The 144,179-nt window shown below is 37.7% G+C and overlaps 6 protein-coding genes and 1 pseudogene across 12 annotated transcripts; 4 read left to right on the top strand and 3 right to left on the bottom strand.

Annotated features, from left to right (window-relative positions):
• Positions 1-24,868: 24,868 nt before the first annotated feature.
• On the top strand, positions 24,869-25,498 carry LOC147475740 (uncharacterized; annotated as a pseudogene).
• Positions 25,499-42,395: 16,897 nt separating this feature from the next.
• Positions 42,396-43,147, bottom strand: LOC147475739 (uncharacterized). Its single transcript, XM_086585516.1, has 3 exons — positions 43,071-43,147; positions 42,931-42,953; positions 42,396-42,760 (listed from the first exon to the last, which is right to left on the bottom strand). The coding sequence occupies exons 1-3, from the start codon at positions 43,145-43,147 to the stop codon at positions 42,396-42,398; spliced, it is 465 nt and encodes a 154-aa protein (XP_086441642.1).
• A 3,718-nt stretch (positions 43,148-46,865) lies between these two features.
• On the top strand, positions 46,866-62,123 carry LOC147475738 (uncharacterized). Of its 6 annotated transcripts, XM_086582768.1 has the most exons (13): positions 46,867-47,046; positions 47,148-47,261; positions 48,038-48,148; positions 48,235-48,297; positions 48,412-48,525; positions 48,608-48,757; positions 49,073-49,150; positions 49,250-49,471; positions 49,566-49,652; positions 51,204-51,323; positions 60,666-60,758; positions 61,114-61,397; positions 61,811-62,123. In XM_086582768.1, exons 1-12 carry the CDS (start codon positions 46,909-46,911, stop codon positions 61,171-61,173), a joined length of 1,350 nt encoding a protein of 449 aa, XP_086438894.1. In that variant the 5' UTR covers positions 46,867-46,908; the 3' UTR covers positions 61,174-61,397; positions 61,811-62,123. The 6 variants fall into 6 exon arrangements, with proteins under 6 accessions (XP_086438896.1, XP_086438894.1, XP_086438897.1 ...); XM_086582771.1 differs by lacking the exon at positions 60,666-60,758; XM_086582769.1 differs by lacking the exon at positions 61,114-61,397.
• Positions 62,124-63,095: 972 nt separating this feature from the next.
• LOC147475737 (AP-3 complex subunit sigma-like) lies at positions 63,096-73,193 on the top strand. Its single transcript, XM_086582778.1, has 8 exons — positions 63,096-63,302; positions 63,444-63,519; positions 63,619-63,691; positions 69,184-69,215; positions 69,325-69,421; positions 71,971-72,041; positions 72,700-72,791; positions 72,881-73,193. The coding sequence occupies exons 2-8, from the start codon at positions 63,451-63,453 to the stop codon at positions 72,942-72,944; spliced, it is 498 nt and encodes a 165-aa protein (XP_086438904.1). The 5' UTR covers positions 63,096-63,302; positions 63,444-63,450; the 3' UTR covers positions 72,945-73,193.
• Positions 73,194-77,996: 4,803 nt separating this feature from the next.
• On the top strand, positions 77,997-87,617 carry LOC147475736 (beta-glucuronosyltransferase GlcAT14A-like). Its single transcript, XM_086582774.1, has 4 exons — positions 77,997-79,160; positions 79,955-80,030; positions 80,115-80,230; positions 86,995-87,617. Exons 1-4 carry the CDS (start codon positions 78,578-78,580, stop codon positions 87,510-87,512), a joined length of 1,293 nt encoding a protein of 430 aa, XP_086438900.1. The 5' UTR covers positions 77,997-78,577; the 3' UTR covers positions 87,513-87,617.
• A 390-nt stretch (positions 87,618-88,007) lies between these two features.
• Positions 88,008-90,249, bottom strand: LOC147475735 (formiminotransferase cyclodeaminase-like protein). 2 transcript variants are annotated; one of them, XM_086582776.1, is made up of 5 exons: positions 89,890-90,247; positions 89,674-89,742; positions 89,515-89,587; positions 88,776-89,193; positions 88,008-88,670 (listed from the first exon to the last, which is right to left on the bottom strand). In XM_086582776.1, exons 4-5 carry the CDS (start codon positions 89,173-89,175, stop codon positions 88,159-88,161), a joined length of 912 nt encoding a protein of 303 aa, XP_086438902.1. In that variant the 5' UTR covers positions 89,176-89,193; positions 89,515-89,587; positions 89,674-89,742; positions 89,890-90,247; the 3' UTR covers positions 88,008-88,158. The 2 variants fall into 2 exon arrangements, with proteins under 2 accessions (XP_086438902.1, XP_086438901.1); XM_086582775.1 differs by lacking the exon at positions 89,515-89,587 and having other exon boundaries at positions 89,890-90,249.
• A 475-nt stretch (positions 90,250-90,724) lies between these two features.
• LOC147475734 (formiminotransferase cyclodeaminase-like protein) lies at positions 90,725-93,546 on the bottom strand. Its single transcript, XM_086582777.1, has 3 exons — positions 93,387-93,546; positions 92,365-92,777; positions 90,725-91,862 (listed from the first exon to the last, which is right to left on the bottom strand). The coding sequence occupies exons 2-3, from the start codon at positions 92,753-92,755 to the stop codon at positions 91,357-91,359; spliced, it is 897 nt and encodes a 298-aa protein (XP_086438903.1). The 5' UTR covers positions 92,756-92,777; positions 93,387-93,546; the 3' UTR covers positions 90,725-91,356.
• Between the last annotated feature and the right edge of the window lie 50,633 nt (positions 93,547-144,179).

Here is a 144,179-nt window from a genome sequence, read left to right as displayed (position 1 = left end):
TTGGCATCAAGGAGTTTGACGTCCTCTTCTCGAACTACTTCCTTCATCTTCGGATTAAGCCTCCTCTGTGGTTGCTTAGAAGTATTGGAATCCTCTTCCAAATGAATCCTATGTTGAACTATCATAGGGCTGATCCCCTTGATATCATCAATTGTCCAACTTATAGGCTGACTTGTGTTCCTTTTAAAAGTGCTACTAACACGGATTCCTCGCTCTCCCGGTCAAATCTGATGCAATGACTACTGGGTAGGTTCCCAAATCTCCCAAGAAAACATACTTGAGTGTAGACGGAAAAGGCTTCAATTCTAGCTTAGGCGGCTCTTTCTTAAACTCTTTATATGGTCCATTAGGCATTGCCTCAACACTAAGTTCCTCACAGTCTGAGTCTGTCAGAGCTTTCAACACTTCGTCAGCAGGATATGAATGAGTCTGATAATCCTGTGCTAATGCTTCAATCATACAAACCTCGTTCACAGCACACACCTCCTGTGGTTGCTGTAACGTATGGAAAATATTGGTTTCGACTCTCATATTACCAAAGGATAACGCCATATTACCGTTTTGACCGGTTAATGAGTGCATTTGCGGTGGCCAAGAATGAATGCGCCTAGAATGATTGGTATTTGCCTACCGGATGTAGGTTACGTGTCGAAAGTACTATGAAATCAACCGGATAATAGAAATCTTCGATCTTGACTATGACATCTTCAATGATTCCTCGTAGGTATCTTCATCGATCTATCACCAACCGTAAAAGTAACATCAGTCGGTTTTAGATCCTTCAAGCCCAACTTCTCGTAGATGAAATATGGTAGAAGATTCACACTGGCACCCAAATCTAATAAAGCTTGTTCCTCCAAAGAATCTCCAATTCTGCATGTAACAGTTGGACTTCCAGGATCTTTCAGTTTCACAACCGATAGATTCTGTAGGTACGATGAACATCTTTGAGCGATAAAAGCTTCTTTCGGAATGTTGGTCTTCTTCTTTACTAGATCTTTCAGGAACTTGGCATATGAGGGAACTTGCTTGATGGCAGTCAGAAATGGGATATTAATCTGTAAATTCTGAAATACATCGCAAATCTCCTTGTACTGGTCATTTTTCTGGTATTCACTAGTTTCAAAGGAAACGGTGCTGGCGGATTCTTTAATATTGGTTCTCTTCTTTCGCTTCGGTTGGCTTGGTAACAAATAGTGGAGTGACAGGTGGAGTCACTCGTGATGGCTTCTTCTTACTTACTTTCACAGTAGTTCCTTCCAAATTCTCTCCAGCTATTTCTTGATTGGGTGGCAACACTAGATATATCCGGAATGTTAGAATCTGGGTGGGATGGTGGGGACATAAGTTACCTTAGGCTCCACGAATCTTTTCCTAGTTCATAGACAATCTTGTTATCAACTTTCTTGCCCGACCTCGAGTGGTGGTGACAAATTAACTTGTTCATGAGTAATCTCCGGGTTATCTACTTACAGACACCTCTTCCTTTCGATTTGGCTCCGGCCGGCTTGGTAATGTTCCTTTTGATCTCTCTGTCAAAGGCGGCAAATGATTTTCCCTATCGGCCTTGAATGACACTAAAGTTATTCTCCAACTTCGGGTTCTTTGATTTGTCTGTTTTCTTTCATTGACAATGGTGGTGATAGCTTCTTCCGATGTGGGATAACTGCTTTGCTCGGCCGAGGCGTAGGGGCAATATATCCACTCATAAGATCCGGTACTAACTCTCTGTTTGTGTTGGCTTGGTATTGCGGGTTCGGTATGACCGTTGATTTACGTATGGTTCTTTGGCGGTTTTGAACCGATCTCGGTTATTCGGAACCGATTTGATGATTTCAAATCACGGAGGACAATTCCTCGATTTATATTTTGTGGCTTCCAATAATTACGTCCCCGATTGAACCGGTTATTTCTTCCTAAAGAGTTGATACTACATGCCTCTGCATTAGTATCCAGATAGTACGAACACTCTTCAGTGGTATGGCCTTCATCAGAACATAACTCACAAATGGTATAACAAGGCTTGGATGGCTGAGGTTTAGCTTGGAAATTGTTTGGTTTTGGAGGATTCATGGAGAATTGATCAAACTTCTTGTCCAGATTTTCAAGTCCTGTTGATAGGCTTGCCATAATTGATAGCATTGCTTGATTTGGGTCTTCTTGAATTTGGTTGCCAAATTTCTTCTAACACCCCTCCACTCTAGCTATGTCCTCGTTGCTATTACTCCATTGTTGAGTGTCTTCAGCTAAATTCTCGAAAAGTTGTAGGCTTCCTCTCCATCCAATGATGTAAACTTACCTTGATGCATTGACTGTATCATCTGCTTGTTCATAGTAGAAAGTCCTCGAAAGAAAAAATGAGCGGTGTGCTCTTATCATAACCATGATGTGGACATGAGACTAGCGTGATTATTGAATTTCTCCCAGCTTTGATGATATTCTTGATCACCCTTCCCTTTGAAATTGCCGATGGCTTCTGGCGCATGGCATCAATTACAGGGTGGGTAAAACTTGTTCATAAACTTTGTTCTCAACTTCTCCCAATTGTTGATTGAATTGATCGGTTGTCGCGGTTAACCATTCGGATGCTTTACCTTCGGTGAGAGAGAGGAAAAAGAATTAACTTGATACTCTCATCCCCGATATTCGTTCTTGAAAGTTCTCGAGGATCGATAGAAATTTGTTCATGTGAACATAAGGTGAACATTATGCGAACCATTGAACTTTGGAAGCATAGAGATTACCGATGCTCTAAGTTCAAACCGTTAGCTAACCGTCTCTAGAAAAACAATACTGCTTGGTGGGTCTCCAATGATTGGTGAATAGAAATCGCTCAGCTTCTTCCTCTGTTGTGCTTGCATGGGTAGGATAGCTTCAGGATTATTGGTGTCCAAAACACCTCCATCATTGCTTGCGGCCATTGTATCAATCTCGTCTAGTATTCTTGTGAGTCGGTTGTTAAACCTTGTCCACTGTTGTGTTCTTACTGGACGATGATATGGACGATGGGGCATACACTAGAAAACAATAAACTATCCTACTATGCAACTATGCAACTATTCTAAATTATACTAGAATGTAAAACTACTTTTCTTCAACTAGGTTAGGCTTTGCAACTAGTATCTCGCCCGTTGTCTAAAACTGTCTCTTCTAGGGTTATGGTGAATCACTTGGATTGCTTAAGTACCACTGCTCACAAACGATAGTCCGTTTGTCAAGATTCAGACAAGAAACACTAGAGTTTGATTTTTCGCTGTGTTGGCTTACAACTTCAATTGTTGAAAAGGTCCTAAATGCAATTATACTAGAAAGCAATAAAACTAAACTATGATGCAACTATACTAAGAAAACAATAAAAAGAATGAAGATTCGACTAACCTGGATGGTAGATCTTGTCTTCGAGATGTCCTTCAAGCTTCTTTCTTTCTTAAAAGGATGGATGATGCAGCTAAAATTACCTCAAGATCCAAAATTCTAATCTTGAAAGAAAACGTTAAACATAGACAACTTAAAACGGCAGCGGCGCCATGCATTGACACTGCCTCTTTTTGTGTGTGTAGATGTGTATGGATGATGTAGATAGATGATGATCGTTGAACAAATAGAAGCGTATCAAAACCTAATTATCCCTCAATAAGTAAAGGATGAGTAGGGTATCGTTCCACTTTTAAGTGTATGTTATGTGAAGGACAGGACTGGAAAGGGGGTTTGAGGGATTAAAAACTAATATTGTAGAGATTGTAGATTCTAATGCTAAACTAAGCTAAACTAACTAAACTGTTGAGAATTTATAAGAAAGGGAATTCAAGAGATTAGAATCCACCAATACTTTTGATCTATGACCTTCTGCTTCATGGTTGTTCTTACAAGTAGACTACAATTAGGCAATCGAAAGAGTGCCGATGCCCTCTCGATCTGAAACATCGTTAACAATTAACTCTACTTAAGGTTGTTCCTATGTTTATGCTATTAATATCTTCTTTCCTTTTATGTAAGCTCGGGCAGCCATTCAATGTATTACCAAGAGCAACATCAAGGAGTACTTCCTAATAGGGCGGCCATTCAATGAATCACCACTTAAGGCAAACACAAAGAATACTTCCCCTAGGTAGCCACTCCCTGAGCTACCCCTTCTAAGGCAACACAAAGAATACTTCCCTAACTCTAAAGAACTATACTACTAGAAGAAAAGTAAAGAACACTAGCATGATATTAATATTGCAAAACATAAACCCTATTCTATACTTCCATCCCCTGGTGTGAGCAATGGAACTAATAACTACAAACATAAAGAACTAACTTGATTGAAGAACACCATGAACCAGAAGAATCATTAAACCTTAAGCACTGGCTTCATCTTCTCCCTTGAAGGAGAAGATTAGCCTTCCATAAAGAAGGAAGAACAGGAAGAAGAAGAGTTGAAGAACATAAGACTAGAAAGACTAATTTATTAAGACTCAGCTAGTTAAAACCGATCTTTTATTATTAATCTCTCTCTGCCTCAAGTTCTGGAGACAAGAATATAAGTGAATTGGCAAATTACATAAGGCACTTAGGTCCTCTATTTATAGGGGTTACAATGATCTCTAGAAGCATTCCAAACCATCATTTGTTTCCTATACAAATAGACTTCTTCCAGAGTCCGACTTCGTCTTCAAAACTGAGAAGGAATTGGCTACAAGTGTCGATTCATGCGTCCTGGGCGCATTATTCATGTGTCCCGACTTAATCAATCGATCGATCTCGATCTATCGTCCCCAGATGCAATCAATCGTCCCGACGCCTCAATACATCGCGCCCCTGATTTTCTTTCTCTCTTACTATCCTTCTATCCTCTTTTTGGGGCTTTGGTCCAAACAACGAATCCTTTGGCCTTGGGCTTCCAAATAGACTTTAAAATAGGTCCAAGTCGCATCTTTAACAGCTCCAATTCCTTGGCCTTCTCCATGATTGTCCACGGGCCTCCCATGTGATCCTTAATGCTCCGAATTGCTTCGTTTTACCCCATTTTCTCTAATATTCTACAAAACTCTCTTTTTCACCTGTAGAATCTTAAAACACAACTTATAAACACTATTAGTCCACTAAGATGGCTAAACAAGAGGTATAATCGAGGGTTAAATAGCACTTTTTGAGCACTTATCACGACTTAACAAGTGTGGAGTCATTAGTCCTCATTTTGATGTTGGCGTTAAAGACATCAATCCCTGGACTGCAAGGTTGCTTCCATCTAGACAAGTTAGTCTGATCCTCTTGTTTAGTCCTTTAGTTTTGAATGAAGTTACATGTGCTGCTTCCATCTAGAGTCTAGACAAATTATGAGTTCCTTGCATTAGCCATTAACAATACAGTGACAGAATGCTCTATATCATGTTGTATGTGAAGCGTCTAAAATTGTTTTTGTTGGACACTGCAGTTTGGATATATTGCGCTGACAACTTATGCTGGCATCATGGATCATGAAGAGGCCAGAAGGAAGAATGTTGGTGGTAAAGTACCTAGATTCTTTTACTAGGTGGAGTCTGTTTGAGTTTTGTTCTGGATTGGTATTGTTGTTGGAAAAGATCTTGGAGTTTTATGGAACAAGTTACTTTCAGTTTATGTTTTTTGCAGTTCGAACTTATTCTTAAGAAAAAAATAACTTTCTATATAATATCCTAAAAGCATCAAAGATGGATGGTATACTTAATTAATTTTTTCCTGAGTTGTGCTTGCAATCAAGTGCTAAAGTTGCTTTACAGGAAAATTATGGTATGCCATTCTATTTCACATCTGAATGGCGAGAAGCAGAATGAGCATAGGCCTTCCAGGTTTGATTGCCAAAAAGATTGTCATGGCCTTGAAGACGTTAAAGTACTCAAGTTCACACTGACAGTCTTCCTCTCTGTGAACTAACATTCGATTATTTTCTATAACATATATACTTAATTAATTTTGATTATTTTCTATAATATATATTATCCTAGTTCATTAAGGGGATCTTAAGTCTCTATTGTATTAACAGTCAACAAATTTTCCTTTAGCAGGCTTTCTTTTTGTCTTTGCATAGTGAAGTAGGTCATCTATTTACTTAGACCAACAGACTGGAATCTAATAACATTTTGTAACTATCAATGAAGATAAAAATTATCTTTGGATGGAGAAATTATAGATTGTAACATTTTATATTGTGGATGTGCATTTTAAATTGTTGAACTTATCCGGGATTATTACTAGATTGGTGAGACTTTGAGTTTGTAGATTTATGTACATTTTTGTAATATAAATGAGTTTTTAAACTGATGCAATAAAAAGAAGAAAATATATAGGCCCGGCCCTAAAGCCTTTAAAGAGGGCTTAGGGTAGGGTCAGGGCTTGAGATTTAGACTTATGACCCGGCCCGACCCGACCCTATGCTAACTTTAGGGCCGGGTCGGGCTAGGCCGGGCTTAATATATCAAGGGCTTTAAATGTTTAGGGCCGGGCTAGCCCGGCCCGGCCCATTGCCCACCCCTAGTTCATATTCATACTAAAATTATATGGCACAAGCCCTCCTTGGTAGCATACAATCTTTTAAACAACATGACACCAAACGCTTTCATGAAGCTTGGGACCGGTTTAATGATATGTTATATTCCCGTCAGCGGTGCCATTTGATATAACAAATAATTATATGTTCGCATAGAGTCTGTGTGAATATTTAACACACGAACAAATACGATTTAAACACGTATAATTATTTATTTTATTTACATTTGCCTTACTCTCTCTTGACTGTTGTAGCTTGGAGCAAGGTGTCTCTCCCACCTCTAGACTTGTGGAATTAGAACAATTAGGATTGGATCTAGAGATTATGATTTTGGATTTAGAAATAAAGGATTTTTGGTTTTTAGTTTGGATTTTGATTTAACTACTTGAATCTAACCCATTGGTGTACTGCCTCTAGGGGTGGGAATTTGGCCCTAACGACCCTAACCCAGCCCTGACCAGCCCGACCCTAAGCCTTATAAAGCCTTCACAAAGTTTAAGGCAGGGCTGGCCCGACCATAATGCTTTATAAGGCAGGGTCAGGGCTAAAATTTTGAAACATAGGGCCACGACTATCTAGGGGGTTTCATTCACGCCGCAAGAAACTATCTTCATTCTTTGTAGGGTTTCATCAGCAAATAAGGTTCTCTCTCTCTCTCTCTCTCTCTCTCTCTCTCTCGTGTTGTGCAAGGATGGATTAGCTTCTTTTCTGTGCTGACTGGCCTTCATTCTCTTTTGTGCTGACAAAAGCTTCTGTGTTCATCAAAAAAAGACTAAAGCTTATGTGATGGTGGGTGGGAAAGCTTGTCCAAGAATTGGGATCAAAGTGGTGCTCACTTTTGGTTTTTTTTTCTTCAAATCACAATTCAACATACCAAATCTTGTACTTATGATCTAAAGACCTAAAGGTTGTTTTGATTTTTTTGGTATGTAATATAATGTCATTATGTTAGTCACTTATAAATGTAATTAGTGAATGTGGGTTATTCAATTTTGTATTGCAAATTCAAATTTCAAGTCTGGCAAAAGCTTGTATAACAAACAAGTTTGGGCTCAGCTTGAGCTCGTTTGGCTAAACAAGCTTATTGAGCTCGAGTTGAGCTTTCTATATATCATTCGAGCCGAGCCTAGTGAAGTTGTAGTTTAGTTGTGAGTTCAAAGCTTATTTGAGTGAGGTTCACCATAAATTGTTTAGAGCTTGAATAAATGGGAGTTTTAAGGGAGGAAAGGTAGATTTCTTTAGCTTTTAGGACTTGTTTTTTGTTAACTCTAGTCGTATTGAAGAAAACTTGTAAAGACTTTGTTGATTGAAAGATTGAAAACACAAACTTGAAAGGAATAACTTGATTGAAATGAAAAACACAACTTGAAAGAAATAACTTGATTGAAATAAAGAACAAAACTTGAAAGAAATAATTAACTTGATTAAAATGAAGAACAAAAAGTAAAATAACTTGAATGTAAATGACTTGAAAATTAAATCCTACACTACTCCTACATACATGACACTAGAATAAGTCTAGGTGCCTTCTCTCATCCTACTTTTGAGTTCTTATACCCCTACTTTTACAAAAGACTAATTTACCCTCTCCCTCTACAATCAAGACACCTCACCAAGGTTTCTTTATGTTTTCCCTTTTTGCTTTTTTCCTTTTGCTTTTTTATTTCTTTTTTATCAAGCTAGGTTTAAAGAAAGACTTCTTTTGTATCAAGGTCATCTGTCTCTGGTCTTCTGAGTTAAGGACTTGACTTTCAGCTCTCTGGTTTTGAGTAATTGACCTTTGACTTTGACTTTTTCAACACTTTTTCATAGCAGCTTCGAGTCTTCATAATAAGCGTAAATAAAGCTCCTTTTGGTGCTAAGACGCAGTTTTTATGATAAGTGGTCTAAATTGCTCTGTAACCTAAAAAGGCAGTAAAAGCTATAAGTTGTCTTTTCATCATGCGTAAGAATGGTTGTAATGCAGTAATGTAAGGGTAATAAAATGGACATTTAGGAGCTGATCACCACCCCCAATTAGCATTTTGCTTGTCCTCAAGCAAAAATGTGAGAAAAACTAATATCACAAATGAGTGATTTATTATTTATTATACTAATCTCGTTTTGCGGAGTGCAATTGCATTAACCATTTGCAATAAGGCCTTAAACCACTAGGAATTCCCTAGTGGACAAGCTTTAAGCCTCGTCAAAGTTTTCCAGATAATGTACTCACAAACTTCTTCTATCTAATATAAAAGGTCTTGTCTCCTTATTTATTCTCAAAAGTCTCTACATCTCATTAGCGGGGAATACAGACGAGCTCTTTTGAACTTAGAATAACATATATACAGTAATTTAATCATCTAAAGATAAATGTGCAAACATGAGCAATGAAATGCAAAAGCAGAGTTGTTTACGAAACTTTTGGAGAGCATCCTTAAGGTGGGTTCTCACAGGGATGTGTTAAAACACAAACTCTCTGACAGATTCACTCAAGTTGTGTTCTCTCAAATGCTGTGGGCATTTATATTTCTCACATACACAAATGACGTCCAAAGGAAACCAAGGTCGATTGATCACACTTGCCACACCATCATATTCCTAATTGAGCTAGATGTCTTTTATTAGGAGTTACGGGGATATGGTGATGGTTTAGAAAGAAAAAAGAAGTGAAAAACAAAAATCTGATAAGTTGAGAAATTGTGTCTTCAAGATACTTGTAACTAGAGAAGATCCTCGTTTTGTTCTTTGCTTCTGAATTGTGATTTTTTTAGCCCTTTGGCTTAATTTATGACTCCATATAATTTTGAATTTTTGGGAGTTCTAACATTGCTTTTGTTTCTTTCTTTTTTTGTTTCTAGTATCATCTCTTTTTTATTTTGAACTTTTGGGAGATTCGATTTTTGACTCCTTTGATTTTTTTTGGAGTTTCAGTTTTTTATGGGTCTTTCTTTTCTTTTTGAAACAACTAATTGATCTGTTTTTGTACAAGGTCTTCTCTTCTTTTTTTCTAATATTCGTCCAATTCTGAACTCGTCAGCTAGGTAAGCTTTTTATTGTGTGTTGTAACGAGTTAGGGATTTGTAGTGAAGAATAAAAAGGCATTTAGAAATTGGTGAAGGCTAAAAAAGGGTTAACTAGAGGAAAACTATCGTTTTGGGTTTTTAACGTTTATTTGGCTATATCGATAAAAAAAAATGGCCTAAATTCTCTCATAGGATATGGTGTGGTGATCAAGCAAGTATACGTGTGGTATTTCTTTCCAGACATCCTTTGTGTCATCACTCAATAATCATTCAATTCAGATGAGGTTTTTGGCTAGATTCTCATAGGATATGGAACTTAATTGCTCTAACCTTGGTCTCGGAAACTCACTGCTATATACAATCAAATGCTTATGCATGCCATTCATGAAAAGATATAGAAACTATTGTACGTATATTAGTCTAAGTTCGAAGAACAAATCCTTACTCTATTGCTATAATGATACTTCTAAACTCTTTATTCATCATAGAAAAAGGAAATAAAACTTTTAATACTAAACAGAAAAATATTTTTTGTCTATTTTTGAAATTTTTTTTAGAAAGGAAGAAATATACTATTATAAAAAATGTCTAGTTTTTGCAAGATGTTACTATATGATGGTGATGATTTGATAGTGGTGAGAAGGGTTGTGTTGTCATTCATCTTAGATTCTTATGGTGGGAGGAATGGGGTTGATGGATTGAAACAACTCTATCTACTATTTTCTAATCTTTCTTCTTGTTAGTTCTTAAGTTCAAATGGATGAAACACAAGTTGTTATCTAGAGTAGTTTGAACTCTTAAACACATTTTAATGGAAAAACTTGTATGAAAGATGTAATGAAAACTTGTATTGAAAAGATGTTATGAAAACTTGTATTGAAATGATTAAGAACTTGGTTTACATTAAAGCTTGAGAACATGAAAATAGAAAATAAGGAAATAACAATTTAATTTAAAAACATTTAATTTACTCCTAATGACTAAAGATTAGATCTAGGGTTCTACTCCTAACAAACCAAATGGTTTGGGCCCTAAAACATTGGATGGTTAATTCTCTACATCTCTTTGGTTTATATAGATACCATTTACAATTATGCCCTTCCTTCTAGAAACAATCTTGTGGGCTTTTGACCTAAGCCCATATAATAGAAGTCTTGAATTTGGCTTTAGGTCCTTGGGTTAGTAGCTTTTAGTCTTGAGTCCTTGAGTCTTTGACTTTGACAGTTGACTTAACTTTTGACTTTGACTTTCCGACACTGTTGCTCCTAAGCTAGAATCTTCCCAAGCAGCGTAAATAGCCATCCTTTTTGTGCTAAAATGCACGTATTAGGAATATGCATCCTAAATGGCCTGTATCCTGCAAACGATAGAAAAAGCTATAAGTTGTCTGCTCATTAAGTATAAGAAGGGCATATTTGAAGCATTGTAAAGGTAATAAAACACACATTTGGGGACTGATCAACTACCCCCAAATAGCATTTTGCTTGTCCTCAAGCAAAAGATGAGAGAGAAAAAACTACGATAACAAATGTGTGATTTATTATACTAGTCTCGTTTCGCAGAGTGCAATTGCATTGACCATATGCAACAGGGCATTAAACCACTAGGACTTCCCTAGTGGAGGAGCTTAAACTTCATGAGACTTTTCTAGAGAAGGTACTCACAAACTTCCTCTATCTACTACAAAAGGTCTTGTTTTCTTATTTATTCTCAGAGGTTTATACATCTCATTAGCGGGGGAATAAAGAAAAGCTCCTTTGAACTCAGAATAATATATATAAAGTAGTTTAATCATCTAAAGATAAACATGCAAAACATGAGCGGTGAAATGCAAAAGCAGAGTCGTTTCCGAAACTTTTGGAGAGCGTCCTTAAGTTGGGTCCTCATAGGGGTGTGTTGCAATCACAACTCTCTGATAGATTCACTCAAGTTTCGTTTTCTCAAGTGCAGAGGGCACTTATATTTCTCACATACTCGAATGATATCCATGGAAACCGGGATCGATTGATCACAATATCCACTTACTGTCACACCATCCTATTCCTATTTGAGCTAGAGTTTTTTATTAGGAATTACGGGGCTAAAGTAGTGGTTTAGAAATAAAGGGAAGGAAAAACAAACTCTGATAAGTTGAGAAATTGGATCTTTAGGATATTTGTAACTATAGAAGAACCTTGTTTTGTTCTTTGCTTCCGAAATTGTGATTCATTCTTTTATCCCTTTGGCTTTGTGACTCCCTATGATTTTGAATTTTTGGGAGTTCTAACTTTGCTTTTGTTTCTTTTGAATTCAACTCCTTTTGATTTTGAACTTTTAGGAGATTTCGATCTTTGGATATTTTCTTTTTCTTTTGAAACTTCTAACTATTCTGTTTTTGTATAAGACATTCTCTTCTCTTTTTACATATCATCCAATCCTCAACTCGTCAGCTGGGTAAGTTTTTTATTATGTGTGGTAACGGTTTAGGGATTGATGGAGAAAAAATAAAAAGGCTTTTAGAAATTGGTGAAGGCTTAAGGGGGGTAACTAGAGGAAAAACCATTTTTTGGATTTTTAACGTTTATTTAGCTATATCGATCCAAAAAGGGCCTAAATTCTCTCCTAAGATATGGCGTGGTGATCAAGCAAGTGGACATGTTATATTTCTATCCGGACATCCTTGTGTCATCACTCAATAATCATTCAGATGAGGCTTTTGGCTAGATTCTTACAGGATATGGAACTTAAATGTTCTAACCTTGGTCTCAGAAACTCACTGCTATATACAATCAAATGATGATGCATGCCATTCATGGAAAGATGCATAAACTATTGTATGTATATTAGTCTAAGTTAGAAGAACAAATCTTTACTCTATTGCTATAATGAGACTTCTAAACCATTTATTTATCATAGAAAAAGGAAAACAAGACTTTTAGTACTAAACAGAAAAAATATTTTTGGTCTTTTCGAAATATTTTAGGAAAGAAAGAAATATAGAAAATCTATCTAATATAAGAAATGTTATATAAGAAATGCCTAGTTTTTGCAAAATGTTACTATACCACCCCCAAATAGAAATATGTTTTGTCCTCAAAGTATGAAGAAAAGAAATATGCTTTGTCCTCAATGGTAGTTTGCAATTTGCCTAATGGGGACTAAATGGGTGTGATATAACCTAAGTTGCTCTAATGATCTAGTGCTCCTTTTCCTTCTACTTTTAGTTAAAAAAAGGTTGTAGAAAATCCTATCCTCTCTAAACCTCATGTTCTTTTCTGTGTCTGGTAAAATCCCATGCTGCAAACAGTGTTGAGTTCAGAAATAGATTTACTCCTTATCTTCTACATCCTTTAAGATATGTACCCTTTCTGATCAAATCCTCCACTAATAACAGTGCTGAGTTCGGAAAGGAAAATATTTCTTTTCTCCATTCTTATGTCATGTTCCTTCTAGGGTAAAATCCTCCACTGCAAACAGTGCAAGCTTCGAAAAGAAAAAACAAAGAATGGATCTTTATGAATTCCAGCGACCTTTCAATGGTAGCAGACACAACCAACCACAAACTACTCAAGGAATTACCATTGAAAGGAGCAAAATGCAACAGAACAACCTACGGTACAAAGTAACACTCAGAAAATCTCTTATGCAGAGGCAGCACTACAATCCACACAGCAACAGGTGGAATTTCAAGAGCTCCCAAATCCGGAGAAGATGGGGGACTACCCAGCCATTACTATCCCAAAAAAAGCATACGAGAAGGGTTTACTCTATTGTAAATTTTGTCTGGTGGGTAGAATCGATCTTCAAAAAATCCTAATCGAAAAACTTCGCGAACTTGCAAAGAAAATATGGCAGCCTACTGGTGATTGGTTAATCACTCCCATAGGCAAAGGCTGCCTCTTTCTGTGATTCTCTAATGTTGACGATCTTAACAGGGTTTGGGCAAAAGGATCTTGGGACTTTGATAAAAGTCTTATGAGAATCAATCAGTGGACTCCTAATTTCTGTCCGATAGCCAGAGGCAGTCTCATGCGTTGGTTTGGTTTAGATTTCCAGGCCTTGGCCAAGAATATTGGGAACCAGAGACATTTATGTCCATTGCACGAGGAGTAGGATATCCAATGCAAATTGATGAGAAAACTCTTAACCGAGAGTATGGATATTATGCCAAAATTCTGGTAGATGTGGATCTCTCAAAACCTATTCCGAATCAGATTTATGTGAAAACGAAGAAGGTGAAATTTTGGCAAACTGTGGAGGTAGGAAAGATGCTAAAAATGTGTACCCATTGCAAAATAGTGGGGCACCTGGTTACAGAGTGTAGGAAACTCAAAGGTCATATGCAATCTACTAGGGGGAAGGATAATAAAGACAAAGAAGTCATTGTGGATCTTACTCCCAATGAAGATTCTCAGGGAGAGAAGCCTAGAAGGAAAAGAGGTCGAAAACAGAATCAGGCGGAAACTAGTAAACAAGGTGATGTAGTATGGAGGCCAAAGATTACTGAGAAGCCAAGGGAAACTCAAATCCAGAACAGATTTGAGGGACTAGAGGTTGAAGAAATCCATCCCATTGAGGAATATGAGAAAGAAACACAACAAGTAACTATAGAGACAAGTAAAAGAACAGAAACTATTCAGGAAGAGGAAAATGACTTAGGCAACCATGTTCAGGAACAAGTTACTGAACCAGAGATGAAATCTATCTCTCCATTGAAGGGAAACATAGAGAATAATAGAGCTGGAAACGACATGCAAGTACAAGCTTTGTATCAAGATACCACAACTACTGGTAACATATCGATTTCTCGAGTATATGAAGACTCTAATAAGAATAGTTTGGCTGAGAATGAAGCAGAGAAGATTCTTCAAATGCTAATTCAAAAGTAACAAACTAGAACTGACGAGGAAAAACCCCCTGACCCAGAAACTCCTATATCTTCAAGATGGGCAGACATGTCAGTGGAGGAAACACAAGATGCTCAGGAATCAAATGCAGATATGATGGTGAATGACACTCAAGAATTAGAGCAAAGTCTCCGGAGTGGCTACAAGCCTCAGTGGCAGAAATAATAGACATATCCACCAGCTACCAGGTCCAGATCACGGTCTAGGACTGGGAATAGGGATAATTAAAGGTGTTTCACACCTACTAATAAAAGATTTGTATTCTCAATGAGGTGCATCTTCTGGAATATAAGAGGGATTGTGAATGACAAATCGCAAAATAGGCTCTCGAAGCTCATTAATAAATGGGATCATGATATTGTAGGGATCGCAGAACCTATGATCAATCCCAATGATTTCTCCAAGGCTTATCTCCAATCACTAGGCATGAGCTCTTCTTTTTATCATAACTCAAGCCAGAACAGAGTTCCTACTCTCTGGATTTTTTGGAAGTCTTCTATAGACACTCCTAACCTTCTACATTACTCCAGCCAACAGCTAACAGTGGAGGTAGAAGGAGCACTGATCTCGATTATTCATGCTAATTGCATGTATGTGAGTAGAAGACATTTATGGACTAAACTTCAGTAGATAAGTTCATGTAACCTGCCTTGGTTAATACTGGGGGATTTTAATGCTTATTTGAGTTACTCAGAAAAAAAAAAAAAAAAAAAAAAAAAAAAAAAAAAAAAAAAAAACTACAACTACAACTTGAATGACTTCGTGAGATTTAGATTTGGAAACAATCATCTGATGGAAGTCCCCTGCAATGGTTTTCACTTTTCTTGGTGGAATAAGCAAGTCGGAAGATTCAAAATACTAGGAAAATTGGACAGGATGTTTTCTAATATACAGTGGAGCTCCAAATTCCCTGGATGGAATTATAAAGTCTGCAATAGACTTTGCTCTGATCATTCCCCTTTAGTGGGTCGATGCATTGATATTCCCATACCAAAGAATATTCTGTTCAAGTTCTTTAACATGTGGTGCTCACATCCAATTTTCAAGGACATGGTTAAAGAGAACTGGGAAATACCAATTTTAGGTCACTCAATCTTTATTTTGACTCAAAAGCTGAAAAGGTTGAAGAGTGTCTTGAAAAAGTGGAATAAGGAAGTCTTCGGTAACATCAAATATAAAGCTGAAGAAGAATCGGCAATACTGGAGCAGATGCAAGAACAGTTTGAGCAAGGTAATATGGATGAAGAGTTTACTGTGCAAATGGTAGACCAAGAAAATAAAGTGGAGCTCTTATTAGAACAAGAACAAATGTTCTGGAGGTAGAAATCAAGAACCATCTGGGACAAAGACAATGATAGAAGCACTAAGTTCTTTCATGCAATGGCAAACCAAAACAGAAACAAATCTTCAATTTCTGAACTGAAGAATAATGAGGGGGTCACACTCACATCTCAGGAGGACATATGAGAATTCCTAGTCAAGCATTACTCGGACAAGTTCAAAAAAGCAGAGCAAGTTCTGGACTGGGATCTTATTCACAACATGCCACAAATGATAACTGAAGATGACAATGCAAAGTTATCTTCCATCCCATCTGCCTAAGAAGTGAGGACTGCAGTCTTCCATCTTAAAGCTAATAGCTCTCCAGGACCAGACGGATTTACTAGATTTTTCTTTCAACAATGTTGGGATATAGTGGCACATGATTTAGTCCGAGCCATTCAATATTTCTTCATCAAATCGAGACTCCCAATTAGGGTTAACTCAAACTTCATTGTTTTTATACCGAAAGAAAAAATGCCAATCAAGTGAACAAATTCCGGCCCATCTATCTTTTGAATTTTGTGTTTAAAGTCATCACCAAGATTCTAGCCACAAGATTGAGCCCAATAGCAGAAAGGATCATCAGCAAGAAACAATATGGTTTCATCCCAAACATGAACTCTCAACAAGCCATTAGGTTAGCTTCGGAGCTAATCAATGAGCTTCAAACACCTCGACATGGGGGCAGCATAGCAATCAAGATTGATATTTCTCAAGCCTTTGATACAATGGACTGGGAATTCTTATGGGCAGTCCTTCATCATGTGTGGTTTTGTGAGGTCTGGATTCAATGGCTTAAAGGAGCTTTTTCTAGCAACTCAATGTCTATTATGCTCAACGGTGGTCCCAAAGGTCATTTCACAGCAGAGAGAGGTCTTAAGCAAGGTGATCCAATTTCCCCTATGTTGTTTGCTTTGACGGAGGACTGTTTAAGCAGGAACATCAGTAAGCTTGTTCAGAACAAAAAAAATTCTGCCTATGGTGGTAAATAGTAAATATTATAGTCCATCACATTTAATGTTTGCGGATGATGTTTTTTTATTCAATAATGCTAACATGAGATACACTAGACAACTTGTCAGGCTTCTTAACAGATACCAAGATTCTTTCGGGCAAACCATCAACAAGGATAAATGCAAGCTTTTCCTTAGCCCCATGACCATCAGAAAAAGAAACCTCATTCAGGAGACTCTGAATATCAAGGAAGGATCCTTACTAGAAAAATATCTAGGAGTTCCACTTGTTATGGGGAGAGTAACAAAAGCTGCTCTTGCTCCATTGGTGGATAGGATCAAAAGAAAAGCTTCAGGATGGGCTGGGAAACTTTTATCTTTTCAAGGAAGAGTAGTCCTTACAAGACATGTTCTAAATATCATTCTAGTGCATAACATGGCCATATACAAGTGGCCAAAATCAGTGATAAGGGAATGTGAAGCTATCATCAGGAATTTCATTTGGAGTGGAAATCCACAAAGAAAGTATATCACTGTGTCATGGGAGAAAACATGCAAACCTACAGAGGAAAGAGGTCTCAGGCTAAGGAAATTACAAGATATCAACCTTTCAATGCTCATGAAACAAGCTTAGAGTTTACTAACAGAAGATTGTGATTGGTCTACTTTCATGAAAGGTAAATATACCAACCGAACAGGGGGCTGGTCAAAGTATAAAACCTCCACAGTCTAGACTGGTATTAAATGGGCCTTGCGAGAAATGGAACATCTTCATGGATGAGCTATAGGGAATGGCTCATCTATTAACCTATGGAGAGAGAATTGGCTGTTGCAGAAACCAATATGTGACTTCTTTCAAGTTGAAAGAAAGGAAATTGTCAAGTTTCAGTCTAAACTCAGTGAATTCATTCAAGATGATACTTGGCAATTTTCTGAAATGATGATTCAAGTTCTACAACAACTCGGCATCGATCTACCCACTATTTAGAAGTCGGATAGCTCAAGGGAAGATACAAGGATTTGGACAGCCTCAACTACTGGGGAATTCACAGTTTTAGCAGCCCATGAAGCCATACGAAAAAAAGCTACAAAACTCACATGGTGTAAGTATATATGGAGTTCCAAAGTTCTGCCGAGGACACAAGGTATAGCCTGGGAGTTGGCACATGGGGCAGCTCGCACAGACGATCAGCAGCAAAAGAGGAAGTCGTAGCTGGCCTCAAGGTGCTGCATATGTTGCAATCATGAGGAAACTTTGGATCACATACTATATCGATGTACTTTGGCTAGAAGAGCTTGGAAATATGGGAGCTAGAATCCTTCAATGATGTACAACAACAAGGCAAACATTTTAGCTCACTCATACTCGATATGTGGAAAGCTTGCTCCTTAACAGTAATGGTGAGTCTCTGGAAGAATAGAAATAAAGTGTTGTATAATGACAAAGTCTCTAGCTATTCGCAAATTTGCTTCTTGGTAAGAAGGGCTACCATAAGAGCACATCAACAATCAGCAGGCCACATGGAGAATTTGGTACATAATTTAAAGATTCTCAGGTCCTTCAACCTTCAGCATAAGTTGAGAAGAGCTCCCAAAATCTTTGAATGCTTCTGGATGCTTCCTCCACCTGGCATCATAAAGATTAACACTGATGGGTGTTCTAGAGGAAATCCTGGAAGAGCAGGATGGGGACTGGTACTTCGAAACTACAAGGGAGAATTCGTCGGAGCAGCAGCAGGAAGATTGGGAGTCACAACCAATTACATGGCAGAAACGGTTGCCATAGTGGAAGCCATTGAAAAAGCATTAGAGCTCGGATGGAAATACATATGGATTGAAAGCGACTCGACAGCGGTTGCTCAAGCTTTTCAAGAAAATAAAATGCATTGGCGAGTTAGAGGAATTTGGAAAACTCTGAAGGCGCAGGCAACATAAATCAACATCACCACCACTTGGAGGGAGACCAATCTTGGAGCTGATAGTTGTGCTAAACATGACGCAAATTTATTGCAGGGTGAATGAAAATGGTAGGTCAGGAGACCTTCATTCATGAAAAATCTAGAGAATCACTACACCACTTACTTTAGATTTGTCCACTAATATTTTGATGTATTAGGAAAGGTGCACATATGATGATACCTTTCCCAATCAGTTCTTCATGTCCTTTTCTTTTATTGTAACTTTATTCTTTATTAATCAATTACCTTTTAGCAAAAAAAAAAATGAAAGAGATTACCATAGGAACATGAGCAAAAATGGTAGTAACCTGTACTCTGTTCTTCGTTATGAAAATATACCACCCCCAAACAGTTTTGGAGTGTGGATTGATAGATATAAAACGAGAAATACATGGTTTATCTAGAAGGGAAAAAACGTAATTATTCTAACATAAAAATTTTGGCTTTTTGGAATTTTATTTGTAAGAACATGCATAGTGTAGAAAATAAGAAAATTTGGGCATGATGTATTTGTATGTCCTTTTGCTCATATACAACAAATCCTCATACATTCCACAAAACACAAACATACATAACGGATAATACTAAAAAAAACTAGAACTGCAAAAAATAAAAATAGATACTACAACAAAAATAAATTACATATAACTATGGGGACACTAGGGAGTTGCCTAGTCAGATTCTGCGCGGGATATAACTAACGATGTCAAGATGAACCCGAGCTACTACTGTCTCTCCTCTTGCGTCGGGCTCTCTCAGAAGCCTGTGGAACTATCTCATCTCGCAGATCCTGAAGCATCTGGAGAGTGATGTCCTGAAAGGGGCGCTGCTCCTACTGAATCGCATTCAACTGCTGATTGAGTAGATGCTGACCCTCATGCATAAATTGCAAAGCATCCAAGGGTCGCGTGAACTGGGATAGAGCTCCTGGAGCAAAGTAGTCTACTAGAGGTGGAGGTGGAGCATTGTCATCGTTGAGACCATGCTCGATCTCTTATACAGCCTCTGGGGACCAGTCGTGCTGAAAGCAATGAAGGTATATAAGAGTGAATGTGGCAGACTTTATTGCCACAAAGTCACTCGGAACGGTGCTCCCCAACTAAGCATGAGCCTAGTTACAAGGATATGAAGGGGAGCAGTACTCCGTCTATACTGAGAAAGCTGGTCCCACAGGGAAGAAGCAATACAGAACCCGTTGTTCCGAGTCTGTAAAATCCAAAGAATGTGAAGGATCGACTTAATGATATCTGAAGGTTTTGTCGCCCCCACAAGGTTGTGCGCAATCCACGTTGCCATTGCCAACTGATTCTTTCTTAGAGAAGTTTGCCTCGCGCAGGTGGAACCAGCGATGTACTCGCCCTCTAACACAGTCTTATACATCAAATCAAACACTGTGCCATGAAACTACTGACTCTTGGGTACCTCGTGTCGTGCTTCAATACACAAAACCATCCCAACTGTCTGCCTAGAGAACACATGAGAGCGACCCCTAAACGAAACGGTCACCAAGCCTTCGTTATCGCGAGCTAAGCCACGATAAAAAGCTTGAACAAGAGAAGGGGAGTAATGGGCGGTGGGTTCTAGCAAGAGTGGCCTCCATCCTCTTCTAAGAATTTGTGCTCTGAAGAAAACATAAAAAAATCCCCGAATCAAAGAGATTAGAAAAATCCATCTCGGGTACAATATTTGGATCGGTAGCCATGGGAGGATGTTTTGGTTAAATTGAATGTGGGTATGAGGTGGGATGAAAGTGGGCGAGTAGCAGTCGAAATTGTTTTGGAATTGGCAAAGAAGTAGGTGCGGTGCGGGTTAGGGTAGGCACGGGCGCGTGTTGGCTTTTGTTTTGTGAGCAAGGGTTTTGAGTGGAGAAGATGGTATGTCGGGCAGTCGCATGGTTGGGTTATAAACCCGCGTACAACTGTCGGTTGTTGGGTTTTAAAGTTTTGAAATTTTTGGCCCAAGCCCATATGAAATGTAGGAATACTGAAAAGGTCTTGTTCCGTCTCGTAACGCGTAATATGCAAATCCCCTCTTCGTTACCAGTCCGATTCGGACAAACAAACTGTCTAAACGATCAGCGCAAAAAATCCTATCTAACGGTATATCACATGCTTTGATCCAAGGTCGTTGTATGACACACAAGATGATAGATGAACGCCTTGAAACGTGAAGATGACATAAGATGTATACACAAATGAGCTCTAAAAAGAATAGAGTATGCCAACTTGAAAACAAAGCACATGAATAGCGGAATGAATCAAAAAGAGTGTTACGAGAGCAAAGGGAATGGATGGTGGAAATAATATACAAACTTGAAATTAATGACTAATTAATTTTTTTTTATTATATTTTTGAAAAACTGTAAAAATGTGGGTTGTTTTTAGTCAGATCCCCAAGACTCGAGTCAATCCCAACCAGATGGTTTGATGACTCTATGAAGCTGAGCTCTGTGTTTTGGTGTAAGGCACATGTAAACTGTAAACAATGAGCATTTGCTTATCGGCTGAAGCCCAGGGCAGTCTGGTGTTTGACATCTGAACCACCAGTTCTCCCTGACTGCATGATGTATACGGGCGTATAGTAGGAATTTTTTCCTGCACCAAGCGTGGTGGTGTGAATTCTCTTCCAGATATCATCTTTTATATCAATCGAAAGATATGCAAAACACTACACTAGAATGGTCAATTCCTAACAGACCACTTTTTTCATTTCTAACGGATATATCTGTTACCAACTTTCTTACGAATATATCCGTTACTTATTAAGTTTTTCGTTAGTATATATCCCAAATAAGATATTTTAATTATTTTTTAATATATGTTTTAGCGAGAAAAAGAAAATAAAACAAAAGAACAAAAAACAGTAGCGTCTAAATGGTAAAGTTTCTACCCGCAAACAAAAAAAAAAGTAAAGTTTAACGAGGAAGACAATGTTTTCCTTCCGGATCTATCACTCGAAGAGGAAAGGCTCGTCTGTTTCGTAAGAAACGAGGGTACTCTACCCTCTGATTTCCTTATTGTTCTTAGATTTAATCCCATGCGGTTTTCTTAAAATAGTGTTCATAGATTTTAGTGATTTTTCAAGTAAAAGGCGTTTCTTTTATATAGCTTTAATGGTGGAGGCCAGGTAAGTTCTCGCTCGATCTATTTTCTCTCATTTGTCTAAATCTATATATTTTTTTAATTTCACTTCTATTAAGTTCCAGCTATTCAACCGACCGCCTTGCGCTTGGAGCACCAATAATTTTCTAGGGTTTTATGAATTTCGTTAAAATTAGGATTAAAAGCTTGAGATTTCGCTATTGAAGCAAAAAATCCATTCCAATATGTTTCTCTTTCCCGAATTGAGATTCTTCTGTGTAAAAGTGTACTAGCTAGTTGGGGATATCTTGCATTCATTTCCAATTTGAAGGTAAGAACTTTTGCTTGCTTTGTTCCTTTTTAATTTTTTGTATTTGTTTATTCTTGCTTATTTACATCTTTGTTGTATTTTACATTTCGTTGATGTTGTGATTTCTAATGGTGAATTGGCTAATCAGGCCGTGGGTGGCGATTTTTTTTGGTTCTCGAGGAGTTCGAACCTTTTGTGCTTTTAGGATTGCTAGTAGTAATCTTGAAACAGTTCAAGGATCAGTGTTGTTAGCTCTCCAAAGAAAGCTTCTTTGCTGAGAGCTGGAAGTGGTAATTTAGAATGCAGGTGAGTTTGCTGGGACACTAGCTTTTTAAATTTGTGGTTTATAGATTATCATATGCTCTTTCAGCTTTATATAAATATATGAAATATCTTATAATGTGTCGTTTTATAAACAATGACCACTTGCTAGTTGCTTAACATAGACTATAGAGAGTATGAAAATGCATTTGTTGAAGTTATTAAAGTTAAATGTATTTAGAATGAGAATAGCTAATTACTATCTAGTTCACTCATCCAAGCCGTAAAGTATATTGTAAGATGTGTATTGAAGTCGTCCATTTATAACTTGGTTACTTGTCAACATGTGTTCATGGCTGATTAATTCTTCTTTATTCACCTAATAATGCTCGAATTATATGAATAGCTACTGTACCTCATAATATGAACGAATGCATGAATCCTGTTAACCATATGTGGTAATCCCCGATAACAGAGCAACCGTAGTAGTGAAAAAAATAAATAAGAACGAAGAAGAAATATGAGTATCATATAAGCACGCACAATTATGTTGAGGTGCCCATTTCTACAGGCTTGTTATAATCTGGTTCTTTGAATTGTATTGTTTCTCTTTTAGCTACTCTATATATCCTATATAAGATTTTTCCACCGAAACCAAGAAACTCTAAATGGCCCAAATTGTAGCAAACTAGAGCGGATGGGTCCCGTGACAAAGAATGAATGGGTGGCCGGTGGGTACAATGCTTTTGCAGTTTCATTCTTGGATCTTTGGGTGAGTTTTCAGCTCCATCCTTTATGTTTATGTTGCTCGTCGTGACAAAATCTTTATAAACATGCATGATTTACAATCGAATTAGTGAAGTATTTGGCTTTTTAAGCAATACAAGCGAGAAGCAGAAATAAGGAAGTGTCAGGCTGCTGACATGTATATTTGGACCCTGTTATGTGCATGAACTTAGTGTAGACTCCCCCCAGAATTGAGTGTCCTTGTTTTTGGGGTGTGATGAATCACTTATAAATGCTTATCGGGTTCTTACATTCTATATGATTCACGAAATCTTGAATATTGTTGTAGCTTGTCTTCACTTATAAATAGAAATTGATGCGTCTTCGTTGATGTACAGTGCCGATAGATATCGGCATTTTGGCACTACTAGAGCATTTTAAGTATGCTACTGTAGTATATACCTATTACTATAGCAAGACGAAAATGATTAAGAACCATACAATGAAAGTCCCGAAGTCTTGAACTTTAAGCATAGGAAAAAACGTAACGAAGAACAATGACCAGCATAGAATGATAGAAAGCTTAGATTGATAGGAATAGGAAAATAAGTAGTTCGGTTAAAAATAACTCCATGAGCCCATAGTACTTGAGTAGCTTAGCTATGTTTTACGTTTTCACAACACAACATGCACAATAATTTTGGCTACCCATAATTTTTTATCGAGAGAGCAGATCTGAGAACTATTCTCGCTTGCATACCCGTTTAGATGGAATGCTAAAAGAACATTTGACCAGTTTGGGACTCCTTGTCATACCACATTCTCTACTTTGCTTGAAGTTGGAGGAAGTGGCGTGTGCACTTGAAATTTATGTTTGATTTTCTTTTGTAGGTCTTGAAAGACAGTTCTAAAGTAGAAGCCGGTTTGAGTTCCAAAAAGAGTGTGCAGGGGCCAAAAACAGATGAGAAGTCAAAAGTAGACTCGAATTCAAAGAAGACCGATGAGCGGAGGCCATCTCAAACGCAGAGACGAATGATAAGCTAGAAACAGACACAAGTTCAAAGAAGAATGCTCCTAAGGTAGCCTCGCTTGTTATGTTGTGTTGCGCTCTTTATGTTCCATCCTTTAGATGCATGATGTCAATTGTAGCCTGTTAAGCTCTTTGGTATGGTCGTTATAATGTCCACACTATGACATCTTGGCTGTGTTTGTTTGGATCTTCCGAAAAAGGGTGGGTCGGATGGTAAAGTTACAGGAGAAAAGAAAAAGGCACCGAAAAAAGAATCAACCTGAAGGATGATGTTGAAGTTAAGCGTTAGTTTTCTTAATATACAAGTTGGCCTTATTAAAAAAGCCCGAAGCATCCATCTGCGCAGACAGTATACCTAATAGAGTTCCTCTTGTTTTTCTTGATTTAAAACTTGTTTTTACATTTTGATATTACCATGGAGGCATGAAGTCATTTCATTATGGCAATTTGTGTACATAAATACATATCGGTAGTGTTCATAATATTATCTTGTAACCTTTTCAGGGTAAGCCTACTTCCAAAATTACACATTTAATTACATGTTTATGGAAGAAAGTTGAACTTTAATTTTAATACATATTTGGCCTAAAAAAGTCCGTGTTGAAACTCATCTGACAGAAACCAAGTTACAATGGAATAAACCTTATATAATCAAATTGTGTAATTAAATAATTTAGTGTGATTTCGCCATATGTTGATATGCGAAGAAAGCTACACTTGCTGTTTGAACATATAATTACCTTGACATGTGTAATAATCTATCAATATATGGCCATACAGAGGTTCTAATTGTTAGAGATATAGTTTTAGGATAGTCATTTATGTCCTATGTTTGGGGGTGCTATTCTCATGGTTAATTTGCAGGACATGTGGTAAGAGAGGTGATCACTGGACTACACAGTGCCCTTTCAAGGATCTTGCTCAACCACAAGAAAGCTTTGTCGACAAACCTCCCGCTTCAAATCGCAGCACCCTAGTTCCGCACATCAAAGGGAGTTTATGTTCCTCCTCAGTCGAGGGCTGGAGCGAGGGATATGAGGCGTAGGAATGATGAGAACTTCGGTTCGTGTTACCAATCTCGGAGGACACGCGTGAGCCCTGACCTACAAGATCTCTTCAAAGACTTTTGGTCCCGTAAGTCGTGTTTACATTGCTTACGACCAGAAAACTGGCATGAGCAGAGGCTTTGGTTTTGTCAATTTTGTACACAAAGGTGACGCCGAGAAGGCTATTGCAAAGCTCAATGGTTATGGTTATGACAACCTCATCCTTAGAGTATAGTGGGCTGCGCCAAGAACAAACTAGCTGATTGTTAGTTGCTCCTTTTCTGAGTCAGTATGAGGTCTGTTGGTAACTGTTCTTTTTTATATGTATGACACTATCAAGTTTTTATGTCTTAGATTGATGACTATATTTTTATAATATTGTTTAATTGATTGGTGACTTTGTTTTTTGTTATTCATTTGTTGATAGTTTGTGGAATGTGATCTTTATATCATATTTGCTAGAACTAGATGTGCATGGTGGATATTATTTGACTCAGGAAAAAATATATTTTTTTTAGTGGTTATAGTTTACTAACGGATATTTTCGTTACAAACAATAGTTAGTAAATAGCACATCTATTACTAACGGATATATCTGTTAGAAATGACAAATGTAATCGGTCCATTAACAGTTAGCTATCTGTTACAAAGAATTTTAGTAACGGATATAACTGTTACTAAAATTATTATCAGTAACGGTTATATCCGTTACTAATTTTGGCCTAAGTGAGAGTGACGCCCCAGAGCTAACGGATATAACCGTTAGTAAAAATATAAGTAACGGATATAACCGTTAGTAAAAGCCTTTTCTGGTGTAGTGAAAACTTCTGAATCAGAGGGTACACGTCTCCATTGAGCCTTGCTCGGTGGAGAAGAACTGTCTTTAGACATTTTGAAAGGTTTGTAGAAGGGGGGGGAGAAAAGATGTTTTTGAAATTTTTAGCAACTGGAAATTTTGCAGAGTTTTAGAAAAGAAGGGATTTTTTTTTTTACTTTTTATTCAAAATGAGTATTTTAACTCCAGATTCTTGAGACAATAATAGAGAGGTGCATGATAGAATTAAATAATTCATGGTTTCACTTTGGGTTACACCATTTGGTTAATTGTTGAAGTCGACTCCTAGTTGAGTTTTTTGTTTTTTGTTTTTTTTTAAACGGTTAATTATTTATTTATTTTTTAAGAAGTGGAAATTTTATTGATAATGATAACGAGTTTTACAAATAATTAGGACAAGCGTGCAACAAGTTGCGCCGCAAGTCCTTTCTGAATGGCAAATCCTATCCCCCTAAATACAAACTCGTTAGAACCAGCTGTCATTACGTTACAGTCCATAACTTTCTACAATCTCTTAAGGAGCTCAACAGATTGTTGTGCCAAGAAACCAAAAGTGTTGAAACTGAACGGAATGAAACAATGCTGGTTAGCCCTACAAGCCTCCTCGTGTTTCTCAATCTTTCCTGCCACTGCTCTATTAGCTGCATCACCCACCTCAAAGACTCCATTCCCAATCCCTACTAACGGAGAGGCTCCAGTTACATCAACACATGCATGCCTCCCCTTAGACCAACTGTAGATCAATACATCCGCAGGTCGAAGTGTCGATCTTCCCTCATTCAGATCAGTGAGAAAATTGACGAGGGCCTCCTTCTTCACTTGTACCCCAGCCCTCCAAAATGCATCACATAAAATGTCTCTGATATGATCATATCGATATTTGAAACCTGAAAAGTGTCGACAATGTGCTGCATGGTCCCCAAAAGCATCCAATCTACTCTTTTTGCAAACAGGGCATAGACCACCGTCAGAGTACAAAAGAATCATGAGACGGTACCGGATAATAGAACGATACTCCACCGGCGATATACACTGTCAAAGTCCCTCCATCGGAATAGCAAGTAGAAAACATTTGCGTGTTCGGACCGCAAGCATCCAATGACTGCTTTTTGATGAGCAGATAACTCAAACTCCATCTCAAGACCAGTAGATAATGCTTCCGCCAAAACTTTTTGTGGTTTTGAGGGGACGGTAGCATTCACAGCCAGAGAATTAAGATCAAGATCGGGTAGACAGAGACTCAATGCACTACTAGCAACATCAAGAATCGCATCAAAAGGCACTGGGCACAACTCCTAAGAATGTCGTTCTGAAGCTCAGAAGTCTGACAACGGGAGGCCACGAAAGCAAAAGTAGAGACATCAGAGACAATAGATACCTAACCCACCAAGACGTAATGGGAGTGTCGATAAACGCCACTGCAAATCACCGATGCCAGGACCATCAGAAACCATAATACCCTGGAGAACACTGCGGAGATGCCGGTCAAAAGCCTTAGTTGCCTCTCTAAAAAGCGATGGTGGACAAGTACAAATTGCAAAGACCAACTTAGAGAGCTCAGCACAAGCTCGTAAAAGCGCTAACTCACACTGAGGATCTTCCAATACAGCTAAACGGTCCATCAAAGTCATAACCTTTTCAACACGCTTTCGAGCAAGGCCCTTAACAAAGGATGGATCAATGCTGACCGCACCTCCAAGCAACCTGACCCCCTGCTGAGGACGGGACAGATCTGAAGGAAAGAGACCGGGAGTGGAGCGACGTGGATCCAGTGATGGAAAAAATACCTCAATTTTAGCCACATTAAGAACCAGCCCATAAGAAGGTCATTTTTCCTTAATCATACCCAAAGTTGTCGCCACCTATTCTGTATCTCCGATCAGAGTCCCATCATCTAGGTACCAAGCTTGTTGCAATAACTGACAATTGGACTGCATCCGTAAAATCAGAGGATGCAGCACCAGTGCAAAAAGAAGGGGACCCAAAGGGTCGCCTTGCTGGATCCCAGTAGCAGACCATATGTAGCAATCTCCCAAATATAACCTTGCAAGTTGACAATACAAGTACTCGACCCAAGGGGCAATAGCTGGGCATCGGATACAAACCTCTCTTAACATGGTAGTCCAATCAACCATGTTAAAGGCATTCTAAAAATCTACAAACAATATCGAACGAGAGGTATTGTCCCTGTTAGCATACACTATACGGTTGATAACGCGTGCAAAATTGCTTCTGCTCCACCAGAAACACTAAGCCCATATTGAAAATCCTATAAGTATCCTACCACGTCTTTGAAAACTCCTTTCATTGCAATCTTGGAGACTAGATCCGGCTATTATCCGGCTTAAGAAGTGGAGTAAGCGGAGCACTCGCAATGAACTCCGTTAACGGCTGTGGACATCATCCCCGTAACCAAAGATTCACCACATGGGTCAATGCATCTAGCAAATCATACGATATAGTTGTTGCAGCACCACTCATGGCATCCAACAAGTACTGAGCTCAAAGACCATCACGACCACAATAAGTACCTTTCGGAAACGACCTAATACATGACAATAGGGCATCTCTCTCTACCACTAAAGGGGCCAGCTAAACTAATACCTTAGACCAATAAATTATATATGGGGCCTTTTATTTATTTATTTTTTTTAGTGGAAATTTTATTCATAATGATAACGAATTTTACAAATAATTAGGACAAGCGTGCAACAAGCTATACCGCAAATCCTTTCTGAATAGCAAATTCTATCCTTTTAAAAACAAACTCGTTAGAACTAGCTGTCATAACGTTACTATCCATAACTTTCTGAAGTCGCTTGAGGAGTTCAACAGACTGTTGTTCCAAGAAACCGAAAGTGTCGAAACTAAACAGAATGAAACAATGTTGGTTAGCCCTGCAAGCTTCTTCATGCTTCTCCATCTTCTCTGTCGCTGCCCTCTTAGTTGCTTCTCCCACCTAAATAGGGGTGCAACATGAGGACTTCCCAGGAGGTCACCCATCCTAGTACTACTCTCGCCCAAGCACGCTTAACTGCAGAGTTCTGATGGGATCTGGTGTATTAGTGCATTAATGCATTAGTGCATTTTTTTTTTTAAGTAGCCAACTAAACTAATACCTTAGACTAATAAATTAAATATGGGGCTTTTTTTTTTTTTTCTTAAAAGATATCTCTAACAAAATAGAGGGTTTTTGCAAGAAGATAAAATCATACGTTTATCTAGTATCATTTTGGTTACTCTGGGACATAAGATTTTAATTTTTATATCCTTAAATTTTTTAAAACTATGTAGAAATATATATATAAAGGATTCTTACAAAAGTAGTGATAAAAACATACCATAATAGATTGTCATAGGCAACTTTCATGTCAGTCTGAGTGAACCCAATCCAGATAGACAGAGCTTCAGTTATACGAGTTGGGGGATTTACTGTGTAAGACATGGAATGTCCTGACTCGTGCGAATAGCGCGGTGTTATAGGTGACCCTTAATAAGAAAAACTGATCTCAAACCGCCCATAGATTCTGATTTTCTAGGGGTTGGTCCATATAGAATCCATTGCCTATTTTGAAACAAAAACACATGACTAGTGTTGTGTCAAGAATCCTCTATTAAAAAAACTGGAAAAACCATGAACTTTTATAAAAACAACAAGAAAAAACTAATTCTAACAAAAAGAATGCAAAATAAAGAAAAAAAAAAGTGTATACTTGCTCCATAGAGGTACACTACTCCAAACTACGAGTAAAGGTGCTAACAAGGAATATGCAAGTATACGTGGACTCAAGGCTCCAGCACTTACAACCACACACTCCAAGTAGAGTGGCCCGGTTACCTTTTCCGATGTACTCCAAAGAAACAGATATAAGGGAATGAAAGGATTGGAAATACATCATGAAATAGAGAATTTAGGTGCTTGTAGCTTCCAAAGCTGAGTTTGCTTGTTTAGGATTAGGAACTGCTTGTCTTGGGAACACACCTTTTTAGGGCTTTCTCTTGAGTTAGGTAGCTTAGAGATTGTTGTATGGACACCAAGATTTGAGATTGTTGATGCATCAAGGATAGCATCTTCTCGGATGTTTTGTCTAATGGGACATTAGTAGGTTGGGATACTGGTACTAGGTCTTTTTGGTTGTTGATTGGTGGATTTTGGTAGTTCGGGTTAAAGTTGGATGGAACCATTGCTCTATTCTGATTGTTGTAAGTACATTGCCCTTGTCTTAACTGATTGAATGTATTTTGTGATTTGACATGATTTGTGAACCCTGGAGGTGGTTGGTTTTGTGGATTAGTATTCCATTGGAAATTTGGTTGTTGCCTCCATGGTACATTTAGTATATTGAAAGCACATACTTCTTCTGGTTGAAGTGATGTTATGTTGTTGAGCAAGGGATAGTGGGTAGATACATGATTTAGATCGAAACATAAAGTGCATGGTGCTATATCAATGTTCATGACTGGTTGGGGAGTATGGTCTTTTTGTTTGGTTGCAAGGGCATCTATCTTTCTTGTGAGGGTTTAGATTAGTGTTTTCATCTCTGGATCGGATTTTACCTCAAAGATACCATTAGCTTTGGAAGTACTGGGCTGGGATGTTCTGGAATTGTTTGTGTCGCCCCAGTGAGTACTCTTTTTAGCTTGGCCTTCTAGAAAGGTTAGAGCTTCTGTAACACCTTTAATTTATCTAAAAAGTTTCCATTACTCATGATATCCAGTGTGACTTTGTGTTCTTGGAGAAGACCTTTGAAGAAACATTGGACAAGAGTGGATTTTTCGAGTTTATGGTGAGGACATGAATGGAGCCAGTCAAAGAATCTATCCCATGCTTCGGAGAATGTCTCACTCAGACTCTATCTGAAGAACTGTACCTTGTTTACAATTTTCTCTGTTTTCTTCGGTGGAAAGTACTTCTTCATGAAGGAGAACACTACCTTTTCCCATGTATCGAATGAATCGGCCTTCTACGATGGAAGTCATGCGTGGCTCTTGCCAGCTAGAGTGAAGGGAAACACTCTCAGTTTAACTTGAACATCAGAAATGCTTGAATGATTGAACATACTGTAGACCTCATGTATCCGGCTTAGGTGTTCATATGGTAACTCGTGTTCGAGACCGTGAAAGATGAGTAAGAGATTGAACACGTTCGGTGGGATGCAGAAATCGCTATTGATGAGCTGTGTGAGTCGTATACAAGATGGAGGTCTATCTTGTAATGGTGTGTAGAAACTAGAGAGAGGCTCTTCAGCTTGAACTACTTCATCCGCCATCCTAATAGTTGGGGGATGAAAAATAGGAGAATGTCTAGATCGACGTGCTCTCCTACGTGGGTAAGTTTTAAACGTGCTAAGCTTCATATAGCCTGAGCGTAGTCTCATGCACGATCGCGAGACTATTTTAGAATCTACTTACATGCACACATAAATGTGTTGGATGCTCAAATAGCAAAATTCGTTTGTAGTTTTGAATTTTTTGAAAAGTTTGCATGCAATGTCTATAAATTAGATACTATGCCCCGTTTGAATGTAACAGTGGGCGCAAAACTGGGTTTTGAGAACTACACGCGTCGAGGGAGAAGATCACTACTTTACCAGTTGGTATGCCACAAAGAATCTGACCCATGGTATTTCACGCGTGTAGTGAGGAAGGTGGTTGGTCCACTGGAATCTAGTTGTTTACTACTCTCTTTGTTCATGCTAGATGTTTGTCCTGATGGACGTGATTAAATTAGCTCTACTTAATTGATTTTATCATTTTAATTTGGTCTATGTAACACACATTTCACGCAACGTCCGTTCTAAAGTGGGTCTTAATCCCACTTTTTGTTCTTTTAGGGCTCGGGTCTAGCCTTAGCGTTAAATGTAAAGACGAGACTGAAATATAAATCATACGATCATCCAAGCATGCTTAGTAACACACAAGTATCCTCTTACACTTTGTAGCGAGGAGGCTTAGAAATTACCTCCCAAGGTGTGCGTACACGACCCTTAGGGTGAAGGCGACATGGTGGGGTTGACGAAGTGTTTGGTGTCTTGCGTGTCAACCCACCATTCGAGCTTTTCCTTATGGTTACAAATTTAATCTAACTAAGACCCACAAGTCGGGTCGAAATGTTGGCAAAGCCAATAAATTACAATTGATTGCCTTCGTGGACCTAAATCAAATTTGCCTTTATGGGATTAAACTATGAAAGCGATAAACACGAAAATTAACTACATTTAACTTAATTAACTATTTACTTAATTAAACAAAATACGTAAAAGTTTGAAAAGTGTTCGTCAAAGATTGGAACTTCAACCCCCAAGTTGAGTTGTGATGTGCACGCGTGGTACTACTCTTTCATGCCTCGCACATCCAATCGGTCCAAGTTGGTTGAATCACCAACTCTTGGTAAGTAAACTTAAACCAAAAGACTAAACTTCCAAAGCTTAAACTATTTTGTATTTAACCTAATTAATTTTTTTGTGTTTTGACTTACTTATATGATATTATCTTAATCTAACCATGCATAAACAACAATTAATGAAAACTAAAACCTAAACATGCTACTAAACTAATTTTAATATTTAACCTTGCTGATGTATTACTAATTCATTTTAATTAATAAAAACTTTTAATTTTTAAAATGCTTTTTAAATGAATTTTTTTGGTTTTTAAAAACTCAAAAACTTGTAAATCTATCTACTAACAGTTAAATTAAACAGACTATGGTAAATTAAAGTAGGCTTACCACCCACGTAGATTCTGAGCCAACAGAATCTTCATCTGCTAAAATTGAGGCATGGCGCGGGTTAGGTAAGGCACGGTCGCATGTCATTTGCGGCCGCTGGGAAATGATTTGTGGGAGCGTGTAGTACGCGGACGCGTGTCTGACATACGCGGGTGCATTTTGTTCCGCGGTAGCGACAGGATGCGGACGCCGGTTCGCTTTTCTCTCGCTTTTGCTTTGTTTTCTACAGCAAGTTTCGGTGACTCGTCTCATGCTACTGTCGGGCTCCGTTTGTGAAGAAATGTACTGAAAACACACAAAAATGAAACATCAGTAACGAAAATTAGAAAAAAAAAAAAAAAAAAAAAAAAATTGAAATGAAGATTAAGAAGAAAGGTTCAATGGTTGTTGCTTTTCTCCATCTTCCTCTTCCCATATGAATCCATGACGGTGGCGCCATTTGATAGTGGTGGAAAGGGTTTTGTTGTTCAGCTTAGACTCTTTTTTTAGAGGATGGTTTTTTATGGATGAAACACTAAACTTTGTAACTCTTCTCTCCTAGTCTCTTATGGCTATTTGGAATTACTCTCAATCTTAAACTTGTATTGAAATAATTAAGAAAACTTGTATTGAGTTGATTAAAAACTTGGTTTACACTAAAGCTTGAAGAACATGAAAATGGAAAATAAATAAATAACAATTTAAATTAAAAACATTTAACCTACTCCTAATGGCCAAAGATTAGATCTAGGGTAAAGATCTTTCTCTACAACTTTGGTTTATATAGGACACCATTTACAATTATACCCTTCCTTCTAGAAACAACTCATGAGCTTTTGACCTAAGCCCATACACTAGAAGTCTTGAAATTGGCTTTAGGTCCCTGGGTCAATAGCTTTCAGTCTTGAGTCCTTGACTTTGATAGTTGACTTGACTTTTGACTTTGACTTTCTGGCACTATTGCTCCGAAGCTGGAATCCTCCCAAGCAGCATAAGTAGTCATCCTTTTTGTGCCAAAATGCACGTATTAGGAATATGAGTCCTAAATGGCCTGTATCCTGCAAATGATAGCGAAAGCTATAAGTTGTCTATTCATTAAGCATAAGAAGGGCATATTTGAAGCATTATAAAGGTAATAAAATATATATTTGGGGACTGATCAATTACTCTAAATCCCCGTGACTATATTTTTGTCCTTTTTAGAGGAACGTGACTACTTTGAGCTCTAGTTGATTGATTTTAATTCATTTTTTTTTGTCTAGGGCTTTCAAGAATCAAGCAACGTCCAATTTACCTACATTTGGTAATGACTTCCCAATGGGTGTTATGGCTTGGGTTCAGCCTTATGTGCGAATGTAAATTACAGTGTGGAAAATAAATTTCAAACAATCACATAAGCATGCTTGAAAACACAAGTATCTTCTTACTTGGGTTTCGAGGAGGTTTAGAATTTACCTCTCAAGCCGTGCTTACACGCTACTTGAGGAGAAGGCAACGTCGGTTATATTGGCAGTTGATCTGAGAATCAGGCCCAACCTTACGAGCTTTACCCTGTTTTAAGTTACAATAAAGGTCAACTTAAAAAGCCCACAAGTTGGGTTTTTGACAACTTATACAACTTTGCCTTCAAGGGCTCAAACTTAAAACTAAACTAAGATTATACTAATCTAATTAACTAGTTTAAGATTAATCACCTAGATTAACTAGAGTCAATTGGACTTAGAGTGTTGATTACCAAGTTGATTCAAAGTGTTTGAGCTATGATTCACAACTTACCTCACACACTTGAACTTCCCAAGGCAGTTAAAACTATAATCCCTTGATAAGTATAAAACTTAAACCAAGTTTAACTCATGTTCATCATAATAAATCAATCAAAACCAATTTTTTTTTTTCGTTTTTCTTTTTATCACTAAGTACTACAAACAAGTTCCACTGTTTTCTCCTACTCTATTACAAAATCCGGGCTCGGAGTACAACTATTCGTCACAAATCAACTGGGCTGCCAAAATACTGGACACCCTTCTGTGGAGGTGCCTGGCGGTCGCTCCCACCATGCCTGCGTAGTCGCTCGCCAACACCGGTGAACATTTGTCAGTTTTTGTGTGTGTCTTCAGCTCCTCTCCAGTTTTGTTGTCCCGCAACTTGATTTGTAAAAAAGTATAACAATACTAAGAAACAATAAAATAAAATGGCGAAAAATTGAAAAAAAAAAAAAATAGAAATGGAGATATAAAAATGATGCTCCCTTCTTAGATTATCAACCAATCACTCTCACTCCTTCAATCCCCGGCAGCGGCGCCATTTGAAACTTTTGATTGTAGTGAGTATACTTCAAAAGAATTTAGATTAGAAGTTGAGGTTCATCCTAAATTGTTTAGAGTTTGAGTGAGGGAGATGTGAAGAAGAAAGGTAGACTCTTGAAAGGATTAGAATGGTTCTAAGATAATGAAAACTTGAAAGCTAGATTGTTGTATTGAAATGACTTGAAAACATGAAAGGGGAGATTTATTAAAACATTGAAATAAAAACAAGCAAACAAGATTGAATATTAAAACAAAGAACAAGTAAACAAGATTGAAGATTAAAACAAATAACAAGTAAACAAGATTGATTGAAATAAAATAAAACAACAAAAAAGTAAAAACAAGACAAGAAATTAAACAAACCAAAATGGTTTGGATCCTAAGATAATGGATGGGTTCTCTCCCCCTTGCTTTTTGCTTATATACCCCTACTTTTGCCTTTTACAGATTTGTCCTTCTCCATTACAAACTAGACACCTCGCACTTTCACTTTTGCTTTCGCTTTTTGGTTTCTTCATGACCAAGGTAGGTTTAGGGAGAAATTCATCATATTTTGAGATAAGGACCTCCATCTTTGGTCTTCTGATTTGAAGGCTTTGAATTTTGACTTTGACCAGTTGACTTTGACTTTTTCATCACTTTTCCACAACAGCTACTAGTCTTCATAATAAGCATGATTAAGGCTCCTTTTGGTGCTAAGACGGAGCTTTTATGATAAGTGGTATAAAATACTCCTTAACCTTAAAAAAGTAATAAAAGCTATGAGTTGTCTTTTCGTTAAGCGTAAGAGGGGCTGCAATGCAGCAATATAGGGGTAATAAAATGCACATTTGGGAGCTGATCACATTGTATGCTCAAGCAATAAAAATTTGTTTTTGCAAGTTTGGAGTTTTGAAAATCTTTGTTGGTCTGTAATTTACTATGCCCTGTTCAAAGGAACAATTGGACGCAAGACTAGGATGGATCTACTACACGGCTCAGAAGAGTAAGCAATCACTTCACGAATTGATGTACCAAGAATCTCACTCATGATAAATCTGGGGGAGGGGAGTGAGGAAGGTAGTTGGTCCACCGGAATCTGGTAACTGATTACTTTAAATCCTCGTGGCTATATTTTTGTCATTTTCTGGAGGAGCATGACTATTTTAGGCTCTAGTTGATTGATTTTAATTTGTTTGTTTGATCTAGTGCTTCAAGAATCAAGCAATGTCTAATTTATCTACATTGAAGAATAACTTCCTAATGGTTGTTATGTGGCTCGAGTTCAACCTTATGCGTGAATTTAAATTACAGTGCAGAAATTAAAATTCAAACAATCACGTAAGCATGCTTGAACACACAAGATATCCTCTTACATGGGCTTCGAGGAGGTTTAGAATTTATCTCTCAAGCTGTGCTTACATGCTGCTTCAGGAGAAGGCGACGTTGGTTGGCGCGTGATCTGAGAATTTGCAGGACCAACCGTTCGAGTGTTCCCTGTTTTAGGTTACAAAAAAAAGTCCACTTAAAAAGCCCACAATCTGGGTTTTTAATAATTAAACAATTTTGCCTTTAAGGGCCCAAAACATAAAAGTAAACTTACACTACTACTAAGACTAATAAATTAACTAGATTAGATAGATTATCTAGATTAACTAGAGTTAATCGTAATTATAGTGTTGATTACCAAGTTGATTCAAAGTGCGCGAGCGTATGATTCACGACTCGCCTCGCACACTTGAATTTCCCAAGGCAACGAAAACCTTAACTCTTGGTAAGTTTCACAACTTCAACAAAGTGCTCAACTCATGTTCATCCACATAATCAATCAAAAACTTTTTTTTTTTTTTTTTTTTTTTTTTTTTTTTTTTCCTCTTTTTTTTCTTTTTATTTCTATCTATTACAACAAAGTCTACTGATTTATACTACTATATTACAAAATCCAGATTCTTAGTTACAACCACGCACTAAAATGAACTAACTGTGAAAAAACAAACTGCTACTGTGTTGAGGTAGCTAGGCGGTCCCCCGATCGGTTCTAGATAAGTTTGTCCGTCTTCCGACGCCATTTGAAGTTGTAGTTTAGTTGTGAGTTCAAAGTTTATTTGACTAAGGTTCACCATAAATTGTTTAAAGCTTGAATGAATGGGAGTTTTGAGAGAGGAAAGGTAGATTCTTTAGCTTTTAAGACTTTTTTTTTGTTAACTCTAGTTGTATTAAAAAAAACGTGTAAATACTTTGTTGATTGAAAGATTGAAAACACAAACTTGAAAGGAATAACTCGATTGAAATGAATAACACAAATTGAAAGAAATAACTTGATTGAAATGAAGAACAAAACTTGAAATAAATAACTTTATTGAAATGAAAAACAAAAAGTAAAATAACTTGAATGTAAATGACTTGAAAATTAAATCCTACATTACTCCTACATGACACTAGAATAAGTCTAGGTACCTTCTATCATCCTACTTTTGAGTTCTTATACCCCTACTTTTACAAATGACTGATTTGTCATCTCTCTCTACAATCAAGACACCGGGTACCTCACCAAGGTTCCTTTATGCTTTTCTTTTTTGCTTTTTTCTTTTGCTTTTTCATTTCTTCTTGATCAAACTAGGTTTAGAGAAAGCCTTCTTTTGTATCAAGGTCATCTATTTCTAGTCTTCTGAGTTAAGGACTTGACTTTTAGCTATCTGGTTTTGAGTCCTTGACCTTTGACTTTGAAATTTTCAGCACTTTTTTTATAGCAGCTTCGAGTCTTCATAATAAGCTAATAAGGCTCATTTTGGTGCTAAGACGCAGCTTTTATGATAAGTGGTCTGAATTGCTCTATAACCTGAAAAAAACAATAAAAGCTATGAGTTGTCTTTTCATTATGTATAAGAAGGGTTGTAATGCAGTAATGTAAGGGTAATAAAACACACATTTGAGAGCTGATCACCTAGCACACAAAAGCTCAGCTTGATTAGCTCGAATTCCACCCTTACCCGTGGAAATGGCTGTGTTTGTTTAGTTGCAAACCTCTAGTGGGAAAATTTGAGATTTGTCAGTGTTTTCCCACTAGAGATTTGCCAGGCAAATTTATAGTGGGAAAATATAAGATTTGCCAATGTTTGTTTACATGGTGTTTTCCCGCGGCAAATAATATTTCAACTTTTTTGGAAATATTTCAACAATCTACTAACTACAACATGCATAATACTAAATATTTTTTATGTGATATATTGTGCAAAATAGTACTAAAACATATTCAACCATATAGTTTTATCCATTAACACTACCATTACATAATAAAAGGCCAATGAAGATGCAATCTCCCAAGTGCTCTACCATTTGAGCTAAAGATCCGTTGGGTATTAGCTTTACTTAAACATGCTTATACTAGCCTTTCTAGATCGATTAATCGATTATCAACGTTCACATTCGAACATGATTCAACCCACCCCCTATTGCTTCTAGTATGACATTCTTTGATGGATCATGGATGAAAATCCCCAATTCAATCACAATACAAGTTAATGTGAAATTGAACCTTCTTGTGAGACCCACACACTATGTTTAAAATCAGATGACTCACAAGGTACGTAACAAAATCAAAGAATCTCAACTATTACATTCATAGCTAAGCTAAGCATAAAAGCATTTAAATATTACAAAGACCAAATAAGCTTACATATATTGTCGTTAGTGAAGCTATCAAAGAAATCAGATTCACCATTTTCAGAATGAGAAAAAGTAGATTCCAATGCTTATTGTAAAAAATATGTAGACTACCTACACACACTCAAACCACCCAACCACACTCACACCTACCAGCAGCACCAACACACTCACCACCACTTGCACACACTAAAACCACCACCCTAGCACCTAGCGGCAGTAGGAGGCATGTAGCAGCAGCAAGCACCAATCCACACACACCAATCACTACACCACTAAACCACCTGCCACCTACACCACTGCACCAACACCACCTACACCACTACGTTTGTCAACACATCACCACTCACCAGCACCACCTACACTAAGTAGTAGACACCAACACCACTACACCCCCTACCACCGCACATCACCACACACACACACACACCAACCAACACATACTCACTACACTACTACCACCTGCACCACACACGCAACACCACAAATACACACCAGCCATCACAAACCACACAACAACACCAGGACACTCACACACCTAACAATAAAACATCCTCCATAATTACTTGCAAAAATAAACAACAACACTCGGTGTATCAAACAGACTCTCTTATATCCCTTTTGACATATATCAAACAAACTACATGTCTACATGTATAAAATTGAACATATAAAGTAACAAACAAAGAATACAATAAGTTGGTCCAGATCACAAAGCTTAAACATTTTAAGTTTATTTGCAGTCTAGTTGGGTCCTACTTGAACTGCTGTTCTCGATAGTGAATCTCTTACTTGAACCATTTGTAGTATATAGTAAGTTATACAAAGACCCAAGTCGACCCATGAGACCATTTCATCACCCCCAATGAGTACATATCGACTACGTTTGGTTCAAGGAATTTAAAATTCTTGGAAAGTTGTTTCTCTAAGAAATTCTTTTCCTTGATTTCAAATTCCATAAAAAAAATTCTTGTGTTTGGTTCAACTGGAAAAGAAAATGTTTTCCATGAATTTATTTTCCACCTGTTTGGTATATGGAAAAAATTTCCATGAAAATGTAGTTAACTTTAAACTATGACTGATTAATGTACTCGCTTCTTCTTAAATTATTATGCAGTTTCGTTTCTGGCACGAAAATTGCAAACTAGTGTTGGATTAGATAATTTTCCACCTATGAGGGTTGATATACTTCCTTGTGTCAAGTTTACAAAGGAAGATGTTCTAGTTGAGATTAGTCTTGAACTGGAAGAAGTCTAATGCAGTGTAGTTAAATTCCAAAATGCAGGAACTGAGTTGTAGAACATTCTTTGACGATAATTGAGGGGAGTATGAAATGTTTTTCATGGAATTGATATGGATGGACTTCTTTTCTGTAGAATTCAAGTGCCTGCTGAAACAATCCCTTTGAGACCAAGTTTTGGACTTACTAATAGCCAGTGATACTGTAGAACTACCATTTGATATAAAACGATTTATTTGCTGATTCATTCACACTAGATTTGAGAAACTTTTTGTTTGTCTAGAACCCTGTAACAATAGTCAATCCTTCATTTATCTGGACCTAAACATATTACTATGTTAGACTCAGAAGGGGGTGTGGTTCATTTTAATTGTTTAGTATATTAATATACGGATCAAGACAACAGTAGGGAACACAGTACAATACGTGCACATATCTATAACATTTTCACACATGACAACCCCAATTTAAATTTGTATAAAAGACTAAAAACATTAGTCAAAATTAATCAGAATTGTTTCTTACCAGTAACTTGTATAGTCATTATGGTATCTCCACTACTGGAAAACTAGATGTGCATAACCTGCAACTATTAGATCATGGCATTTACATTACTGACAATACAAAAATAACAATGAATCCTAATAAGAATGGTATTGACATTCTACAGAGCTACAAGGAAAGGTTCAATATACCATAACCATGATTAACCACATTGGCACATTTCAGAATACCACAACCATGATATGAAACACAAAGCAAGCACTAACATTGGTTTATCCATTCCTATTTTCTTAAAGAACAAGTCACTCTCTTGCATCAAAACTCGTCAACCAATTCATACGAAGTTCGGTAGTCTTTGAAAGAAACTGCTTCCCAGCAATAGGGTTTTCAGTTAGATACTCAAAAGCTGAGTTTAACATTTTAGTATCAAACCCTTCAATGTTCATCACTTCATAGCAGATTCGATCACAAAAGCTTTGATCAACGTTACTCACTGCATTTGCGAGGCGAGAAACTTGTTGTGCCTACCCGTCAAGCTTTGAAAAAGCTTCCTCCCACTATCTACTCTCTTTGCTTTTTGTGGATTCCCTTGGGTCTCGCTTACTTCTTCAACATAAACATTTTCAGATTGTGTATCTGTGATTGCCTTCCTAGAACTCCCTGTAACTTGGTCATCCCCACAAGCAAGAGACAGCTTATCATATTGCTCTATTGGGACATTCGATCAACAAGCCTTTTGCATATGGATTATCCTACATAAATTCAATATCATCTTTATTAATACCATATGAGACCGATCTGACAAACTACCAACCAAACTATAATACCAAGCAAATGGACCTCCACATGTACAGGTTGTGTCTCACATATATAACAGTATAAACAAAAAACTAACAACAGTGAATAATAAAGTTTATATTGACGTTATATTACCTAGGAAGAAACCAAGGGAAGTTCTTCACTTGTCAGAAAATAACATCAATAAATCTGAATGTTGAACAAGAAGTTGAATACGTGGATGTGCGTACTGTGTTAGTCGCAGGTATTGGAGCCTTGAGTGCCCTAAACAACAAAGGCATCCCATAACAGTTGCTCCATAGAGACTTTTTTGGCTCGGGGGGATATAAGGCTACTGCCATGTACTTATTGAGTCCAAGACAATCACAGGCTACTGCCATGTACTTATGCTTCATTTTCAGGATACTTGATGCACCATGCAAGACTTCAAGAAGCTAACTAGCACCCAGATATCAATTGACCAAACCAAGATAACAAGCATATAACAAGCAAAGAAGTTGTATGGACGTTAAAATGAATAGAGTAAAAGATAACTTATTCCAGCCTTAATTACTAACAGTAAAAGAATTAATGGCAGTAAAAGATTCAACTGTTGAGTTTGAAAAAAAAAAAGCAAATACCTCAATAAAATCTTCCACGTCTTCTTTGTCAACCTTGATCATCTTAAGTTTATCATCCCACACCCAACCGCTCTTTCCCTTAAGGCTCTTAATTGTTGCATATTTTTCCTTAGTAGTTTTCATACGACCATCAACATTTTTCGGAGTGCAAGTGTCGTTAAAGGCATCAGAAACAACTTTAGCCGCATTTGTAAAAGTTGACTTGCTGAATGCTTTTCCCTTCTTTTCTCCTTTTCTTACACACTCTACTAGGAATAAGATCAAAACTTTCTCTTTCTTATCAGTCCACCTATAATTCTTTTTCTCTTGCTTGGAATTTCCTTTTGCAGACTGTTGAGTTTCATCCATTCCTGAAAATTATGTTAGTCACATGACATATATGGGGCAAGTAGGTGCAAGTAACCATCATACACAATCAAAACATAGTATTATATTAATCAACATTGAAGTCTCACATAGAACTATGAAAACAGAAGCCATAACTAACATTCTACAGTACAAACATCACTTGTTATCCTACTCCTTTTTCTAACATTGCTCTTTTTGTGTCACCTTCGTTTTTTTTCTTACTAAGTTGGTATCCCACATAACCTTTGCCATGTTCAGCCTAAATACAACCCACTCTTTATTTTGATCACGTTGCTCTCCTTCAGTGTCAGTTTTGTTTTTTTTTTGGAGGCTCTCCACTCTCAGGTTTAGGATCTGGCCCCAAAAGGAACAAATCATTAGGGGCGACACCAATAATATAGTTGTGTAGGATACAACAAGCCAAGACCATATCTGCTTGTGTATCAAAAGAGAAAAAACACTCATAATCATCCAATATCTTCCAGCATTTCTTTAGGATTCCAAAGGCCTGTTCAACAGTGTTCCTTAGTGATGAATGACGAAAATTAAACAACTCCTTCTCATTTTCTTGTTCATGCTCACTCCATTCTTTCAAGTGGTATCTAACACCGCGAAATGAAGCAAGGAAGCTCCTGTGATTAGGATAACCAGCATCTACCAAGTAATATTTTCCTACAAGGGAAATAACATTATTTATAGTGATCATTATCTACCATATTGATCATTATCTATATATATATATATATATATATATATATATATATATATATATATATATATATATATATATATATATATATATATATATAGCTCGGCTCTTAAACGGACGACCGTTTACGAACTTGTTATATAGTGTCTTGCGCAGCTTATATAATGTCTTGCACAACTTATATAGTGTCATATATAAGCATAAATTAAAGAGTTAGTAAATATAAATTAAAAAAGTTGTTCAAGACACTATATAAGTTGTTCACAACACTACATAAGTCCATTAGGTCTTGTTAAAGCATCGTCAAGTACCCATGCGTCATGAGCTGACCCTTCCCAACCAGCTAACATATAAGTAAACCTAAGATCGAAAGAAACAGTAGCCAAGACATTTTGTATAGATTTTTCTTTCCTCCCCTGAAATCGATTACGTATACCTTCAGTATCTTCGCATGAATATGAGTCCCGTCTATTGCTCCAATGCAATCCTTATTATTTACAATTAATAAAAGACTAATTAATTAAAATATAAGAAAAGTTTTAGCAATTTTGACAAAAGAATATATACTTATATTTTACTTTAAACCAAGGCTAGAATCTCACTTCATTATATCGTATAATTGGAGGTGTTTCCATATCAGCAGTTGGTTCCCCCACTAGATCCTTGTAAAGACTAAGAACCGCCTTTAAAACAATATGAAAATACCGATTAGTTGTTTCCCCCAAAAGTAAAAAATTATGCTTGATACTCGGGTTTTAACGTTATGCCCAATAGTATGAAGGAACTCGGCAACTTCCTCTTCAACTTTTGTATTCCTTGAATCTCTTAACAAATTCTTTTCTTTAAATAAAATAACCAACTTTCGAAACGACTCTTACTCATCCTCAAAAGATCGCAACACTCACTATCATCATTGATTATACCATCCAAATACAATTTTCTGTCGATGTCACGATTCACATATGGTTTTCCTTGGTATGCTATCTGCTAGTGCGAAAACAGTAGTTACTGCACTTATAACTGCTGCCATAGCTCCAACGGCGGTAGCTACCTTACATGTCCTTTCAAAATCATTCTCACTACTCATCTAAGTAAAATGAAAGATCATAGCCAATGTTCATAATACAAGCAAAGTACAAAGGATATTCAAAAATGAACAAATTGGTACACTAAACCACATAAACAACAAAACATAAAAAATGAAAGCATATTATCAACAAAATCATAAAAATGAAAAAATTGGTACAAATAAATCACAACGACCCCAAATCGATACTTTAACCGATGGTTTGAATCAAATAACAAAAAAAATACCTTATTATACTCAAACAAACACATATTTGATCGATGGAGATGTGTTTGAAACCAATTACTTTGTGATCTGAACAGCCAACATAGAATATAAACAACATGGTGTAAGTTCATTTGGACAGCAAAAACCATGGTGTAACCTAGAACTAAGGGTATTGCATGGAAAATATGGCATGGTGTTATGGGAATAGATGACAAGATGAAGAGGAGGAGAATATCATTATCATCAAGATGTTGCGTCTTCAAGAGCAGTAAGGAATCTAAGGATCACTTACTCTTTCACTGCCCACTAGCAAGAAGAGCTTGGGGCCTTATAAAGGATCTATTCAGCCAGCAGGTTCAAGTTGAGTCATATTCAATGATATTTTGCAACAATGCAAACACTTTAGCTCTTTGATCTTGGACATGTGGAAGGCTTGTTCAATCACCTGCCTAGTGAGCTTATGGAAGAACCAAAATATGGTTCTATATGACAACAAAAGCTCTAATTTCACTCAGATGTGCTACCTAATCAGAAAAGCTGCGACAAGGACTCATCACAGATCAACAAGTAGTATGAAGAACTATGTAATGGAGCTTTTGATCTTGCACGCACTAAGACTTCCAAATAAGGTAAGAAGAGCTAGCTCCCCAAATCTTCGAATGTTATTGGGGACACCACCAGTAGGAGTAATAAAAGCAAACACCGATGGTTGCTCTAAAGGAAACCCGAGAAGCTCTGGTTGGGACTATGTGCTCAGAGATCATCAAGGGGCTTTTCTAGGTGCGTCAGCAGGTGGCCTCGGTGTCACAACAAACTATGTTGCTGAGACTCAAGCCATCATACAAGAAATTCAAAAGTCAGTGGAGATGGGCTGGTCCAAGATATGGGTCGAACCGACTCTACAAAGCAAAAAAGCATTTCAAGGGGACAAGGTCCATTGGAAGGCAAGAGCAACATGGAGCTCACTCAAGTCTAAGGCAGAGTGGATAAATGTAACTGCAGCTTGGAGAGAGACAAATATTGGGGCATATAAATGCGCCATACATTGGGCTAATATGATTAGGGGTGATAGTGTGTGGTGGGAAACAACACCACGATTCATGGTGAACTTGGAAAATCAACACACCACCTATTTTCGATTCATTATTAACTGATGTAATTGGCTTGAAAACGCACTAGCTGCGGTCAGGCATAGGCACTTTTGTTTGTAACTTTTTCACTTTACATTTTTAATATAATCAATTACCTTTAAGCAAAAAAAAAACATAAAATAGAATAGAGGGAGATTAGGGTTCACTACTACCACCATTAATCAATGAGAGAAGAGAGAGGGAAACTTACCTTTCTCGAGCTTGATCAATTTTTTTTATAGTTCGCTAGTCGTGAGTTGTCGTCGGGATTGAAAATAAAAAACAATTTTTTTAAGGGAGTTGTTTTCTTTCCGTTTTATGTTTTAGAGAAACCATTTTCTATGTTTTTAGTTTTTCGCATGTTACCAAACATGCGATGTATTTCAAATTTGAGGAAAACGTTTTATTTTCACTCATTTTCTGCGAACCAAACATAGCCATGCATCATTTTTCTTCTTCTTCTTTGATATTCTAGTCTAGAATTTAGTTCTAAAATAAGGGGTTTGAGGGACACATGCATGAACAGGAAAACGAGCATACATATGATTCAAATAGAAAACAAAGGCATAGTTAAAAAAGATGTTGGTCATTCTAATTGAACAAGCCGGCACACTGCCCTACCAATATTAAAAGGTGCACAAAGTCAAGTTAATCGATCACCACACTACATTTGTTTTCTAATGATAACCATTGTTACATTTGTTTTCAAAAGCTAGATATCTCATATTTTATGAGCTCAATTTTTCTATTATTTATTATTAATTCTATCTATATTAAGTAAATATTTTTGAAAAATTAAAAAAAAAAAAATCAGTGAAGCTTTTGAAAGTCAGATTTCCCTTTTGAAACCCTAAATACTCAAGAAATTACGTTTAAGAAAAAAAAAACTACATTTATGATGAATTGGGGTTTCGGGAAAATACCCAGCTTCATAAGAAATTGAACAAAAAAGTGAAACCCCAAAATGAATCTGTAGAATAATTACCTTGATGAAGAACAACAACAGGAGAATTCTTTAACCTTTCAGTCTCGAAGAAAAAAAACGAAACGCTCGTGGAGTTTTCTTACTTCAAATCACAATCTGAATTCCCTTCGTGAATGAGAGAGGAAGATGAGAGCGAGAGAGAGGGTGGCAAATTTTTATGTTTGGTAAAATTTCGAATGGTAAAAGAGTTTAGGAGTGGAGTTGGATTCTATTTGCCAACTTCTAGTGGAAAATTTTCATTTGCCGGCAAATTGAAAATAATGTTTGCTAGTGACTTTAAATACACTCCAACACTAGCAAATTGTACTTCTAGCGGGAAAATACAATTTGCCACCCCTATTTGTCAGTAAACAAACAAGCTGAGCCCTGTAATATACTAATATATAGTGTATTTAGATGAGCCAGCTCGCGAGCTACTTAGGCTTGGCTCGGGCTCAGCTTGTTTATAGATGAGCTTTAGTCTGAGCTCGAGTTTGGTTCAGGCGAGCTGATCCCGAGCCGCTGGGCTCAAATTCTCCCTTAACACCACAAGGTGCGATACAGACCAACTAGACAATTTTGCCCATGGAAAAAATAAGAAAATACACCAACACAGGGAGAACAATTGTCATTTACTCGCACGCAAATACCCATTTCACCCTTTCAGTTCGCGCCACTATCCATCTCTCTCTCTCTTACCCACATTTTTCTCTGTAAAAAACAATGTGGGTCTTATCCTGCGCCACCCCTGCTTATCCTACGCACATCCTTCCCACGACAACTCCAAAACCATTCCTTTCAACTTATTCACACTCTCAACTCTCAATTCCCATTCATTCTCACAACCCCTTTGTTCCAGAGGTATGCTCATTTCCTTAAAACCCATAAAGTTTTGTCCTTTAAGGGTCGTTTTGTAATATCTGAACATTAATCGTTGGTTTTTATGGAATTTGAAACTTAAGGTTACTGAAGCAGTGGATGCATTGTGTTCAGAATTTAGAGCAGTGGATAATTTGGTGGCGTGTAATACCAGTAGAGTTCTTAAAGCTTTTCACAATGCTAAACTTGCGTCCCACGTAAGTCACAATGCTGTGATAGTTTTTTTTTTAATATATATTAGTTATTGGTCTAGTATAGATAAAATAGCCGTAGTTTGACATTTTGTAATGCATTTTTTGCAGTGAATCAAAATGTTGAAGATGTCTTCATATGCATGATATATTGATATGTTACTATGTTTACTACGAGGAGTATAGACTCACATTTTGAAAAGTAATTTTCTGTTAGGAAAGGTGCATTGTGATATAAGTTGCTAGATAGGATATAACAACAGAGAATATTTCATTTGACGGGATGACGATAATAAAGAAGGTGTTCAGTCAGCGGCGGAATCAAGAATTAGAATTAGGGAGGGGGGTGGGGACTGGGGGTGTATACTAGAAGGTGTCCTTTTAGTGTTATTATTATTCGTTTTGTAATATGTTGAGGTTAGCTTGTAGTCTTGTACACCTTTGTCTGTCCATACTTACTTTGAATAAAATATATACATCTTTCATCTGGGGAACAACATGGTTCCATCCAAGTTATTGTCTATAAGACACCATTTTTTTCTTTTTTTTGTAAGTAATATGTTTTGTGTCACAACACCACGTGCTTTGCATGGAGTTCTTATCCAAGTACAAGACAGCTTCCGAGATGACTACTATGTCTTGACTTGCCGAATAAATAACCTACAATGGCGGCTGCAGAGCAAAGCAAACTTGTCTTTTATGATTGCTATCGCTATCCTTTCCTTTAGAAGTTAGCATTTTTCGTGGATTAATATTTTTTTCTGGCAATTTATTTTCCTTAGCACTTTGCTGGATGCACCGGGTATGGCCATGATGAAGTTGGAGGACGTGAAGCACTTGATGGAGCGTTTGCAGAAATTGTTGGGGCAGAATCCGCAATAGTTCGTGCACAGGTTATACTCAAGCTGTAGATTTTTTACATCACCTGCTTGAACCATATAATATTTAACATTGAGGCGATTCTTTCCTTTCTCTGCAGTTTTTCTCTGGTACTCATGCAATTACTTGTGCTTTGTTTGCTTTTCTTCGACCTGGGGATGAGGTAAGCCATCTGTTTTGACTTTTTCTCCCACCCTTCTCCGTAATAATTTGATGTAACCGTGTTTCAAGTTATATATGGTGTTTAATTTTTTGTTTAGACTAACCTGGTGATCAGCTTTTGGCAGTTGCTGGAGCACCCTATGACACCTTAGAGGAAGTGATTGGTATTAGGGATTCACATGGGCTTGGTTCTCTGAAAGAGTTTGGGGTTTCGTATCGAGAAGTACCTGTATATATCTTACCATTCTTATTTTAGTTGAGATTATTCCAAATCCATGGTTTAGATGTTTATTCATAAAATGTTGTTTCAGCTTGCTGAAGATGGTGGCCTTGACTGGGACGCACTTACTGTTGCGCTGAAACCTCAAACGAAATGCGCCCTTATACAGCGATCATGTGGTTATTCATGGCGCCAAAGTTTAAGTGTCAATGAGATCGGGAGGGCGATCAAGATAATCAAGGCAAGCTCTTTACATGCAATTTTGAGAGGATCAATGATGCCCTATATCATTTTTTGGCTTTTAGTGAAAAAGAATGGTGTTAGGTTTAAAAATGGGATAAGATAATCCATTAGAACATGGGTGTGGATTGTCTAGTTCTCCCTCGTAATAATTAATTCCTAAACAAGTAACATGAAGTGTCTTGACTCTTGAGTATCATTACCGATCAGATAAATTCGAATTCTTTGTTTACTAGTAGCCATCTATCTGTTGAGTTTAAAAATGTCTTTCCGAATCCTTAATGTAGTATCCCTTTTGAATCATGTCTGCTTGCAGATGCAAAATCCTTATTGCTTGGTGATGGTGGATAATTGCTACGGTGAATTTGTGGAAAGCATGGAACCTCCGATGGTGGTGTGTATTGGAAAACCTCCCCCCCCCAAATAAAATAAATAAATAAACTCTCTTTCCATTTTAAAATGAAGTGAAGGCATTCTTGTTGATTCTGGACAGGGTGCAGATTTGATTGCTGGCAGTCTGATTAAAAATCCAGGTGGAACAATTGCACCATGTGGTGGATATGTTGCAGGGAGGGAAAATTGGGTCAAAGCTGCAGCTGCTCGTCTCTCTGCCCCAGGTCTCGGGACAGACTGTGGCTCGATCCCTGGTGATATAATGCGCACATATTTCCAGGGATTGTTTCTTGCACCCCAGATGGTCGGGGAGGCAATTAAGGTGCAAAATTTCACATATAAAAGCTGAATCACACTATCTGTTTTTTTTTTTTTGTGCGTAGAGAAAACCATTCATCCCCTGTTTTTTTAATCAGGGAAGCTATCTGATTGCTGAGGTCATGGCCTCTAAAGGATATAAGGTGCAGCCACTTCCACGAGTTCCTCGCCACGATACTGTGCAGGTTCAACCCTACTTTTACCTATATCTTGCCAACAGGAAACCCTTATATGATCTTTGGTTGTAGGGTTGATATTTTGTTTTTTTAGTGTTTCAAATAGTTGCATTGGTAATAATCTAGTTTGTTCATACTGAGATGCTTTAAACTATATATCATGCATGTACAATTGATTACGATAATGATAGGCGATAAGGAGACCAGGAATGATCATGCATGTCCCATGAATCCTTCAGTCACAAAGTTGCTGTTGTGTTTTGCTTTTTTACTTTGCTGATTTCACCGATAGGTACTCATATAATGGAAATTGCCAACTCCTTTCGAAATTCCATTGTATATTCTTCACTTTGCCCTTCGTTCAGTTCTTTGTATATTGGAAAACAATTAAAGTTTATAATTCATTTTAAGTTATCTTATCATAAAGGTCTTATCTCACACTATTAAATATGTTTTCAATTCCTAATTCCAAAAGAATGGAAATATCTCTCCCCCCCCACTCCAGTGCTTTTTCTAGACCTCCAGCTTTTATTTAAGAAGTTGACCTTCTAGGATGATACATACTTTTATCTTAGGTTGAAATGACGTAGGATTCTTGATGTCTTATAACAAGCATCCCATTGACAAGTTGTATACGTATATAGCATGCCACCAAACTGTGCATTTTTTTTGTCTTGGGATTTGTTTTGTTTTGTTTTTACCATAAAAAAGATACTTGGTGAGTTGGGATGATATTTGTTTTGTTTTGTTTTGTACAAGCATCTTGATGAGTTGTATAGTTACCAACTTGTCTAGAATTTGAGTCTTTGACAAATGTGATGGGAGTAGCCTGTTTTTGGCTTATAAATATTGGTGAAAGGATATAACCATATTAATACCATCTATAGGAAGTTTGTGAAATACACAGTAAGATGGAAATTCTGCCTGACCAGTGAGGACACGGTTACCCCAGGTGTCTTATTCCCACGTCAGCACAGAGTGTTCCTAGAATCTAGATTAAGTCAGAGTCCAACTTTCCGTCGCATACTACAGTTGAGGTCTTTTGTAGAGAATACCACACACATGATGTTCTTTGGACCTTTGGGTGGCTAAGTGGTGACAATATTGACACGTACTATGTGGTGGAGTATTCCAGATGGTATCTGTGCTAAGGATGGCACACTTATCGAGAGTGGGAGGGTACGCTGGGGTGATGGTGGTGCCAGGTGCCTTAGTTCCACTTCAGACAAATAGTATTCCTAGATCCTGAAGATAGGTATTATCCATCACGTACTACTGTTGAGGTTGTTTTAGGAAAGTTCCACACCCTTAATTGGTTTTACGCCTTCGGGTGGCTAAGTAAGGACAACGTTGACTAGTTGTCAGTGGTGGATTTCCTTGGACTTGCATCAAATCAGTCTCTTGCAGTGCATGTTGATTTGATGAGTTCCATCTGTTATTAGTTGTTAGTTTTTTTTTTTTTTTTTAATTTTTAATTTTTAATTTAATTGGTATCAGCCGTAATTTGTTAGATGTTGCTAAGGAAAAGCTCAAACACTTATGATGCTTTTCATTTTTCAGGCAGTTCAACTTGGAAACAGAGAGCGCCTCCTTGCTTTTTGCGAGGCTGTACAGAGGAGGTCCCCTGTAGGTTCCTTTATAAAGCCGGTTGCTGGTTCATCTCCTGGATATGCATCAGAGGTATAGTCCTCTTAAATTTTCTATGCAATTGTAATGCCATCGTGTTGTTGTTCTTTCTTGCAATTTGTACGTACCTCCACATTCGTACCCTAGCTAAGGACTTCATTAGGGACTTAGTCTTTACATTAAGTCTAAGTGACCGATCCCAATTGAAACCTTAAGTGGTTACGTGGACGGCTCAAATCTTAGCTGAATACATGGACGGCTCATAGGTTCAGTTAGCCACCTAGACGGCTCACAGTTCCATTTAGACACCTAGACGGCTCACAGGTCCAGATAATCACCTGAGCCGGTCACATGTTCAGTTAACCAGTCTTATCTAGTGAGAGTCCTGGACGGCTCACGGTTCCAGTTAGCCACCTGGACGGCTCACATGTTAAGTTAGACATCTGGACGGCTCACAGGTCTGGTTAATCACCTGAGCCGGTCACATGTTCAGTTAACTAGTCTTATGTAGTGAGAGTCCTTGTGCTCTCAGACCTCTTATTTTCTATTTCTATAAATAGGATTCTTCACTTAACAAAGAACTACGTTTTTTAGAGACTTGATTCTGGAAACATATTTTGGATACGTAGGCAACCGTTAAGGCACAGTCTTACTCTTTACACAACATACTCCCTTGCAGATTCAATAGTGTGTTTGGATAAATTTTTACCCAAACATAATTAGCGCCGTCTGCGGTTCTTATTAACGTTCCCTCTTCCACGAATCTCTCTCAATCTTTGTCAATGGCTAATATAACAAGGTCTCAAGCGAGCAAGCAAGCAAGAGCACAACCATCCGAGGGAAACAATCTACCAAATGTTGAAGTTTGTGTCGATCAAGTTGCATCAAATCAATAGGCTCCACCTTTGTTGCAGCCAAATACCACGACAGCGCAGATTTACATTTCCAAGGTCCCAAGCTCCAGTATTTTCTCCTCCTAAGGATACAAATTCGCAAAATGCAAGTCCAGATGTAGTTGCAGATCCAGAAAATATGGAAACAGATGAATACCTGACCCTGGAGGTGCTCCGTAACAAATTTAGAAGGGAAAGGGACCAGAATATGGACTTGCAGAAGCAAATAAAGGAAGGGAAGCAAGTACAGTCAAACAACAACGATCTTGCTTCCTCCAGTCCATCCAGAATCCCGAGATCTGGTGAAAACCGCAGTGTATTCCACCGATTACAACGCAATAGCAAAAGATTCCGGACCACTGATGTTGTCCCTGAGAATCGACTAAATCAATCCAGGTCAAGAAATATTTCAACAAATTTATTAAGGCGATTGAGGACTCCTGATGTCCGCGCTGTTAGATATAACAATGGTCGTGACAACAGGCATAATGGACAACATCATCGGTCATATGGCAGTCGTCACATCTCCCCAAGGGAGTCTGATTCAAACCGAACAAGCTATTAGCCATACTACCGAGGTAATACAAACCTCATGAGCCAGGATAGCAGCACATTACGGAGATCAGATCGGATGCTACCATCCAACAGCAGAACTCACTTGGAACAATCGAGCTATGACCTCAGGCAAGATCTGAATCACGACCTGAGACTTGACTTGAATGAAAGGAATCAATACAGAAGACATCTTGAAGGCAGATACAGAGATAACCCTCATCATTTAAATGACTCCCCAGTCGGCCAACAAATTTTAAACTACCGTCACAGATCTTGCAGTCCAGAACACCAAAGATTTCCAGATCTAAGCAACAACTTGGGGCATGAAGCTGTGACACAAGCTCAAGAAGTTCCACCACAAATCGTCCGACACTAGGCAAATGCAGGAATAACATATACTGAGCATCAGATTAAAGATATTGTTAAAAAGACAATAAACACTCCTGATCTAGCAGAAAAACGCTGGAAAGACTTAGCCGTAAATGAAGATATCGTTGGATGTTTTCTTTGCGTATACAGAATGCAAAACATTAGGAAGGATTCAAACAGCCAGAGTTGCCTAAGTACGATGAAGTAGAAGGTGATCCAAACAACCATGTTATGGAGTTTAAAAGCAGGTTAGACGATGAAGTAGAAAGTGATCCAAACAACCATGTTATGGAGTTTAAAAGCAGGTTAGTTTTTTGGCGTAAGGATGATGCTCTCTTGTGCAAACTTTTCCGTCAACCTTAAAAGGGCAAGCCTTACGATGGCTATCTGAAATTCCAGCTAGAACTATCGAATCTTTACAGGAATTAGTAGATCAGTTCACAGATCGATTTCAACATAATTGGACTCGTCCTAAAGATGTCAATATCTTGTTAAAACACAAAACAACAAAAGGATGAAACACTTGCAAAATTCGTTGTTCGTTTCCGCCAAATCCAAGCAGGTGTTACAGATGTGCCAGATATGATGATCATTCACGCATTCAAAGAAGCTCTCCGTTTTGATGCTAACAGAATATATAATTCACTTGTAAGAGATCCTCCCGAGACGAAATCTGACTTGTTCACACGAACGCTATAGTTCATCAATGTTGAAATAGATGCAGCAGCAAGAACTTCAAGGGACAGAGTTTCGAGGCAAAGAATCTACATAAACCAAAAGCAAGCAGAAACAAAACACAACGGAAACTCAACAACTGAAGCAGGATCTTAGAAAGACCAACAATTTTCGTGAAGAAATGAAGCTCACTCCACTGAATACCAAATATGCCTCGATCTATGAAAAAATCAAAAGTCGCAATCTGTTATTCCCTCCAATGCCTCTACCTGAAGATACTCAGTCTAGGCGTGATAAAAATCTATGGTGTCTTTTCCACAATGACTTTGGTCACGAAACTGAACAATGCAGATCTTTTCGAGGAAAGATACAAAAGCTAGTAGAGAAGGGACAACTAGATGAATTCTTAAACACCAAAAGTGCTCAACAGAATTTGTCAATCTCTGGCTACAACGTCATCAAAGCTGGTCACACCAGAATCAATGACATGTCACGCACAAAACAAAAATTTGAGCAAAGAGCAAAGTTTGGATTTTTACGTGAATTATATCACATAAATAGCTTCGATTTTATTGAAGGAACTCACATTGAAACCATCAAACCTAGCCCACTGTGTTTTATTGAAATATTGCTTGTCACAAGCTTGACATTGATACTAATGTTAAGCCTGTACGACAAAAAGCCTAGATGTATGGTTAAGGAAGAGATTGATCGTCTGCTCTCTGTCAATTTTATTCGACCAGTTTCATATCCTAGATGGTTGTCCAACGTGGTAGCCGTACCAAAGAAGAATGGCAAGATGAGAGTATGCATCGACTTCACCTATCTTAACAAAGCATGCCTTATACATCTATTCCCTCTTCCGCAAATATCAGAACTTGTTGATGCTACATCTGAATTTCCACGACTACCATTTATGAACGCTTCTTCCGGATACTATCATATCCTATTGTCTGTTGAAGACTAGGAATTAATGTCATTTATAACTGATCAAGGAATTTTTTGCTATCAAGTGATACTTTTCGGGTTGAAAAATGTTGGCACCACTTATCAGCAAATGATCAATACTATATTTGGAGACATGCTAGGCCAGATTATGGAAGCATATATTGACGACATGATTGTTAAATCCAAAATTAGTAGTGATCATTTGGTAGATTTACAAGAAGTATTCACAAGAGTGGAGAAGTTTAATATGCGGCTCAATACTTCCAAATGCTCTTTTGGCTTGATCTTAGGGAAGTTCTTGGGTTATTTGATGACTCGCAGAGGAATTGAAGCAAACCCTGAACAAATCAGAGAAATCCTCGATATGCCATCACCAAAGAAAAAGAAGAAGATACAACAACTCACGGGGCGTCTGGCAGTGATCAATCGTTTCATCTTTAAATATTTTGATAAATGTCGTCCTTTCTTTTAGACTTTAAAAGACTCAGCAGTATGGAATGATGAATGTGAAAATACATTTCAATCAATTAAAAACTATCTGGTTTCACCTCCCATTCTGGCTAGTCCAGCTACAGGAGAACCTGTCGGAATTTACTTGGCTACCACAGACATTGCGGTAAGTGCCGTTTTATTTGTTGATGGTGAAGATGGACGTCCAATTTTTTTAATCAGCAAAACTCAAACGGGGGCGGAAACTAGATATTCAAGAATTGAGAAAATTGCTCTCGCTTTGGTTCACTCTGCAAGACGCCTTAAGCCGTACTTTCTAGGACGATTGGTCAAGGTATACACTGAGTACCCTCTACGCAAAGTGCTCTGTAATGCACAAGAATCGAGTAAACTAGTAGAATGGGAAAGTTATGAGTGCATATAGCATTACTTTCGAACCGCGCACTTCGGAAAAAGGTCATGTTCTTGCATCTTTAATGTTGGATTTTCCAATCGATGATATGGTCCTAGAAAATAATCAAGACGAAGGCCCATCCATTAAAGAGGCAACAATTGGAGGCGGTGACGTCCCACAAACATCTATTACCCCGTCTTCAGTCGTATAGATATTCTACACAGACGGGTCGCATAACAAGTTTGAATCCGGCCTCGGGTGTGTTTTTATTAAGCCTGGCGATTCAGTGATTGAGCACTTAGTTTGTTTTGGTTTCAAAGCATTGAACAATGCAGCAGAATATGAAGCAGTCCTTTATGCCATGCGTACTGCTTTAGAATTTAAAGTTTGAAAGCTTCAGGTTTTTACAGACTCTCAATTAGTGGCAAGTCAATTTGAAGGCTCTTTTGAAGCACGAGACGATAAAATGACAGCATATCTAGACTTAATCCATAGGCTCGCTCATCAATTTGATGTCATTTCAATCATTCAGAGACCTTGAAATGACATTCGACATGCTGACGCTTTGGCATACCTCTCTGCAGCAGTCGCTATTGACGGCCCAAGAAATGTCAGCATTGATTTCCAAAAGGATCCAAGTATTGATTTGTCTGTCGAGCAGTTCACTGACATTTACATCAATGCATGCTGTTTTTTCACTGCTTCTTCAGATCCATCACCTTCAAGCATTCATGTTGTGAACGCCAGGAAAAAAAAAATGACAATGATGGTGTTTTGTTGCCTAACAAATTCAATACTAACTCCGTGCCAGATGGAGGAATGTGTACTGAAGGGAATGACACAGAAATTGTTCAAGGCGACTAGGATGTCAACAAATCAACAGAGGAGCCACATGTCTTTAACCTACCTATGTTGGAAGCACCAACTGAAGACTGGCGACATCCATTAATTACCTTTCTGAGCAACGGAATAATCCCTTCAAACCCCAAACTCGTGGAGAATGTCAAGCGAAACGCATGGAAATTCATAATAGCATCTTCGTCCAATGGTGTTCCACAATTGTATAGAAAGGGACATCCCTTGTCTCCAATGCTCAGATGCCTCACCAAAGTAGAAAGTCTACTGGTGTTGCAAGAAATTCATGCGGGCATTTGTGGCAATCACGCCGGTAGTCGAAGTTTGGCTCATAAAGCAATGACACAGGGATATTAGTGGCTTCGTATGCAGCTAGATGCCAAACACATTTCTCAGACATGTGTTCCTTGTCAGAATCACTACAACATAGGCGTTCTACCTACCACAGAATTGCATCCCATGTTTTCTCCATGGCCATTCATAAAGTGGGTTTAGACATCATTGACACTTTCCCTAGAGCTCCAGGGAATGCGCGTTTCTTATTAGTTGCTACAGATTACTTTACTAAATAGGCGGAGGTACAACCCTTAGTGCATATTCAAGCTTCCGATGTCAAGCGTTTTTTGTGAAAAGATGTAGTTTGTCGTTTTGGCATCCCTACTGAGTTAATATCTGATAATGGCAAGCAGTTCGATGCAGACGAAATACACAATTTCTATGCTAGTCTCCATATCCAGCATAATTTTTCTACTCCATATCATCCTCAAGTTAACGAACAAGCTGAAGCAACAAACAAGTCTATCTTAGCTATCCTTAAACGTCATCTAGAACAAGCTAAGGGAAAATGGACAAGAGAACTACCAGTCGTGCTTTGGGCATACAAAACCACTCCAAAGCGCTCAACCGGGTTGTCCCCATTTAACTTGGCCTATGGTGTGGAAGCAGTCTTACTTACTAAAATATTTGCTGAAACAACTCGTACCGCTGCAATGAAAGTCAGTTGTAATGACGAAATGGTGGCTCACTCAAAAGCCAATTTAGATGAAATTTGCGAAGAAAGTATAGCTCGTCTACTACACTACCATGCTTTAATGAAAAAACAATATGACAAGAAGCTTTGCTTAAAAAAATTCGAAGAAGGTGATTGGGTGTTATGCAGAAAGCCTAAAATTATTGATACGGGGAAGCTATGCGAAAATTGGGAAGGACCGTTTGTGGTTGATCATCCTGCCTCGAAAAGATCATATTTCCTTCGCACTATTTCAGGGAACACCTTTCCCAAAACCATGGAATGCACTCCATCTTAGGCGTTTTTACCGTTAGTTTCTGTTTGGTTCTTACCAAAGCAATAAATTAATTAATTGTTTTGTTTTCCAGTTGTGATGGTTAATTGGAAAATGTCCTCGTAGATATTTTCATGTTTCTTCAATATATCAATGCTTAATAAAAGTGCATTTCTTAGCATTTATTTCGATCATCGCTTACACTTTGACGGTATATATTATTATTATTCTAGTTAATATCAGAGTTTGGGTTTGCAATACCAAACTCTGTGCATTCAAAGTCATGGAGTTTGTGTTTGTGATACCAAACTCTGTGCATTCAAAGTCATGGAGTTTGCGTTTGCGATACCAAACTCTGTGCATTCAAAGTCATGGAGTTTGCGTTTGCGATACCAAACTCTGTGCATCCAAAGTCATGGAGTTTGCGTTTGCGATACCAAACTCTATGCATTCAAAGTCATGGAGTTTGCGTTTGCGATACCAAACTCTGTGCATTCAAGGTCATAGAGTTTGTGTGCGATACCAAATTTTATGCATTCAAAGTCATGGATTGAGTTTGCATTTGCAATGCCAAAAGTTTGAGTTTGCGATACCAAACTCTATGCAGTCAAAATCATAGAATCTGCGTTTGCAATAATAGACTCTATACACTCTAAGCCATGAAATTTGGTTTGTGATACCAAAATGTATACAATTAACGCCATAAAGCAGGTTAAACATTTCAATGTTTAGGCCTGATATCAATTCTAAAAATTGTTATAGTTTCGTTCAAGCTCCCCATGCATGTGCATTAATGTATTATTTAATCAATGCAATACCCAACAAATACAGATATGGTTCAATTTCCTTTTCCCTTTATTATTATTATTTTTTCTTTCTTTGCCACATCCAATAAATTCCATATGGCAAAGAGGGGGCAATGTACGTACCTCCACATTTGTACCCTAGCTAACGACTTCATTAGGGACTTAGTCTTTACATTAAGTCTAAGTGACCGATCCCTATTGAAACCTTAAGTGGTTACCCTCGGCGACTCAAATCTTAGTCAATACCGGACGGCTCACGCCCGATTAGCCACCGGACGGCTCACGCCCATTTAGACACCTGGACGGCTCACAGGTCCAGATAATCACCTGAGCCGGTCATATGTTCAGTTAACCAGTCTTATCTAGTGAGAGTCCTGGACGGCTCACAGTTCCAGTTAGCCACCTGGACGACTCGCATGTTAAGTTAGATATCTGGACGGCTCACAGGTCTGGTTAATCACCTGAGCCGGTCACATGTTCAGTTAACCAGTTTTATCTAGTGAGAGTCCTTGTGCTCTCAGAACTCTTATTTTCTATTTCTATAAATAGGATTTTCACTTAACAAAGAACTACGTTTTTTAGAGACTTGATTATGGAAACATATTCTGGATACGTAGGCAACCGTTAAGGCACAATCTCACTCTTTACACAACATACTCCCTTGCAGATTCAATAGTGTGTTTGGATAAATTCTTACCCAAACACAATTGATGCAGCACAGACTTAAATTATCTATTGTCTGCACAAGTTACAGCTGATCTATGTTCTCTTTTAAACATGTAAAATAGACAAAAGATACAAGGGCTGACTAATTATGGTGATTAGTTTAGAAAGGTAAAATGCCAAGTGATGTTGACTGGAATTTGAGGAGCGAAATCCAAATTACCATTTTCTGAAGTGGGCTTTTGAGAAGCGCAGTTTACAAAGTTCTGTAAACTGTAAGAGGCATCCTGAGACGATCATGTGACTAGGAGAGCCAGTTTGAGAACAGCTAGTGAAGTTAAAAATAAACTCTTAGTCATGTGGGTCTTGGTCCATGTAGCACATCTCGTGGCGGATCTATCGTGACGCCAGGTGTCTGGATCACAAGGCATAAGAACTGGCTGTCATGGCTCCCAGGCGACCTTGCTGAAGTTCCAAACCAGAAAGTTTTGCTCACCTCCAGATCTTGTCTATCTAAGATGCAGTATGCCAATTTGGCGCTACTGAGGCGTCACGTGGGATAAAGTAGTTTTAAGCATGTACATAATGGATGATAGATGATGTATGTGTTTTTATTTGGAATGCATAGTTGCAAGATAAAATGATTGTTGCCGATGAGTTCGTTTAAGTGACATTATAGTCCCCTGGGCGGGTGGCTGTAATTGGAGTTCCCTACATGGACGCAAAGTGATTACTTTCCAAGGCTCTTATTATTACGAGACTCCAGTGCTGGTAGATGGGCCAATGTGATTGTAGTCCTCTATATGGCAAAGAAAGTGATGAATTTTTTTGCATGAAACCTTAAAAGAACTGAAACATGTTATGAACTTTGAATGTGGTTGGGCCTATGGGTTGTTTATCTTGTTTTTATTTTCTCTCTCTGCTGTGATCTGAATCACACTGTTCTTGTTTTGTATATATCATTATAGTTGCAGCTCCCCCTTCTCAAAATAAGAATGTCGGGGGTGGTATATTTTGCAGCTCTTTAATTATTCGAGAAAAGAAAGTGATAGTTCATCATAATCAGCTAACTCTTGTACTGGTAGGTTTTGGAGTATGGGAGAATGTTTCGAGGGCTGCTTAAATTTGGTGGTTACGCCCAATGCCATGGTGTGAATATAGTAGACCAGTCTATCCCTTGAATAATTGTTGGTTGCAGTCGAGCAAAATGCTCAAGCAAATATTTGTCTCTGACTGTCTATAACTTCGTTCTCACGGGACCACTGCCTCTCTTACTTTGTTTCATTTTCCTTCTCTCTCCCCCATCCACCTCATACTAAATGTATTTTGCTTTCCGTTTTGCTTTTAAGTTCCTAATATGTGCTCTGTGTTGGATCTTCCAACAAGGATTATATTAAAAATCTAGATTACCAAAACATTTGTATAAATCTTGTGTATTCTTGTTCTCTTTCAGCAGTATAATGGTTTGCTTTTACTTGGTGGAAAATGTCGTTTACTGTGGTTAGGTAATCTTTGCTGATGGAACTTTCATTGATGGGAGTACAAGTGAGCTCTCATGTGATGGACCATTGAGGGAACCATTCTCCGTGTTCTGCCAGGTTGGCCTTGCTTCGTGTTTTCATTTTGATCCTCCCAACCTTAACTTCCAGTTTTCTGAGCTATGCTCAACATTTTAATATTGCAAGATCAATGTTGTGATAAGGCCGTAAGGGGGCGTGAGGAATGTGGATTGCCTATTCTAGCTGTATACTATTCACTCATATTTCGAGGCATAGAAGACTTTTACCTGGGCCCGAACAACAAATTCACGTCCTTGTAACTGATTGATCTTGTGATCCACCTTACTAGTTATGTAGAGGAAGTAGAAGTTGCAACAGATGAAAAATTCAAACACCATCTGAAGTACTCCTCTTCTCTGAACAGTTTTTTTGTTTTTTGAATTGTCCGATGCAGGGTGGCACACATTGGACTCAATGGGGTTTAGTTTTAGGAGAAGTTTTGAGATCCATATGATAAGGATGAGGTCTGGATAAAGATGAGTCCTCGAGCAACGCATTGATGTTCCTGGAGTGTAATTGTTCTCGAGCAGATGTCAGAAAACCCATGCGATTGTTATCATTAGATCTTGTGAAACCTAACAAAAAGAAAGGGAAATTTTTTGGAGGTGGTTGGGCGCAAGATGAAAATCTGTAAATTAAACAGTGTTGCTTAGTGATGCCAAGGGTGCTTCCATCAAGGTAATCACCACATTGATTCCCCTTTATTGTTGTCATTGTGATTGGATACCATCTATTCCTCTACTTGGCATCAAGGACGGGGTCTCTCCCCAAAACATTTTGAAAAACCAAGAAATTACACTACAATCAGTACAAAAATTCATGAAACTATAAGGCTTCGCCCCTCCAAAAAATTTCAGGATAGTGTATTACTGCCCCCTCATATACCCCTAACCGAGATTCCTGGCTCTGTCCCTGCTTGGCATCTCACATTAAGTTTGCATGTTTAAACTTCAGCACTTAAGAAGTGATACATCACATGATTCCATTTGCTTGAGCTTGTATAGATAGTCAGTCGACAATATTGGCGTCTTCTAATAAGCTTCTCACTGTTAGACACTGATCCTATCTGTACATCGTGTTTGTTGTCCAAGTGTTCAGGCATGTTGCTGCTGGTTAGGGATTACACCTCATAGATGATAATAGCTGGACGTTAGGCAAGATAGATGCAGATTTGTGATGAAGTAAATAGTTGGGTCACCAAATGAAGATCAGATCCAATCGAAGCAGCAGTTGGAACCTGGAATTAACGTAATTTATCTTTTTGGCTTTCTAGTTTCTCTATGTATTATGGCGCCATGTGCCTAGGGCGAGTGATGCATAACTATTGCCGTTAGACTATAAGTGATACATAATAATTCAGCCCAATCCAAGTTCATGGCTTATTAATGCAAACCTTATATAGCATTCAGAATGTTGTTCCATCCCCCTATCAGTTACCATTGAGCTCACCCAGGCTCTGTTCCATGGAAAATTCAGATATTGGAATTATCATCTCATCGTGTGATGCTTTAGACTTTCAAGTTTCAGTACGTAATTTTAGCTCTTTCTATGTTTGGTTGCCGCAAGCTGAAACCCATAGATGGAGAGCCGCAAAATTAATTATTCAGCTCGATAATAAATTTGATAAACTAATTGCGAATACGTGTCGGCATGATCAGATGGTCAATCTACAAGCCAGAAACAATGGTTTCATCAGTTGCATGGGGTCACTTGGAAGTTATAGCTCTGTACTAATTGATCTGATCTATTATTCACTTAAATAATCCCAACAGGGGTACTTCATCTAATATGTTCCTTATTTGGTTTTTTTCACGGGGGTCTGTTAGTCTGTACCAGATAATGGCTATTGTTTTTAACCAATATCATCATGATTTAATATTTTTGAAGGTCAATGTAACTTTTTAGAATTATGATTGGGGATAATTATATGAACTCCACCTTCAGTGACTCTAAAGTTGCTCCATTTTTAAAAATGGACTTACTACCAGATAATGGCCATTGTTTTTAACCAATATAATCATGATTTAATATTTTTGAAGGTCAACATCTCACAAGTAACTTTTTTTAACCAATATAATCATGAATTATGATTTTTAGGGGGGATAATTATATGAACTCCACCTTCAGTGACTCTGAAGTTGTTCCATTTTTAAAAATGGACTTACAAGGGGAATTGATAGCCAATTTTTTTGTGGAAATATACATTGGAGAACACTCCCATAAAAAATCAGTTCAATTGAATATGTTTAATTTTGTAAAAAATTATTACGAAATTAAAAAAGTTGTACTTTGTATAATTTTGTAACATTTTCAACGATTTTTTACAAAGTTGTACATCTTCAAATAAACTAATTTTTTGTGAGAATGATCTGGATTGTTGGAGAGCATCTCTCTTAAAAAAATCAGCTTTTAATTCTAATTCATTGTATTTAGTTTAGTGGTGGAGTAAATTTGGAGTGACCTTAAGTGGAGTTCATATAATCACCCCCGTAATGTTATGATTAATCACTTTTTTTTCTAAAAAAAATAAAGAAGTTACGGTTAACTAGAATAGAAGAAAATTTGATCGACCTCGAGAAGAAGGTGAGTCTCTCTTTTTATAATAAAGCTTAGACGTAATCAAATGTCTTCCATAATAATAATTATTATTAATATTATTAATTAATATAAATGAAATTAATAAGGGGTTCTTCTCTGCCTTGTAATATTTGTTCCCGGGGCAAGAGCAAAGATGATACGAGCAGTGATGGTGATAAACACCCAAGGCAAACCTCGTCTTGCCAAATTCTACGAGTTCATGGTACCCTTTATCTCATTTTCATTTTCATTTTCTCTATCTAATGATAATAAAGATTCATGAATTTGGTATTGAATTTAATTTTTGTAATGTTAATGTTAGCCTGTGGAGAAGCAGCAAGAGCTTATACGTAGTGTGTTCGGGGTTTTGTGCAGTAGAGCTGAAAATGTAAGCATATTGTGAATAATTAACTGCGGAAACAACGTTATCCACACCAAACGGATCAATCCTACACAAAGATTGATCTTTCTCAATAGACAAGACTTCAACACCCTCCAAGCAATATCCCAACACTTCTCAATATCAAATAACAAACATATGAAATAAAACAATCAATGTAAAAGAAGAACAAACCACAAGACGAGATATATCGCATTGGTTCTAAATTTGCCTACGCCCACACCTTCGAGTTCCAAGCTTTACTAGATGTCCGAGAGAACTCGATTACAAGTCTCTCTCAATTCACTCACAAAGAATGAACACTCAACTCACAAAGAATTGTTCTCTTGTAATCACTCTCTTTTCTTGGTTTTGGAAAAGTTAAATTTTCCAAAAGATCGATTTTGTTTTATACCAAAACCAAAATTTCGCGATTCTTCAGAATAAGCCCACGGAGAAAAAAGCTTTGGCGCTGGCGCTCCTCCTCCTCCGGCCGGTGCGCTATGTGTTAAAAGCCATGGCCTGGGTCGCGCTGGCGCGGGTCGCGCTAAATCATCGAGTCATGAGCGAAGTCGCCACTCTGGCTGGCCTGGCGCTCGATCGTCGTGAAAACAAAATTTTCTCTACATTCTCCACCTCGGTGAGGTTTTAACACATAAAACCAAGCCGAACACATCCAAAGAAGATCACACCCGGTAAGAACACCTCCAAAGAAAGAAGACTTCGCAATCACCGCCCTTAAAGGCTATGCCCACACGGGCTCTTTCAAACATGTAGGATTTGGAGCAAGTCCAAACAAGGTTGGAACTTAACTCCGGTGACAACTTTCACAAGATATCGGCGGGATTGTCATGGGTGTCTACTTTCTCAAGTGCAACATCACCATCCTCAACCGACATCCCGTATAAAGTGATAACGGACATCAATATGCTTGGTCCGACCATGATGAACTTGGTTCTTCGCGCCAAATGAATAGCACTCGACTATCACAATACACAAACAACGTTACGCTTTCAATACCCAAATCACCTAGAAGACCTCGAAGCCATAGTGCCTCTTTCATCGCCTCTGCCATCGCCATATACTCGCCTCGGTGGTAGATAGAGCAATCAGAAGCTGTAGCATAGACCTCCAACTAACCGGTGCACCATGCATCATAAACACATAACCGGTGAGTCGATCGTCGCCTATCTAGATCACCCGCATAATCGAAATCCACAAACCCACCGACATAACAAGTGCCTCCACCATAAGCTAATCCCACATCCAAGGTACCCTTCAAGTACCTTAGTACCCATTTCATTCGCCTCCCAATGCTTTGCTTCCCGTGTTTTGCCATATACCGCTACAACACTAATCGCCTGCGGAAATGTCCGGGCGTAATGCACACCATAGCATACATCAAACTACCCACGGCACTTGCATAAGGAACATTAGCCATATGTTTTGTTCCTCCACCGAACTAGGAGAGAACTTAGGCTGAAAGCCTAAAATGCCCAAACTAAAGGTGTAGAAACCGACTTTGCATTCTCCATACCAAATCGCGGAAATTACTTTTCGAAGGTATTTCTTCCGAGATACAACTATCCGTCCGCTTCTTCCTATCTCTCATCAATCTCCATGCCCAAGATCTTCTTGGCTCCACCTAAGTTTTCATCTCAAACTTCGAGAGCTAAGTTGAGATTTCAACTTGTCTATCTCCACCATGCTTTTGGAAGCAATAAGCATGTCATCCACATAAAGCGGAGATAGATGAAGTCATTACCACGAAGCCTTCTAAAGTAGACACGCAGTCATACTTACCCGGGTGTACTTCATGTTGCATCATGAATGTGTCAAAGCGCTTGTACCATTGCAGGCGGGCGATTGCTTTAACCCATACAAAGGACCGATTCAATTTGCATACATGATCTTCTTTCAAGAACGACAAACCCTTCCCGGGTTGTCTCATATAGATCTCTTCTTCCAAGTCCCCATGCAAGAAAGCAGTTTTCACATCAAGTTGCTCTAACTCCCAATTGAAGTGAGCGACTAAACTTAATAACACACGAATGGACGTATGTTTGACCACCGGGGAAAATACCTCATTGTAGTCAACTCCTTCCTTCGTGGAAAAACCCTTTGCTACCACTCTTGCCTTGTACCCGATCTTGTCGGACTCGGGGAAGGACCTCTTTCTTCAAACACCCATTTATCAGCCGATAGTCCTTTTGCGTTGGCAATAAAACTAGGTCCCATGTGTGATTTTTATCAAGAGATTCCATCTCCGCTTGCATAGCTACTAACCAATCTCTCGTAATGAGCATCTCTAACGGCTTCCTTGAAGCTATCCGCTCATCATCTTCGATATTCGGTCATATGCCACTAAATCCACGACCATAGTGTTTCACCGGCTTCGTGCCCATACTTGTGCACTTCTTTAACTTGTCTCTGGGCCTATGGTCACCCACCACAAGTTCGCGGATGCTCTTGCTCTTCTTCCCGTTTTTGTCGTGGGTTCCATGATTCGGTTACCTCATCATGATCTAACAAGTCATCTGGCGCATCGATAACTCAAGCTCATTAGCTTGAACTTCTATAGACTCACCATTCGCTTGACTACTTCCGGAAACTGCTTGAAGATAACACGGAAGTCTCATCAAAAGTAACATCTCTGGCGACCGAGGAACTTGTGGGCTTCTAGACACCACAATCTGTATCCCTTTACCCCATTTGCGAAGCTTAAGAATATGGCCTTCTTAGCTCTAGGATCTAGCTTGTCATCCCTCACATGGTAGTAAGTCGTCGATCCAAACACTCGCAGAATACTATACTATAATCACCGGTTACTGACCACACCTCATAAGGTGTCCCGCAATCTATAGCCGGTAATCGGTGACCTATTGTATGCGGTAACACGCCATGGACACCGTGATCTTCCCAATACTCTTTTGCCTAGACCGGCATTAGACAATAAACATCTTGCTCTTTCAAGCAAAGTTCTATTCATCCTCTCTGCCATTCCATTCTGGCGTGTGGCGTGCCCTCGATCATCCAATTAATCCGGCAATTCCCTCGCATACGCCTTAACTCTTGGAAAGGTCCATAGGTATACTCGATTACCATTGTCGGGGACCGTAATGTCTTTACCTTCCTATCGTCGTGCGATTCTCAACCCTTGCCTTCCACTTCTTAAATGTCTCAAACACTTCATCTTTCGATTTCATCATATACACCCACACATAGCGAGTATGATCATCAATGAATGAGACATAATAGCGGTTACCTCCCTTGGAAGCCACCGGAGGGTCCCCAAACATCCGTATGCACATAATCAAGGATGCCTTGTTGTCGTGGTGCTTGCTTGACTTGAACTTGACTCTGCGACTTTGCTTCCCATAGACGCAATGCTCACAGGAACCCCATACTTGGCTTCTTCAAGTTCTTCAAGAACCCTCGCCTTGCTGACTTCGGACAAACCCTTTTCACTCATATGCCCTAAACGATATGCCACATCTTAGTGCACTCGGAATCATTACTACATGCACCCATCGCTACATCGCCTATCACCGTATTTACCAATCGTGAGTATACAAGGTTCCATATTTTTACCCTTCATAACAACTAAAGAGCCATTAACAATATTTAGGACTCCACCTTCCCCACAAACTTGTGGCCTTTGGAATCCAAGGTACCAAGAGAAATAAGACTTTTCTTTAGCTCGGGGAACATGTCTCACATCGGTTAGAGTCCTCACTCACTACACCATCATACATCTTGACCATATAGTTCCAATTCCTACCGCTTTACAAGCAACGCCATTACCCATTAAAATGAACCACCATCAATGCTCTCATAAGAAGTAAACCACTTTCTATTCGGGCACATATGATAGGAACATCCGAATCAAGAATCCACCTCTCGGTCATATAGTCTTGTGTGGACACACGAGACCTAACTCATCCTCTTCAGAGCTTGAAGCATAATTTGCCTCAAATTTTGCCTTTACCTTTCTTCCCCCATCTCTCTTGTTCTCTTTCTTGGTGAGGACAATTACTTGCGTAATGTCCTTTTCATTGCAATTGTAGCAATCGTACATGTTTTAAAGGCTTCTTTTGACTTGGACCTAGAATTATCATTACTTGAATAATTACGTTGGATTTAATTTCCTCTTGCCACTAGCCCCCGACTTGCATCAATGCTATTCTCTACACGTGTCTTCTTCATCAACTCATAAGAAAGAAGTGCACTCAACTTCGTCAAGATCGGCGACTTCTCTCGCTCATGAATGTAGTCATTAGATGCTCATAGCTTTCTGGCAAGGAGAATATTAAACATGCCGCTTGATCCTCATCATCCATCTTCATACCAACATTCAAATAATCCGCTAGACGTCGACGGAACTCACTAACGTGCTCTTGCATCGTTGAACCATCAACCATCATGTACCGATAAAGACGCTTCTTAAGGTACATCTTGTTCGTCATGCTCTTGGTCATATACATAGACTCTAGTTTGAGCCAAATACCGGCAGCGGTATTTTCTCCCATCACACTATACATGACCTCATTAGCAAGACATAACCGGATTGATGAACAAGCCTGAAGATCGAACTCTTCCCAATCATCATTACCCATACTCGCTGCCTTAGATTTAATCCCCTTCAAAGCCTTGTGCAAACCTTGTTGGATGAGGATGTCCTTTACTTGGACTTGCCAAATCCCAAAGTTATTCTTCCCATTAAACTTCTCTACTTCAAACCTTGCGTTTGACATCTTGGGAGCCATCTTTCAAGTTACACACAATAACCCAAAAGAAACAGTTTCACCTCGGAATTTAATCGAACACCTTGTCTACACAAATTTTTAGTACTAAACTCAAAATCCTAGGTCGTATACCTACGCTCCGATACCAATTGTTGTGAATAATTAACTGCGGAAACAACGTTACCCATTGACCAAACGGATCAATCCTACACAAAGATTGATCTTTCTCAATAGACAAGACTTCAACACCCTCCAAGCAATATCCCAACACTTCTCAATATCAAATAACAAGCATATGAAATAAAACAATCAATGTAAAAGAAGAACAAACCACAAGACGAGATATATCGTGGTTCGGCAATTTGCCTACGTCCACACTGCGAGTTCCAAGCTTTACTAGATGTCCGGAGTAACTGATTACAAGTCTCTCTCAATTCACTCACAAAGAATGAACACTCAACTCACAAAGAATTGTTATCTTGTAATCACTCTCTTTCTTGGTTTTGGAAAAGTTAAATTTTCCAAAAGACTGATTTTGTTTTTATACCAAAAACCAAAATTTCATGGTTCTTGTGAAATGGGCCCACGGAGAAAAAAAAGCGAAGGCTGGCGCCTCTGGCCGCGCTTATGTGTTAAAGTCATGATGTGTTAAAGCCATGAGCGCGGGTCGCGCTAAATCACTGGAGTCATGAGCGCGAGTCACGCCCACTCTGAGCGCGGGCGCGCTCTGATCGTGAGAAACAGAAATTTTCTCTACAAAGCAACTTTGTCGAAGCTGATTCGATATTTGGACCGGTATGCTACTGTAGAACTTTTGATACTTGTCATTGTGTTTCTTTCTTTCCCATGTTTGTGCCTCTTCAAACTTTAAATTTATGGTTGGTTGTTTCTCTCTTTTTTGCAGGATACTCGGCTAGTATACAAGCATTATGCAACGCTATACTTTGTCTTTGTATTTGATGATTCAGAAAATGAATTGGCTATGCTTGATCTTATCCAAGGTATGTTCCTTAATTCTCCGTCGACATTGAAATTTCCTATCCCATCTACACACTCTGATGCATTGAATCTTGATACTTGTTTGTTTGTAAACATGAGCCATAGAGAGTGGTGTGGTCATTGAGGGTGCATTAGTTGCCATGTGAACCTAGTTTTCCATGAACTTTGCACCGTCCTTACTAATTTCACTATGACCCCAGTGCATTTCACTCCATTGTATTTCTTGCCTTATGGCTGTCCATTTCTCGTGCTATCATCCTATACAATTTTTTGTAAACATTACATAAACAAATTTTCATAATCATCTGTGTTCCTTCAACACTGTTCCATTCTAGTAGATTTACCTTTTGAACGTCTCATGCCTTTGACATTCATAGTGGGAATATCCCTAGTCAAACAAATTTTCAGAATCATCTTACTCCGTCTGTGTTTAACACTCCAGTGCAATCCACATGTCTTCAACACCCCATTCCGCATGAGTTCCCATGCCTTTGCCATTTCACATACTTTGAGTATGGCACTTGCTATGAAATATACCTACCCAAACAAGTACTCAATTACTCGATGTGCCTTCAACACCATATCTGACAAGCCGTAGTTAGCATGACTTTCACAAAAGAAAGAAGAGAGAGACCGAGAAAATAACGGATGTAAAATTCTATAAAACGAAAATATTTTTATGTTTGGATACCATTACATAGGGACTCACTTTCCTTAAATAAGGAGTGAACACATACTTACCTACTCAATGTGGGACTAAACCACATACTAGAACTTATATATATTTCAACACTCCCCCTCCAGCCGAAATATACAAACTGTATATTTCAGGCTTGCAATTACAATGCCAACCCCAACAAAATACATTCATAAGACTACCCCTTTAGCAAATACAGAGATATCACATAAAGTATCCCTTCCAAATACAAATATATAAACCTCCAAGCTCCAACCGCAAGCATCATTCTCGAACAAGCACCCACAAGGCCACAACAACATCAACAAACAAAAACAAAGGCTCTGGACTCGCAAACAAGCACCCACAACAACATCAACAAACAAAAACAAAGGCTCCGGACTCATAGGACTGGGTAGCTCCAAAATGCTCTAGGCATATGCCGTGGAAGCTCCAATAACAACTGTTGCTCATGTAGAGGTAGCTCAAAAACTGAGTGCAACGAACAATAGAATAAGTGCTTGACCACCAAGAACAAAGGCTGAGTTGGATCCAAGAATCAATACTAAACAAATAAACACCAATCATAGTGTCAAGGCCTCATGGGTGATGTATTCAATCAAATCATGAACAACTTGGGGAGATGCAACCAAACCAACTATAAAGAATTTCATCCAAAAGCCAACTTTTCAGCACGTAACAACTCTCATCCATTAGTACTTTATACCAAAACTTTCAACACCACTTAATAGATAATGCAGAAGCAAATACTTCCAATACACCCCCTCAAATCCAAAGGCATACTCAACTCCTTATAAGCATTTTGTCGCAGACAAAATGGCAACATAAAAAATAACGAATTACCTCAACAAGAGATAGTAAAAGTCTGTGCAACACCAGAATACTCGGCACCACTGCGGCAGAAAAGAAAATCAAACCCTAAAAATCAATGAAGGCAGCATTTGATAAACTCCTCAATAAGAGGGCTAAAACAAAAAGGCGGTGAAATACCATAGAACTCGACACCACGACATATAAGGGAGTCAAACCTTTACAAGCTGAACCATAAGAGAGAGTCAAACCCTTACAAACGAAAGTGCTTATCAACCAACCAATAATCATCAGGGAGTCCTACCAAATCGTACAAGTTGAGAGAATGAGAAACTTTGACCCGTATCTCTCAACCAAAAATAGATCAAGTCAGCCAAGAGATTGGGAGCTCACCAACAAAACCAAAGGAATAGAACAAACAATAATACCATTAGATCGACAATGAATAGTAACTCGGTGAACAGTACCGGTGAACAGTAAAATAAGAGCATAAAAAAATAGAATCAACAAGAACATCACTAGATCTACTCGCCGGAAAAAATCTCCAACTCATATAAACAATACCACCAAAAAGAATAAGAGAATTTAACAAAATGACCTGAAAAAAAGAAAATTTTCATAACCGGAATCTGGCCAACAGCTAGTCACCGGACTAGAAAATGTGAAGCCCTAGGACTAAACCCTAAAGCTCTAATACCATATAAAATTCTATAAAGCGAAAATATTATTATGTTTAGATACCATTACATAGGGACTCACTCTCCTTAAATAAGGAGTGAACACATACTTTAGACTATTACCTACTAAATGTGGGACTCAACCCCATACTAGAACTTATATATATCTCAATTATGGAGAATAAAAAGATTTGGTTTGAGGTGAACATCAGAATGACTAGAGATTCCTATTGAAGGGTAGCCCACAACTTAGTTTCCATAATGCCATTTGTGTATTTTTTTACTTTTATGAAAAATTCTTGTAATGGTTTTCGACTTCCTTAGTTAATTGACATGCTACTTTGTTCACATGATCGCTCGCTTTCAGTTTTTGTGGAGACATTAGACAAATGCTTCAGAAATGTGTGCGAGCTGGATATCATTTTCAATTTTAGCAAGGTTTGGATCATTTCCCCGTGCCTTTTGAACTTTATTGATCATTTGCAAATGCCAAATGAGGAACATCATTTGGAAAGAGATCTAGAGAAAGTATAGTATAATATTGCCTCATCCTTTGCTATGACCGATAAAATTAAATGTAGTTGATCACATTTCGTATTTCTTCGATTTTTTGAACTTTCTATTTGTTGGAAAAGATGTGCCTAGAATCCTAGATTCATGTCTAGGTGCTTATAGAGATCTAGCTGAACAATCTGCTATGACAGACAGGCAAAGAATTTAATAAACTATTACTTGAATCAGCCATGTAATTTCAGGTTTGTGTTCTCAGTTCTGTAATAGGAATGTTAAACATAAAAGTGGAATTATTTCCATTTCTTCCTTCTGAATTCTTGCGATTTCCAATGAGTGCTCAAAAATCCAAGTCAAACTCAAAATTGTTTCCCTTTTTATTTTGAGTTACTCTTTTGCATGAGACATTCAGTGATTTGAATCCAGTTTTCATTAATGGAGGCCCAACTGGAATCCTTTAATCGACATGCTTCCCACTTTCTCTCTCTTTCTTGATTATTATTTCTTCTTCATTCTTTAATGGGCATGCAGTATTTGAGCCTTCTTAGTAAGCAAATATTACGTACTTATAGTTTGCTTATCTCAGATGCATATGGTTCTCAATGAGATCATATTTGGAGGTCAAGTGCTTGAAACAAGTTCTGCAGAAGTTATGAAGGCTGTTGAAGAGATTACAAAGTGCGCTCCTCTTTCCTTCAACACATACACAACTTTGTATGGTTATTATTAATTGATTGATCAATTGGTTATACTATTTGCTTAAACAGGTTGGAGAAGACCTCAAATGCAATCTCTCTAGTCTCGAGATCTGTTTCGAGTTGGCAGAGTTGATAATAGATGTTCTTTCTGAAGTTAGAGAACAGTGTTCTTACATTACTTATTGTTATCAGCTGTTACATGTTTGAGATGTATATGGATCATGTGTATCAATTTTGTTGAGCTGGGATTATCCCACAACTGAAATGTGATGCTCTTTGTCATGTCAATGGTGAGTGCTTTGTGCTACCAGACTTACCAATTCCCTGAATCAAATTCATTTATCATTCTTCTTAAGTAATGAAATTGCATCAAGTACTCAGATTTTTACAGTTTATCCAAATCATTGCAGGGTAATATTCATCGATACTGTGTGCTAGTTAGGTGCTGTAGATATTTTGTTACATGTGGTTGGTACAGATGGTAGTACCACGAGTAAAGGTTCTAGGATTCAATTCAACTAACAACTGGTCTTGAGGACAATTCAAGGAGATTGGTAGAAAAGGGTTGGGTAAGTCGGGATTAAAATTCTTGTCACTTGTCATCTGGTATTACTTTCGACAGGCAAAAGAAGAAGAGCCTCACAAAAGGATTTAAGCCTTACTTGGATGGAACTCATGGAAGTCGTAAAACCCTGTAGGCGTGTGTAAAAGAGAATTGGAGGGGAGCAAATTAATGGGTTATGGGTGAGCAATCTTCATTGTGATAGAATGTGGATTGCCTATTCTAGCTTTGTACTGTTCACTGATAGATTTCGTGGCATGAAGGACATTTACCAGGGCTCGAGCAGGAAATTCACGTTCTTGTAACTGATTGATATTGTGATATCACTTTACTACTTGTGTGGAGGAAGTACAAGTTGCAACAAATTGAAAACTGTTCAATCATCCGAAGTTTTTCTCCTCTTCTCTGAACTGCTTTTTTTGAATTCTCCGATGCAGGGTGGCACACATTGGACTCAATGGGGTTTAGTTTTAGAAGTTTTGAGATCCATATGATAAAGATGAGGTGTGGATAAAGATGAGTCCTCAAGCAATGCATTGATGTTCCCTGGAGTGTAATTGTTTTCGAGCAGATGTCAGAATACCTAAGTGATTGTCCTCAATAGATCTTGTGAAACCTAACAAAAGAGAAAGGGGAAAAATATGGAGGTAGTTGATTATCAGGAGATGAAAATCTGTAAACAATGTTGCTTAATGATGCCAAGGGAACTTGCATCCATCAAGGTAATCACCGCATTGATTCCCCATTATTGTAGTCCATTGTAATTGGATACTTCACCAGAACACCTAGTCCTCTGCTTGGTGTCTCACATTAAGTTTGCTTTTTAAAACTTCAGCACTTATGATGTGGGATTGTATAGATCCTATTTGCTTGAGCTTGTATAGATAGCCCAGTTGACAATATTGGCATCTTCCGATAAGCTCCTCACTGTCAAACAACATCGTGTTTGTTGTCCAAGTGTTCAGGCATGGATGGGGGATTTATAACACCCCTTTTTCTTTTGTTTTCCTAGTATAAAAAATAAAAATAAAAATAATAATAATGAAAATAGATAAAATGGATAGATGATAACTATCAGTTAAGGATAAAAGCATAGATAAGTGTTGTCCTTATTTTTCGGTGAGTTTTCTCCACGTAGAGTTTTTGGGGAAAAACACAACGAGAGTTTTTATACAGAAAAACGGGATTTTACTGAAAGAAGAAAGGGTTTTGAACGAGAAAGATCGTCCTTTCGCGCAACAGTCGACTTCGGTCTTTCGGGATTTTTCTCGCTGTTCGGTTTATAAACTGTGAGTAGATTTTTACGTTTTGTTGATTTCTCATTTATCAGAGATCGCAAGATCGTTCACATGCTCATTTGCTCTTCTGCATATACAACTGGACCGGCTGTCTCCGGAAACTTGTCTATATCCAGTAATACAGCGAGGGTAATAAATCGATCATGGTTGTTGTAAACCATTTTGGTCGGTTTAATGTGTTGGCTATGCGCTTTGGCGTTTTCGCCAAAAGAACCAAATTATCATGAACTGTTATAGTGTTGTTGTTGTAATATTGTTGTGTGGGTTGTTAGTTTGATTTTGATTGTTGATATTGTATTGGGTGTTGTTGATGTTGAATTGGGTGCGGTTGGGTTGAAATTGGGTGTGCTGTTGAAGCTCCGGAGGAGTGTTAATGGTGGCGAGAATTCCAAATCTGATTTGGTTGAAAGTTTTCGAGTTCAAGAATTTAGGTTCTTGCTTTGGTTAATGTTATAGGGGTTTTGAAGGGGAGTAGTTTCGGTTAGGTAGGGAAGGCTGGCGAGTGGCTGATCCGGTGGTGGCTGATCGGTGGAGGAGCAGTAATGGCGTCAAATCGAGATTGTCACTGTATAAGAGAATCACGAATTGTTGGTACAGGTACATAGGGTTTTTCTTTATGAACCAAACCGCTGGGTTCATTGTGGAGATGGATGGTCGGCGGTGGCTGTTTTGGTGGTGGTAGCGCTGGTGAGGAGGGAAGAAGATGAACAATGCGTTTTTGTTTATAGTTGGGCTTAGGCCCAATCGTGGGTGGACTTATGGGCTTTAGTTTAGATTTTCAAATTTGGATTTTTGTATTAGACTTTGGGCTTTTGGGTTAGAGGAGTTTGGGGTTGGTTGACTGCTGTTGACCCTTGGCAGGTCGACTTTGACTTTGACCAGGGTTGACTTTTGACCAGGGTTGACTTTGACCAGTTGACCCAATTTGACTTTTTAACTCGGATTATGATTTGGGTTATTAGGATAGGTCTAAGGCTATTAGCATGCTTGGCTTTAGGCTAAGACCGTTATATATACGTGTGTATGTGTATTAACTACTATGTGATATTTCAGTTTTATGATATCTGGCGTTATGACACTTAGACATTAATCTAATTAATAACGCCAGTAAACCAAATACATGAATCAAGATACTTTTTCGTTCTCCGAAATAATATATGCAATAAAGTTCTATAATCGTAAAACAAAACTTACCGCGACTCTTTTAGAACTCTCTACCTCAAGTTTTGGATTTGAGTTTTATGACCCATGATGTCATATGTTAGGTGGACATTTATTGAATGTGCCATAAAATGGCCGATTAAGCGTTATATATGGGTATCCATTGAATGTGTCATGAATGACCCGGTATTCATTAAATGTGCCATTAATGACCGTTTGTTTGACCGGCCCTGTAGAGGAACTAAGGTATTAAGCTTTATGGGTTAGTTGTATTATTTATTTTGATTATCGCGAGTGTTTGGGTTTACTTTTGAATACTTAATATAATATCTACATATGTTATATAGAAGTTCCAACTTTCTTTGCGGGAGGGTAGGACTTAATAATATTTTTGTCAGGAGGGGCGGTCCTACCCTTATACAAAGAAATGATATCGGTAAGTTTTAATTCAATGATTTAGATATTAAAACGAAGTTATTAGAATGAGTTAATATAATGGAAGTTTTGTTTGGGGAAAAAATATGTTGCTACTGAAATGACGGAACTACATGCTTCCAAACCGAGAATGATTAAGTTATGAGAAAATATAACGTGATTGTTTGGATAATTAAAGTATGATAATGTTTATATGTGGTTAGTCTACTCATACCAAAGAAATTCCATTTTTGCGACCCATGTTTGTTTTGTTTTTACGCGTAACGTGGGTGTGTTCTTGGGAACATAGGTGGAAAGCAGTGGAACCGCGGCGTGTGATTTGGATTCTTGCCTGGAGCAGTCCGGGAAGTTATTTTATTAGGTCTGATCTTTTGGAAGTATGTAATAACGTAGTTTACATTTTTAGCATGACATGAGAATAAGATATTTAAGAATGTTATTCAGAGAGTTTATTTGATGTTTTATTGGGACGGAAGATAGCCTTTTTATAAAGTGAAATAGAGAATTTTTGGAGATTATTTTTGTTGTTAAGATTCTTTATAATGTGGGTTTTAGGTTTTGACATGTGTTGTATCACCCGGTTATAGTCTGGGTTTTTAGACAATTGAATATAGTGATGTTTGAGATATTTATATTTCAAATATTTATTTTTTAATTGTTTATAAATTCGGACTGTGACAGGATTACACCTCATAGATGATAACAGCTGGACGATAGCCAAGATAGATGCGGATTTGTGATCAAGTGAATAGTTGGGTCACCATATGAAGATCAGATCCAATCGAAGCAGCAGTTCGAACGTAGATGAATATATTCTCTTTGGCGATCTTGTTTCTCTATGCATTATGACGCCGTGTGACTGGGTTGGCCAGTAAACTATAGCGGTTTGACAGTTAGAACCCAACCCCCGGAACATCATACTATATGAATACAAGGCAAAGAGTTCTTCATGGCTTACTAATGCCAATCTTATAGAGCAGTCAGAATGTTGTTCCATCCCCAATCAGTTTACCTTTGAGCTCTCTCAGGCTCTGTATCGTGGAAACTGGAAAGATAAGATATTGGACTTATCATCTTTCAGTGTGTAATATAGTTCTACACTCTTACAAAGTTACAGTACATAATTTGACCCCTTTTTATGTTTGGTCGCAGCAATATTATGAAAGTCTGAAACCCAAAGATGGGGAGCTGCAAAATTAATTATTGAGCTGCAATGGAGGTGCAATCAACAAGCCATAAAGCCAAATATCATGGTGAATCAGATAATCAGATGCATGGGGTCACTTGAAAGTTATTATTAACCACTAACCAAGGATGTTTCCTAGCGGTCTAGTTCGATCTAATATTTCTCAGATGTCCTATACATTGATACGTCTGCTTCAATGCAAAACTGGTCAATAATCTTCACTTTTTTGGTTTCTTCACGAGCATCTGTACTCCAATTCTCCAAACATATATACAGTAATAGAAAATAGCAATGCACATCAATGTATTTTGTTTTGGATGAGATTGTTGCCATCTGCATTATTATTGGACATATTACCGATAGAAGGTCACTCTTATGTGGTCTCACACGCAGTAGCACGAGCACGACTATTACTAGAAACAGCAAGGACCATGTATTTATGATGTACCCGTACACACGTCTGCTTCTTTTCTTTTCTGAAAACCGCACCAACTCTCTCCTTTTATTATTAAAAAATTCGGCGCACTTAAACTATACCATTTTTATACTTAAAAAAATATTCCTTAATCTCTTTTCTAACTTCTTAATTAAGTCAAAATAAATACAGTTTTAAATTCATAAATTCATATTTAATTCCCTCTCTCTGAAAAGCTGAAAAGAGGCCGTACATTTTACTCTTTCTTCATTTTCTTCATCCTCAAAACTTGCCCATTCGTTAAAGTAAGTTTTTTTTCTTCGGTTTTCAGCTACCATTTCTGTTGTTTCTTGCAAAGAGATCTATATAAAGCTCACTAACTGAAACAATCACTGTAAAAAGTTCATCTTTATAGCAGATCAATTTGTTGTTCTTTGATTAGTTCTAGCCAACTTTATGAATTCTTGTGGTAATGTTAAAGTTTCATTCTTTATACTGAAATTTTAGCTGTTTCCTTGGAAGGGGGTCGTCATTTGTTGAAAAATTAGTATACTTTGTTTCATTTTGGAAGATTTCAGCTCAAAGTGGGTAGGGGAATAGGGTGTTTTTAAGCTTAAATGTTAGTATTCATACGTAGAAAAAGGCGGCTTTGGTTCTGTTACCGAAGTTCGTTAATGCTTTTCGGTTTGCGTTTCTTGTTAAAACAAGTATGAGGAGAAATGGGTATCATCATCATTTTCATTCTGGGCATAGGCCATTTAGTGATAGAAGGTGGATTCTACCGTTTTTCGCGAGTTTACTTGTATCGGTGACTTTGCTTTTAGCTGCATTGTTAGGGAATTTTTCCTATTCATATGAAAGGGATTTAGATGAAGATTCGAGCGAGTATTTTGTAGAATCTGATTTAAATGAAGTTTTGAGAAAACCCGAGGATTTGAAATTGGAAGCGCCTCGAATTGCTTATTTGATATCGGGGACTAAAGGTGATAGCCAGAGGTTGAGGAGGACTTTACAGGCTGTATATCACCCTAGGAATCAGTATATTTTGCATTTGGATCTTGAAGCTCCTCCAAGGGAAAGGATAGAGTTGGCAACGTCTGTTAAGAGCGACCCAACGTTTCGTGAGGTGGAGAATGTCCGTGTAATGGCGCAATCTAATTTGGTTACTTATAAGGGCCCTACTATGTTTGCTTGTACATTGCAAGCTGTTGCAATCTTGTTGAAGGAGAGTGTAGAGTGGGACTGGTTTATTAATCTCAGTGCTTCAGATTATCCACTTGTCACTCAAGATGGTCAGTACTTTATTTCTTCCCTTAAGTTTCATAATATCAATGTTTGTGGTGATTTTCATATATGTATTCATGTGTTTTGATAAGTTTAATTCCTTTGTCATTGTATTGAGTGAACAACAACAACAACATGCATGGCATCTCAACTTGCAATTTTCTTCCTTGAAATGTCATGAATATTATGTATGCATAGTTCAGTTGAGTATGGCAACCTTGTCACCTATAAAACCATGCCTTGGTGTCAGTCGTGCTATGTAATGTCTCATATGAGATTATGTTGCGATGTGCCACTACCCTCATAAAATGGATTCATGGGGACAATCTGAAAGAGTTTCTTTTAGTGGGGTACGTGATTACACTTGAAACCTGGGCACTGACCCTTCCATTATAAATTGTTCCTAGACATAAATATTGGTACTATAACAGAATTAGTAGCTTTTAACATCACAGATTAGTAATTCCGCTCTTTGTTGTTCATAATGGCAGAATGGCCTTTTGGTTTAAAGAAGAGTTTAATTCTTATAATGAAGTAGCTCCCACTTTATGCTGGCATTACTTTTTAAGAAATTTTTGGGAAAGAGAACATATATCTAATTCATGAGCAGAACACCTTTCCTACATTGCACCGATTTTAATACCTTGATGTGAAAATTTGAAAGCATGGTTTATACTTGGATTTCCTTTTTATTTCCTTGATGGTTATGTGTGTCTTGGACCTGTATGTAAATAGTTGTAGACTACGTACGCAATTTTTTGTTTGTTCGTACACTAAAGTTCTATCTTTGATTTCAATGCAGATCTGTTGTATGTTTTTTCTAATTTGTCGAGGAATATCAATTTCATCGAGCACACTCAAGTTCTTGGGTGGAAACTGTAAGATTCACCCTTTTTGTTGAAAATTAGGTATCTTCACTGTTATTAAAGATTTTATAGTAATATTTTTGCGATCTAATATAGGAACCAGAGAGCAAAACCAATCATCATTGATCCTGGCCTTTATTTGTCCAAAAAGTATGACATATTTTGGACTAGTCAACGGAGGTCGCTTCCAACATCTTTTAAGCTATTCACAGGTAAGTTTTATTTTTTCGTTTGGCAATTGCTTAACTTCTCTTCTCTCTGGTTGGTTACCTGATTATATAAGTCCCTAATTCATCTTAGGTTAAGCTTAATAAGTCCCAAATTCATCTTAGGTTAAGCTTAATATTCTTGTCCCTAATAATTGAGGGGTGGAGTAATGTCCAGTTTTTTTTATTGTTAATTGTTTTTGTCTGATTGCTAAGAGAGGAGAAGAATTAGTGCATTGGGAGATTAGATTCTTCATTGTAGTGCTGGGAGGGCTACGCTCTGAAAATCTATTCTTTCGTTGGATGCAGTCTCTGTTGCCAAGTGAAACCTCGAATATTAACTGACAGAAAAGGCCTGGAGGTAATGATCCGGTGGTTTCACATTGGAGTGCTGCTTCGGAAATTTGAGACATAATGTGAATAAGAAAGGAGTCCCAATGGATTGATTGAGAGTAGGAACAACTATAAGGATGTAACTTCTGCTTAATAGGGAGCGTGATTCCAGAAATTACGAATGGTTGAATGGGAAAAAACTATAACCTTATGGGAAATACCATAATGAAAATGCTTTCCTGGAAATCAAAAGCTTTCAAGTGTTTGGTAAACACTGCAAAGCAGTAAATTGCACTTTTCCTTTTCTCTCTTCGTCGAACAGAAAGAAAGAAGAAAAAAGAAAGAAGAAAAAAGAAAGAAGATGAAAGAGCATGTTAAATCTGGAAATTTCTACTCTCAATTCTCCTTCCACATCTCTCTTTCATGTTCCATTGCTCGTGAATTTACTTTCATGTGGCACCTTTTTTACTTTGTTTGACGTAATAGTGTTGTAATTTCTTTGTAACCCATTACTATTGTATTTCAAAATACTTATGTTTCATCTTTGTGTTTCTTTCATCCTGTCTTATGTGTTTAGTCTCACATTGACTAGTTAACCCTTTGAAACCTGCTGTGCACCCTATATAATGGGTTTTTTGCTCATAACCTTGTCACACCTTCTGAGCCTCCAACAAACTTTTTATTTTCTTTCTTTTTCTTATGTCAAAGAGACTTATTGCGTTGTTCTATAGAGCAGAATGCTAGAGTGTACTTCGTTCTACTATTTTGTAGACGCCAATGTAGCCTTTTGCAGTGTGAAGAGGCAAAATCTTCTCTTAAGATTGTTGGAATTATTTGATGGAGGAACAAAGAGTAAAACATTTTAACACAATTGAAAACTTGTAAAGAATAAGTAAGACTTGTGGAACTGTCCTAAAACCACTCTACATCCACTTTACTTAATAGAAGATTTTTCCCGCTACAATGGAAATTTTCCCCCACATCATGCAATGACAATCTATAGAATAGCGTGCACTCAAATATTCTACCCTATGGAACAACGCAATAACTCTCAGGCAGAAGACGAGGTAGAACAAAATTTTGGATTTCAAAAGTGGTGTTTAGCTTAACGACGAGAATCCTTTATATTTGTATATATGTATAAAGTCTGTTTCCAAGAGTTCACTAATAAATGTGGGACTAAGCACACAAAGGAAAAGGAGAGAAACACAAAGTAAACTCGACCAATGCAATGCAATACAAATATTTTGGAATTCAAATTAATGAGATTATAACAGTCACCCTTGGAATATGATATTACAAAGGAAAGGAAATGCTTGAGAGAATCGACATTAAGTTTTTTACAAGGTACATGTGTCATTCCGGCTATGTACCAGTCTTTAGGGCAGCAGTTCGTATTTTACATGAACGAGGTAGAACATGTTCTTTGTACCATCACTCCTTTTGCGAGAAAAAGAGGACTTGCACCCTTATTGCACTTCTGTTATATTGTTGTTCCCACGGTGTTGTGCTTTTTGGTCCCTGCTCTTAGCTGCATTTCATGAATGCTCTGGATTACCTGCTTTAGTATCTGTGTGTTTCATGAATGCTCGAGTACCTGCTTTAGTATCCATATGAACTGACACAATTCTACATTCATATAGGTTTTTACCTAGGTGTGCACTCCAGTTTAGAGATCCAGTAAGAGCAACAATTTAGGAATCCAATAAGAGCAAAGCTCATTCTTACTCCCTACTATTATGTACAATAGTACAATCTTTGTAATAGTAAGTTGATAGTACTGTATGATGACGAGTTGGATTCCCTTCGGATCTACTTCATGGATCTCCAAGCACATAGGTAGGATTGCCGTTAGTGTCACCCTATATACTAGGCATAAGTCCCACACCTTTGATGTATACCCACTTGCCTCAACTTTAATGGTTTTGTCAGAAGAGAGGCCAAATATTTTTTACACAATCTAGAGCTACAACTCCAGATGCTAGCAGTTGCATAATGAAAATTATGTCTCACACTTAAATGTCAAGTCCAAGTTCAGTGTAAATCAACAATGATCAAAACCAAACCAAAACTAGTATGTTATACTACTACGAAAAATGCTATATTGGATTTATAAACTACAAGTTATTTTCATCTAACAATAGTTCTTTCAACATTATAATCATTGCCCAACAATTTACTCTCTAATCATGGTAAGCTATCTGCAATGTGTATTAACCAAGATTTGAGTAGGATTATAACTTATAAATGTATAGGTCTCACCAGACCATACACATCTATCAAATATATAAAGTGGAGAAATTAATCTCAAACAATTACATGGAGTCAACACAATATTATGAAAGATAATTAACTCCCAATGCACAACAAATTTGTTGGATTACTAACTATACTATGAAAATCTAAACTTAGGGATATGCCTCATAAGAATAAAGGCTAGCGTGCAACTCTAGGTAAGAAATCATCAAATAATCAAACCAAAAGAATTGCAAGAGATTGTTAGAGTATACGATATCTATATGATTGAAAACTTATATGTTGCATCAATGGTTTAATCCACCATTTTTTGTTCCCAAGTTCTTCTCATACGATTTATGGAACTAGAATAGTGGTTTGAGACGGCCAATAAACATACATGTTTTCTCTCTTCAATTACCCATTTTTTGGTTATGGTGATTGAATTCTTGCCAACTATTTCTTTTTGCTAGGGAAACTATTTAGAGATCGAACCTTTGTCAGTTCTTTATGGCTTATCAAAACCTAGATATTTGTAGAACTTTTACCTACTTTTGTGGGCTATGATGTACGGATACTACTAAAATGCCATTGCACCCGTATCGGTCGGGGTACTGGATACTTCTTGGGTACTGGAATCCTTGAAATAGACCTGATCTGATAGTTCTACTCCATTGAAATATAAATTGTTCTTGAGGCTTCAAGCTGTATTGACTTTGATATGTGCTATAATAGTTTTTCATATGTTCCTGGCTAACTTTACTCATAGAACTACTAACATAATTTTCAAAATACACATTTTAAAATATTCATATTCATTAGCCGTACTCATAGGCCATACCCGTATCCTAATATTTCAAAAAAACCGTATCGTACCCCGTACTGGTGTTGCCGTATCGGTATCGGTATCGGTATCCGTATCCGTATCCATATCCGTGCATCATAGCTTGTGGGAGTCCAATCTGTGATGTTAATCATAAAAATTGTCAACTTTTGGAATTTGGACTGGCTAGACACTTCTTACAAAAACTGCTATATGTTTTTGCTCGGTAATTGATGTTGCAGACTGTTATTTGCGTTGGAAAGTTAACTCGTAGACCTTTCCAATGGTGTATGGCTTGAGGCATGATACTTCCTGAGTTGGTTTGGTTTTACAATTATATAAGACCTATTATTGTTTTTCAATCGGATAGGTATCATGATCTTTACTAATCTCTTGCAATTGTTTTGGTTTAATAATGTGACGATTACCGTACATAGAATTGCATGATAGGTTTTTCTCTAAGGACGTTAAACCCTAAGATTTTTCTTAGAATTAATTATCTAGTCCATAATTTGTGCATGGAGAGTTGAATGCCATAATTTGTGATGTTGCTTGAGATTAATTTATCTAGTTCATATACATGATATATAGATATGGTCTAGGTGAGACCTATAGATAACAAATTATAATTGTATTGAAATTTTGGGTGGATAATTAATTGCACGAGTTTCCTACCATGTATATTGAGTTTGTTGTTGTACGATGAATATCATGTTTTAAGATATTTGTTAGATGAAATAACTTGTAGTTTAAATCCATTATGACATATGTTGTGGTCACATATCACACTAATTTTGGTTTTTATCATCATTGAGTTACATTGAACGTGATGGTAGTTTAGTGGTAAATCTGTAGTAGTTGAATATCTCTAATTTATTTGTTTTAATTTTTTTTTACAAAAGTTGAAAGATAATATACTGTGAGGCGCCTCACATCTGTTGTTTTTTTCCCCAAAATCACAATCTATATTCTCAATATTCTGCCCACTAGTGTGTGAGGCCATAGGCCTTATTTATTCAAATTATTCCTTGGAGCACAAGGAATCCTAATTAAAAAGAAACTAACATTAAAATAATTCCTACTAATTAAACTAGGCTTCTAATGATCATTATTCAATGACAATTGCTCATGCAACCGATCTACAATGCAAGTTGCAGCTCTACCCACAATCATACCTAGTTGAACAAACTCAATGTGGCAGTGGTACTTGAATTGGTGGATTGGTGCTTGAATGGAGGGTCAGAGAAGATGAAATGGGATGGGGTGGGGGTCTAGAAATCTCCATGAAAAATGATCCATGTTTTTAATGGTTGGTGATTAATGGAAACTGGATTATTTTTATTGAAAGAAACCGTCAGATGAAATGCCAAGTAGAGAGACATTTTTTAGAGATAATGTCCTTTACTGGTACTGGCTCAAGTAAAGGTAAAATGCCTTCATAGTTTGCTGCATACTATGATCCATTTTCGATACTTTGTGCTTGGAAATGTGATGCATATTGTAATTGTAAATTTGTAATAGGTTCTTCGTCAAATATTGAGTTTATGTGTGTCCAATTATTTTTGTTGTTGGAATCAGTACAAGTGATTAATTTTACTTGGTTCATAGGATATGCATGTCTTTCTGGGTTGGGAGCAAGAAGGCTGAAATGATTTACAAACTCACTGAAAATGACGTCATGGAAATCAAATTTTCAAAAAATGCTTTTCTATCGTATTTCATTTCCATGAATCAAACACACCCAACACTCTTTTATATCTCATTATTGTGTATGGAACTTGAAAGTATGGGAGGGATGCTGTGGTGCATGCCTCCCACAGGTTACTAGTTGACTTCAGTAGACAGAATATAATTCCTATATAGTTTAACTAGTGTAGGAAATTCAATAGCAAATATCCAGTACGTTCCTCACGTTCTTTGCTCTCCTGTACTTCTAAATCTTTGTAAGTCTAATAACTTTTGAAAGGATAGAAATAATAGAAAGGAGTGTGGGATTGGGCAAACAATGGGGCTTGAATCGGACAATAATCAGGGACATGATAAAAATTATGTAGACTAACTATAGGGATGAAAAGTGGGATCTTTCGGATGTAGTTACTTGAGATCTTGGGTATGGGATAGTGGGGTCGTTATAGGGGTTAATCATAGTATGGGCATTACGTTCTTGGGAGTTGTTTGGCTTTCCAATGCGTAACTGTTGTACATGTAAGTGAGTTTCTCTTTCACATTTCTAATATTTTTACATCTTAATCAATAAATTTTACTTATCAAAAAAGAAAGTCTAATAACTTCTGATATATGTATCAGTTCTTAATAAATTTGATGTTGGTGGAAATGATGTTTTGATATCAATCAACAATGTCAAGTTTGAAAAGCAAAATGAATTGTCAGTTGAAGACATGGGCATGCAGTGGCACGATAAACTGTCAGTTGTGCCGGAAGGCATGGGGCATTTGTAGTTTATAACGCAAAGCAATTTTCTTAACTTGTTGGAACTAAAAATAAATGCTTGCACTTTTATTTATGAAATTATGACTTAATTATTAAAAGCGAAATCACATTCATATAAACAATTGTCTTGGGAGCCTCCTACAGTTGCGACTATTGTTTGACTCTAGAGATCCAGTGTAACTTCAACTTTCACTACATAATCGACATTGCACATTCAAAGAAAGTGGTTTTCTTCTTAATTTGTTGGGGTGGAGTTCTCATTTGAATTTGAGGTCCCGCATGGTCCACAAGTAGTAAGAGCAAAGAGATGATTTGTTGTTTGAGTTATAAAGAAAGTGCGCTTCTACACTATTTCTTAGAGTAAACATCATCTAAAAAATTTCAATACTGTCTAGATAAGATTTACTGTGTTAAATTTACAAAATGATATATGCTGTTTCTATTTTATTTTTTCAAATTCTACACCGTTCCCCTTTTTTGTTCTATCCTTTTTCTGAGGCAAGACTTAATATACTGCCTCTTGTTGTTGAGTTCTAGTATACTGCAGATTACATGTTTATATCTTGTGGTTGTTGAACTCTAATAATTAATCCTAATTGAGCTTAATTATGAAAAAATGGATCCTTTAGCTTCCTCCTGTACTTTGAAACAGAGATTTATATGTGGTGTGGATAATATTGTTACTTTTGGTAAACATATTTCTCTTTGGCTGGGCCTCAGGATCTGGTGTCCATTCTCTGTAACTTGTATGTGCTTATATATTTTTTTTATTATAGTAATTAATTTATTTAAAAAAAAAAACCCATGTTTTTAAACACTGTTAAAATAGAAAATGAAAACTTGTATATGCTTTTAGAAAAGCTTCAGCTACAAGTTTTCCTTGAGCATATCTTATTTAAGTTTGTCTTTCCTTTTTTCTCTTTTGAAGGTTCAGCATGGGTGGTACTCACTAGATCCTTCCTTGAGTATTGCATTTGGGGTTGGGATAACCTTCCCCGGACTCTTCTAATGTATTATGCAAACTTCATATCTTCTCCTGAAGGCTACTTTCACACTGTTATCTGCAACACTGACGAGTTCAAGAGCACTGCTGTAAGCCATGATCTTCATTACATTGCATGGGATAGTCCTCCAAAGCAGCATCCCATCTCATTATCAATCAAAGATTTCAAGAACATGGTCAAAAGTGGAGCTGCTTTTGCTCGGAAATTTGCAAAGAATGACCCAGTCCTAGACAAAATTGATAAAGAGCTCCTTGGACGGTCTGAAGGTCGATTTGCTCCTGGTGCTTGGTGCATTGGAAGTTCAGACAATGGGGGCGATATTTGCTCCTTGAGAGGAAATGATTCGGTTTTTCAACCAGGTCCTGGTGCGGAGAGGTTGCAAGATCTGGTACAGGTGCTCGTATTGAAAGATAATCAACCCAAACGGTGTGCAGCTCAATGAGTGGACACACGTCAATGTAAACTAGAGCAAGAATTTTGCACATCTATAATGTACAGTAGCTTACTTTTTGAATTTTTCAAAGAAAATCTTCGTTTTACCCGAGCATCTTAAAAGTTTCTTGAAATGTCTTCTTTTGTAGGAGAGTGAGATGTAATGAAAGAGCAGTGCATTTTGGGCAAACACTTTTCAAAATACCACTTTGGACTGCTACATCCAATATTTAGCATCTTAGCTGATATAGGTTAACCTTGTTCTTTTGGATTGGAGAACTTTGGTTAAAAGTCGTCAAACTTGAAAAGTATCAACTGTCTTTCCACTAAATCTTTTGTTGGTTCTGGATCACTTTTGAACTTAATCTATCAGGATTTTTCTCATAAAAACTGGTTTGAATCACAATTTATATGCCTTCTGCCAAATGTTTGTGAAAGTTAACATCTTATTAGTTTGAAACTCTGAAGTAATTATTTAGACTAATAATTTTGTGAGCTTTGATCATAAAATAAAAAGTTCTATATTTCTGAGATCTATGCCACTCACTCAGCAGCCAAATGTTTGAGACAGTAATCTGTAATTCTGTATTAGCGTGCCTTTTATTTTCTGAACTTAAGCACCTTTTCAGGTTCTACATGTCTCAATTTTTGTTTCGTCAGTCAACAGACACTAATTCCAGATACTTCTCAACAACAATATCTGGAAAAAAGTCAGTAAAATAGCCTTTCTCCACTTCCAGTCCTTCCTGAGCAGCAAGTAGCTCAACTTGGTTCTGAACCTTGTCAGCTCCGACCTGATTTGGCTCCAAAAGCACGCATGCTATTTCGGTTGAGTCCTCTCCATGAAATAGACCAAGTGTTTGTACTGTGGGAAGTCCACCTCCTCTGGCACTCACCATTCGAGCGATCCTCCGAGTGGCTGAAACATCGGTGGACATTATTGGCACATTGTATGTTGCAAACCATGGACTTGCACCAATCACAGCGATTCCTCTAGCTTGTGATACCATTGTTGGGCCCTCATCGGGCTTCACAGAAAGAATGTCTGGCAACGTCCATCCTACCCACTGGCTGCCCATATAGTTTGGTCGATAGTAACCAAGCTCGCGCCGAATGGTATCAAGAGGCTTACCAGTTGGATGTGCACCCTCGTACAGAAATACTGGCACTGAAAGATACAAACATCTACTATCAAGGAGGGAGAGAGGAATGCACAAAGAAACTCATCTCAGGGGATTGTAAAAAGCACGGTAATGGACATTAGTAATCATACCTTGGAGCCTGCTGCCTATATCAGCTGCCACCAATTTAGCTAGCCAAGCTGCCTCCTCTAAAGATGCTCGAGCCAACGGGTGAAAACAGATGTGATCAACGACACCTAGTCGAGGGTGCGCTCCCAAATGAAACTCCAGGTTTATGGCTTCATAAGCTGCTTCAGCCATCGCCAGCACAGTTTGTTGCAAAGGGCTGTATATGGGATTGCCTGTGTCATCGTGACCTACATATGAGACAAGCGTCCACCCCACTCGATTATAAGCACAATCTTTGAACTTATTCACTATAACAGTTTCTGGGTTTTGTCTAGCAGCTCGTTCAATTGCCTCAAGTGCTGCAATGTTTCTTGCCTCAGAGATGTAGAGCTTACAGCATAGTAGCATGGATTGTTGCTTCATGCTCTTCGTCTTCTCCTTCTGTATAGATTTTGAATACCATTGTATTAAGACAAAAGAAAAAAAAAAAATCACATTTAAGCTCTGAATCTCTGATGTTCTATATTTTGATTTTGGTGGAGACATGCCACATCTAATGCAGCCACACAAGCTTGCTTATCAGGAAAGTAATGTTATTACGGTTTCATGTTTCAGCCTTTAATCGCTATCAATCTAAATTATGTTACAGAGACTGCAAAGTTAGTGCTTGGTTAATATCAGAATTCATGTCCAAATTATCGAAAACAATTACTTCATACAGAGCTCAATGGTGTGTTTCACTACCATGACCATCGAACTTACTGTGTAAACCGATTGCTTCTAAGTTCTAACACATTATTTTCCACAAAGTTGAAACGTATTTCAGGCTTGCATCCTGTAAACGCGACATACACAAAGAGATGACAAATAAATCCTATAAAATGAGGTGTAAACCGTGTAATGTATAGCTTTAAAACATACCTTGTTGCTGTTATTGAAATCCATTCTTCTTTCTTTATGATTTCTTCAATCTACTTAATCCAAAGTGAACTGGAAACAGAGTTTGGCATATATAGGCATCAAGTTATGAAAAACAGCACATGCTTTGTCATATTGCATTTGGTACCACATATAGTACATGAATGGAAATATGGCAACAGAAGTTCCCACTAAACAATAACTTCTAACTGACTTTACCTTACAAATGTGTCATATCTAGCCAATCTTGACCGTCCAATATGGTTCCACCACCATTACTTAATGACCACAACACTGTCTAAGAGGAAGAAGCACTAGGAAATAGTAAATTAAAACAGACCATTTATGGAATAGAAAGGAGCAAGGCCCCACAGTGAGCAAGAGACTTTCATGGATTGGATATATGCTGAGTTAAGTGAGCTCGTGAGTTTTAGGTGGATGCTATTTCTATCCACGTTTTAGCTTGTCTTGATGAGATAAACCGAAGTACTGGCCACTTGTATACGATTGGTGCGAAGCTCCATTTTACAAGGAAAAGAGCAAGAAGGTTATCGAGAGTAACCAAGTTCTATGACTAAATTCCTTTTAAGAGCTTAATTTATATATTTATGGCTTTCTTTTCATGGACAGGACACTAGCAATATATAAAATGAAGGTTCTAAGTTCTAGTACAAAGAAAAACGGCACCTAGAGCACTATTATCACGCCCGGAGGATGAGCATATACGATTAATGGGCATGATATAATCAAAACTTTTATCATAAAAAACACTCTTTGTGCTACACACCTAGATGATAAGCACCTTTCATGCAAAGAACACATGTTTTCTTCTATTGTTTGTCCTTCTAACGGTGACTAGGATGGATTAGAATCAAATTAAATATCAATTGCCCTGTATGGCCCAACAATTATTATCAATAATTGAAAAGAGATGCAGTTATTTAATTTTGCAAATCTTTTTTAACAAATTGTATTCTGCAGTTTATGGTACACAGACGAAAAGATAAACTTGCATATGGAATTGAAAACTCCATGCAAAAGGACATATGCCACATACAGGAAGATAAGATTCGGCTGGGTGCCAAGTCTTTTTATATATGCTACATTTCTATTACAACTAAATATGCTATCAAATTTATATCACTATTTGAAGGAAAAAAAACAAATGAAATGTATTACCAGTATAGATACATTTATCTATCTTACAAATTAAAAATTGTAGCTTGCTCAGAGTCGGAAGGTTTAGAACTTTTCCATTGAAGCACACATGCCCTTGAATAAATTCTGGTAGCTTACATACACTTAATTCACGCTCAACATTCTGAACATACTGTTCCGGGTTAACGAATATTACCCCCCGCTAAATGAGCCAATTAGGATTCCCTCCTAGCAAAAAAAATACGGTCAACTCTAGTAAGGGGGAAATCCTAATTGGCTCATCTAGGGGGGGTAATACTAGTTAACCCTACTGTTCCGTATCAACCTTGAATCTTACGTCTAGAACCAATAGTTCTTCTGCACACAAACTGTATCCCTGTTGTTTAGAATTGAAATTGGGAAGTCTGGCATTTTGTGTTTCAGTTCAAGCACCTGAGGAGGTGTTCAGAACACCTTTTTTGCCATTGGATCAAACATTTTCTCTCTTAGAGCACTTCTTCCGCCTCAATGAAAGAAAGGATCTTGTTTTCATTGGTAATCTTTCAGATACTTCTCAATTATCTTTTCCTGTGAAAAATCAGTGAAATAGCCGATCCCTACAGACAATCCCTCTTCGTTCGCTAGTCTTTCCACTTCAAGCTGAACTTTATCAGCACCAACTCTACTGGGATCCAATAAATTACAAGCCACCTCGGTTATGTCTTCACCATGGGCTAGTGCCATAGCTTGTACTGATGGAAGCCCACCCCCTCGTTCACTTAGGCATTTAGCTACTCTACAAACAGCAGCAACATCAGTAGAGAAGATAGGCACGTTGTAGTTATCAACCCATCTGGTTGTGCCCACTACTACAACACCCTTGGTCCGAGTTGCTTGATGTGGACCCTCATCTGGCTTCAGTGGCAAGGACTCAGACTGAGGTCCTCCAGCCCATTGGTTCCCTTCAGAATTAGGCTTAAAGTAACCTAATTCTCTTCTAATTGAGGCAAGCGTTTTCCCTTCCAGATTGGCCGCTCCATATAGAAATGTGGGAACTGCAACATATCATATCATTTTAGACAACAATGAAAGTACATAAGAAACCAACACAATGTAACGTTTGAAAACCATAACTACTGAACAAAGTTCCACCTTGCAATGCAACTAAAAGACATCAAGATCTCACGTGAACACATTTGTTCTTAGGCTTTCCATATGTTAGATAACCTATTCTATCAGGCATGCACAACTCATGCCAGATTATACTGACCATTTGACCACTGCTGTCTTATGGCAAGAAGCAAAATTGCCAGCAACCTTGCAGCATTCACCAACCAGCTATTTCTTATTGTGCACTGAACAAAATATCTAGACTGGCACAACAGACTAAATAATTGTACCACATGTGATGATTAAGATAGGTGCAAATGTCTATATTGTCAGTAAAACATTTTGTTCGTAAAAATCTCTACCATTTGTTCAGATAAAATAGGTTACAATGCTACTATTACAACTAAAAACCCACTTTCCAAAATTTTGATGAAAAAGAGTACAAACCTTGAAGATTGGAGCCAATGTCAGCTGCTACGGATCTGGCAAGCCATGCTGCTTGGTCAAGAGAAGTTTGAGCTAAAGGGTGAAAGCAGATGTGGTCAACGATCCCAAGACGAGGATGAGTACCACAATGTGATTCAAGGTCAATCGTTTCTAAAGCTGCTTTAACCATTGAAACCACTGCTCCTCTCAAGGAGCTGGAATCTTGTAATTGGGTGGGAGAAAACTCAGAGACAAGGGTGTAACCAACTCTGTTGTAAGCCTCATCTTGAAACTTGTTTAATATAGCTACCCTTGGGTATGGCTTAGCAGCTTGTTCAATCGAACTCAACGCTAATTTATTTCGACTTTCGGATATGTAGACTTTACAACAAGCAAGCATACCTCTTAACATTTCTCTTTTCCTCTTTCACAATCTGCCCAAAGATATCATCAGTAGGTAACAAGAATGACTGTAAATACTGATAAAAACTTGGTGCTAGCCACAATTTCTCTAGGACCACATGTCCACTAAAATACACATACGTCTATTGAGGATAAGATTTTTGTTTCACATACATCATTCGGAAAAGAGTGCAAGATACTTGAATTTTAAAACAAGTATATGATACTCTGATAAGGGGTCTAATAAGACTCAGAGACGTCGTCCATAGTCCATACTAAGTTGAAAGAGCACAATCTTAAAAATAGTGAAAGGGCTTCAAATTCACAACTTGAACAGGGAAACTTGAACGGGAAGACAGACTTTGATGGCTATATATAATTCATACGGTCTTGAACTACATTATGACATATGAATTTAAACAATCTGATTTTAGATTCATACCAAGTCACTGATATTCTGCTAAATACAATTTACACGAGCAAACTTGTTTCAGAGATCATAACAGAATAACAGATTGTGCAGGATGCAAGGGTTTCCATGTGTTAGCACAATAAATATTATATTAAGTATATAAATAACTCATAACAGTACACCAGCCATGATTAACAAGTGAGAGAGAGAGAGAGAGGGGATTTTATACCTTTGATAGTCCAAAAACGTAGGTGGAGATGCGAGGATTCGAACCTCGAACCTCTCGATTAAGGGCCCACCGACCATTACAGTCAGCTTGGCCCTCTACCGAGCACTCTGTTACCAGTTGAGCTACATCCCCAAATTGGTAATATTTTCGAGAGTACATTGACTTGGTTCTTTAATTCTTTATTCTCTCGGAATGGTATGGGTTTCAACTCGAAACCGATCATACCCGAATATCCGGAAACCCACCAACCATTTAATAATAAATAATAATATTTTGAAGCCCACAAATTAATTTATATGTCTTACATTTATATCTAAAATTCATTAAATTAGTGTACTTTTTGTCTAATATAACAATATATATATGGGATATCCGGATTAAGATCCAAATTCGAATATGGTAAAGAGTTTTGAGTGAGAATCCGACCCAAACCCATACCATTTCCAGCACTAGAAGGGAAGATTTAGGATTGATACTCAAAGTGGGCAGCTCATAATAATTTACATTAAAAAAAAAAAAAAAAGGTAAATTGACTAGGGTGGACTACCCCCCATGTAGGCATAGTTGAGTGACTCTGTAATACCCCGTGGTGGTCACTAAAAGGTGTTATTCGGTATCTGGAAAAACACCTAGCACGGGGAGACAGTTTCACCATATATGCATTCTCATCGCACTGAAGTCGTTTCGAGATCTTGGACATAAATGATTGATTGATCAAATCCTAATGTCGAGGTTTCAAATATATAGTTTGGCTACGGATTCCCGTACCTCTACAGTTAATTGAGCTTTGGCGTGAGTAATCCAATAATGGGTGACCTCTTGGAAAGCAACTATCTGGAGTAAAAAACTGTCGAATGACCGCAGTGGCTAAGTGGAGATAGTATGGACGTGGTAGAATGAGATAGATCATTACAGATTCCATTACTAGTATCTTGATGGGGCTTTAAGCTTTGATTGTTTTTTCGCATCAAGCTCCAATTTGCAAAAAGAGTTTGATAACCACTTAAATTTTTCATCTAATATTCTCATAATCTAATATGTAACCAAACGATTCAGAAGAGGCCTCGACGTTAGGATTTAGTAGATCAATTACTTATGCCCCAGATCTCGAACAACTTCCTAGGAGGTAGAATGCATACCTGGAGCCACCCTCACCCCACGGGCTAGGTGCCTTTCTAGATACCTTTCCCCACCTTTCCCCACCTATCCTAATCACCACCACCACTACCGGAGAACTCCAAAACAAATAAAAAAAAAGTTAGTTTTGGATGGTTGAAGTTGTAGTATTAGTGTTGAGTTTGAGGTTCATGAAGTTCTAGTGGTTAGTATTCCAAAGTTTGTTGAGTGAGATCTACCATAAATTGTTCGGAGCTTGAATGAATGGGAGTTTGAGTGAAGGAAGGAAGGTATGTTTCTTAGCTTTTATGACTTGTTTTGTTAACTCTAGTTGTATTGAAGAACATTAGAAAAGACTTGTTGATTTGAATGATTGAAAATACTAACTTGAAAGAAATAACTTGATTGAAAGGAAGAACACAACTTGAAAGAAATAACTTTATTGAATTGAAAAACAAAAAGTAAACAACTTGAATGTAAATGACTTGAAAAAAATAAAATCCTACACTACTCCTACATGACACTAGAATAAGTCTAGGTGCATTATCTCATCCTACTTTTGAGTTCTTATACCCATACTTTTTTAAAAGACTGATTTGTCCTCTCCCTCTACAATCATGACACCTCACCAAATTTGCTTTATGTTTTTCCTTTTTCCTTTTTTCCTTTTGATTTTTTATTTCTTCTTGATCAAGCTAGGTTTTAGAGAAAGTCTTCTTTTGTATCAAGGACATCTATCTCTGGTCTTTTGAGTTAAGGACTTGACTTTTCAGCTTCCTGGTTTTGAGTCTTTGACATTTGACTTTTGACTTTGACTTTTTCAGCACTTTTTCATAGCAGTTTCGAGTCTTCATAATAAGCGAAAAATAAAGCTCCTTTTGGTGCTAAGACGTAGTTTTTATGATAAGTGGTCTGAATTGCTCTGTAACCTGAAAAATAAAATAAAAGCTATGAGTTGTCTTTTCATTATGCATAAGAAGGGCTGTAATGCAGTAATGTAAGCGTAATAAAACGCACATTAGGGAGTTGATCACTACCCCCAAATAATATTTTGCTTGTCCTCAAACAAAGATGAGAGAAAAAACTAACACTACTACAGAAAAGCTCATATACCACTGTTATATACAGTGGTAAAAAACTTTTAGCCACTATTTTCAAACCGTGGTAACAACCACCGTGACAAATACTTCTAATAGAACCATGGTAAAAAGTACCTATTATATACCACGATTTTAGCTAAAATAGTGGTATTAGGATTTCCGAACTGTGGTTAATAGTCTTTATAGTTTTCTCAATCCGAGGTGAACCGTGGGAAATAGTGATGTTATATATGACGGTTGGATAAAAACCGTGGTTTATAGAATATCCTTATACCTCAGTTCTTACAAAACTGTGGTTTATAGACATTTAAAAAAAATAAATAAAAACCCCTAATTATTCGATTTTCATCATATTCAACCTTGGAACTTGCAACCTATCTATTTTCACCATATCCACATTGGATTTAAAAACACATTGCTCAAATAAACAATTCATAGTACAACAAACAAAAGAAATAAATTTAGACATTGAATTACTTAATGAAGTTTGAACTTGTTCCATCCGGCCAAAACATCAAAATAATAATGACCAACTTGTTCCATCTAAAACATCAAAATAATGGTGACCAACTCCTCCATGTCTAATACCATCATCACTTTCAAATTTCAAGTCATCACCAATATAATGAGCTGCAGGAGCTTGTTTCAAAGTAACTATATAAACCGATGCCCCTCATTTCTTTTCATGAAACAAAACGCCCCAAGTAAGTTAAAACTTTCTTCTTTAACAGTAAGTTAAAACTTAGCTCATTTCTTTCAAGTACTAGAAAAGTTAACCAACAAAACTAAACACACTAGTCTTCAACTACTTTAACACAAGTTTAAAATGTGTTCCATCCAGGAATATTAGCTATGGCCTCATTCACCTTTGTCACCAACATGACCTGCAGTTGAAAGATTTTGAATGTAAGGGATTGAGGACTAATGAAGTTTTATTATAGCTATCAGATGTTAAATGCTAGCACAAACGTAAAGATATAATGTTATGTATGAATAGCATAATTAACTTCAGGCATATGGCATACCACACTCTCCGGAACTCCATGTGGTGGCAAGGACAAGTTTCTTGGTGGAGGACCACGAAGATACGATCTCTTGTCGAGCGCCACTCCCAATTTTTCCATATGTTAGCTTCCCCTGTAAATGTATCAATTAATAAAATAGATAACTTTAGAACCAATAATGCATCTATCCCATTCATGTGAATGTGTCAACAAAAGGAAGATTAACATTACTTATAAATAAAACCAAATGAGAAAAGAAAAACCATCATCAATTCTTAAAGGAGTTTACAATTAAATGGGAAAAATCGACCCACCTTCAAAGAGTAGTCACATCCATAAGTATAATGGATAATAAAATTCTTTCCAACCTCAAGATCCCATGGGGGCTTTTTTCACCAATTTTGAAACGTTTTAGCACATGACATAGATAATTTTTTTTTATCTATCACAACTTATAAGAGATAAAAAAAAAAAAAAACACCGTATCATAAAGTCCTTTTCGCGAGAATATGTTTGCCGCGCCGTGCAATGCAATCAAAAAGATATCCATACCTTGTTGATACAAAAATAAAAAGAAACATAGATAGCATGTCAGCAACATATGGGGCTATATGCACCAATTGATTCACACCGAACATAGAAGGAACCTTTATAGAAATTTCACTTACATTTCCAAAGACCCATCCAAAAGTCTTGTCGGTCTACGGATCATTTTTCATACTAATTGAGACATTCATCCATGTAGGGGATTTTTTTAGCATGGACTATATTCAAGAAATTTAGTTCTAATGAGATGTGGACATGACATTTTTGACAAGCAACAAATGAAGTAGAGAATGCAACATCACCTAAAATGCTAAGGGAGATAATAAAAATGACAATATAACAGCAATGTAATATGAAGAAAAGCAACACCTTTAACAGTAGCAACGACATTAGTAACAATAGTAATAATGACAATCATTTTACGATCGTGACCTCTAATTAGTATTATTCACGCCCGGGCACCTCGCCTTCTGGATGAGTGGTTACAACTTTTACATTCCCTTAGTATCTTTATAGAATTGTGCAATGCGAATGAACCACATAGTGTACACATGCTCATCCTGATTTTGCAACTTTTTGTCCATTGATACATCACAAAAAAATCTACATGTTGGTGAACAATTAAACACTGTCTGTGACAGCGTGTGAATCTTAATACATGCAGTTATCATTGTACACGTAATAGTAGATTGGCGGAGATACACCCAGCACTAAGGTTCCATAAGAGTGGTTATCTTAACTTTGGTAAAATGGACCTAAGAGTGCATTGGTACAAAATAAAATAAGAGGAATGAGAGTAAAGTATACACTAGATAGGGGTTCAAGTCTATCTTACCCTAATCAGTATATATTGGGCATCTCCAAATCTCCATAAATTTCTCATCACAATCAATTAATGACGTTGAAACTTTTCAATAAATTATGGGAATATGGGCTAAGTAGAGAAGGAAATGAAGAGCCAGTAACTAGTTAGTATATGGATGTACACAGAACACCATACATATATGGATGTACTTCTCTGAGTTTATGTTTCTCTCAAGACATAACCTAGCTTGTAATTTTAAGTGAAGTTGCCAAGTTGGTGATCATCATTCTTCAAGAAATTTAGAAACATGTGGGGGCAAGAGCAGGTGTATACAACTATCAAATATGATTAAACAATCAGTAAAATATACTTCATACACTTAATTGGGTCCGATAGAGGGTATTGTTCTCTTATAACTAACACAAAGTCCCAAATACCCTTGTCTCTCCAGCTTTTGCATGAAATTAGACATAACATTACTAATAAACAATTTAGTCAAACACTTTATAGATGGACTACAAACCCAAAATAGGGAGATAACATCACCTAAACAACACATTATTTCCAGTTAAGCAAATTAAGGAGTTAAGAAGAAGACAACTTATAGAAGATGCAATCTAAGTTTCAGATTGGTAGAACTACAATAAATTTTTCCAAACCAACAAGAAAAGAATAGAAATAGAACGACTCTTTCAAATTTAATTGCCAAGAAGACACATGAGGATTTCACAAAAGAGCGGTAATTTGACGATAATCAGGGATTACGCACCATGAGCTTTGAATTAAAATGAGAAATTTAATTTATAAATTTTGAAATCGCAATAAAAAGAAACACATAAAAAATTTAGAACTAAAAGCCAGAAATTCTTACTTGATCAATTGAAAATGGAGATTTTTTGGAAGTGACCAAAATTGCAATAGAGATAGAACAACCTTGTCCGAAATGATGAACGCGATTGGGAGAAATCTGGGAGAGAGCAGAAACCCTAAGTGACAATTGAAAAGAGGGAGTTTTAGTTGTTTTATTTTTTGGTCTATTTTCATTTTTTCTCTTTTTATTATTTTCTCGAGCAAGTGATTTTGGAGACTCTTTATCCACGGTAGGTGTAATTTTCGGAAAAACATAAACCACCATTTTTCGGGAAATAGTGGGGAATAAGAATATCTTAAAACAAAATGGGTGAAATTTGGTAGTACTGTGGCATATGTGATATTATATACCACTGTATCTCGTAAACAGTGGTATTTGCTTGTACCTAGATTTGAAAAGCGAAATGTACCGTGGTAAATGACTATAACCCACTGTTATTATAAATACAATGGTATATACCATTTGACCAACCGTGGGTAATGACCCTTTTTGTAGTAGTGTAAGATCACAAATTAGTGATTTATTATTATTATATTAATCTCGTTTCGTAGAGTGCGATTGCATTGACCATATGCAACAAGGCCTTAAACCACTAGGAATTCCCTAGTGGATGAGCTTTAAGGCTCGTGAGAGTTTTCCAGAGAAGGTACACACAAACTTATTCTATTTAGTACAAAGGGTCTTGTCTCCTTATTTATTCTCAGAAGTTTATACCTCTCATTAGTGGGGAATAAGGACAAGCTCCTTTGAACTTAGAATAACATATGTACAGTAATTTAATCATCTAAAGATAAATGCACAAACATGAGCAATGAAATGCAAAAGTAGAGTTGTTTTCAAATTTTTTTGGAGAATGTCCTTAAGGTGGGTTCTCACAGGGATGTGTTAAAAACACAAACTCTCTGATAGATTCACTCAAGTTTAGTTCTTTCAAATATAGCGGACATTTATATTCCTCACATACACGAATGATGTCCAAAGGAAACCGGGGTCGATTGATCACATTTGCCACTTACTATCACACCATCATATTCCTAATTGAGTTAGATGTCTTTTATTAGGAGTTACGGGGCAAGGGTGATGGTTTAGAAAGAAAAAGGAAGGGAAAAATAAAAATATGATAAGTTGAGAAATTGGGCCTTCAAGATACTTGTAATTAGAGAAAAACCTCATTTTGTTCTTTGCTTTCGAATTGTGATTCATTCTTTAGCCCTTTGGCTTTGTGACTCCATATGATTTTGAAATTTGGGAGTTCTAACTTTGCTTTTGTTTCTTTTTGGTTTTGTTTATGATATCGTCTCCTTTTGATTTTAAACTTTTGGGAGATTCAATTTTTGACTCCTTTGATTTTTTTTTGGAGTTTTGGTTTTTGATGGGTCTTTCTTTTCTTTTCGAAGCAACTAACCGATCTGTTTTTGTACAAGGTCTTCTCTTCTCTTTTTCTGATATCCATTCAATTATCAACTCGTCAGCTGGGTAATCTTTTTATTGTGTGTTGTAACGAGTTAGGGATTTATGGTGAAGAATAAAAAGGCTTTTTGGAATTGGTGAAGGCTCAAAAGGGGTAACTAGACAAAAACTATATTTTTGGGGTTTTAACATTTATTTGGCTATATCAATCCAAAAATGGCCTAAATTCTCTCTTAGGATATGGCGTGGTGATAAAGGAAGTAGATGTGTGGTCTTTCTATCCATACATCCTTTGTGTCATCACTCAATAATCATTTAGATGAGGCTTTTGATGACTAGATTCTCACAGGATATGGAACTTAATTGTTCTAACTTTGGTCTCAGAAACTCAGTGCTATATACAATCAAATGTTTATGTATGTCATTCATGAAAAAAATGCAAAAACTATTGTACGTATAGTAGTCTAAGTTCGAAGAACAAATCCTTACTTTATTGCTAAAATGAGACTTCTAAACTTTTTATTCATCATAGAAAAATGAAACAAGACCTTTAATACTAAACAGAAAAATATTTTTGGCTTTTTTCGAAATTTATTTTTAGAAAGGAAGAAATATACTTCTATATCTAATATAAGAAACGTATAGTTTTTGCAAAATGTTACTATTCCACCCCCAAATAGAAATATGCTTTGTCCTTAAAGTATGAAGAGATAAGAAAAGAGATTACCATAGAAACATGAGCAAAAACGGCGATACACATGTATTCTATTCTTCATGATGAAAATACACCACCCCTAAATAAGGTTGGGGCGTGGGTTGTTTGATATAGAGAGAGAAATACATGGTTTATTGTACTAGCTAGGGATAATTATTTTACTATGAAATTTTTGGTCTTTTGTATTTTTGAAAACATATGAAATGCAAAAAAGAAAAATAGAAAATTTTGGCATGATGTATTTGTATTACCTTCTACTCATATACCAAATTCCACAAGGAAACAAATAAAACAAGTTGACAATATTAAAATTACACTACTTGTTGTAATTAACATAAGTGCTTAAAAAAAAAAATTGAAAATAAAACATAAACTATAAACTATCTATACGGATACTAGGGAGCTGCCTAGTCAGAATCCATACGTGACTCGTCACGACGTCGAGAAGATCCTTCTCTTGGCTAACGTCGGGTCCTATGATAAAAGTAAAATGATTAGTTTACCTACGAAATGAACGATGAATTCACAACGTAAGTAAACTAAACTATCTTTTTATTGCTTGTTTATCAAAGTTTTCTTCTACTTTCAATCCTATGAGATAAAGTGGAGTAGGAAGTTCGTTCCACTCTTAGTCCTTCCGTATGCTTGTATTCTAGTCTCAATACTCTACTTAAAGTCAATGAGAGCTTTACGAAGGGGCAACTAAACTATGGTGCAACTACCCACAAGATGCAACTAGTCGATTATCGATTGACTATGGGAATGCTACGGTGATTCTATGATAAGGAGTTAGAGGGGGATTGATTCCACCTTAACTCAACTTAATCCACTAACGACGAGTCGTCGTAATCCGAATTGAACTGCTACGCAGAACAAGCGGTTCTTCCTAATCCCTAATTACACATGGCATTTCTACCAATTAATAACTAGCATGTGAACAATTAAACCCATTCTCATGGTGAACTAATTATTTCTCAAGCGGAATAGAAATTACGGCGACTTTCTACGATAAAACGGAATCAAGCTTTCATCAAGGCTTCTCAACCCCTCTAATGGAGGTTTAGCCTTGAATCATTCATAATCATTTCCATTTAAATTAAAACTACACATAATAATAAGCATTAAAATTTACTAATTTAAACAATAATGAAATCTAAATTAATGACTAAAATGAAATAAGAACAAGAATTGAAATTAGATCTAGAAATGGAAATGACAAAATCGAAATTGATAAAAAATACTACTTTATTGATCTAATCAAATGAAGAACAAGATCCAAAGGTTTAATCTAATAAAGGATTTGAAACTAATTAAATAAAACAATTAAATCTAGATCTAGAAGCTATTTTAATGGCTACTTTCTATTCTAAGCTATCTACCTAACCTAACTGCCATTGACTGCCCTTAACACTGAGTCAAGCTTTTGTTTTTATACATTCAGATCCAAAAATCGTGCATGGGCTTGGAGCCATGTTTTGGGCCAGAGAATCAGGCCCAAAACCCAATTCTTTCAGTCCAAAAAGGCCTCTTCAGCTGCAGTTGGCTTCCACAGACTTTTCGTCCACTTCTGCTCCTCTGATTGGGGTAAGGCTTGAACCATTGCAAAGCTCTTTCCGAGCCGGTCGTTTTGACATAAGGTAGGCCTCAATCTGAGGTCTGAGTCCAAAGATATGGCATTCGGAAGTTCTACTGACTTTTGCTCCTTTATCTCGCTAAAAGTGGCACATTTACGCACATAATGGACTTTGAAGCCCTGAAATGCATAAAACACATAATCGAGTATTAACTCTTACTTATTATTCACATAATTGGTCTAACAAGATGATTATTAAGGGGTTAAAACTACAGTTTTGGGCTCTTATCAAACCACCCCCAAACGAAGATTTTGCTTGTCCTCAAGCAAAGATGAGAAATTAGAATAAGTGACCAAAAATGGAGTTCTACCTAATCTCGTTTATTTGAGTGTGATTGCATTGACCATATGCAACAAGGCCTTAAACCACTAGGAATTCCCTAGTGGACGAGTTATAGCCTCGTGAGAGTTTTCCGATGAAGGTACTCACAAACTTCATCTATACTTCAACGACTAAGAAAATAAAACTATTGTTTCCTTATTCATGCTCCAAATTATCTATCGTCTCACTAGCTATGAACAAGAATAACCAAGTCAAAACCTAAGCTAATATATGCATAATAATCAATCATCTACAATAAACATATACCAATGATAGTAGTACTATAAAATGTTTAGCGAGGTTTGTTTTACGAGAACTTCGGAATAAGCGTCCATAAGTAGGTTCTCACAATAATAGTCAAGAAACAACACTCTGATTTTTCCACTCAAGTTTAGCTACTCCGATTAATACGATGGGCACACTTTACCTTACAATCTCAATGACACCGCGAGGAAGGGAGTCGATCAAACACATCTGCCACTTACTATCACACTAACCTATTCCTAATCGAGCTAGGGTCTTTATTAGGTGTTACGGGGGATTAGGAGATGGTTTAAGAAGGAAGGAAATGGATATTCTAAAGGACAAGTCTGAGATAATAGAGTCTTCATATTATGTAACTAGAAAAACCTTGTTATTTACTTTTGCTTCTACACTTTGTTTCCATCCTTAGCCATATTTTTTTTTTTTTTTTCTTTGGCTTTTGACCCCTTTTATTCTATTTTTGGAGTTTTTATTTTATTTCTATTTTTTTTTTTTTTCTTGGATGGAAACTTATTTTCTTTATTTTCTGAAGCACTAACTAATTTTTGTTTACCGCGTTTTTTCTTCTTCTTTCTCCATCATTCTATTCTCGGACTTATTCTAAATTTGGTAGGTTGATTTTTTTTTTTTTTTTTTTTTTTTTTTGTTTTTGTAGGGGTAAAGGAATTGTGGTTTATGGAAGGACTAATGAAAGGCTCAATGGGGCTAATTAGCGGAAAATAATTCATAAGTTTGAATTTCTGGCTATATCGATCCAAAAAGGCCTAAATTCTCGCTTAGGATATGGTTTAGTGATCAAGCAAGTGGACGTGTGATTTCTCTATCCGATTTTACTTCTCCCTTGTGTCATTTCTCAATTGTTTCACTCATATAAGGCTTTAGGCTATATTCTCACAGGATTTGTAGAATAAGTACTCTAGCCTAAATTTGAAACTTCTTGCCAAACAATCATAGATACTCATGTAATATATTTATAGATAGATGCAAAGATTATTACCTACATATTAACCTAAGTTTCTAACAATTATTCTTATGCAAAAGCTATGTGAGACTTCTAGATTGTTAAGAGCATAGAAAAGAAACAATACCAATATTCCTAAGTGTATAGCATAACTTATTTATTTATATTTATAAATTTTTGAAATTTTAACTAGAAAACAAATGCATATTATACATATTTATATCCTAGCGGATGTCTTAATTACACGTGTTTCTATGCCCCCAAAAAAAGCATGCTTTGTCCTCAAAGCATTTAAATAAAGAGGGTAGTAAAAATACCATTGAAAACGCGTGAAATTCGGGAACATCCGCGAAACAAAGTTAGAACGCACTAATATAGGAAATAAAAACTGACTCAACTCCATACGAAGTTCTACCCATTATGGGGTTAAAAGAATGAAATTGCTTGGGACATAAGAAGACACTAACGAAACTAAAAAAACTTACCTCCCTCCCGTTATTCGGCCATCTTTGTCATCCTCCACTTCTATAAAGAAGTGAGGCTCCTTCAATCTGCCATGCTATGATAATTTGCCGGGCTTCACGCCATTTATCATCTATGGTTGCTAACCTATTAAGTGCCACTTGGTCCGATGGGGTGTAGGGTGCAACCTGGTGAGGTTGTATCCGCCACCCTTGCCAAGTCATTGCGGAAAAAAGATCGAATAATACTATTGGTGGGTCGCACCGTGTCTACCCTAATCCAATCCGTGAAATGTGTACAAAAAAAGGAAAGAAACATAGCATAATCGCGGAAACTAGAACAGGCATAAGAAGGTACTTATGCCTCATGGTATGGGCTCGTGCTAAACTAGACATCAAAGTTAAGGAAGGTCATAGAACCGGCGTCCATTGGCTAAAAACAAGGAAAACGGCGCAAGTGGCGTCATTCACGAAGAAAAAACGCCATTCCCCTAAAATGTTTAGCATAATCCAAAACATAATAGTTCCTATGTTCATGGACGGGCTACCAAGGCAACGTTATAGTCCCCTTTGGTCCTCAATAACGAAAATGCCTGCCCCATAAGCCTCGTGCAAAGACTCATAAGTGTAGACATGCATATTATCGACCCAATAGCACCATGGGTCTTGTATCTCGGCGGGCATAGCAAGTCCAAGAACAAATGCTAGCAAGAACACGGTAATTTCCATTGGTTCATCGTCAATGTTGATGGAGAACACTTGTTCTCCATCCGGTCTCTCAAAGAAAATGCAGTTATTATAAAAATAAGATGCAAGTCTTTGGAGAATAAAGTTCACCGGTCTTACCATAAGAGGTTCCCACCAACGTATGTGATCACCTCACAAACCAAGCACCGTAAGTAGTGCTTTGGAACAAATCTTCAAAGACTGTTCGGTATCAATGTTGGAGATGTCATCTCAAAATTACGCTTTGGAATAGCTGCGAAAGATCCGGATACTACGCTGTACGCTAAAAACTGGAAAATTTCTGTCCACGGAAGTCGCGCCCATGGCCAACTAGACTAGGCGCTGAAGTCGCTCTTTGTAATTTGGAATTCCGATGAAGTAGGTCGAATTGACTTTGACTGGCTTGGGCTCTTAGTATTTTGGAATTCCAGTGTTTTAGCGCGAAGTCGCTCTATGGGCGCTGGCTAGTTCGAAAGTAAAATTTTCTCATCCGGAAGTGTAGAGTAGCGCTGAAAGCGCTACTTCACGAAGCATGGCCGCTGAAGTTCTTGATTTGCAAAAATGAAGTCGAAAACGGGAATCGCGGGTGTGAAGGGTGAGTGATGGAGTTTAGGTGTAGTGTGAGTTGTGAGAATAGTTTGTATCAAGTTTATATAGGTTTAAAGTTGCTAAAAAGGATCGGAAAGTTGCCAAAACTAATTACGGCAGTTTCCGGAAATCCTAAAATTTCCAAACTCGAAAACGGAAACAACTCATAACCTGGATTTTAATTCAAACCCAAGAGATCTTTTAGGTTGATTTTATGATAGAATGTACCTATTTAATCTAGATTTCATCCTACAATGATACTTGATCATATTTCTGCCTAAACAACCATATTTTCACCTTGACTCCGCAATTAATTCTAATACGAGGGTTATACAAAAATCATGCTTGAATTGATAAAACCACCCCCAAACAAGTTGGGAAGGTGGGGTCAATATGAAACAACCATGCATAATGAAAATAGGCCCTTATATTAAAATTTCATTCGGAGTACCACTACAAAATTCAAATTACGGAAATAAAAGTTACATTACAATAAAACAACAAAATAAATAAAACAACAACCACTATCAATCCTCGGACTCTCTAAACAGCTTCGCCACCGTGGTGGCGGGGCACACTCTCTAGTGGTGGCTCCCTGGCTCCGTAAGGTCCAGCAGAGTCCGTCCTTCGGCCGACGACGCCATGCCTAAATAGCTGTGTCCTCGAGGCGAGTCTGCGTATGAGGTGGGAAGCGTGCAAGCATATCCACTCTAAACCGGCGGGGCTTCCATCTCACCCCTCGCTCCCATCTCTCATCCTCTCTCTCGGGTGCGGATCTCGGTTGTGATGAATAGTCGCCTGTCGAGTCCGGAGGTCTGCGGCAGATAGTGTTTAGTGAACGCGTGCCCCTATGAAGCATAGCCATGCGTTACCGTCGCCGCACCAACACCTCCGGAAGGCATCTGCATCAAAGCAGTCACGCCCTCCCTCATCCTCGGAGGCATCCTCATCCTCCTCCTCTTCATTCTCAGCTCCTCCATCCTCTTCTTCTTCTTCTCTATCCTCAGCCCTCCTCCAAACTTGTTGGACACACTCCCTATAGATACGCCAGTGTTACGGTGCAGGGTAATGTAAATCCTCTCAGACACCGGAGTTGCTTTCATCTTCAGCATGATCTTGGTGATTAACACAGGAAGAGGTGCCAAAGACCTTCCGACCCCCCTAATCATGCTCAGCAAAAACTCCGGGATACGAAATCGTGATTTCCTCTCTCGAGTACCCATAGGACGGGAGGCAGGTCGGACCGATGTCGCCGACCTTGTCCTTCCCTAGGACATTCGACCAATCCACCGGGTCAGAAATTTGTACCGGTTGTTCCCGAGGGATGCCTGGCGAACACAATGGGAGTTTGTATTGTAGCTCCCATTGATGACAGTAACGCCCATCAATGGCTCTACCCCGTCAAACTGGGGCTCCTGTAAAGTAGCCTCCAGATGGATTCTAGGCGGAATGCCTAGAATCTCAGCCAACAGATCCGTGAGTCAACTCCGCTTCTTCTTCTTCCTTACCATCACAAAAATCCTACTCCCCTCCAACTCCCTGGTGTTGTAGAACCGTCGGACCAAGTCTTCGTGGTAGAAGGCTTCGGTCGAGTACCAGAGACTATTCCAGTCTCTACTAGCCATTTCGTCACCGTAAAACGGAGCGAAATGGTCGGCAGTGAAAACTTGCTCCGGTATAATTCGGCGTTGTTGAGCCATTTAGTGTTTGAAATGGAGTGAGGGTTTAAATATGATGTGGTGGTGGTGGTTTGACTTGACCGACTGAAAGAACAGTGGTGGTGGTGGAGTGGTGGCGGCAAGACAAATTTGTGAATTTTGGTGGTTTTAGTTATTTAAATCGGTGGGGGTTGTGGTGGTTTGGTTTTAGAAGATTTGGGGTTAGGATTTGATTTTTGGCGTGGGTTTATGGTATTTTCTTTTTAATTTTTATTTTTTCTAGGTTTGGAGCTTGTTAATGGCGGTGGAAGATGAAAAAAAGCGATGAACTGTTCTTTGAAGAAGGTAAGGGCGAAAGTCTCTTGGTCGTGATGCGGGTTGGGCCCAAGCCCAAAAATCGAAATTTTGATTTTTTTTGATTTTTTTTCGCAATTTCAAATCAAAATTGCCGCCGTTACGGGTCCGATTTTTTTTAATGAGATATGGAAATGATCAGGAGGGAATTTCCTATCCAATGATCCATAAAACACTCTATTCCGACTTCGGATGACATACGAGATAGTGGAAAACGCCTCGAAGTGCGTGCATGACGTAAGTTATGCGAACGAATGAACTCTAAATTAATAGATTATGTCAATCCGAAGCGTAATACAATAAAACGGCCTAAGCAACTCTAATGGGACATAAAACATTTATTACGGAAACACGAACACCCCACCCCCAAACAAATTTTTACAACGAAGCTTAGAAAATTTGTTTTTAGTAGTGGGTCTTTTAAAGTCAGATTCCCGAGACTTCCTAGATTACTATGTTTATTTTTATTTTTTATTTTTTATTTTTATTTTTATTTTATTTTTAGAAGGAAAAACGATAAGCAATAAAGACATAATTCACACCATAGAGAAACATGACTCAAAAATCCGAGAAAACATGCAAGAGTGGAAAACGTGAACTATGTGAACCGTGGACTTAGGATCCGGTACTTACAGCCACACACTCCATAGGGAGGGCCCGGTTACCTTAATGGTGCACTCACCAATATATTAAAGTGAAAGGAAATGCACCAAACACCGAAATTGAGTCGCTTATAGTCGATACTTGAGACTTTATCTAAAACATATGTATGAACATGCAAGGTTGTTCATATATCAACAACCTAAATAGTTGTGGATCATTCCATAAATAAATATCACATAAAACATATCCAAACACAATGAAACACCAATTTTCCCTATGACTCAACCTAGTGAAATGAAAGCGAAAGTCGGATTACCCTATTGGTAACCTATCATGCACCTTATTTTTCATTTTGAATGAGTGGGTGTTCTAGTAAATAAGTGTGGAAAAGTGAATGGTTGTGGAGAATATGGTGGATATGGATAAGTTGTAGAAAGATAGCTTGTACACAATGAGGATGTGGTTTTAGCACCAACTCATTCATTGTGTGTGTGTAGGGACCGCCTCAATTCTGAAAATTAAGGTGTCAAATAGTTTGTCCTTCCTCAAGTATCCGCTTGCTAGGAGGATTTAAAAAATTATGAAGCACGGGAGAAACAAAAGGATCGAAAGTGCAAACTCGAGGTTCCTTTGAAAGGGTGGAAGGAGGGGAATCGAGGTGGATGTTGTGCAAGTTAGTTCTTGATAGGGTGAATTTTTTACCTACTCGAAAAACTCATCGATTCCCCATCTAGATTGGTCATATCCACATTACTATGGTAGTCCTCTACATATTTGAGAAAGTCATCTATCCCGGCCCTCATCAATAACATGTGTATCGACTAGTGTAGGAATGAAAATGTTGGAGTCTGACTTTCCAAAGGAAAGAATTTTGGTAATATGATTATCGTGGACGTGTTGTTGAAATAATCTCGAGCAAAGCTCTCGATCATGCTAACCTCTCCATCCATAGACGAATCGGGTAATTGCGTGTCCTTGTTTTAAAACATTGACTTCAACAAGATGGCCAAAAGACATGGACATTGAACCATCACGGCAATTAATGAGCGCATTGGCGGTTGCGAGAAAGGACGCCCTAAAATGATCGGACAGTCGTTAGCGACTTCCTCAGTATCTAGGACTACAAAATCAGCCTGGATAGTAGAAATCCTTTAACTTTTACCAAAGACATTTTCGACTACACCCTTAGGATACTTAATAGACCGATCAGCTAATTGCAACGCCATTTTAGTGGGTTGCATCTTGTCTAGACCTATTTGTCTATACAAATAAAATGGGAGTAAGTTAACACTAGCCCCCGTGTCTAATAACGCCGTCGTCGTTATAGGAATCTCCTAAGGTGCATTTTTGATCTACGACCGGGGTCCTTGTACTTAACAATTCCATTATGTTCAGATAAGGTTGGGAATTGTTCTCATTAAAAGGCGTCTTTTGGTATATTTGTCTTACGCCTAGTAGTACACAATTCCTTAAGAAACTTAGCATGATGTGGTAGCTTTTAATAGCTTCGAGGAAGGGAAGGTTTATAGTTAGATTCTTGAAAACGCCCCTAATCTCCTCGTAATTTGTATCCCTAGTTAACATGGCTAATTTTTGTGGAAACGGTGGTTTCGGCTCTATATTTAGCTATGGTATCACCGGATGTTTAACCGTGGCTTTCGTTTCTTAGGTTGTGTTGTAACCGGTACCTCTACGCCGGTAGGCTCTTCAGTTTCTATTTCGGTATCTAGTAAAATAGTAGGTGTAGGGTTATCTTGGTGGGGTAACTATAGGCATAGTTACCTTGTTATCAACCACTCTGCCGTAACGGAGAGTGGTGATGGCATTTATCTCACCTACATTTTCAAATTCATTACTAGTATTATCCGTTACCTCAAAGGCTGTGTTTGTTGTTTTAGGATTATTTATTGCGCGACTTGGCAACACACCTTTGGTTTGGGCTTTATCTTGAGCCAACCGTTTGTTGGGTTAAATTATTAACGGATTGTAGAAGCCGCTGGTTAGATTGAGCCATAGTTTGGAAAAGTTTTGGCTCACTTGTATGAAGGTGTCAAAGGCGATCCGTTGTGTGGGTGTAGTAGTCACGGGTGGGTGTGGACCGAACTATTTCACGTGAATTATTTATAGGTGGATTCTCGATAATTATTATTGACCGAACGATACCTCTATTAGCATTATAATTATTATAATTACCTTGACCTTGTGCTTGACCTTGTCGAGGTTGCACTTGGTTGTTATAATTATTAAAATTACCCCGACCGCCCTTGTCGTGAGTGGAGCTTGGTTAAAGCCGCTATGCGTTGGCCTAACATATTGATTATTGTACCCCTTGAGGTGTGACTTGTTGGTTATTTCTCCAACCGTTGGGATTTTGTCTCCAAAGGGGCTTAGGTTCACTATTAATGGAAGAAGCCTCGCTCATAGGCTATAGGGGCAAAATGGAGCTCGGGATGCTCAGGACTCAAATGAGAAACTACATGGGTTTGAATTTACATTCATGACGGGGATAGGCTTTTGTTGTACGAAAATGGCCTCTACCTTTTTAGTGAGTGATTCGATTAGAGTTTTAAGCTCGAATCGTGTTTAATTTCAAACATACCGGCCTTAACTGTATTAGTAGAACTAGCGGAGCCGGGATATCATCACTACCCCCAATTATTATTTCGCTTTAGTTTGGTCCTCTAAAAATTTATAAGCCTCCCCAGGCTCCTTTACTTAAGAAACTACCCCCATTCATAATGTCAAGGACTTCTTTATGGTGATGTTGAAGTCCTTTGAAAAAGGCACGAACTAACGTGTCTTTTGCTAGGTTATGGTGTGGACACTCTATAAGCGGATCGGTGAAACGATTCCAAGCCTCTAAAAATGATTCATGAGGATTTTGTCGAAAAGAAATGAATCTTGGAAAGCATCTCATCCGTCTTTAGGGGTGGGTAAAATGTTCCATAAACAACTGAACAAGTTTAGCCCACGAGTCCACGAGAATTAAGCGCTTGGGCGCTTAACCAAGACGCCACTTTATCGAACTAAGGTGAAAGGGAATACCCTTAATTTAATTTCTTCCGCACACAACCGTAGGATGGTGGAATGTTGTTAAGACTTGTTCAATCCTAATGCATGTATGATAAGGTTTTTCATGGTCATGAAAACGGGTAACAAATTAAAAATATTTGGAGGGATTCTGAAATCCCCCGCTGGGTCTGCTAGAACGATGCAAGATTTGGGGCTATCGCTCAAGGCTTTGTAGAAGTCCGAGAGAGGAGTCTCTCTTTCTTCCCCATTATATCGGGTGGTGTGTGTAAAATAGTAGCTAGAGGTGTAGTGTGGTATACTAGATAGATTTGTTTGTTGGTGTTGTTGTGTATTTACGCTAGGTGTTTTGTTCTACCGCACCTTAATCTCATGCAAGACTAAGTCGAGCTTAACTAAACATGCAACACTCCAAACAATTTCGATATACTAGTATAAAACCTCTAACGAGATGCGAGGTTTGGAAGGAAGGAATACCTGATTAAGTCCCTTGCTTCGCTTTATAAATAGCGTCTTTGTTTACGCTTTGTTCAGTGTATATAGCAGGTTAGAACACCAAAAATATGAAAGATCAAAGTTCAATTAAACCGCCGAAATCCAAAAATTTAACCTGGTAGGCCATTCGGTAGGGTATTTTCAATTTACAGATGTTTTTAGGCGGTCAAAAGCCCCACATGGGGCGGTCGCCAGTGTCCAAGAAACATAGGGCTGGTCGCTGGCCATGAGAGCGCTCCATAGTAAATTTTGCTCGAATTTTTCAACTCTAAAATGGACAGCCCACGGATGATTCAAACAAGGGTGGGTGGGTGAAATGGGACTTTAAAAACAAGTACTAACACTATGAAAACAATACGAAAGTGAAACTAAGATGGCAGCCATATTTGATAAAAGTAAAATGATTAGTTTACCTACTTAAATGAACGATGAATTCACAACGTAAGTAAACTAAACTATCTTTTTATTGCTTGTTTATCAAAGTTTTCTTCTACTCTCAATCCTATGAGATAAAGTGGAGTAGGAAGTTCGCTCCACTCTTAGTCCTTCCAGATGCTTGTATTATAGTCTCAATACTCTACTTAAAGTCAATGAGAGCTTTACGAAGAAGGGGCAACTAAACTATGGTGCAACTACCCACAAGATGCAACTAGTCGATTATCGACAACTATGGGAATGCTACGGTGATTCTATGATAAGGAGTTGTAGGGGATTGATTCCACCTTAACTCAACTTAATCCACTAACGACGAAGTCGTCAGTAATCGAATTGAACGCTGCCACGCAGAACAAGCGGTTCTTCCTAATCCCTAATTACACATGGCATTTCTACCAATTAATAACTAGCATGTGAACAATTAAACCCATTCTCATGGTGAACTAATTATTTCCTCATGTGGAATAGAAATTACGACGACTCTACGATAAACGGAATCAAGCTTTCATCAAGGCTTCTCAACCCCTCTAATGGAGGTTTAGCCTTGAATCATTCCAAATCATTTCCATTTAAATTAAAACTACACATAATAATAAGCATTAAAATTTACTAATTTAAACAATAATGAAATCTAAATTAATGACTAAAATGAAATAAGAACAAGAATTGAAATTAGATCTAGAAATGGAAATGACAAAATCGAAATTGATAAAAAATACTACTTTATTGATCTAATCAAATGAAGAACAAGATCCAAAGGTTTAATCTAATAAAGGATTTGAAACTAATTAAATAAAACAATTAAATCTAGATCTAGAAGCTATTTTAATGGCTACTTTCTATTCTAAGCTATCTACCTAACCTAACTGCCATTGATTGCTTTTAACACTGAGTCAAGCTTTTGTTTTATACATCCAGATCCAAAAATCGTGCATGGGCTTGGAGCCATGTTTGGGCGCAGAATCGTGCCCAAAACCCAATTCTTTCAAATCAAAAAGGCCTCTTCAGCTGCAGTTGGCTTCCACAGACTTTTCGTCCACTTTTGCTCCTCTGATTGGATCAAGGCTTAGACCATTGCAAAGCTCTTTCCGAGCCGGTCGTTTTGACATAAGGTAGGCCCTCAATCCGAGGTCCGAGTCCAAAGATATGGCATTCGAAGTTCTCTCGACTTTTGCTCCTTTATCTCGCTAAAGTGGCACATTTCTGCACATAATGGACTTTGAAGCCTGAAATGCATAAAAACACGTAATCAGTATTAACTCTTACTTATTATTCACATAATTGGTCTAACAGTATGATTATTAAGGGGTTAAAACTACAGTTTTGGGCTCTTATCATCCTAGCATGTCAATCGCTACGTGGGAGTGCATCTCTAATGCTTTGCAGTGTCCTTGTGGCACTGTGTTGAAACTATCATTGCTCCTACTGGAAAGATTGTTGCTCCTCTCTAAGGTTCTACTGAGCCGTCCTGATAACTTGTTGACCTTGCCTAAGGTGGTGGATGTGCTGGTGTAGAATCCTCTGGCCCTCATGGAGGAAGTGAATTCCATCCATGGGGTTTTGTTGAACTGTCGAAAGTGGCACCTTCAGGCGTCCATAGGTTCGTAAAGGCTTGCTCGCTCACTCGGCTGCAGGTGGATGCCGAGTTTCTAGTCGCATAGGCATAGATAGGACCTATAGAAGCGTCTTTTTACCTCCACTAAAACATCGTAGCATCAAACCCCGGTGTTGCATGATCCAAGTGACGGAACACTAGTAGAGGGCGGTGGACCTCTTGGGTTTGCGAGTTGCTCCCCAAAACGAAAGTGGCGATGCATAAATAAGCCGTTATTCCGCTCTTAAAGAATCCACAAGATATGGAGCATCGCCTTCCCGATATCGGCTTATCAAAAGGCCTATCTAGTTGAAGGTCATCCCATCGGAGATACCGCCAACTGGTTCATTCGTAGCGAGTTCTGAAATGGGCAGTGTGACGTGGGGTTTTTCCTACCCTCGAGAAATGTTTCTGCCATCATCACTTCGATGGTCTTGTTGTCTGGAGACTATTCTGTCTGAATATGGACCTTCAGAGGAATCCCCAGAGCTTCACTCACCACATCCTTAGTGAGCTCAAGCGCGTGGCCATCCCTGACAACCATGATGCGGTCATCCTTCCCTTATTGCATGTGGTTATAAAATGAAAGAGTGAGAGAGGGAGAATAACTTGCACCTTCTAACAACACCAAAGGTTCCCATCCACTTCTTCTAATATCAGCCTTGTAGTGCACTTCAAATAGATCGAAATTGAAAAGGTTTTGAAAATTTTGCACTGGCATGATTTTTAGAACTCGAGCAATTTAGAGTAGGGATTGATGAAATTGGGGTTTTTAGTTGGAATGGGGGTTGAAAATGGAGCAGGCTATAAAAAATTGGAGTGGTGGTGTGTATAGGTGGGGGGGCGGTCGCTTGAGCTTATGAGGGTTAGCGAAGTTAGGTTGGGGCGGCTAGGGTTTGGGAAGGTTAGGGACGATGATGCCGGTTGGGTGGCCGCGAGGTATAAAAAGGTTTGATGGCACGTGCCTCGCACGTTCTTTTTCAAGTTAATTGAGTTTTTAGCCCAAGCCAAAATGAAATCGGTAATTCGATCATGTCCTTAGTGCCTTGCCAACTTTAATAGGCGATCATTAGCCGTTAATCGTCCGATCTTGACCCGTGAGGTATCAAAATGATCAGCATTGAAAATGCTACGCAATGGTATAGGGTACACTCACATCCAACGGTAGATGAAAAACAAACAAAATAAAGAACGAAAAAGAACTGAAGGGAAATATATACAAACAAAAGAGGGAAAAATTTTAATTAATTTTTTTGGGTTTTGAATAATTTTGACTGAAATAAAGGTGGGTCGTCTTAAGTTAGATTCCCAAGATGAAGTTTTTGAAAACTTGAGTCAATCCCAACCAGATGGTTGGATTACTCTCTTCCTATATCTTCGCCTGCAAGCAATTGGGTCGGCATATGAAAACCTTGAAAACTGAATTTTCACTATGAGGTTGAAGACCGAGACAAGTTGGTGTTTGACAGTTTGAGCACCAGCCTTCTCTCATAGCTCGTATCTTACATGCATATGAACTTTATGCAAACTAGGAATGACTTTTGGTATATGTGTTCATATCTTCACCTGCAGTTCTCTAGGAAGTGCTTACACACGATCATTGAAACTGATCCATCTAATCTTGCTAGGTGGAGGGTTTTTGTTCATAATATAAGACATTTTTGAAAGTTTTTAGAAAGAGAGAGATTGAGAAGGGGGAAAGATTTAGAAGGGAAAAGATTTTTAGAAGAAAGGAAGAATTTTTGAAAATTTGTACAAGTTTGAGTCTTTTAATGACAGATTCTCGAGACAAATAGAGAGGTGGAGGCAAGAGATAGAATTAAATAGAGAATAGTATCACTTTGGGTTACTCTATTTGTTTAATTCTCATTTGGAGTCGCATCGTTTTGTTTTTTTGGTTTTCTTAAGAAAATATATCTCTAACTATATAGAGGTTTTGACAATAAGATAGAATTATAAGTGAATCCGGTATCATTTTGATTACTCGAGGCTTAATAGTTTTATTTTTATATCCTTTAGTTTTGAAAACTATGGAGAGATGCTTTAAGATATTCATACTCAAAAGTTGTGATTCTAAATGCTAATTTTTGAAAATAAACCATAATAGGCAATCTCAGAAAACTTTCGTGTCGGTTTTGGGGTGAACCCAATCTAGACAGACAAAGCTTCAGCTACACAATTTGGAGGATTTACTATGCAAGACATGGAATGTTCTGACCCGTGCGAATAGTGTGGTGATATAGATGACCAATAAGCAAAACTTATCTCAAACTACCCCTAGATTGCTTTGTTCTAGGGGTTGGTCTGTGTAGAATCCATTGCCCATTTTATTTTTGGAAAATCGCATAACTATTGATGTATCGAGAATCTAGCATTAACAGAATGGAAAAAAATAACTGTTTTGAAAAAGAAATGTAAAATAAAGAAAAGAAAAATTGCATACTGCTCCACATGTTCACACTTACTCAAATGATGAGTAAAAAGTGTTTTATAAAGAATATGTGAGATATACGTGGACTAAGGCTCCGACACTTACAACCACACACTCCCAATGGAGAGTCTGGTTACCTTATTGATGTATTCCCTTTAAAGAAAAATATGGAATGGAATGGAAAGGAATACATTGTGGAAAATAGGATTTAATCCTTGTAAATAAGATGACTAGGAAAGAATTATTAGCGCTCCAGCTTCGTTCACGTCACTTGTTGCTTCAAAGGCTGTGTTTGTTGGTTTAGGGCTTGGAATAGCTTGTCCTGGGAACACACCTTTTTGGGTTTTGTCTTGGGATAATAAGTTTAGAGATTGTTGTATGGAGGCTAGAATTTGGGTTTGTTGTTACATGACAGATAGCATTATCTTAGTGGGCTAATCTATTTGGACACTAGTTGATGGTGTAACTAGAACTAGGTCTCTTTGATTGTTGATAGGTGGGTTTTGGTAGTTATGGTTAAAATGGGATGGAACCAATGCTCTATTCTGATTGTTATAGGTACTATATCCTTGTCTGAATGTATTTAGTGGTTTATTGAAACCTGGAGGTGGTTTGGGTTTGTGGATTATTAGTCCATGCAAAGTTTGTATGTTGTCTCCATGGTGCATTTGGTACATTGAAAGCACATACTTCTTCTAGTTGAAGTGATGATAGGTTTGTGATCAAGGGACAGTGACATCTATATGATTTAAGCTTAAACAGAAATTGCATGGTGAGGTATTTATGTTCATGACAGGATGATGAGTTTGGTATTTTTGTTTGGTTGTGAGGGCATCTATCTTTCTTGTGAGGGTTTCGATTAAAGTTTTGATTCCTGGATCGGCCTTCACCTCAAAAATACCATGCCACTAGCCTTAAATGTATTGGGTTGGGCTGTTTTGGACTTGTTTATATCCCCCCAATAGGTACTCTTTCCAGCTTGGTTTTCAAGAAAGGTTAAAGCTTCGGTTGCACTTCTATCCAAAAAATTACCATTAACCATGATGTTGAGGGTTACTTTGTGTTCTTGGGCAAAACCTTTGAAGAAACATTGGACAAGAGTGAATTTTTCTAGTTTATGGTGAGGACATGAATGGAGTAGGTCAGGAGAATCTATCCTATGCTTCAGAAAATGACTCACTCGCTCGGACCCAAGAATGATCTTATCTTTATTATCTTCTATTTTCTTTGGTGGAAAATACTTCTTCATGAAGGAGAACATAACCTTTTCCTATGTATCGAAGGAATCAGGCTTCTGAGAAAGAAGCCATGCATGACTCTTATCCGCTAGAGTGAAAGGAAACACTCATAACTTTACTTGATCGTCGGTGACGCTTAGATGGTGGAAATTATTACATTCTTCATGTATCCGATGTAGATGTTTGTACGGTAACTCGTGTTCAAACCCGTGGAAGATGGGTAGAAGATTGAACACGTTTGGTGGAATGCGAAAATCGCTCATGAGCGGTGTAAGTCGTATACAAGATGTAGGTCCATCTTGCAAGGATGTGTAGAAGTTGGAGAGAGGCTCTTCAACTTGCACTACTTCATCGGCCATCTTAGTAGGTGGAGGACGAGAAATTGGCGATTGTCTAGGATGACATGCTTTCCAACGAGAGTAAGTTTTATTCTAGCTAATACTTGTAGTGCTGAACGTAGTATCATGCACTTTTAGTAAGATGGAAAAACTATCATAACATGTGTTATAAACACCCAAAAGTGTAGTTTAAACCCCTTAATAGTATTCTACTTAGGCTAATTATGTTTATAATAAATGAGAGTTAGTTAGTCTTTTGCTACGTGTTTTTGTGCATTTCAGGACTTAAAGCTGATTAGGTGACTAAAGACACTATTTTTGCATGGAAAATGAGTAAAGATGATTGCTGAGGAAGTTTTATGTTTAAAACCCAAGAATCATGAAGAAAAGTTTTTTTTAACCCCAGTCAAAGCTAGGAAGTCAAAGTCAATTCGGGAAGAAAAAGAACAGAAAAAATCAACAAAACTTCAACAGACCGTATCTTTGGACGCAGGCATTAGAATTGGGCCTACTTTATTTCAAAACGACCAGCTTGGAACCAACTTTCCAATGGATCCAGCCTTGTCCCAATCAGAGCTGTAAAAATGGACAAAAAAAGTACTGAAATAATTTCTAGTAGATGTAATATAGCCCAAAGTCCCCCTTAACCTAATGGATTTTGGGCTCACATTAGAGGCCCAATGTCTCCCTTAACCTAATGGACTTTGGGCTCACATTAGAGGCCCAAAGTCTCTTTTTTTGACCAATGCACGAAAATGTAACCCAAACCCTCTCTTTAAATCTACTGTTTCTTCATCTCTTCATTATTGTTCACACACTCATAAAATAATTATCTTATCAATGGCGCCGTTTCCATCTAGTTCGTTTAAATTACGCATGTTTAGCTTAGAAAACATTATTTTTACTATTCACAAACACAACACAGAAAACACTATTTGCAATTTCTTCAATTTTTTTTGCTACTGTGTGAGAGCGTACGAGTTGCGCAACCAACTCCCTACCCTCCCGTGACCTAACCCTAAAAATTTCAAACCCTAGCTTTAAATCACGAACGTGTGCGCGCCCTCTATTTGCCTTTGAACAGCGTGATCCGCATTCTACTCCTTAGGCGTGAGCCGCGCCTAATTTGCCTTTTTATTTCTTTCTCACTCGCTTCCAATTAATTGGCTTAAATTAATTTTTTAATATTATTTGCATTATTATCTCACGAGAACAGTATAGTACTCGTATGCTACCACCTACAAAATTTTAAAATTAATTTTTTTCATTCTATCTGATGTCTAGAAAACTCAAAGAATTGGGATTCTCTAATTAAGGAACGCGCACACATGGATAATGTCCCTCAATTCTTAAGTGGTTTGGCCATTGGTTTGATACAAAAATATAAAAAAAATTAATTAATATTAGTTAGTAAGCCCACCCACTGCCAAAGCCCATTTCACAGGCCTGACATCTAGGTCCAACACGAAGCCCATAATAAAAAGCATTAACCTAATTCTTAAAACTCTTGGACGAATAAGGTTAAAACTTTTTTCAGGACTTCACAATCCACACCGTGAACCTGGACCAGTACTCGTATAATTATTCAAGTGACACTAGACGCTCTTCAAGGCTGTTGAAGACTCTATTTATACGCGTAGCAAGGATCCTCCAGATAACACCTCTTCATATCTTTGAATCTATTGTCAGAGGATTCTATTTCTAGTAATAATCAGGCTATTTTTGCATGCTCATAGGAATTGCCTATTAGACTTAAAACTTGCATGAGATTAAGATCTGGTACGCATAAACCTGCCATATTAGTTTATCGTAGACGCAGAAATAATCACCTATCTAGAAATTCACCAATCACCACACACATACCACCTACACCCACTGATAAACACCAAAAATGTAGTTTAAACCCCTTAATACTACTATACTTAGGCCAATTATGTTTATAATAAATAAGAGTTAGTACTGTTTACGTGTTTTTGTGCATTTCCAGACTTGAAGTTGATTAGGTGACTAAAAGCACCACTTTTGCATGAAAATTGAGTTAAGATGATTGCCGAAGAAGTTCTACATTTAAAGCCCAAGAATCATGGAGAAAAGTCTTTTTCAAGCCCAGTTAAAGCTGGGAAGTCAAAGTCAATTCGGGTAGAAAAGTCAATAGAACTTTAATAGGCTGTATCTTTAGACTCAGACCTTGGAATTGGGCTTACATTATGTTAAAACGACCGTCTCGGAATAAGCTTTCCAATGGACTCAACCTTACCCTAATCAGAGCTGTAAAAGTAGATGAAAAAGGCACTGAAAATAATTTTTTAGCAGAATTGGCCATTTTAGACCGACCTAATAGACTTTGGGCTCACTTTAGAGGCCCAAACTCCCCTCTTTTGGCCCATGCACAAAAATGTAACCCTATCCCTCTCCTATATATAGAGGGTTAATGCTAAACTCTCATCCCCTTCCCCTCCTTAGTTAATAATTAGTTTAGTTTAGTTTTAATTAGTTTTACTTTCTTTAGATCGAGTTAGAATAATTTAGTTTGTAGCCACCATTAATTCCTAATCAATCAAAAGTTTTAGTTTAATTTCAATTATTGTCTTTTCAATTATGTCTCCTTATTATTGCTTTAGTGTAATGATTCCTATGACACTAGGCTAAACCTCCATTAAAGGAGGTTTATGAAGCCATGTGAGGATGAGTAACCAGTAGTTTTATTGTGTTGCATAAAAGAATGTCAAGTTCTTCATTATGAGGAATTAGAGATGGAGCTCATAATGGAGAACTAGAGTATAGAGACACCACTAAAGAGATTTGTGGTGGAGCTACACTCTCATGCTAATGAAACCTCGATCCGAGAGGACTTGGTCTTCACTAGGGATCAATAAAAGCGATTCGATACTAACTAATAGTTAATTAATTGAATGGCCCGGATTAAACCCCTTTTAATATCTTCTCTTGTCAATTTAAATTCATTATTTTCACCTCATATCTACTGTTTTGACTCCCATTAGTGAAGCATACTTCTAATCTAAACTCGGATCCAAGTAGTGTATAACTAGAGTTTTGCGAATACGACTACTCCTCCCTATCTCACATGATTTAGAGATCGACTTTCATATCTTGATAAATTACTATTTCTCCATCTCCATATTTACTGTTCACCAGGCTAGTACATTTTAATTATATCTTATCAATGGCGCTGCTTGCCATCTAGTTCGTTTACATTATGCGCGTTTATATTACAAAACACTATTTTCACTATTCACAAAACACACACTAAAACACTGTTCGTAATTTCTTTGATTTTTTTGCTACTGTTCGAGAGCATACGAGTTGTTCAACCAACTCCCTGCCCTCTCGTGACCTGACCCTAAAAATTTGAAACCCTAGTTTTAACTCACGAGCGCGCGCGCGCCCTCAAATTGCCTCCACTAGGTGCGACCCGCATTAATCTACTTCTTAGGCACGCATCGCGCCTAATTTGCCATAATTCTAAGCGCGCATGCACCCTAAGTTAATTAGCTTAAATTAATTTTTTAATATTATTTCCAATATTATCTCATGAGTACAGCATTGTCACCAAGTACGGTACGGGTTTAAAACGGTATACTTGAAAAAAACTTAGTTCGTGTTTTAAACGGAACGTCTCGGGAAAAAAACGGAAAAAAAGCGTAAAAAAACGTGGGGCATAAAAAACGGGTTTAAAACGGTAAAACGGGTTTAAAACGTATAATACGTAAAAGAAACGGTAAAAACCGATGATAAATAATATAATAGATAAGGAGTTTGATTTTCTATAAAAGTGGAAAAAAAAATAGACACATAAAATAAAAATAATAATAATACAAATGAAAGAAAATTCAAATACATGAAAGTATCAAATTATCATTACTCATCCAAATACTAGAAGTTTTAGATTCAGTGCCAAAACACTATTCAAAATAAGATACTACTAATTACCAACCATAATGGCATAATTAAGTACTACAAATAAGTTAATAACTTTAAAATTTTTAATTAATTATTAATAGTCTAAAGCAAAATAGAACGGTCTCAATAAGTCAATCTAACGCCCACTCTTCAAAAAGGTAAACTCCAAAACCCTTTTCTTTTCTAGCATTTTCTTTTAAAAAAAAAAAAAAAAGTTTTAAACGGGAGATTTTCAAAATCTCGGGTTTTAAACGTTTAAAACGTTTAAAACGGGTTTAAAACGTTTAAAACGCATTTTGTTGAAAAACCCGGGTTTTAAACTGGAACCAGACGCCTTGGCAATATCTCGGGTTTTAAACGCGTTTTAAACCCGTATTTGGTGACAATGGAGTACAGTACAGTACTCGTATGCTATCAACTCCAAAATTTTTAAAGATTATTTTTCTTCATTCTAAATGGTGTCTAGCAAACTAAAAGAATTTGGGGTTCTCTAATTAAGGAACATGCATGCACCGACAACCTCCCTCAAATTCCTAAGTGACCTGGCCGTTGGTTTGATAAAAAAAAATAAAAGAAAAAAAAATTAGTTAGTAAGCCCACCTACTACCATAGCCCGTTTCATAGGCCTAACAATCAAGGTCCAACATGAAGCCCATAGTAAAAAGCCTTTTCCTAATTCTTAAAAATTTAAAAACTAATAAGGTTAATCTTTTTATAGGACTACACAATCCACACCGTACACGGACCAAGATTCGTGATAATTGTTCAAGTAAGCGTGACGCGTTTCAAGGTCATTGAAGATGTTATTTATATGCATAGCAAGGACGCCTCCGTGTAACACCTCTATACATCCTCGAATTTACTATCAAAGGATTCGCTTTTTGAAGCATTTAAGGGTTAAGCAGACCCCAACCTGTATTAAGAAACTCTCAAGTACACATGACCAAGCGACATCCTCTCTTACAATTTGTTGATAAGAGCCCATAACCCTTAATAATCATCTTGTTAGACCAATTATGTGAATAATAAGTAAGAGTTAATCTTGATTACGTGTTTTTATATCATTTAGGGCTTCAAAGTCCATTATGTGCGAGAAATGTGCCACTTTAGCGAGATAAAGGAGCAAAGTCGTGAGAACTTCGAATGCCATATCTTTGGACTCAGACCTCGGATTTGGGCCTACCTTATGTCAAAACGACCGGAGCTCGGAAAGAGCTTTGCAATGGTCAAGCCTTGACCCAATCAGAGGAAGCAGAAGTGGACGAAAAGTCTGTTGAAGCCGAACTGCAGCTGAAGAGGCCTTTTGAATTTGAAAAGAATTGGGTTTTGGGCACGATTCTGCATTGAAACATGGCTCAAACCCATGCACGATTTTGGATCTGGATGTATAAAAACAAAAGCTTGACTCTTTGTTAATGGCAGTTAGGTTAGGTAGATAGTTAGACCTAGATTAGTTAGCCTCCATTAATTAGTTTTTAGAACTTAGTTTAATTAGTTTCAATTCATTGTATTAGATTAAACCTTTGAATCTTGTTCTTCATTTGATTAGATCAATAAAGTAGTATTTTTTATCAATTTCAATTTTTTGTCATTTCCATTTCTAGATCTAATTTCAATTCTTGTTCTTATTTCATTTTAGTCATTAATTTAGATTTCATTATTGTTTAAATTAAGTAAATTTCAATGCTTTATATTATGTTTAGATTTAATTTAAATGGAAATGATTGCTTGATGATTCAAGGCTAAACCTCCATTAGAGGGGTTGAGAAACCTTGATGAAAGCTTGATTCAATTATAGGAATTATGTTATAATTTCCTTTCCACTCTAGAAGCGTTTAGTTCACCATGAGAATGGGTTTAATCGTTCACATGCTAATTATTAATTGGTAGAAATGCCATGTGTAATTAGGGATTAGGAAGAACCGATTGTTACTGTGTTGATTCAATTCGGATTCTGACGACTTCGTTAAGCTAGTGGATTAAGTTGAGTTAAAGGTGGAATCAATCCCCTCCAAATAACTCCTTAACATCGAATCAGCGTAGCATTCCCTTGGTTGTCGATAGTGTTATTTAGTTGCATTTAGTGGGTAGTTGCATCGTAGTCTAATTCCCCGCCCATAAAAGCTCATTGACTTAAGACTGATTTCTTAGACTTAGAAAACAATCCATGCTAGGGAACTAGGAGTGGAGCGAACTTCTACTCCACTTAGTGCAATTAGCATTGAGTAGAAGCTTTGATAATTGAGACTAGTAAAGTCCGGTTTTAGTTTACTTCGTTTTGAATTCATCGTTCATTTTATTAGGTAAACTATACATTTTACAGTTATCAAATGAAGCGCTGCCATCTTAGTTACACTTTTAGCATTGTTTTCCTTGTAGAAGTAGTCATTTTTAAGTCCCATTAAACCCACCCACCCTTGTTTGTTTCATCTTTGTGGTTTGCCCGTTTCAATTGACAAATTCGAGAAAATACGCGGGCGCCAGCGCGAGGAGGAAGCGACCAGCGCTAAGTTCTTGGAATTTAAATCTTTTGGCGACCAGCGCCCATTACAACCAGCAACCACCAAAACCAAATAATTCCTAATTTACACTTTCACCCGACCAGCCCCCGTTTGGAACGACAATTACATAAAAAAAACAACATGTAATCTGAAATTTTACGACCAGCCTTACTATCTGGCCCTTGGCATACGTGTGTTAAATTTTCCGGTTTTGCGGTTTTGATTCGAACTTTGATCTTTCATATTTTTCGGTGTTCTAACTCTTTATACTACTGAACAAAAGCGTAAACAAAGGCGCTATTCATAAAGCGAAGCAAGGGCCTTGTCGAGGTATTCCTTTCTTCCACACCTCGCATCTCGGTTAGAGGTTTATACTAGTATATCGAGAATTGTTTGGAATGTTGCATGTTTAGTTAAGTTCGACTTAGTCTTGCATGAGATTAAGGTCGGCCGAACAAAAACACGAGCGTAAATACACAACAACATCAACAATCAAATCTATCTAGTATACCACCCACTACACCTCTAACTACTATTTCACACACACCACGATATAATGGGGGAAGAAAGAGACTCCTCTCGGACTTCTACAAAGCCTTGGCGATAGCCCCAAATCTTGCATCGTTCTCTAGCGGACCAGTGAGGGATTTGAGAATCCCTCAAATATTTTTAATTTGTTACCCGTTTTCATGGTTTAGACCATGAAAAACCTTATCGGCTACATCGTAGGATTGAACAAGTCTAACAACATTCCACCATCCTACGGTTGGTATGGAACAAATTAAATTAAAGGTATTCCCTTTCACCTTAGCCCGATAAAGTGGAGTCTTAGTTAAGCGCCCAAAGCGCTAATTCACGTGGACTTCGTGGGCTAAACTTGTTCAATTTGTTTATGGAACATTTTACCCTTTAAAAGGCGGATGAGATGCTTTCCAAGATTCATTTCTTTTCGACAAAATCCTCATGAATCATTTTGAGAGGCTTGGAATCGTTTCACCGATCTGCTTATAGAGTGTCCACACCATAACTTAGCGAAAGACCGTTAGTTAGTGCCTTTTTCAAAGGACTTCTACACCACCATAAAGAAGTCCTTGACATAATGAATGGGGGTAGTAGTTTCTTAAGCAAAGGAGCCTCGGGAGGCTTATAAATTTTTAGAGGACCAAACTAAAGCGAAATAATAATTGGGGGGGTGGCGATTACTCCGAGCTCCGCTAGTTCTTCTTCAACCATTAAGGCCGCCCGGTATGTTTGAAATTAAACCGATTCGAGCTTAAAACTCTCGAATCACTTTCATTAAAAAAGGTAGAGGCCATTTAAACGTACAACAAAAGCCTATCCCGTCATGAATGTAAATTCAAACCCATGTAGTTTTACGTTTGGAGTCCCGAGCATCCCGACTCCCACGTCCTATAACCTATGAGCGGGCTTGTTCCATTAATAGTGAACCTAAGCCCCGGAGACAAAATCCCACTCGGTTGGAGAAATAACCAACAAGTCAAGTCACCTCGAGGGTACAATAATCAATATGTTAGGCCAGCGACGGCTTTAACCAAGCTCCATTCGACAAGGGCGAGTCGGGGTAATTTTAATAATTATAACAACCAAGTGCAACCTCGACAAGGTCAAGCACAAGGTCAAGGTAATTATAATAATTATAATGCTAATAGAGGTATCGTTCGGTCAATAATAATTATCAAAATCCACCCGTAAATAATTCCGTGAAATAGTTCGGTCCACACCACCGTGACTACTACACCCACACAACCGGATCGCCTTGACACACTTCATACAAGTGAGGCCAAAAACTTTTTCAAACCATGGCTCAATCAAACCAACGGCTTCTACAATCCGTTAATAATTTAACCCACGGTTGGCTCGAGATAAAGCCCAAACCAAAGGTGTGTTGCGAGTCACAATACCTAATCCTAAAACAACAAACCACGACGCCTTTGGGGTAACCGATAATACTAGTAATGAATATGAAAATGTAGGTGAGATAAATGCCATCACCACTCTCCGTTAAAGAGTGGTTGATAACAAAGGTAACTATGCCTATAGTTACCCCACCGATAACCCTACACCTACTATTTTACTAGATACGAAAATAAAACTGAAGAGCCTACCAGCGTAGAATTACCGGTTACAACCTGACCTAAGAAAAGAAAGCCACGGTTAAACATCCGGGTGATACCATTTGCTAAATATAGACGAAACCACCGTTTCCACAAAATTAGCCATGTTAACTAGGGATACAAATTACGAGGAGATTAGGGGCGTTTTAAGAATCTAACTATAAACCTTCCGCTTCCTCGAAGCTATTAAAAGCTACCACATCATGCTAAGTTTCTTAAGGAATTGTGTACTACTAGGGCGTAGACAAATATACCAAAAGGCGCCTTTTTAACGAGAACAATTCCCAACCTTATCGAAAATAATGGAATTGTTAAGTACAAGGACCACGAGTTAGATCTCTTTGTCTGATGCACCTTAGGAGATTCTATCTGACGACCGGCGTTATTAGACACGGGGGGCTAGTGTTAACTTACTCCCATTTTATTTGTATAGACAAATAGGTCTAGACAAGATGCAACCCACTAAAATGGCGTTGCAATTAGGCGATCGGTCTATTAAATCCTAAGGGTGTAGTCGAAAATGTCTTTGGTAAAAGTTCAGAATTTCTACTATCAGAGATTGATTTGTAGTCCTCGATCTGAGTTAAGCTAGCGACTCTGTCGATCATTTTAGAAGCGTCCTTTCACGGCAACTGCCAATGCGGCTCATTAATTGCCATGATGGTTCAATGTCCATGTCTTTTGGCCATCTTCTTTTTGAAGTCAATGTTTTAAAAACAAGGACCGCGATTACCCGATTAGATCTATGGATGGAGAGGTAAGCATGATCGAGCGCTTGTTCGAGATTATTTCAACAACCGCGTTCCACGATAGTCATATGCCCAAAATTCTTTCCTTTGGAAAGTCGGACTCCAACATTTTCATCCACTACACTAGTCGATACACATATTATTGATGAGGGCCGGGATAGATGACTTTCTCAAAGATGTAGGGACTACCATAGTAATGTGGATATGACCAATCTAGATGAGGAATTCGATGAGTTTCTTCCCGAGTAGGTGACGATTCACCCTATCAAGAACTACCTTGCTGAACATCCACCTCGATTCCCCTCCTTCCACCCTTTCAAAGGAATCTCGAGTTTGCACTCGATCCTTTTGTTTCTCTCATTGCTTCATAATTTTTTAAATCCTCTAGCAAACGGATACTTGGAAGGACAAACTATTTGACACCTTCATTTTCAGAATTGAGGCGGTCCCTACACACACAATGAATGAGTTGATTGCTAAAACCACATCCTCATTATTATGCAGGGCTGTCTTTCTACAACTTATCCATATCCACCATATTCTCCACAACCATTCACTTTTCCACACTTATTTACTAAAACACCCACTCATTCAAAAATTAAAAAGGTGCATGATAGGTTACACAATAGGGTTATCCGACTTAGTTTTCATTCCACTAGGCTGCGTCGTAGGAAATCTTGGTGCTTGATTGTGTTTGGATATGTTTTCTATGATATTTATTTATGGAATGATCCACTATTTTGGTTGTTGATATATGATCAACTGCATGTTCATACATATATTTTAGATAAAGTCTAAAGTATCGACTATAAGCGACTCAATTTACGTGTTTGGTGCACTTCCTTTCACTTTAATATATTGGTGAGTGCACCATTAAAGATAACCGGCCCTCCACATGGAGTGTGTGGCTGTAAGTACGGATCCTAAGTCCACGGTTCACATAGTTCCGTTTTCCACTCTTGCATGTTTTTCTCAGATTTTTTGAGTCATGTTTCTCTATGGTGTGAATTATGTCTTTATTGCTTATTGTTTTCCTTCTAAAAAAAAATAAATAAATAAATAAATAAAAATAAAAAATAAAAATAAACATAGTAATCTAGGAAGTCTTGGGAATCGACTTTAAAAGACCATTTGCTAAAACAAATTTTCTAAGCTTAGTTGTAAAAAATTTGTTTGGGGATTCAGGGTGTTAAATGTTTCGTACTAAAATGTTTTATGTCCCATTAGAGTTGCTTAGGCCGTTTTATTGTATTACGATTCGGATTGACATAATCTATTAATTTAGAGTTCATTCGTTAAGCATAACTTCGTCATGCACGCGCTTCGAGGCGTTTTCCACTATCTCGTATGTCATTTGAAGTCGGAATAGAGTGTTTTATGGATCATTGGATAGGAAATTCTCTCCTGATCATTTCCATATCTCATTAGCAAAAAATCGGACCCGATAGCGGGCGGGAATTTTGAATTGAAGTTAAAAAAAAAATCGAAAAAATCAAAAATTTCGATTTTGGGCTTGGGCCAACCAGCGCCCGACCGGTAGCTTTCAGCGCCCTTACCTTCTCACCAGCAGTTCATCGTTTTTTTCTTCCATTCCGCCATTAACAAAGCTCCAAAACCTAAACAAAATAAAAATTAAAAAAAGAAAATACAATAAACCCGCCCCAAAATCAAATCCTAACCCCAAATCTTCTCTAAAACCAAACCACCACAACCCCACGATTTAAATCACTAAAACCACGAAATTTACAAATTTTGGTGCTGCGCCACCACCACTCCACCACCACCACTGTTCTTTCAGTCGGTCAATTTAAACCACCACCACCACATCATATTTAAACCCCACTCCATTCCAAACACTAGATGGCTCAATAGCCCGAAATTATCGAGGAACAAGTTTTCCTTTGCCGACCACACTTGTACCGTTTTCACGGTGTGAAATGGCTAGTAGAGGCTGGGTAGTTTATGGTACTCGACCGAAACCTTCTACCATGAAGACTTGGTCCGGCGGTTCTACAACACCGAGGGGGAGTTGGAGGGGAGTAGATTTTGTGTGATGGTAAGGAAGAAGAAGAAGGAGTTGACTCTTTGAATTTGTTGGTGAGATTCTAGGCATTCGCCTAGAATCCATCTGAATGCCACTTTACAGGAGCCCCAGTTTGGCGGGGTAGAGAGCCTTTGATGGGCGTGATATCATCAATGGGAGCTACAATACAAACTCCATTGTGTTATGCGCCGGGCATCCCTCGGGACCAACCGGTGGCTACTTTCGGTGGATTAGTCGGAATGTCCTAGGGAAGGACAAGGTCGGTGACATCGGTCGACCTGCCTCCACATCTTATGGGTACTCGAGGGGGCGAAGTGCGATTTACGTATCTTGGAGTTTTCTTTGAAGCATGATTAGGGGGTCGGAAAGTCTTTGGCACCTCTTCTTGTGTTAATTACCAAGATCATCTTGAAGATGAAAGCTCCTCCGTCGATAGGATTTACATTACCCTGCACCGTAACCCAGCGTATCTATAGGGAGTGTGTCCAACAAGTTTGGATATTGCCCTGAGGATAGAAGAAGAAGAGGATGAGGTAGAGGAGGAGGATGAGGATGATGATCGGAGGGGATGATGAGGGAGGAGCGTGACTTGCTTTGATCACGGATGCCTTCCGAGAGGTGTTGATCGATCATGCGTAACGCATGGCTATGCTTCATAGGGGCATCGTTCACTAAACACTATCTGTCTGCGGACCTCCGGACTCGATGGTGACTATTTCATCACAACCGAGATCCGCACCGAGAGAGAGGATGAGAGATGGGAGCGGTGAGATGGAATGGAGGCCCCGGTTTAGAGTGGATATGCTTGCGCGCTTCCCACCTCATACTGACTTCGCCGAGGACACTCTCACGAGGCATGGCGTCGTCGACGAAGGACGGCTGCTTTGGACCTTCGGAGCCCGGGAGCCACCACTAGAGAGTGTGCCCTCCGCCACCCGATGGCGAGGTGTTTAGAAGTCGAGGTTTGATAGTGGTTGTTGTTTTATTTATTTTTGTTGTTTTATTGTAATGTAACTTTTATTTTAAGTATTTTGAATTTTGTAGTGAAAGGTACTCGAATGAAATTTTAATATAAGGGGTTATTTTCAGTATGTGTGGTTGTTTCATATTGATCCCACCTTCCCAACTTGTTTTTGGGGTGGTTTTATCAATTCAAGCTTTATTTTTATATATAAACCCTAGTGTTAGAATTTATTCTTGGAGTAAAAGGTGAAATGATGGCGTTTAGGCATATCTATGATTGAGAATCATTGTAGGATGAAATCTAGATTAAATAGGTACATTCAATCATAAAATCAACCTAAAAGATCTTGGGTTTGAATTAGAATCAAGAAAATGAGTTGTTTCGTTTTGGGTTTGGAAATTTTAGGATTTCGGAAGCTGCCGTAATTAGTTTTGGCAACTTTCCGATCCATTTTAGCAACTTTAAACCTATATAAACTTGATACAATCTATCCTCACAACTCACACTACACCTAAACTCCATCACGCACCCCCACACCCCGATTCCCGTTTAGATCTCCATTTTTACAAATCTGCAACTTTCGAGGCCGCCATGAGGAGGGAAGCGCTCGCGCTACACTTCGAGAAAAATTTTGCTCGGCGGCGCCAGCGCTACAAGTCAAAAGCGACTTCGGCTCAAACACTGGAATTCCAAAATACAAAGCGACTTCGGCTGCGCCCTAGTTAATGGCCTTTCGCGCCGCTTCCGTGGACCAAAAAATTCCAGTTTTCAGCGAGTTGTGCCGGTTGTTTTGCAGCGGTTGTTCGGGCGTAGTTTTGAGATGACATCTCCTATAATAATACGGAACAGTCTTTCGAAGATTTGTTCCAAAGCACTACTTACGGTGCTTGGTTTTCGCGAGGTGATCACATCGTTGGTTAGGGAACCTCTTATGGTAAGACCGGTGAACTTTATTCTCCGGCACTTGCATCTTATTTTTATAATAACTTCATTTTCTTTGAGAGGCCGGGATGGAGAACAAGTGTTCTCCATCAACATTAACGATGAACCAATGGAAATTACGGGTTCTTGCTAGCATTTGTTCTTGGACTTGCTATGCCCGGCTGAGATACAAGACCCATGGTGCTATTAGATTCGATAATATGCATGTCTACACTTATGAGTCTTTGCCGAGGCTTATGGGGCGGGCATTTTCCGTATTGAGGACCAAAGGGGACTATAACGTTGCCCTTGGTAGCTTTGTCCATGAACATAGGAACTGTTATGTTTTGGATTATGCTAAACATTTTAGGGGAATGGCGTTTTCTTACGTGAATGGCGCCACTTGCGGCATTTTCCTTGCTTTAGCCGGGGGCCTTGGTTCTATGACCTTCGAAACTTTGATGTCTAGTTTAGCACGAGCCCATACCATGAGGCATAAGTACCTTCTTATGCTGTTCTAATTCCGCGTATTATGCTATGTTTCTTTCCTGTTTTTTTGTACCGTTTCCGCGGATTGGATTAGAGTAGACCGCGGTCGCGACCCACCATAGTATTATTCGATCTTTCAGTGCAATGACTTGGCAAGGGTGGCGGATACAACCTCACGGGGTTGCACCCTACACCCCATCAGACCAAGTGGCACTTAATAGGTTAGCAACCATAGATGATAAATGGCGTGAAGCTTGGCAAATTATCATAGCATGGCGGAGGCCGAAAGGAGCCTCACTTCTTTATAGAAGTAGAGGATGGCGAAGATGACGAATAACAAAAGGGAGTGGAGGTAAGTTTTTAGTTTACGTTGAGTGTAATGCTTATGTCCCAAGCAATTTAATTCTTTTAACCCATAATGGGTAGAACTCTTATAGAGTTGAGTCGGTTTTATTTCCTATATTAGTGCGTTCTAACCTTGTTTTGCGGATGTTTACGAATTTCCGCGGCGTTTGATGGTATTTTTTCCTACCCTCTTTATTTAAATGCTTTGAGGACAAAGCATGCTTCTTGTTTGGGGGGCATAGAAACCGTGTAATTAAGACATCTGCTAGGATATAAATATGTATAATATGCATTTGTTTTCTAGTTAAAATTTCAAAAATTCAAAAATATAAATAAATAAGTTATGCTATACACTTAGGAATATTGGTATTGTTTCTTTCTCCATGCTCTTAACAATCTAGAAGTCTCAATAGGCTTTTAGCGTCGAGAATAATTGTTAGAAACTTAGGTTAATATATAGGTAATAATCTTTACATCTATCTATAAATATATTACATGAGTATCTATGATTGTTAGCGATAAGTTTCTGAAATCTAGGCTAGAGTACTTATTCTACAAATCCTGAGAGAATATAGCCTAAAGCCTTATATGAGTGAAACATTTGAGAAATGACACAAGGGAGAAGTAAAATCGGGATAGAGAAATCACCGTCCACTTGCTTGATCACTAAACCATATCCTAAAAGCGAGAATTTAGGCCCTCTTTGGATCGATATAGCCAAAATTCAAACCTATGAATTATTTTCCGCTAGTTAAGCCCCAATGAGCCTTTCATTAGCCCTTCCATAAACCACAATTCCTTTTACCCTGTTACAAAAACAAAACAAAAAATAAAAAAAAAAAAAAAATCAACCTACCCAATTTAGAATAAGTCCGAGAATAGAATGATGAAGAAAGAAGAAGAAAAAACATTGTAAACAAAAATTAGTTAGTGCTTGAGAAAATAAAGAAAATAAGTTTCCATCCAAAGAAAAGAAAAATAAAAATAGAAATAAAATAAAAACTCCAAAATAGAATAAAAGGGAGTCAAAAGCCAAAGAAAAAAAAAAAAATATGGCTAAGGATGGAAACAAAGTGTAGAAGCAAAAGTAAATAACAAGGTTTTCTCTGGTTACATAATATGAAAACTCTATTATCTCGGACTTGTCCTTTTGAATATCCATTTCCTTCCTTCTTAAACCATCTCCTAATCCCGTAACACCTAATAAAGACCTCTAGCTCAATTAGGAATAGGTTAGTGTGATAGTAAATGGGCGGATGTGTTTGATCGACTCGAACTTCACATTGTTGTCATTGAGTTGTAAGGTAAAGTGTGCCCACTCTACACCTTTGGAGATGCGAAACTTGAGTGGAAAAATCAGTGTTGTTTCTTGACTATTATTGTGAGAACCTACTTAAGGCGCTATTCCGAGTTCTCGAGAAACAAACCACGCTAAACATTTTATAGTACTACTCATTGTGTATATGTTTATTGTAGATGATGGATTATTATGCATATATTAACTTAGGTTTTTGACTTGGTTATTCTTATTCAATTGCTAGAGATGTATAGATAGTTGAGCATGAATAAAGGAAACAATAGTTTTATTTTCTTAGTCGTTGTAGTATAGATGAAGTTTGTGAGTACCTTCACTAGAAAACTCTCCGCGAGGCTATAACTTCGTCCACTAGGGAATTCCTAGTGGTTTAAAGGCCTTGTTGCATATGGTCAATGCAATCGCTCAGTAGCTTGAGAGTAGTTAGAACTCCATTTTTGGTCACTTATTCTAATTTCTCATCTTTGCTTGAGGACAAGCAAAATCTTTGTTTAAGGGAGTGGTTTGATAAGAGCCCAAAACTGTAGTTTTAACCCTTAATAATCATCTTGTTAGACCAATTATGTGAATAATAAGTAAGAGTTAATCGCGATTACGTGTTTTTATGCATTTCAGGGCTTCAAAGTCCATTATGTGCAAAATGTGCCACTTTTAGCGAGATAAAGGAGCAAAAGTCAATGAGAACTTCGAATGCCATATCTTTGGACTCGGACCTCGGATTGGTCCTACCTTATGTCAAAACGACCGGCTCGGAAGAGCTTTGCAATGGTCAAGCCTTGACCCAATCAGAGGAGCAGAAGTGGACGAAAAGTCTGTTGAAGCCGAATCTAGCTGAAGAGGCCTTTTTGTCTTTGAAAAGAATTGGGTTTTGGGCGATTCTACGGCCCAAAACATGGCTCAAGCCCATGCACGATTTTTGGATCTGGATGTATAAAACAAAAGCTTGACTCATTGTTAATGGAGTTAGGTTAGGTAGATAGTTAGACCTAGATTAGTTAGCCTCCATTAATTAGTTTTAGAACTTAGTTTAATTAGTTTCAATTCATTGTATTAGATTAAACCTTTGAATCTTCTTGTTCTTCATTTGATTAGATCAATAAAGTAGTATTTTTTATCAATTTCGATTTTTGTCATTTCCATTTCTAGATCTAATTTCAATTCTTGTTCTTATTTCATTTTAGTCATTAATTTAGATTTCATTATTGTTTAAATTAGTAAATTTCAATGCTTTATATTATGTTTAGATTTAATTTAAATGGAAATGATTAAGGAATGATTCAAGGCTAAACCTCCATTAGGGGTTGAGAAACCTTGATGAAAGCTTGATTCAATTATCGGAGATTGTCGTAATTTCCTTTCCCACTCTAGAAGCGTTTAGTTCACCATGAGAATGGGTTTAATCGTTCACATGCTAATTATTAATTGGTGGAAATGCCATGTGTAATTAGGGATTAGGAAGAACCGATTGTTCTGCGTAGCGGATTCAATTCGGATTCTGACGACTTCGTCGCTAGTGGATTAAGTTGAGTTAAGGTGGAATCAATCCCCTAACTCTTAATCGAATCAACGTGTAGCATTCCCTTTAGTTGTCGATAGTCGACTAGTTGCATTTTAGGTGGGTAGTTGCATCGTAGTCTAATTCCCCTTCCGTAAAGCTCTCATTGACTTAAGACTGATTTCTTAGACTTAGAAAACAATCCATGCTAGGGAACTAGGAGTGGAGCGAACTTCCTACTCCACTTAGTGCAATTCGCATCGAGAGTAGAAGCTTTGATAATTGAGACTATTAAGTCCAGTTTTAGTTTACTTACGGATTGAATTCATCGTTCATTTCGTAGGTAGACTATACATTTTTACAGTTATCATATAAAAATGATAGTTTACCTATGAAATGAACGATGAAACTCAAAACGTAAGTAAACTAAAACTATGTGCGAGTCTATATTTTATCAAAGATTCTCTACTCTCAATTCTATCGAAATAGAGTGGAGTAACAAGTTCGTTCCACTCCTAGTCCTTCCGCATGCTGTGTTCTCTACGTATAAGTAAACTTAACTCTAAAGTCTAATGAGAGATTTACGAAATGGCAACTAGACTACGATACAACTACCGACGAGATGCAACTAGTTGACTATTAGAATAACTATGGGAATGCTACGTCGATTCTATGATAAGAAGTTAGAGGGGGGATTGATTCCACCTTAACTCGACTTAATCCTACTAACGACGAATTAATCGTCAGTAATCGAATTGAACCCTTAGAGAACAATCTGGTTACTCCTAATCCCTAATTACACATGGCATTTCTACCAATTCATAACTAACATGTGAACGATTACACCCATTCTCATGGTGAACTAATCGTTTCTAGAGTGGAAGGAAAATTACGACGACTCTCACGATAATCGGAATCAAGCTTTCATCAAGGCTTCTCAACCCCCTCTAATGAAGGTTTAGCCGAGAATCATGACGCAATCATTTCCGACTAAATTATAACTAAACATAATATAAAGAATTGAATTTTACTAATCTAAATTAAACAATAATTAAATTCTAATTAATAACTAATAATTGAATAACAAGTAATAAATGAAACTAGATCTAACAATTGTAAATGACAAGAATCGAAATTAACAAATAGCTATTTTATTTATCAAACTAATTAAGAACAATGATTCTAAGAGTTTAATCTAAAACAAGAATTGAATATAAACTAAACTTAATTTAATTAAATAAAAACTAGATCTAGAATTATCTATTGTTTTAGGTCTAACTAGCTACCATTAACAAAGAGTCAAGCTCTTGTTTTTATACTTTCAGATCCAAAAATCGTGCATGGGCTTGGAGCCATGTTTTGGGCCAGAGAATCAGGCCCAAAACCCAATTCTTTCAGTCCAAAAAGGCCTCTTCAGCTACAGTTGGCTTCAATAGACTTTTTGTCCACTTTTGCTCCTCTGATTGGGTCAAGGCTTAGACCATTAGAAAGCTCTTTCCGAGACGGTCGTTTTGACATAAGGTAGGCCCCATTCCGAGGTCTGAGTTCAAAGATACGGCCTTCGGAAGTTCTGCTGACTTTGTGTGCTGTTTCTGCCCGGGTCAACTTTTTAGGTTTTGACCGGGCTTTAGAAAGGCTTTATCTTCTTGAATCTTGGCCTTAATCACGAAACTCCTTAGTAACCGACCTTTTCTCCTTTATCTCGCTAAAGTGGCACATTTCTGCACATAATGGACTTTGAAGCCTGAAATGCATAAAAACACGTAATCAGTGTTAACTCTTAATTATTACTCACATAATTGGTCTAAAAGTATGACTGTTACAGGGTTAAAACTACAGTTTTGGGCTCATATCAGCACACTTTACCTTACAATCTCTATGACACACAAGAAAGCCGGAGTCGATCAAACACATCTGCCACTTACTATCACACTAACTTATTCCTAATTGAGCTAGAGGTCTTTATTAGGTGTTGCGGGGATTAGGAGATGGTTTAAGAAGGAAGGAAATGGATCTTCAAAAAGGACGAGTCTGAGATAATAGAGTCTTCATTTTATGTAAATAGAGAAGACCTTGTTCCTTACTTTTGTTTCTACACTTTGTTTCCATCCTTAGCCATATTTTTCTTTTCTTTGGCTTTTGACTCCTTTGATTCTATATTTTTTTTTTGGAGTTCTAACTGTTTATTTTCTTTTTTATTTGGATGGAAACTTCCTTTTCTTATTTGAAGCGACTAACGAATTCTTGATTTCAAAGGTTCTTCTCTTTTCTATTCTTCATCTCTATTCTTAGACTTATTCAAAGAATTGGGTAGGTTGATTTTTTATTTTGTTTTGTTTTGTAACAGGGTAAAGGATTTGCGGTTTATGAAAGGCTAAAGAAAGGCTAAGAGGGGTGACTAGCGGGAAATAATTCATAGGTTTGAATTTCTGGCTATATCGATCCAAAGAGGGCCTAAATTCTCACTTAAGATATAGTATATTGATCAAGCAAGTGGACATGTGATTTCTCTATTTGGATTTTACTTCTCCCTTGTGTCATTCTTAATTGAGCTAGAAGTCTTTATTAGGTGTTGCGGGGATTAGGAGATGGTTTAAGAAGGAAGGAAATGGATCTTCAAAAAGGACGAGTCTGAGATAATAGAGTCTTCATTTTATGTAACTAGAGAAGACCTTGTTCCTTACTTTTGTTTCTACACTTTGTTTCCATCCTTAACCATATTTTTTTTTTCTTTGGCTTTTGACTCCTTTGATTCTATATTTTTTTTTTGGAGTTCTAACTCTTTATTTTTATTTTTATTTTCTTTTCTTTTTTATTTGGATGGAAACTTCCTTTTCTTATCTAAAGCGACTAACGAATTCTTGATTTCAAAGGTTCTTCTCTATTCTATTCTTCATCTCTATTCTCAGATGTATTCAAAGAATTGGGTAGGTTGATTTTTTATTTTGTTTTGTTTTGTAATAGGGTAAAGGATTTGTGGTTTATGAAAGGTTAAAGAAAGGCTCAGAGGGGTGACTAGCGGGAAATAATTCATAGGTTTGAATTTCTGGCTATATCGATCCAAAGAGGGCCTAAATTCTCGCTTAGGATATGGTATAGTGATCAAGCAAGTGGGCATGTGATTTCTCTATTCGGATTTTACTTCTCCCTTGTGTTATTTCTCAAATGTTTCACTCATATAAGGCATTAGGCTATATTCTCACAGGATTTATAGAATAAGTACTCTAGCTTAGATTTCAGAAACTTACTGCCAACAATCATAGATACTCATGTAACATATTTATAGATGGATGCAAGGATTATTACTTACATATTAGCCTAAATTTCTAAAAACTATTCTAATGCAAAAGCTACGTGAAACTTCTAGATTATTGAGAGCATAGAGAAAGAAAACAATACTAATGTTCCTAAGTGTATAGCATACTTTTTATTTATATTTTTAAAATTTTTGAATTTTTTTAGCTAGAAATAAAGTGCATATTATACATATCTATATCCTAATAGATGCCTTAATTACACGTGTTTCTATGCCCCCAAACAAGAAGAATGCTTTGTCCTCAAAGTATTTTAAATAAAGAGGGTAGGAAAATACCATTGAAACGCGTGAAATTCCGAAACATCTGCAAAATAAGGTTATAACATACTAATATAGAAAAGAAAACTGACGCAACTCTACAAGAGTTCCACCCGTTATGGGGTTAATGAGAAATAAATTGCTTGGGACATAAGCAGACACTAACTGAAACTAACACTTACCTGCATTCCCGTTTAAACATTTCCCTTCTCATTTCCCTCTTCAGATAAATGAGGTTCCTTCACATCTTGCCATGCCATGATAACTTGCCAAACCTGCCGTCGTGTGTCGTCAACTTGTGCTTACCTGTCTAGTGTTACTATGTCTGATGGGGTGTAAGGAGCAACCAAATGAGGTTGCACCTGCCATCCCTGCCAAGTCATTACTCAAAATGAGCGAACCACCCAATTGGTGGGTCTCATGACTTCAACCCTTTTCCAATCCGTGAACTGGGTACATAATTTTGGTAGACAACTGAGCAGGATGTGGCAAACCAAAATAGGCATAAGAAGATACTTATGGCGCATGCTTTGGGTTCTCTTAAGACTAGCCACTAATACTCAGGGAATGTCATATCGGTGACGTCCCTCAGCTAAAGCAAAGAAAACGTCACCATCGGTACTATTTGCAGAAGTAAACTTCCACTCCCCTAGAATATTCATGAGGATGAATAACATGGTGGTGCCTACATTTAGGGACATGCTACCAAGGGCTATGTTGTAACGCCCATGGTCCATTATACGAAATACCCCTCCCCCATAATGCTCATGGAAATATGTATAGTCATAGAGGTATGAATTATTGGTCATATATCCCCACGTGTGAATAGGATCAGGTATTGGTATTCCCAAAACTAATGCTACCACATGCTTATTGAATTCTAGGGGTGTGTCATCAACCGTGACGGAGAATTCTTGTTCATTTCGATTTTGTCATTTAAAATTGTTAGATCTAATTTCAGTTGTTGTTATTCAATTCTTAGTTATTAATTTAGAATTCAATTATTGTTTAGTTAAATTTAATAAAGTTATAATTTTTATATTACGTCTAGTTTTAATTCACATCGTAGTATAATTTCCACCATTGCTCTCATTAGACTTTGAATAGATTAGTCAATCTAGGAAACTTGAATGCTAAAGAACTAAGACTGGAATGAACTTTTTACTCCACTCTATTTCGATAGAATTGAGAGTATAGAAATCTTTGATAGCAACGCGTAATTAAGTTTAGTTTCACTTGCATTTTGAGTTTCATCGTTCATTTCGTAGATAAATTATTCAATTTTACGTTTATCAAATAGCGCCGCTACCATCTTAGTACTCTTTAGTATTGTTTTCTGTAGACTTCATAGTTTTTCAAAGTCCCATAACCCACCCACCCTTGTTTGGATTCTCACTGTGGTTGTCTATTTCAGCTTTACAAGTTTCCACGAAAAATTACTCGGGCCTTTTGCACCACGCAAGCAAAGCTAAAGTGGAGCGCACCCTACACCCGCCTGGAATCCCACCCTTTGGCTGAAAATACCACCTGCCCTACCAAGGGCAACTTGAGTGCACCTCGCTCACACGCTGGAATTCCAACTTTTGCCTGAAAATGCAAACCTCGCCCTTCCTAGGCCTATTATTCGAAAGCACTGCGCCTGCCTACCCTGGAAACTGCCCGATTCCCATAGGTTTGTTTCAAACTTCCATTTCTTTCAAGTTTTGCAGTGTTCTAACTTGTTATATACACTGAGCACGCGTACACAAAACGTTATTCATAAGCGAAGCAAGGAGGCTTTCAGGTATTCTTTTCTTCCACACCTCGCATCTTCTGTTAGAGGTTCATACTAGCATATCAGGATTGTTTGGAGTGTTGTTGTTTTGCCTTAAGATTGGTCTTAGCCTTGCATGAGATTAAGGTCAGGCCGAAGAAAAACACCTAATATAATTAACCGACAATGTCAACAAACACGCCTTTCTAGTATACCACTCACTTCACCTCTAGCTAGCACACCACACACCACACCTAAGATTATAGCTGAAGAAAGAAAGTCTCCTCTCTCAGACTTTTACAAAGCCTTGAGCGACAGCTCGAAATCTTGCATCGTTCTATCAGACCCAGTGGGGGATTTCTGAATCCCCCCAAATATATTTAATTTGTTACCCGTTTTTCATGGGTTAGACCATGAAAAACCTTATCAGCACATTCATAGGATTGACCAAGTCCTTACTACTTTCCACCATCCTTCAGTTGGTGCTGAATAAATTAAACTGAGGGTATTTCCCTTCACTTTAGCCGATAAGGCGACGTCTTGGTTAACTGCCCAAGCGCCTAATTCTGTGGACTCGTGGGATAAACTTGTGCAACTGTTTATGGAACATTTCTACCCACCACTGAAGACCGATGAAATGCTTTCCAAGATTCATTTATTTCGATAGAATCCTCATGAATCAATTTCAGAGGCTTGGAATCGTTTCACCGACCTACTTATAGAGTGTCCACACCATAACCTCGCGAAAAATATGTTAGTTCGTGCCTTTTTCAAAGGACTTCTACACCACCATAAAGAAGTCCTTGACATAATGAATGGGGGTAGTTTCTTAAGTAAAGGAGCCTCGGAGGCTTATAAATTTTTAGAAGATCAGACTAAGCGGAATAATAATTGGGGGGGTAGTGATGATATCTCCCGTTCTGCAAGTTTTTCTACAACAGCTAAAGCCGCCGGTATGTTTGAGATGAAACCAGATCCAGAACTTAAAAATTTAATCGAATCTCTAACTAAAAAGGTAGAGGCTATTTATGTCCAACAAAAACGTATCCCCATCATAAATGTCAACTCCAACCCATGTAATTTATGTTTGAGTCCAGAGCACCCCACTCCTATTGTCCTTTCATTTACGAACAACAAACATTACAACAAGATAACGTTTGCTCAATTAATAGTTATCATATTCCTAACGCCTTGGAACAACACCCAACTTCAGGTTGGAGAAATAATCAACAAGTAACAACTCCGTGGATTTAATAATCAAAATGTTAGGCAAGCAAACAATTATAACCAACCTCCACCACGACAAGGACAAGGTCGGGGTAATTATAATAATTATAACAACCAAGCGCAACCACGACAAGGTCAAGCACAAGGTCAGGGTAATTATAATAATTATAACAATAATAATTATAATGCAAATTTAGGTATCATTCCGGTTAATTATAATAACTATCACAACCCGCCCATAAATAATCAACGTGACATAGTTCCTGTCACACAACCTATAGCTAACACTCTTCCATAACCGGATCATTTCGATACCTTTATGCAATCTCAACAACAGATTTTTCAAGCCATCCAACTTTGCTTACGGCAGCTAGCTCAAGAGAAAGTGCAACCCAAAGGTGTGTTTCCAGGACAAGCGATACCTAATCCTAAAACACCAAACACAGCCTTTGAGGTGAACGGTAATATTAGTACGAAAAATGTAAGCATAGGTGACCTAAATGCCATCACCACTCTCAGTTCTGGTAGAGTAGTTGACAACAATGTAACTATCCCAAAGCCCAATTTCTCCAGTCCACAGAGCCTGTTTCAACTGGCTTTGACTTTAGCAGACTTTTCATCTACTTCTGCTCCTCTAATTAGGTTAAGGCTTGGACCATTGGAAAGCTCTTTCCGAGCCGATCGTTTTGACTTAAGGTAGGCCCAAATCCGAGGCCTGAGTCTAAATATATGGTCTTCGGATATTCTACTGACTTGTGCACTATTTCTGCCCGTGTTGACTTTTCAGCTTTTTACCGGGCTTTATAAAGGCTTTGTCTCCTTGAATCTTGGCCTTTATCATAGAACTTCTTAGCAACCAACCATTTGCTCCTTTATATCACCAAAGTGACACGTTTTTGCACATAATTGAGTTCCATGCCTGAAATACATTAAAACACGTAATTAGCATTAACTCTTATTTATTACTCGCATAATTGGTATAAAAGTAGTATTATTAAGGGGTTAAAACTACATTTTTGGGCTCTTATCAAACCCTAGTACACACTATTGAGTTACTGATCTCTTTAAAAACAGGCTTGCCCACACATTTTTTGCAGGTGCCGACTAGCAAAGTCGGTAAACCCTTTGGATGATGATACCAGAGGTTTGGGGATCGAACCTTGCTAGCATCAAAGAGTTACTGATCTCATTTAAAAAAGACTTGCCAATAAAAAAAAATTAAAAAAAAAAAATATATATATATATATATATATATATATATATATATATATATATATATATATATATATATATATATATATATAGTTATAGTTATAGTTATAGTTATAGTTATAGTTATTTTCTGAAGCATTAAAAGTGAACAACGTAGGCCTAAGCTGCTGCTGACGTAGCAGTGAAGCTAAAAATGAATACATGTGCATAAACCAATAACCAGGTCATAGGAAAGATATGAGGGAGGTTTTCCGTTCAAGCACAGTCCTAATTAAGGAACCTCAATCTTTCAAGTTTCATAGACACCATTGAAATATGTTTAATATTTATGTGATTTTTTTTTAAAAGTTATTTAAAATTTATGCATACGAAAAATCTAATCATTCTGTCATCACCTCTAGAGATGAGATGGTTTTCTGCTCTTACCTCTCCCCCGCTTCTTTGTGACAAGGATCTCTGAGTGAGAGGAGCTATTTCATGAACCCCTTCTTGTCTCCTCATTCAACAATGCCCCGGTAGCCATCTCTATGGAAATGATTCCATCCTTAGCAGCTCCGTTAAGAGAAACTGCTAACGTCTCCCAATTGTCGGGTAAAGAGTTTAATAGGAACAAAGCTTCAACTTCGTCACCCATATTAATCTTCATCAACTGCAACTGGTTGATGGTATTCTGTACTTCATTAAAATGCTCAAACATTGAAGAACCTTCTTTGTACTTTATGTTAGCAAACTTCTTAATGGGTAGCACTTTGTTTCCGGCCGACTTCCTCTCATAGAGGTCTTCGAGTTTCTTCTGTAGGAACCGTTATTTTCAGAACGAATATTTCTACAAACCACGAGAACCCACACGCAGCGGAATCAATGGGGTTCTCACGATTTTGGATTAGAGAACATACCTTTTAGATCCGGTTTAGATAACTCTGAGAATCCAAGCTTTATGAATCCGAATCAACAATCAACCCCTTGATCTTCTGTTGTATTCCTTTAGAACAGATTGGACATTGTGTGGGCAACGATCTACCAATCCCCTTCTTTCTCACAAAGCTAGATCCAATTTTGGATCTATCTTTCCTTGCCTCTTTTTCTAATACAGTGAATAGTAAATTTCGGCCAGAGATAGAGTATTCTATTTATAGGCTACAACAGGGACCATGAGGAGAAATTAGGGTTGGGCCTCCTGACAGGCTTGGGCTTTCCATATTCGCCCAGAACACACGGCCCAAGTCCGTCAACAAATGGTTTATTCCACTAAAGGCCATTGTTGCACTACCGCCCTAATCCCAAATTACGTGTCAGCGTTTATGGGTTCCATATTATATGCCTGTTGATCTCCCCGTGTTTAAGATATCAAATGTCCGTTGATGAAGTCAAGTTACTGACAACTACATTAATCAACTTCTTATGTCCTTGAGTAGTACCACTTAACCTCATTGTCATGTCGGAATAAATC

The sequence above is a fragment of the Coptis chinensis genome, chromosome 9 (assembly GCF_015680905.1).
Source record: "Coptis chinensis isolate HL-2020 chromosome 9, ASM1568090v1, whole genome shotgun sequence".
Taxonomy (NCBI): domain Eukaryota; kingdom Viridiplantae; phylum Streptophyta; class Magnoliopsida; order Ranunculales; family Ranunculaceae; genus Coptis; species Coptis chinensis.
This window is presented reverse-complemented; position numbering and strand designations above follow the sequence as displayed.

Bases quoted from the DNA above. Each gene is read 5' to 3' on its own strand.
- LOC147475734 (XM_086582777.1), bottom strand. From the start codon at position 92,755: ATGTTAAGAGGTATGCTTGCTTGTTGTAAAGTCTACATATCCGAAAGT. The intron at 91,863-92,364 runs GTTTGTACTCTT...GATATGTTGCAG, and splicing joins CATTGGCTCCAATCTTCAAG to TTCCCACATTTCTATATGGA.
- LOC147475738 (XM_086582768.1), top strand. From the start codon at position 46,909: ATGTGGGTCTTATCCTGCGCCACCCCTGCTTATCCTACGCACATCCTT. The intron at 48,758-49,072 runs GCAAGCTCTTTA...GTCTGCTTGCAG, and splicing joins GGGCGATCAAGATAATCAAG to ATGCAAAATCCTTATTGCTT. The intron at 49,472-49,565 runs GTGCAAAATTTC...TTTTTTAATCAG, and splicing joins TGGTCGGGGAGGCAATTAAG to GGAAGCTATCTGATTGCTGA.
- LOC147475739 (XM_086585516.1), bottom strand. From the start codon at position 43,147: ATGTTAGCTGGTTGGGAAGGGTCAGCTCATGACGCATGGGTACTTGAC. The intron at 42,954-43,070 runs GTAGTGTTGTGA...ACATTATATAAG, and splicing joins ACAAGACCTAATGGACTTAT to CTGCGCAAGACACTATATAA. The intron at 42,761-42,930 runs GTTCGTAAACGG...TTTCCCTTGTAG, and splicing joins CGCAAGACACTATATAACAA to GAAAATATTACTTGGTAGAT.
- LOC147475735 (XM_086582775.1), bottom strand. From the start codon at position 89,697: ATGGATTTCAATAACAGCAACAAG. The intron at 89,194-89,673 runs GTATGTTTTAAA...AAATCTATACAG, and splicing joins ATTTCAATAACAGCAACAAG to AAGGAGAAGACGAAGAGCAT. The intron at 88,671-88,775 runs GTATGATTACTA...TGTATCTTTCAG, and splicing joins TATAGGCAGCAGGCTCCAAG to TGCCAGTATTTCTGTACGAG.
- LOC147475736 (XM_086582774.1), top strand. From the start codon at position 78,578: ATGAGGAGAAATGGGTATCATCATCATTTTCATTCTGGGCATAGGCCA. The intron at 79,161-79,954 runs GTCAGTACTTTA...ATTTCAATGCAG, and splicing joins TCCACTTGTCACTCAAGATG to ATCTGTTGTATGTTTTTTCT. The intron at 80,031-80,114 runs GTAAGATTCACC...GATCTAATATAG, and splicing joins CAAGTTCTTGGGTGGAAACT to GAACCAGAGAGCAAAACCAA.
- LOC147475737 (XM_086582778.1), top strand. From the start codon at position 63,451: ATGATACGAGCAGTGATGGTGATAAACACCCAAGGCAAACCTCGTCTT. The intron at 63,520-63,618 runs GTACCCTTTATC...TGTTAATGTTAG, and splicing joins CCAAATTCTACGAGTTCATG to CCTGTGGAGAAGCAGCAAGA. The intron at 69,422-71,970 runs GTATGTTCCTTA...GCTCGCTTTCAG, and splicing joins TATGCTTGATCTTATCCAAG to TTTTTGTGGAGACATTAGAC.